This window comes from Alligator mississippiensis, chromosome 5, assembly GCF_030867095.1.
Source record: "Alligator mississippiensis isolate rAllMis1 chromosome 5, rAllMis1, whole genome shotgun sequence".
In the NCBI taxonomy this organism is placed as follows: Eukaryota; Metazoa; Chordata; order Crocodylia; family Alligatoridae; genus Alligator; species Alligator mississippiensis.
Window position 1 is genome coordinate 137,117,756 of NC_081828.1, and position 143,184 is coordinate 137,260,939.

The following is a 143,184-nucleotide window of genomic DNA, read 5'->3' on the forward strand; positions in this document are numbered from 1 at the left end:
TGTAGCAGGCACGGCAGGAGACGCACACAATGCAAAGAGTGGACAGACCCAGATACACACGCATGTGTGATGCACACAGTGCACATACATGGTGCAGGCTGCACGTAGTGTAGTACACACAATGCAGGACAGACACACACACAGTGTAATAGACAAAGTGCAGGGCACACACAGACACGCTGCAAAGAGCAGACACCCCTCCGCACAGGCACACTCACGGGGCGGACGCTCGCGCCCGCCACAGACATCCCGCGGCTCCCCGCTGAGGCGAGGCGAGGCGTGGCGTGGCGCGGCGCTGGCGGGCGGGGCCTGACGCGGCGCGGCCCCGAGCGCGTAGCGGCAGGCCGGGCCGGGCCGGGAGCAGCTACACAGCGGAGCCGCGCGCCGAGCAGCCCCGAGACCGCCGCCGCCATGTCCCGCCAGGCGCCCCGGGGCCCGGCCGTCCGTGGCCTGCCCGCCTGACCCCCCGCCCCGAGCAGACGCTTTTTCCCCCCGGGGCCCTCGCCCAGCGCCTGCCTCTGCGGGCCCCGTGGGCCCGGGGACTAGGGGCTCGGCGGCATGGAGAAGTACGACGACCTGGGCCTGGAGGCCAGCAAATTCATTGAAGACCTCAACATGTACGAGGCCTCCAAGGACGGGCTGTTTCGGGTGGACAAGGGCCTGGGCAACAACCCTGAGTTCGAGGAGACCCGCCGGGTGTTCGCCACCAAAATGGCCAAAATCCACCTACAGCGACAGCAGCAAGAGGAGCTCCTCGCCGCTGCCTCCGGCTCGCTCAACGGTGGCATCGGGTTTGGCGCCCAGCACCAGCCTCCCGGCATCCCTGTCCACCGGGTCGCTCCTGGCAAATCGCACGGGGGAGACCATATGGCCAAGCCGCCCCTGGCCGCTTCACCGGCCGCATCCATGTGTGCGGCCCATCAGCTGGCTTTTCCCAGTCAGCCACAGATGTTTCCCGAGGGACAGCGTACCAGGTTAGGCCACGACGGCAAAAGAGCCAGTGGTGAATATGGCTGTAGCGAGGGGCTGGGCAATTCTGAGCTCTCTGGAGGATACGGGTTTCACCGAGCGACGAATCTTGGTGCTGCCAGACCGTCTTTCCCTTCTCTTTCTCATGGAGAGTATTGCAACGACGAGGGCCAAACAGGTCTGCGGGGTTGGGGAGGAGACCCTGACAAGCTGTCCATGCCGAGGTCTGGTATGGGGAATGTGTGGTCAAATGTTAATCGCAGCGATCAGTTACCCAGGAGCCCCACAAAGCCCCAAGCTGATCCTCACCTTTACCAGCATCAGCAGTCCCTAGGCTCCTGCCGGTCTTCTGAGAGCGGGTACGGGAGCCCAGAAAATGGGAGTGAAGGCAACAGACTCAGTCAAGGCTATGATCAAAAGCCAGCTAGTCAGAGGTCTTCCTCTTTCTCTCACGCTCCAACAGCCTTGTCCTCCTCCACAGGGTTTGAGGACCAGGTCAGAGCAGGACTGCCACAGCAGAGATCTTCCTCTTTTTCAGTCCCATCAAGATTGCCTGCTCAGGGTTTTTCAGCTCATTCTGATCCGTACAACACAAATGCCAGAGCGGAGATGCCAGCCTTGGGCATCTCAGACAAAACGAGTGATAACCAGTTATGGTACCACAACCATCCTAGATCCTTCTCTTCCAGTTCAGCTTCTGCTCCGTTGCCTCCAAGTGTGGACTATCAGCAAGCCAGTGCTTGTCCCAGCTCCACTGGCCATTTCATAGTTCATGGTCAAAATCACAGGCTTACTTCCACTGGCTGTGGCATAAGCCCTGAGCACACTTCCACTGACATAGCTTCACATGGGCCAATGATTTCTGATGCTCCAAAATCTCCATTTAGAGAGGGCATAAACAGTCTGCCATCTGACTCCGGGCATCAGGAAAACTCCAGTTCTACAAAAGTAAAATTACCGTGCCAAACCCTCCTTCCACAGCAGGAGCAAGGGCCATCTGCAGCTGAATTAAAAGTAGAAGCACTTACCCAGCGTCTGGAGCAGGAGATGGATGCTCGTCCCAAGGCTGATTACTTTGGTAAGTATGTAGTCCTGCAGTTGCAATCTGGAAGTTTTTAACGCCTTTGACAGAACATTATGCTGCGGGGTTCGTACCTTTAGGGACTGCTTCCCTTGGTTTGCTTGCTATTTTTTTGGTTTTTGGTGGTCACGTATTTTACCTAAGGGTCATTTATCACAGAACTGAAAGTTATTATGACCCTAAAACATTTTCTTAAGATGTAAAAACAAACCTTACATAGCAGCTTTAGGCGAAAGTGCTGAAGCAGGGTGTAATAGAAGTGTTGTGACTTTTAAAGCATCCTGTGTTTAATTTTATAGTTGGTTGCCGCTTAATGTCTTAAGAAATAGCTTTGTTTCTCTAAAAATAACATTAAACCTGTTTAAATTGAAAAGTAGTTTTATTCTGTCACAAAGTTGGATGAAGTCTTAGAAATGTTAATTGACTGGAACTGTTTGGTCAGAGGGAGCGTGGCACTGGTGATGTCCAAATTAATGAACTGGCAGAGACGATTAGCAGGACAGAGTATAGAGGCGCAGTGACAATTTCCTCATATTATGTCATTCACAAAATATGTGTAATGTACATATAGTAGAAAGGCTCTGGTGGGGGGGCGGGGGTCATGGCATTCAGGGTGCCTGATCTGGAATGCTGAGTGCCCTTAACCTTCACTGATGAAGGAGAAAAGTAGGATTAGTCTTTAATGGTTTGATTTTGTTTCCCCCCCTCTTCCCCCTCCAAAATGCTTGAAGCTTATTTTGATTCCAGGATGGTTTATGAGTTCTGAAAACCAGGCCATAAATATACTATGCTTTAAGTCTCAGGGTGAGGAAGCTGTCCAGACCATTGCTGCAAGGAATGCTTGTACCTTTCAGATAAGAGGGAGAGCACTTACATGTGGGACCAGAATAAAAATGTAAAGTGTTCTGCTGGTTTCAAATGCATTTTTGTATCAAAGGACAGCAAAAACTCTTAACAAGTGAATTGGAGATTCTCTCTCTTCCTCCTCCTCTCAGCAGTCATAGTATAATAAGGTATGGGATAATTAGTCTGGTTACCCAGTTCTTGGAAAAAGTGAGTCTGATCTTGCTTCCAGGGGAAACCATTATGAACATCTTGCCTTTTACCTGAATGGGAGCATGGCTGGGCCCACTCTGACTCCTTTGTTTGTCTGTCCAGTTTTAGATGCATTACGGGGGTTGAATCCACATATCATCAGCAGCATTAGGTTGAATTCTGTGAGAAATCAGTTTGCAACTCTATACAACTTGAGCCATTTTCAGGTTTCACCCTCTGCTGTTTAGTCTTGGTTGTTCATTATGGCCAGGATTGGCAGTAATAGCAGTGGCAGGCTGTACACCGATGACACTTAAGCAATGTATTCTTGCCAGCATTGCCATGAATTTCACAATGAGCTGCTGTACCAGCTAGAAAGGCTTTACAATTAGTATTTGAAGGATACGTCATTATTTCCTCCCATAGTTAACTGGGATTTACATTAAAATTACTTTTCTGTGTATAAAACTGTGGCAGTGCCCCCACAGATTCCACACTTGTAATGATTTAACTCAGTACTTCTTAGCAAATTTAGTTCTGTGAAAGATCAGATCAAATTAACATACTTCTGTAGAATATGACAGTGATCAGAAGAACTCTTTATACTTAAGTCATTTTGCATTGGGAGTGTTTTTCTTTTCCTTCTTGTTCTTACTTTTCCTTGTTCTTTAAGGGTAGTGTTTTAAAATATGAATTTTCTACTCATTTTAGCCTGCTACCCCAAACGTATAATGGAGTAGTGTTTGAATGTGTTGCAAGAGTCTTGTTAGCAGACATGTTGCATGGATTTTGATTTCATGTTGTGAACAGAAGAGCTAGACTATTCGTAGATTAAGGAATATATAGAAACGAGGTGCCAAAGCTGAAGGATGTAGTTAATTTTATTCTCTATACCATCTTTAAATAGACAGTAGTACTAGGAAGTGGGCTTGGCATCTCAGACAGTATGGAAGGTTGTAGCAGTAAATCTAGTAACATGGAAAGTCTGGATTTGCTGAATTATCTTTATCAGGATTCTGGGGAGAAGGGACAGGTGTAGTTTGCTTAGTTCCTGAAGAGATCAGGTGACAAACTCCTAACAGGAAGTTATATGAAGGTACAGGAAAGGCAGCAGATTCAGAATAACCTGTGTGTAAGGAATAAGGGACAGTGAGGAAAAAGGATGCAAAAATGTGAAGGGAAGATGTAGAACTTGTTACAGGTTTAAGGTTCAGGCCTATGGTGGAAGTTTCACATTGGAGAAGTATTTTAATCCCATGCCCTCCTCTCTTTTATTTCCTTTTTTATGCACCTGTTCCTTTAGTTAATTGATTCTAGAAATCTGCATTTACTAGGCCATCCCTTCTAGCTACCAAATCTTAGTATTGAAACTAAATATTTTAAAGTAATTTAAAAATAAGCAATTGTTTGCTTTGTTTGCATTATTGTGAGCTTGCTGTTGCAGCTCTGGTAAAACATCACAACCTGAAAATGAAACTGACTAGAGACTAAAGGACAGGTGATCAGATTGTTCCAGTTATATTGCTTTGAGCTAGAAATGTGAGGTGCTATTTTTGTAACACAGGTGATCTTTTTGTTTCAGAAGCATGATGTTCATTCTAAGAGTGGCCTTTCTTGCATTCTGTCTGCACCAGGAAGAGAAGTTTGCAATGTAGAGGCCTGATCCATAACAAGGGAGATATGCTGCCTTCTATTTGGTGTGAGAACCAGTGTTGGCAAACTGACACTTTTTCTTTAAAAAATTTATGGGCTAACTCTAAAGTTGTAGGTAGCAATCCAGTGAGGAGTAACAGGCTGTCTAGTTATCTGCCAACACTAGCTTGCTGTGCCAGATGCATCTGGCTTCTCAAGCCCTGAATGGTACCAGAAAGAAATGAAGAGTCAGAATTGTTTGGAAAATGAGATGGATATAAGCAGGACCAGATGTGCTTGTGTCTTCAGAGTGTTTTGGCTTCTCTAGGAATTTTTTCCTGAAATGCTGGCTCCCCTCTGGTAGGTTATGTGAGCCTTCATGTGAGATGGGAGGAATAAGAGATGTTATAATACAGTTTTAGGGAGTGTGCGCTTAAGTGTGTATGTCTGTGCATCTGTGTGCATACATGTTTGCATAGAGAGGGGCCTCTTTAAATAAAAACGTCCTTTCAGGAGACTTGTCACCACAGTAAAGAGAGAGCCTTGAAGCCATGTGAGGCAGATCGGAAACAACTTTCATTTTATTAAAGATTTGGGCTGAGATTTTCCAAGGGGTCTAGAAGCTAGATACCCAGATCCCATGATTATCAGTAGAGTTTGGTTGCTTTAATGTCCTGTGAAAAATCCCATCCTGTATTTCCTGTTCAAGTCCAACATTTCAGCTGCTCCTACTAACTCAGGTGGGTGTAGCTACTGTCAAATCGTCACAAAATAGCACAGTAAATGCATGGCAGGTATGTGTCCATGCTGGCTGGATGCAGGAGAACCCAGATGTGAGTGTGCAAATCATGCAGTTATAGACCTGATCAAGTTTTAATGTTAATTTCAACAGAACAGAATTAAGTTCTGTGCATCCAGCAGCCTTTTTTTGTCTGTGCAGTTACCAAACCTGTATGCCCAACTTGAAGTTTTGCATATGCATAGAGAGATGCATTCTCTTTTAACAGTTTACTTTCTAGACACACAGGTGGAAATTTTGGCTCAGTGTTGTGAAGACAGCGGTTACTAGGAGCTTTTCTTTTCCAATAACCCTCTCTCTGGATTTTTTCTTGATATAAGTATTGTTACAGGCTAGCTGGTAATGATTTGGCCCAGGGGTTTTGAAAGGGTAAAAGATGATTGGAGGGCTTGGGATTCCCTTTCCTCACAAATCAGGCCCCAGAGACTCACCTTTCATGTCCCCTGATTAGCCCCTTGGGTCACCTGGATGGGGATAAAAGAGGCAGCGCAGCTGACTTAAAGGAGACCACCGAGGGACTACGAGGAAGGAGTTTCAAAGAGCTGGCAAGAGCTGGGTCAGCGGGGCGGGAGCAGTTGCCCCAGAAGAACCTGAAGGAGTGGGACCTGCAGGCAGCAGTTGGAGCCTCAGCAGCACAGCTTGTGGCTGGCAGGAGAGGCTCCCCGCTGGGCTTCAGGATCCCCCTAGGAGAGACTGCAGCAAGCAGGAGAGGTTCCCCAGCTCTAGCAAGAAGCTGAGCAGTGACCTGAGAGGTTTCCAGCTCCTCCAGCAAGAGGCCAGAAAGCTCAACATGAGGCAGGGGGCTCCCGGAAGGTCAAAACCCTTAACAGCTTAAAGCAGTATTAGCACTGGTGGCTGTGTGGTAGAGTTTCTGCCCACCATGTGGGAGATCAAAGTTCAAGTCCTAGGTGGGGTGAGTGAACTGCCAGGGAGAAATTCTTGTTGCACCTAGGCTCTGTTATTTGATGTTTTGTATTTTGTGCATTTTATATTTTGCCAACCAGTATTGTTTGTTGTGCTGTTTGTGTTTTGTATTTCGTTAAACCTGTCTTTTGTCAACTGGATGAATATGTCTACGAATGTAAATGCCTAACCTTTATTGAATCCCACCCCCTCGGGGCATAGTAGTGTCCCCTATACCCCGTGGTTTATACATGTTATGTTCCCACATGTTATGTTTTTCTCATTAAAAGGTATATGGTTAAGTCCCCATTGGTGATCTGGCTCATAGGGGAAGGAGTGTCCCTACACCTCCCACAGTGCTTGTGCACCTGCTTTGATCCCTTCAATTGGAGAGGGGGTACATCTTGGAGTACCACCCGGGTTACAGTATTAAGCTTTAGACCTCTCCATTCTATTCAGAGTAGAGCTGATGAGCTATAGACAGCCTGTATCATATTCAAGCCCAAAGGATCCTATTTTGCAACTGAGCATGGAGAGATGTTGTGCAGCAGCTAAGCAAAAGAGATCCTGTAGTTGACTTGGCAGTTTTTTCCCTTCACAAAAGCAGAACTGAATGAATCATTTAACCCGAGTGAGTACTCATGCAAAACAGTGGGTATAGTTGGGTGTAAAACCAGTGGCATTTGCTTAAGAGACTGCTAGTAAGTATGGAAGGGTTTTCTGAAATCTGCTTGAAAAAACACCCATATACTTTGAGGGTGGAACATAATGGCAGCCTTCTCATTGGAAATGTGAACACACATTCATCTGTGCCTGTTAGATACCTGCCTGCTGTTGGCAGATCTCTGTAGCTGGAGAGAGTTGCGTGTGCATACTGTCAGGGAGAGGAGGCAGGAAGAAGGGAGTCGTGCTGTAACTCAGAATGTTGGAAGAGTGACAGAGCGTGAATTCATACATTTGTGGAGAACACAAAGCTTATCTCTGTGCAAGGAAGCACGTGAGTAAACATCTGCCTGGGATATGACTCTTTAGGATTAAAGCTGTATATATTTCACCTCCTGGAAGCTGAACTGGACATTGTAAATAAAACCCAGCTATTTTAAAAGGGAAGAGAAAGGAGTTGGGGGGGAGAGAGTCGTGACGAGGATCAACAGATCAGTTAGGCAGGGGGGCATGGTAATGCGACTGAGTAAGATTTGGGGCCTGGTTCTTTCTGCTGTGTACTTGGTATTATTTCTTACATCAGTGCAAAGCAAGTCCAAAATCCACTGGATAAGAACTCTGGCATTTTGCTCTGATATAAATAGTTGTCCAAGATATAGTGTATGTATGAATTGGGACTAGAGATGTTAGCTACCTTGGAGTATATTTTTCACAACTCTGTAAAGCACCTGGCACGCTGATGGCCCTGTTGTCTGATATGAAGTGGATTGTGTCGGCTGTTGCATGACACAGATCATAGTTTAGATCAGGGCCCTCAATTTTAAGATGGCTCTTTGAGAAGCCTCATCTTATTTTGTAGCATCTAAGGGCAGGTGGAGCCTATCTCAGGAAGACAGGATTCCTGCCTCAAAAAGCTTACACTTTAACAAAGACGTTACTTGATTACGGGCAACTACAAAATTGGGTAGGGAAATATGTGCAACTTGCGTTCGAGGTGAGCTTTGTTTTGCTTTAGTATAGCTGGACTAAGCATTTGACTTAGTTCTTGTGGCCCTCTTGATTGAAATGGGTCTTTGAAAGGGAGAAGACGAGTCAAAGCAGTTGTCACTAGTGGGACATCGGTAGAAGGATGGGAACAACATGCGAGATATGCTGGGGCAGAGCTACTCTGGGTGTTCAAGGCAAGCTTCTGGTACTTCTAGCTCTTGTGTGCAAGTGTGTGGGATATAATAGGGAATACATCAGAGACTTGAGTTTTCTTTCCAAACATGACTTTTATTCAACATAACTCTCATTCTGTTACACAAAAGGTCACCAACAACCTTTAGTGAATAGCATTGCATGTAATTATAAAAGGCAACTAATTGTTAAACTACTAGTAAAGAACAAGACTAGCTATCAGAATCCATAGGAGGGTATGAGGGTTTCGGAGAGTAAATGAAAAGTATAAGATGCACACTGTTTCTAAATTCTGTTTTCAAGGGTTTTTTAATCCTCTTTACTATATCACCTTCAAACATGCAGCACCAATGTCTGCCCTCAGCCTTTGCAATCCAGTCATCCTATCATTAGGGGATGGGTGGATGAAACAGCAGAATTTGGCCCATGATCTGAACCGTAATCGTCACCTCTGTACATTTTACCTGGCTGCTGAGAAAGCAGGGTTGGGTACAGATATTTGTGTGGCAGAAAAATCTTTTGATTTGGATTGCATACCCAAAGGGGGATAGAATAACTGTGTGCTGTGCTGTGCCAGGTAACAAACTTGAGAAGGAAGTATAGTACTCCAGCCACTTGCATTCAGTGTTATCATTCAGCTTCCTTGCATTGAATTCTTAGCGAGTTGGGGGTTAGGTGAGTCTCTCTTTCAGCAAGGGTGGAGCAGCAATGCTTGGAAAATGTCTTTCAGACTCTGGAATCTGTGGCAAACAGAAATTCGGTTGTTGAACTTTGTGGGTGGAAATTACATTTGTAAGGATACTGGAGGATCAGGTTCCATTTCTCATAGACCCTTCTGCACTGCTAGCCATGTGAACCTCATCTGTTTCTGGTGACACTGCTGCCTGTGATTTGGAATTAAGAAATCAAGTCTGATAAGAGTTGGGACACACAGCTCACAAGGCATGTTTTCAGTCCCAGCTGTGCTCCAAAGGTCCTATTGTTCAGAAACTTAGATGTAACTGAGGCCAGTTGCTTTCCACATGATGCTAAACGGAACAGAGATGTCTTTGTTGTCCAGGGGCAAGCTGCCTTAAAAGCAGAAACCAAACTGAAATCAGCAGTTCATATCCCCTTCACTTTCCAAACTTACCATTCTGCTAGTTCACTTTAAGTCTGAATGGACTAGAATTGCACATTCAGAACTTTTCAGGCCTATCACTGTGAGTAATGAAAGAGACCTTTAGGTAGATTTTATAGGCGTGTCACTTTATTTTCAGACACCAGTAACTTAGTAGGACACTATCTGCCCTCAAGTTGATACTCAGTGTGACTCTCTTGTATGTGTAAATGTTTCTTATATGTGCCTGAGCATCTAAATACAGAAATCAGACACCCAATTAAGACATTTAAGATGCATTTGAAACTTAAGCACCTCTCTGCAATTTGCTTGGAATTGAGGAGATTTCTTTTCATGTATTAAAGTCTAGTCTGCACTAGGAAAAATACCTGCAGCTGATGATGGCAGCAAGTGTAGCTGAACTGAAGCTGATGATTGCAAGCGTAGGCTGGTAGAAAGTGCAGTGAGCATTGCTTCAGCAAGCAGCAGTTAGAACTTAAACCCTGCTCGGTGTAACTTCAATTCTGAAATGGTGCTCAATGTTATTTGTGTTAGTCTCTGATCAGCCACCTGTTCAGTGTTCGTGTTGCTGCTGCCAGGCTTCAGCAAGAGGGAATTTTCCTAGGTGAGGCCTGAAAGAGCAGACTTATTGTGACAGTTGGGGATGGGTGGAGAGTCAGTACAGAGTGGGAAACATTGGTAAAAATGACTGTTTATTTTTTTAATTCTTTTTTTTTTAACCTACCTCCTTAGGGTAAAATGGAAAGGAACAAATATCCAGGCCTAGAGTATCTCTGTGGATGTCAGTTATCATACACTAAGGTTCATTTAGCTCAGTGTTTTTTCTGATTAACTTCTTGTTAAGTTTTGGGAAATGCAACTAAATTAAAGCTGATGCAACAAACCATTTGCAAACTCATAATGTTAGTAATTTACAACCCAGTCTTAATTATGATGAAAGCATTTATCATTAGATGCAGTGTGAACAATTAATATATAGATCAGTTGGCATTACACCTTATAAATCAGCTGTGTAAAAATTCAATTAGTTTTAAATCTTAATCTGTATTAGGCTTGGAAAAAAATTAGGGGATAAGCAAACGGTGAAATAAGAGAAAATACGGAAAGGAAAAGGAACAAAGAAGAATGTATGGTGGAGGGAGGGGAAGATAGGCGAAGAGGATGGAGGTCAGGGTGCCGTAACTTCAGGTTACGATAGGATATGAGGGTACATACAAGTGTTACATTTAGATCAGCCTAGCCAAGGTTAAGTCCATCTAAATGGCCAGACATGCAGTGTTCACAGGCCTTACATCTCCCTAAAAATGGCGCACCCAATCTAAATTTAATTTATTTTAGAAGTGAAATAACTTTAGGTTGATCTGGGTGAACCTAACCTAAAGTGAGTTAGCCTGGTTTAGTGAATGCCTGCATGCATTCACAGCGAAGCCTTGGGACTGGGAAAGCCCAGCCCTTCTCCCCTACCCCTGGGGTTGTGCTGTTCCTGCTCTCTGACCCTGACCAGGCTATTTTTAGCACCTCGACTACTCCCACCCCTATTCCCTCGAACCAGGCAACCCCTTCAAATGTGGACGTGCCAACCCTCCCCACTGTGGACCTTAAATTAAGCTGCCTAAACTTAACCCAAGTCTTGTGAACACTTGTTTGCACCTCAGGTATGCTAAGTTATTATCATTGATCCCACTTGAGTGTTAGTTGGTTTAATAAAAGATATCACATCTACCCAGAGAACTTTTTCTACCACTTGATGTTTAACATCTCTCTGAAATGACAGGCTTGGTGAAGTTACTTGTCTTGTGCTGCTCTCCTTTTTGACTAGACAGCCTTGCAGAAATTGCAGTTTACATTGTGTCCAATGGACTGAGGACACTTTCACAGGGGTGTACCGCTTATCTATGGCAGAAAGGAAGGTAAACTTTATTATATATGGTTGGTGCATTAGCCATTCAGCAATTAAAGGTTATTTTATGGCAGATATGCCTTCATGTGGGTGGGCCATAACTTGGTTAAAACTATTTTTAACTTTATTCTGGGGACTTAGCCTATGAGACATGTCTTCTGAGTTTTTGTTGTTACTGCTAATAAATATTCAGTGTCCTAAATTTCTGTGGCATTTTCTGGAGCAGAGGAAATCATAACGTTCTGGAGACTTGATGGAGTAACAGTGTATTGGCATGCATAAGGGAAAAATGCAGGCACCATTAAATTCAATCAAGCAGATTCTGTAGAAAGCCCAGCAAATGTCATGGAAAGTCACTTTAGCACTGCAAAAACTGCAGTTTTCCTGCTACCAGGATTTTCCACCATTCGGGCTTTATTTAAGAAGGAATGTTACTAATCAGTCTTGAGCTTGTGTGTCAGATGATAGCACAAAATACTGTAATGGAATTTCTGTGCGCGCTCACACATACACATTTGAAAGGCTGTATTTTACTCTCTTGCAATGCCTGCCAGATTTAGTTTATCTTCCATTCTTCTCTCAATCTTGTTTGTTTTTGCTTTCAGAAAATCCCTATTTCAATGAATATTGGAATAGTCTTTGGTGTGTTTGCGATGATCCAACAAGTTTTACAAAATGATTTTCCCTTTGATATGGTTCTATATGGAATTAGTATATTAGTTCAGACCAGACTTGGATAAGGAGAATAGCTTATGATTCTTTCCTGTTTTCTTTTCAGATTCTTACTTCCTCACACTTTTTGGCTCTGAGCACACTAGAGCACAGAATGACTTTCCTAATGGTTTTCTGTATCTTGGCCTAACACACGGGTGACCAACTTGCTGCACACATACCACAAGTTGAACAGGCAGGCTCTGTGTGTGGCAACAGCAGATCAGGGAGGGAAGAAGGAACACAGTGATAGATAGCTCAAGGAATGGAAAGGAGAACAACAGATCAGGCAAGAAAAGGGGATTGGAGTGGCACTTGAGGAAGGTATGATGCTTAACTTGTGGCACATCTGTTGAAAAAGGCTGGCCCCCTCTGGCCTTCTGCCTGACTGTTTGGGAGCCACCACACCAAAGGAAACCATGTCTGTCCTAGGAAAATGAGCATGTGCCGTATAGACAGGTATTGAGCATTTTTATCACTGTGCTTTGAAAACTGACCACCATTGGGGAAGTTTAAACAGTGTTAACAAGAGGGAGAAAAAGGTAAAGATGTCTCATTTACAAGCCATTCAGGCAGGGCTCCACTGTTCCTCAGCACAGGGTGAAGGTGATGTGGTCACTACTATACTCTGGCGTCTTTACCCCCAGGTAGCTCCTGGTACCCATTGGATAGGTTGTGTGGGCATCAGGGCTGGGGAGGAAGTGGAAACAGTGAATGGAAATCCATTGCCTTCAACTGGGATCAAGCCCAGGTCCTTCCAGTCTGTAGCCAGTTACCCTACCATTTAAGTTATGCCACTCCCCAAGGGGGAGAAAATTTTGTTTAAAAACTATAACCAGTCTGTAAAGTGCATCTTTAACCAGCCTCCTGCCTGACTGAAGACTACCATGACTCTATCTCAGTATGATTTAGCCAGAATTGATGACTGTTTTTGAGTACTGCTGCAGATAGGTTGGTTTCTTCCTCATATGTACCAGACCTTTCAGTGACTTCTGATTAATTTGAAACTGTCAGTTTGAGTCCCCAGCTGAGATTAGGGCCCCATAGTATTAAGATCTGTCTGAATGCATAGTGAAAGACAGTCTCTAGCTCATAGTTGACAGTCTACCTAGATCAGACAGGCAAGAGGATAAAAGGAGAAACAGAGTTCACTGAGAGGTGAAGCAACTTGCCTGTAGTCACACAGCAGATCAGTGTGGAACTGGTAACTCTTCATATGTCCAGCCTCTCTTGGTTAAAATTTAAGATAAAGCTGAAGTAAACAGACTGAAACCTTTTTTCACTTGTGGACTCTTAAAAAATTTTGAATGGAGGTGCAGACCCCTTTCAGTTGTAAATGTGGGTAGTCACATACTTTTGATTGATCATAGTCATCTTTTGTGGACCCCTTAGACAGTCTGAGGGCCCCTGGGGGTCCATGGACCACAGGTCGAACACTAGTGAACTAAGGCATTGCAGGAGTAGACCTGACTGGGCTGAAGATGTCTGTTGCTAATTTTTCAGGTAATTTCAAGCTGATTTGGCCTTGAAATTGGTAAGCAATGATCATGTGCTAATGCCTAAACTAAATAAGCGTCCATACACCACCTTGTTGAGGCAGTAACTTCCCTTTCTTTAGCCATTAGACAATAGCATTCCCTCATACTTTCTTTACAGATGCTCTACAGAATCAGATCAGGGAGAAAGATGCCAGCTCTAAGGCTGCCTGTGAAATTGAAAGCGACTTTCCTCCACCTGTTTCCAAAAAGTATAACTTGCAGTCAGTCATCTTCCAGGTCGTCATTCTGGTGTGTGCAGTTGACTTTTTTTTTAATACCCCAAAGTAATAAAAAAATTGAGGATGCAAATTGCTATTTAGTTGTAGAATTTCTAAACCTGATTTCTAATTCTCCTTCCGCTTTTCAGATGGGGAAGAAGGAGGTCTCACTGGAATCTCTGTTACCTGCTTCATGGAAATGAACTTTAATTGCAGTGTTTTATCCTGTAATCCAAAATAGATTTCTTTGAAAATGAATAAGGGCATGCAATTTGTGCTTTGTGTGAACCAGATGTGGCTGCCCACTTGCTGTAATGGCAGAGAAGGGGGAAAGTTAAATCTCCAGTAGGCTTTTGTGGTTTATGAAGCAATGTCTGTTTATCTTGCCAGGAAGATTCAAAGCCAAATATAGCTGTTGCTCGCCATGCTGCTCCAAACTGAAACAGATTATAGCCTTTTAAGAAGGGCTTAGGGTATCTGGCCACTTGCACAAGGGAGTCAAAAGCAGCTGAATGTGATGCAAGCCATGTCACTCTCTCATGAGCTGTGGAAATACTATGCCTTAACCATGCTAGTGTGATGCTAGGCTGGGGTAGACTTCTGACCAGGACTTAGTTTAACCTTTTGGGGCGGGCACCTATTGTGTTTTTTGCTTGCCTGCACAACACTATGCAGCATTAACCGTAGTAATAATAATAATAATAATACAGCACAGGGGGTTTTTTTCTTTCAACCTTTGGGTAAATGCACAAGCAAATTATTTCCTAAGGCTGCATGGTACTGCTATGCATAGGCCCCCAAAGAGCAGTGTTGACTGAGCTGCCGTGAGAGGCATTGTGCTTCAGAGACAGATTCCTCCCCTACACTTACTTTCTTTTGGGAGGATGTAGGTGGTAGAAATAAATTACTTCAGCCCAGTGAAAGGATATAACTTATTCCTTATCCACCCCCGCTTTGGCCAGTAGGAGGGATACTGTCTCATGCTTGCTTCTTTGCTTGCAATGCATGGGAGTGGTATTTCTCAAGAGATTGAGACTTGGGATCTGTGTTGGTCAGCCTCAGCTGAATAATGGTCTGTGTGGGAGTTACTTCCTCTTCCTCTCCTGCTTGTGATTCTAGTCTTTGCATCCAGTCTGTGCAATTATCTTTTGTTTGCCAAAGGTGTCCCCCACCATCTTCACATTAAAAGCACTGATTTTAATTTTGTTTTCTCTCTAGTGACACACACAGGCTGTTTGGGGGTTGGGGTGGGGGTGTGGCCCTGTTCAACAGCTCTGACTAGCCACAGATCATTGTAGTCATTTTAGAGGCGACAGACTCAGATTTCTAGTCCCAGAAGCTAAGTGAATGCATGCACCTATTGTTGCTTCTTCATTTTACAGGTTGTTCTGAGAATGAAGTTCACATTAGCTAGCTTCGTTGCTTTTACCAACAAACATCTGTTCCACCAGATGGAATTTCATTAAAAGAACCTAGAAAAAAATCTGGCAGGGAATACAATGAGACTTCCCTTCCAGAGGTGCCTGCAAGAGGGAAGAAGTGTGGGCTTGATATGCAGTCCACAGGGATGGAATTCAGTCCAAGGACTGGTGTAGTGGAAAGTTCCAGCTGTTTTACTGTGCTTATCAGAAGTTGTAGAGATAAATAGGTTAAAATTTAAAATGAGCAGTTAAAAAGGGAATTCTAGTTTCCCTAATCAATCAGAGCAGTCAAAACTGCATGGGAAGTATTGTAAATTACATTTGTGGAAGCCATTTGTCAATGAACAACCAAATAGGACTCCCTGTTTCTTACAGATTTTTCTTTTTCAAGTGTTTGTGGTTGTGCGTGGGTGGGGGTCACAAGAAAGAGAGGACATAACTACAGGAAGCAAGCGGAGGAGCATGCTAGCCAAATTTCCAGGTTATTTTCAGTGGTGTCTGGTCTGTCAGTTTGATTGCATCAGCCTTTGTCAACAATAACATTCAGGGTATTTAATGCTGAAGTTTACCTTACCTACCTGCTATGATAACTATCATTACCTTCTGAGTTTTGCGAGTCTGCTTATGCATACTGAGATACAAATGCCTCTGTTGCAGGAGTGCCCTTGCAGTTAAGGCATCTCTTTCCTATGGAAGGATTTGCCATGTTAATAGATTCTACTTTTGACCCCTCTTGTTTTTCTTTATTTCATTTTTAGGAACCTGTGTAAAATGCAACAAAGGCGTGTATGGAGCCAACCAAGCCTGCCAAGCCATGGGGAATCTCTACCATGATGGTTGCTTCACTTGTGGAGCGTGCAGTAAGTGTGTTTTTCTGTTGTGAGGGAGATCCTTAGCTGAATAATGGTCTGTGTGGGAGTTACTTCCTCTTACTTCCTCTGCTGCACATAGTTTTTCAAATATTCTCTGGTGAGGGATAGATGTAGTTGTTTGTTTACCTGGTAGGATGCACACTCCTGAAGTGTTGCAATTTTACTGTTTCATTCAGAGGAAATATTTTGGGTTGTATCTGCCTTCTACTATAGGGCACAATGGGCAGAAATAAGCCATTGGGATATTTGTAAGTGCCTATTATCTCTAGGTGCAGTTGTTTTCTATTACTTATTATGGCTTTTTTTACAATCATAGTAGGTCAGTCAAGTGCCATATATATTAGGCGTGATACAGGAATTACAGTGAATTTCCAGAGCCTGGGGTATGCAGAACAGGCAAGATATGGTCCTTTCTTTTAACTTTAAAAACATTAAATCTTTAAGAAATACTCCCTGGCATAAAGATTTCACAATCCAAGGTCCTGATTTGTGAAGTCAGCATGTAAGGGACTTGTCAGATCTCCTTGAATTAAGTTATTTGTAACCACAGGACATGTAAAATGAAATACACCTTTTGGAGATATGAACTAATTTGCCTTCTGCCTTCACTTTGCTCATCTGGCAAGTTACTGTGTCCCTGGCCTGACTATTATGTTTGTTTCAGTTGTGTTTACAATGTGTCTTGTGATGTGTCAGATGTTAGGATACAGGCTGTACTCATAGAATCATAAAACCATAGAAAAGTAGGGCTGGAAGGGACCTCAGAAGGTCATCTAGTCCAGCCCTCTGCTCAAAGCAAGATCATCCCTATCTTAACCATCCTAGAAAAGTATGAGTCTAACCTGTTCTTAAAAACTTCACAAGCAACTCTCACATACAGCTACCAGGCCAATGTCTGAAATAGCAAATGTCCTCAGTAAAGGTGTAAAGCAACAGGATGAAGGCACTGTCACTGTCCTGCCACAACAAAGACAGGAAATAGTTATTAAGTATACCTGTGAGATCCAGAGAAGAGGACCATATCCCCTGCTACAGAGGCAAAAACCTCCATAACCCTTGCAATCTACTATAGGATAAAATTCCTTCCTGGTACCAAACATTGTCTGGTATCAGGAAGGAATACCAGTCTCAGTCTCATTCTGACCCTGAGTGGAGGAGCCAAGATCCTCTAGCCAGGAACATCTGGGCTTCTTAGTCCCAGCAGCAACACCAGCACACCCCAGTCAAAATCCCCAGCCTTGATTGCCGCTAACACCCAATGGTTCTGAGAAAGGTGGGGAACTCCCCCTCCTCCAATCATCCATAACAACAGGGAGGGGGGAATCCTTCCTAACCTCATATGGCAACTAGCAAAACTCAGAAGAATGGGGGGAAAAGCAAATATTCTCCAATCTGCTCTTCAGCCTGAGCCCCTTATATCTTATGGCAGCCCTTCAGATATTTGAAAACTTCTGTCATGTCCCCGCAAATTAAACATTTTTTTTTTTACAAGGTGAACTTGCTTAATTATCTAGTCTCTGTTCATGTTGCTTACTTTCCAAGCCCTTTGCCATTTTTGTTGCCTGCCCTCTCTAACTTTTCCACATTCCTTTTAAAATGCAAAGCCCAGAAGTGCACACATTACTCTAGATGAGGCCTAACCAGCACTGAGTTGAGAGATGCTGTCATCTCCCATGCCTTCCATCTAGTTCTGTTGATTCAGCCCAAAAATCTCATTTGGCTTTTTTTTGCAGCTGCATCACAATGCAGAGTAAGGCTGAGTCTGGGATCCACCAAAACCCCAAGACCCTTCTCTACAGTGCTGCCACCCAACACCTATTCTGTATTTTTGTTTTTTGCTTCTCAGGTGCCCTCTATAATGTTATCCCTATAGATATTGCACCCTGGAAAATAATGGGTATTGAAGTGACTGTTCATTGCCATTGGTTAGCAGATGACACTAAAAAAAACCTGTGTTTATAAACTTTGTCCTCTATGCTCTACCCACTGTCCTCACCTTGTTTGCCCTTTTGATCTCCCACATCCTTCCTTTTCTAGCTGTTTCCATCATGTGCGCCAAGCATCTTTGCTGTCCTTCCTCAGAACCCTCTTCTCTTCCCTCACTGTCTATTTCAAAGTATAGGAGCGGAAGCCCATATGCATTTGACCTTAGAGTTCACCTTCATTCTCTGCATATGCTGACTCCTGTTGTTTTGTTTTTAATCCTCTCCTACCCTTTGGCTGTCCCCTTGCTTTGTCAAGGTCAGTGATGCTGAACAAGAATGCCATGGCATCTTCAGGTGCCTTGAGATCCTTGGGTGGCACCCCAAAGTATCCTTGAAATTTTAGCGCTGTTAGGTGTGCAAACATGATTCACAAGATTAAACCCAGATAATTCAAATAGGATTCCAGACTGTTAAACACATTCTGACCTGCTTGATTTTTCTGAGTTCTTTATAAGAGAGAAATTGCTATATTATTTTTCTGTAGTCAAAAAAATTGAGTGAAAACTAAAAGCTGGCATTTAACAAGGGGTGCCTTGAGTCTAAAGAGGCTGAGAAGCGTTGGTCAAGCCACATATTACATGTTTGCCTGCTTGAGACTGAGCTCTTTGGATAAGGGTTAAGGATAGGGACTATGATTTTTGTTTGTTCTAATAACCTCTGTAAGATGCCATGCCAAGTAAAGATATAGCATAAACATTTTACTACTGCTAACAGCAATAACAACTTTACGCGTCATTTTCTTTGGAGGCTCTTCAAGCATTCTACAAATGCAGACAAACTAATTTCACTGTAATTTATGTGTGTTCCATTTCACCAATGAAGGAGGCACAGAGAAATTGTGTGCGTGCGTCTGTGTGTGCCCGCATGTGCACATGTGTGTCCTCTGCCCTCTATACTCTATAGCAGACATATGAGTTAACTTTTAACTGGCTAGTTCAGGTCCTGCTAGCAGCATAGCCATGGCAGCATATAGCTCAGTGTGGGCTGCAAAACCTGCCTTAAGCGAGGAGGGGTGGTTATCCTGTGTTCAGCTGCATGTAGCAGCAGTTAGACCACTATGAGTGCCTGAGCTAAGTTAAAGCTACGTCTGGCTTGGCTCTACTATTCTGCAGTAATATTCTCCAAGTCACTTCCTGTGGTCACACAGCTCTGGCTGGGGCTGGACCCCAAGTGTCTTGATTCCAAATATCTTGCTCTGTCCACTGGACTGGTGCTCCTGCCTCAGCTTTCACATCCGTAGGGCTACTAGTGTATATTTAGAAATGTAGCTCCTTAGTGGCAGCAGTAAAAAAAATCTGTTATGTTTGTATTGTTGAACTTTCCTTTTCTAAAGTAAGGATTTTTTTCTCTGTTGTATTTAGAATGGAAAGCAGGGAATGCATCTTCTCTTTAGCTCTAATGCATGAGTACATTTAGAAAGCTGCAGAAATGGCATTTTAGTAATACCATATTTACTCAAATACAAGGCAAGGTTCCCCTCCCCCCATCAGCATGGGGGGAAAAAAGCCCCTTATCTTGCATTCACATACGAGGAAACCTCATTAAATACATTGTCTATCAGTAAACTGCTGCTAAAAGCAGTGTTTGCACAGTAATGGAAACCAATTAGGAAGCTGATTAAATGTAACCAACACTGAACATAATTATAAAACACATGGCCCATATTGGGAAAACATACTGATGGGTGCCGTGTGTGTGTGTGTGTGTGTGTGTGTGTGTGTGTGTGTGCGCGCGCGCGCGCACGTGCACACGTGTGTATTTAGCCCTTAAAAGAAAAGTTAGGGGCAGTGGCAGTTGTTCCCCAAGTAGGGAGCTTGCATCAGAGGTGCTGTAACACCAGGCCAGCACTCAAAACAGATTGGAGCAAGTTCCAAAACCCTTCCCTGGTGCCAGAAATAGTGATGGGAACCTACCAAAAGACTAGGTTAGTGCAGTTCATCAGAATGAGATATGGTAATACCTGTTATGCGCAGTCCCCGTCAGCATCTACTCTTTTTCAAGTCATAGTGAGCAACTATCTTGAATACATTACAGTTTCCTCTTAACTTCCACAGCTGAGCCACACTTTTCCATTTCCAATTATTCCTGTTTCTTCCCTAGCCTCAAATGGCTGATGCACATCACCAGATGGGGCCCCAAACAGTTCACCCAGAATCCCTATGTTAACCCCTCTCTCAGTCTGTTGCATATGACTTCTGCATGAGGTGGAGCCAGACCAGGTTGCTCTGTGCCTCATCTGTATATAATTTTTTTGAGGATCCCAGGACTCATGTTAAGAACACCTGGTCCTAGTTATGAATAAAGGACTAATTAACACATGGATCCTTTGTGGGGAAGAACCTGGAGTTAACCCATACTGAACAGTGCTGAGCTATGGGTGGCTGAAATGCTGTTGACTCTGCTGCAGTCTAGCTCAATGAACAATATGGAAAATCACGAGCCTTTTGGCTTTGGACTAATATCATGCACAGTTTGTGCTTTATATAAGTAGTAGGACTGTGCGAAGCTTCGGTCCTAGATTTGATTTGGTGGAGGTTCGGCCTGATTCAGTGGCCAAATCTCCAAATCCAAATCGAATCATAGGACCCTTTAATATCTCTGAATCGAATTGGAACCCTCCAAATTGATTTGGAGAGATTTGGAAAGACTCAGTGATTCAGACATAGTGTCCCTGATTTGGGCCGAATCCGAATCAAATAGGGCGTGTTTTGCACAACCCTAATAAGCATGTACAAAAATGCTGCTTAAAAGTGTGTTTATGGAATATCTGTGCTAAAACTTGCAGCAGTTTAAAAAAAAGTAAAAATTTATCAATTCTAAATGAACTAAGTCTATGGGTACCCTAGTAATTTGCCTATATTGAAATTATTACAGATATGTTTATTTCAAGATCAGTGTTTCCAGATTTGCCCCAGACTTTCATGTGCTTAGGGAAAGCAGGGTCTAACAGTAAAAAGGGGAGCCTGGAAGAGGGGCTGCAGGGGAAAGAAGCTGGGGGATGTGGAAGACAAAGGGGCTGTCTGACTGCTATTTATTTTCCCTGGTGTAGCAGTGTGAGGAGGAATTCAAGGCAAACCTCCAATAATTAAATTCTATACCTTGAAAATTATAACAGATTTATATTTTTTCCTTATTTAGAATCTAAATATTGGGGAATATTTGGGTAAATCCAGTTTTTTGGAACTTGGCAGCACAGAGTTTGGTGTTGGCTGCAAAACCTAACTTACACTGGAGAAGTGGATAGCTGTCAAAAGTTTCCCACGTCCCTCGCTTATGTTCGCAGTTTGTAAATTGCTCCTGTCTTCTGCTCAAAAATAGGGACCATGAAGGAAGAGACGTGATGTATGGGTGGTGTCCATTGCTGAAACCTTTTGAAATCAGTTTTGTGCCATTTCAGTCCCTATGCTTGGTGTGTCAGAATCCTTTGCAGTCCCTGGCCACCACCTCCTGGCATGTCATTTCTGCTCAAACCCATATCCCCTTTGGACCTACGTAGCCTGCATATTTCTCTTCCATCCTAGGCTCTTTCTGTTTGTTTATTTAGTGTATGCGGTTTCTGCATATTGTTTCAGCCATTTTAAAGTGATGTCATCACCATTGTGAAGAACTTGAAGGCTACCATGTAGCATTGTAAATGGATACGAGTCAGTAAAGTGGGACATGGTTTAAATTTGTCTACAAGGGCTTTTGTTGTCATTGCGAAGGCCCCATTGGTGTAGGTTTGAGGCACAGTGATACTGTCCAGTTCGAAAATGGTTGAGAAGTGCCCAATAATGGCGTGGCCAGTTAAATCCTGTTTGACTGACTATCATAAGGTCAGAGATGATATTTGGTGGTGCTTGTGCTGACTGTTCTTTGTGCCATCAAGTAAGCAAAGAAAAATCAAAGGATTTTGAAAGGGTTACCGTATTGAGTGTCTTGAGGGGAGCCGAACTACTGGTGGGTAGAATATGCCCCAACGCACTGGCAGTGTAGGATTATCACAGAGTCTGGCTAATAAGTTTACTTCAGCATTTGTCTGGCTCCTTCTAAAAATCATTCCATAGAAAGGTCTAACTGGCCTGATTTTTCCAAAATCACCACTCTATAACTGTTGTCTGAGAACTATGGATGCTACGTTAGCATTTTCCTGTCACTCTTACTTTATTTGTTTGGAGACCACCATCTTATGCTTAAACATAGTTACGTTTGTTTATGTGGAATCTTTATTCATGGAAATTTTCCAGAGCAGCTTAGACAGACATTTGACTGGAATAATTAATTTAGTCAGGGATAATTCTACCCTACATAGAAGGCTGGATTTGATCTTATGAGGTCCCTTCCAGCCCTACTATCCTGTGGTCCTGCATTCATATATCTTCAATTCCAGCAGAAACGAATTGGAGTTCGGCCATTTTTTTGAACATGTTGATAGAGCGGGCTTGCTTTTCTTCTGGGTGGGTAGACTGACTATTTCCTTAAGCTACTTACCATAAGTGCAGAGCTTTTTGGTTTCAATGTAAGATAAAATTCTTTGCATTTCATGGTAGACCATATAAGTGAATTCAAATGTGCCAAGGCCAGCACTGAGATCCTCCTTTTTCTTCTTCATTCATTAGTCAAAGACACCTTCAGGATAGGAACAAGAACAAAGCACTTCAGATTAAAAGCCCTTGATGGAAACAGGGAACACTATTTCCATTGCTAGAAAATTTATTTCATTATGAGAAAGTGGGAATACCATTTATCTCTTTTAAGAATAAGTTTGCTGCTGCTCCTGTGTCTGGCCTCAATAGTGCAAGAGAATAATCTGGCTCACTTATTTTTCTTCTAAGCAAACCATGCTGAATTGAGCCTCAATAGTGTCCCGGGACTTGCTTGCTATATGCATGGCTCTGCAGGTGTTTTTTTGAAGAGGTCTTATGCTTCTGGGGATGTATGTAAGTATTTCCTTTTGCTTCCTGTCATCAGCAAGCAAATAACAAGAAAAAGAAAAGGATATGCTTTGTAGATCACAGAAGTGACTCCTCTGACTGATTTGTCAGTAAGAGGAAATGAAACTCACTTAAAACAAGACATGTTGTTGCTAGCCTAGTTCCATTCTCTTTCCTGTCTTAACACGGTAGCTCATTTGTATTAGCTCTGTTGTTTACCTCTTCTGTTTGATGTTTAAAGTTTTGGTGATATCTTTGGATGCTTTATTTTCAGTTGCCTTAGGATCAAGAAGCTGGAGAAAGTTGCAAGGGCTTTTGCCTCTCCAAACAGTGTTTAATCGCATGTTCTTGACCTGTTAAAGTTTACGGCAAAGCTTCTACTGACTTCCAAGGAAACAGGAGCAGATCCACAGGGCCAGAGTCTGCCCCCAGCTATGTTTGCATAGATCTGACTTCATTGGGGGTGTCCTGGATTTATACAAGGGGAAGTAAGAGCATAATTTGCCTTGTTTATACAGAATAACTATTATTCAGTAAGGTGCCTATCCTACAAAACCTTCAGCATGTGCATAGTTTGTTTACTGGTGATTACTTGTGTGACTGTAGGCATGCATATACTTCAGTGGGTGCAGGTTAGGGGCCAGTAATTGTACTAGAATTTAAAGAAACTCATGGAAGCAGGCCTTCTGAATAGGTTTTTCTTGTGTACGTGCACATCTCCAAATATCCAGGTTGCAGAAAACATGAACAGTAAATTGACATTCAAAGGGGAAGTCTGCTATATGGCTCCCACATCCTATGCTTGGAGATCCACCACTTGAATGGCTTTCTTACGGTAGTTACATATTGGAATTAGAAGGTGTTGTGTTTCCCATATTAAATGTTTAACCGAATGCAGTTTCTGGAGCAGGCCGTAGGGTTGTGGTCTTTTAGTACATCTCTGCAACTGGAGTGCTCTGTCTTGTCTTGTCTTGAAGCTATTGGTTAAATATAGCTGCTTTTGTTTTCCTTCCTTTTTGCTGGACTGTAACGATGAAGATTTAAACTATTTCTCTCTGAGGCCTATTGACTGAAATGCCACTTCAAAGGAGTTGGAGGTCTGTTACCCAGACAGAGATAATGTATGCCTTCCTGTATACACTGTGCACCACACACCATCATGCCACTGGTAGATTTTAGGAGACTGTTTCAGTTGCCAGTAAAATAGATATTTGTCTGGACAATTTTGTTTGTCTTACACTGTTCAACACACAGTTTGCAGCTATATGGGGACTCTGGTTTCTTTCTGAAGAGCAAGAAGCTAGGCTGTGTTTGTCAGGTCAATTGAAGGTTATCTTGGACCCACCCATACAAGCTATTATAGAGAAGTCAAGGTTATCCATGGTTTCAGTCCTAAAATACTGCTCGAGTGGAGCACTAAATCTCTGCCCTAACATAAAAAATACACAAAATGACCTATTAAGGTAAAGCACACTGCCTCCCACATTTCCAGATATTTATATCTACTGCCTCACTGTTTTTGTTTTAGCAATGATCTCTAATTCTGTTTGTGGTTGGATTTCTGTCCAAATGCTTTTTTTGGTTTCCCAGGTCAGGAAGGCTTAGCAGGTCTACCAAGAAAAGAAAAGTGCTATGATAGTTATAGAGCTTAATTTTATCAAGCCCCCTGTTTCTGAAACACAGGCAATGTGATCAGTGACAAATGTGGGAAAGCATTTTTTTGGATGGACCCATTTAGGTCATAGAGTTCAGCTGTCAGGAAAAAACAGTGGTTTTATCTGAGGTAGCAAAATGATATGAAAAAAATTGGGTTTATAGGTCAAACAGGTTTGGAATAATTATTGTGACACAAACTCATTTAATTGTTTGGTACTAAATATGCATGTGAACAGAGTAGTTTTTAAACGAGAGGTGGGGGCAGAAACTTTTGAGCAGGCTGGGGTTTTTTTACATCCTTAGTATATATATATCTATCTAACACTAAACCTGTGAAAGTAAGTCAGAAACATATAGCTAGTTCCTGCAAGATATTTGCTTGCTTGTTTTTAATTCATAGAGCAAATGTTTTAAGTCTTCAAACAGTGTGTTACACATTAACCACTGTTGCATAGCAGTTGCTTCTTTTTATTTGAATAATATTTGTGCACATATGGTCTGTGAGAAGAAGTATATTTCCAGGCTTTATGATGTTTATTTTATTCTTTAGATAACTGGGAATAAACTGTATTGGTTTACCACTTTTTAACCCTAGGCTGACACAAGCAGGATTGATTTATGTTTAAAGGAACATAGATATATTGCAGCTTTGATACCACCTTACCATCATGGACATTTTCAAACATACAGTGTTTGTATTTGAGCTGTATGAGCCATGTGGTCCTCAGAGGAAATCGGAAGGCCAAAATAGAGCAAAGGAAGTGGAAATGATGACTATGAAGGAAATTAGTAGGCAGGGAAGGAAGCTAGAACTAAAGAACTGATTGCAAGGAGGGGAGAAAGAGTATTTATATGTTAAACTGAAGGAGAAAAATCCAAAATTTGGGCCAAATGTTGACCTCCTGGGAAAAATGAGTGGGAGTTACATGTCTACCAATGGCAAGATTTTGGCCTTTAATGTTTCTTCCTCTTTTAAAACCTAGAGCAAACATTACATTGATGAAAGGGTGACAGGGCACTAGTGCTTCCCCTGAATTTGAAATAGTATAGATGAGCTGGATGTGAATTACTGCTGTAACTGCTTGTTCACATAGCTCTGCACAGCACCAGCTTTGTGCTATGTCAGCCTACCCAGGCTGTATCTCACTGCTCTCTGGGTATATCCACACAGCCCAGTGCAGTGGTGTGTATTGGTAATTGAGGTGGCTCTAAATGAGCTAATTTGGGTACTTGCATCAGAACAGCTGGGCCTGGGTCAGGTTTCCCTGCATAAGTGTAAGGGAAAGCTGCTGGTGTTTCAGGTACCTGAACAAACTTGTTTACCACTTTCTTGGATATTGCTCCATGGCACTGCCTTATGCAGTGTAGACATGCCCTATATGTATCCTTGTAGTCTCAGTCTTAACTGGGACTGCTAGCTACACATAATTAAGCTGCCTGAGGCTGCAGATCAGTGTTGAAGGGGTCAAGTGCTAGGCTGACAACTTGAAAGTTGCACAGTAACACTGTATCAGGGTTAACAAAGGCTGCCTGACAGATTCAGAGAACGCAGTCTACTGGTTGGAGCATCAGTGTCTCTGGTAGGTACCAGGTACTAGTGGGAAGTATGCCATAGACACTGGTCCATTATAGCGGGTGATACCCTAGTACAATTAAATAATCTTTTTGTAAACCCTCCTTCTGTTGCCAGTGCACCTTTAATTATAAGTCAACACCCCTGGTGATCCAGTCCTGTATCTCTCCTGAGCTGAATTGCCAGCGAGGCCAAATGTCTGGGTATGGAATTCTTAAATGAGAGCAAATATCTCCCAGGCTCCAGAAGCCAAATTTGCCTTTGTGTACATGGCTTATGCGAAGCTGAATTTGACTGTTTCGGGCTGCCAAACTAATTTCCAGCTGTGTCAAATTTACAGATCTTTAAGTGGGAAAGTCTTAAGTGTTAGCTAATATGCACCCTCCTCTGCTCCCCCCACCCCTTGCACTAACTGTGGGAATTCTTTAATAAAAATGACCAAGCCAGAATGATGATGTTTGATGTATGTGAAGCAAAAAAAAAACAACCCCAAAACCTCAGCATATCACCACAGGAACTCAAATGAGCTAAACCTTGGAGACAGTCCAGAAGAAGAATCAATGAATGGGCTTATTACCCTCTCTACTTTCTAGTGAAAAATCTTTGCCACTTGCCATGCAAAATGTCACACACAAGTGGCACAAGTTAGATTTTTACTGAACACTACAGTGATGGATCTTGCTCCTGTCCATTTGGTCTGTGGCAGGTACAGAAGGATTTCAGGACAATATTGCTAGGATATGTGCTATGTAAGGCCTTGGCCATGGCATTTTTCAGGGGTGTGTGTGTTTGTACATGAGCTCTTATACACTGGGTAAGAGGGTAGGAGTAATAATGTGTCAATCAACAATTGAAATGTAAATGTGAGATAGCTATTAGTCTAAGATGAAGGTCTGAGATTGTAACCTTAAACTGAATATAATTCTGGGCTTTCTGATTTATTTTTTAATCACTCTGTTCTTTCCAATGCATTTCTTTTTAAAATGGATATGTACACAAGCTTGTTTGTTAAAAAGTTTATGCATATATTTCTTTGATAATTTGAGTAAATATACATATTTTCTAGCTTTTATTTTTATATTTCATGCCTTTAAAAATCTTAATATTTGATCTTTGAAAACAAACTGTTTCTATTCAACCTTAGTAAAAATACCTAGTTGTATTCCTTGAGAGGGTTTATGTATGAAACCAAACTATGCCTTTTAGTGTAAGGCATTTTGGAGAATCACTACTTTCTTTATTACATTTATTTTTACAGGGTCCTCCCCCCCGCAAGTAGGAAAGAACTTGTATTCCAAGTTCAGTATCTCAAGACCTCAGCCAAGTGACCTCAAACTTTCCCAAAGCAATTCTTCTCTGACTAGATTGCACATATGAAAATATTTCAGGGGAAGGGTGCTGTTTCCAAAGTTAGAGCATGATGTGTGTTAAAGTCAGTTAGGCAACAGAATTGGCGTTGACTTTGGAAGCATGGTAGTGAATGCAACTTTAGTGTCCTTGGCCTCTACACACCACAAAATAGGCCTTTAAAGCGACTTAAATGCCCTTTTGCACCACTTAATGTGGCTGCTGTTTACACTGTTAGCGGCATATTGTGCTTTAAATGACTTTGGGACATAGCAAAATAAAACATGTCCAAGGTGTTTTAGTTTGCTACCTTAATAGCCACGGAGGGAAGCACTGGGCCCAGTGCAGCTCAGGGGCTGGGCAGGCAGCCTGTGCATGCAGGCTCCACTGAAGAAGAAAAAATAAATGGTGAGTCTGATCTTTTTTTTTTTTCTCCCCCCTTCCCCGGAGCTGTGTGGGGGCCCAGTGTTTACCTCCACAGCTGCAGTGCCCACCGGGACTGCCCAGGCTGGGTGCCTGTGGGTGGGTGCTACCTGGGGGACACTTCCACAGAGGGAAGCACTGGCTCCCCCCCCCCACAGCTCAGGGATCGCTTGGCCCACCGGCAGCTTGCCTTCTGTTTTAAAAACCTGCCGCTTCAATTTAGGGAGAATTAAACCAAAGTAAACCCCTGCAGCGTGTACAAGCAGCCCTTCTGTATCGCTCTTTGTTATAGACTAAAGAGGGGATGCCTGCTGTGGTGAAAAAGATGCCCCAGCAGGGATTCTGCAGTTATAACACACTCTCTTCCATGTGTTTGTTTGTCTGGTATCTAAACTTTGAAGCCGCTGGAGTTCTGCTGTGGAGTTTCCTTAAAAGAAAAAGATTTCAAATGGCTTTGTTGAGCTTGTTGTAGAAATCTGCTGTGACCACAGGAAAGATTTTATATTTATCATGTATCTGGCTGTGGTATCATAGCCCTCCTTTTAAACTTTTCTGTTCGCACCTGTGGCTGTAACTAGATGGCACCTGCCTTTTGGTACATATGTGTTGCAGCAGGAGTGCCTTTTGTTGCTTGTGGTCATCATACCCCTTCCTTGGAGCTCACTTTTTGCCGCCTCCAGTGTTTTTCTAACTGACAGAACTTATGCATCTGCCAATTTTGCAGTACGCACTCTGGCTGAATGACTACGTGAAAGAGACTTGGCAATCTATGTTAGCAGTATTGCTACTGTGTACATCTTTTGAAGGTGTTTGAAGCTAGCTTGTATCAGACATTCAAGTACCTTGCACAGGTTAGGGAATGTCCTCTGATTCAGGCTAGGTCCAGGGTTCAAAGTGAACTGTCAGCCCAACCCCAGTGAAGAGATGATTTGCAATAATGACTCTTCTGTGTCAGATTCCCTGCTGCATCTGGCCTCCACTGAGGACAGCTGAGGCTGGGGCAGCCAGAAACCAGTTCTTGTGCTGCAGTTTTAGGTGAGGCCTGGCCTGAGGCACCAATGAGAGCACCAAAAGGCTTGTTCTAGTTTGCAGCCTCTTCAGTGGTCCCCAAAGAATCATGTCTGAGCTGGATCTTTTTGTACTTTGTCACATGAAGACCCACCAAGGGGATGATATGAGATCTGGGGGAATCTTCCCACCTTGTAGCTTGTGCACACCCTTTGTGCTGCTTGCGTGATGTGAAGACTGCTTGTATGGATGCAGCTTCTGAGGGACATGAAAAGTGAAGAGGAACTGGCAGTATGAGTCAGAACTTTCCAGGATCTGTCAGGGCTATCCAGCACTCTTGGTTACTTAATTTTAGGAGGCTGATGTGGGTTTGATTTTTTTTGCAGTCTGCCAGCCAAATGATCCTCTTCCTCCTTGTGTGGTGATACCTCCCAACTCCAAAACCTTTTTATTTAAAAAAATAAATAAATCTGCCCTCTGTAATTACAGAAGAAAATTCATAGCCTAACTCTAATCTACCTGAGCACTGTTTAGACTTAGAATTTTGCACAGAAATGAAAAGGCTGTGACACAGAATAACTTTTTGTCTTTGAACATTGGCTTTCCATCCTGGTCTCCCTCTAGTTCTTAACCATAACCACTGATGCTAATTAATAAGAAATTAGTTTATTAAAAACAAAAGTGTTCGTTCCAGCTCCTGTGGAAGTGAATGGCAAATTTTCCCATTGACCATCATGACAGCAGTAGCTGGTTCAAAGTGAAATTTATAAAGATGTACACTCCAAAGAGAGAAACCTGTCATTTGAGATGATGGCCAAAAGTATTACCATAATTGAATCATAGAAAATTAGGGTTGGAAGTAACCTCAGGACCACATGGGAGGAGGCGGGGAACAGCCTGCCCGATTCCTGATGAATGGGGGGGGAAGGGCAGGGCAGGACAGTCCCACCCCAATCCAGATATGGAGTGGGAGGGATGGGGAGAGAGAGCAGCTCTACCTGATTTGGATGGGTGAGGGTGGGCCTGGTCCTGATCCTGCTGGATGTCAGGATCCAGTTGTGCAGAGATTCCACCACTCCCCCATCACCAAATCTCCCAACTGCCAGGGATCCCCACAGGCCAGATGGCATGGCTCCACAGGCTGGATTTGGCTTGCAGACTGTGGGTTGAACACCCTTGGACTAGGTAAATTATTCTGGACTGATATGTAATAGTATGAGGCTCAAAACTTGTTTTGTAGGGAAGAACATAAAATTCTGGAATGACAGTCTGGGCTGGGATAGGCTTGTATAGGTGCTGCAATATTTTAAGTGTACGAGTCTTTGCTGGCAATACGTCAAGTGAAGTGAAGGCAAAATATTTAAGAGGGCCAGAAGCAAAGCCCAACAGTGCTTAATTCTCAAAGTGACAGCCTAGGTGTTAAACATTCTGATGACTGAGGAGAGAGATCATCTTGGCAGTGATCTTGCAATGGTATAGATTTAATCTTAGTGGAATTTGAATAATGAATTATTAAAAGAACAGTGAGAATGGATCAGAAGAAGGTCAGAGTGCTGGGTGCCATTTTTTAACACAGATGTTAAGGTGTAGCATAACACCCTGATCCTGCCACCAAAATGATTTGTATAGGGCTTATGCTCAACAGACCTGTATACCAAGCTGACAGCCAATTATAAATCCCTTTCATTGGGTTTATCATTCTAGTAAATTAATTTATTTTTTAAAAAAGCTGACAAAATGTTAACTATGACAGCCCCTCTGGGGCTGCTGTAATAAATCTTAACCAGTGGTGTCAAGGGGTTGAAAATACACCTGGTGCGCAATGCCTGTAAAATGCTTTTGTCACTGTTGAAGAATGACTCTGGCAGTAATCCAAGGTGTGTCGCTCTGTTGGAAAGACTATTGCTAGCACACTGATCAGGGACTGCAGTCAAAATCAGGCATAACTTGCCTGTGGGTGTGTTTCTTCACTGTCCCCAACCTGTCTTTTACACACTACATATGGGTGGAAGGTTGCCTTATCAGTTGTACACTTGGCTGGCCTACAGCATGTGCCAGCTTGTAATATTCAGGAGTTTGTTTTTTTTTAAGTTGACTGTTTCACGTCTGTATCATTCATAACATCTGATGAAGAAAGATGTTGCTTGTATAAGTTCGTGCCTCTCTAGTGCCACTCTGGTGCCTGTTTCAAGCCTGATGCTTGTTGAAATCGGTCAGAGATTTGCCTGAGTGAGGATTGCAGGCTTTGCCTCATCGTTAAATTCCTCTGAAATCACCAGATGGCTACTTTGGAAATCATGAGCAGTAGAACCATCCTTTTCATAGCTGCATGGCATTCCTCCCTCACCCCACAGCAATCAAACCTTTTGCTAAATTCAGAAAATTAGGCTGGACTGATCTAAATGCAAGCTGGCACCAATGTAGTTGAATGGCTATTAATTTACATCTCCTGTTATTTTTGTCCAAGGTAACCCAGCGCTTGTGTGGACCCCTTTATTTTGGGATCGGGGTCCTGTTTTGATTTGTGTTTAACCGAGTAAAATATTAAACTAAGCTAGTTAGACATAGGGTATTTTTATTCTAAAGCAAGTGCCCGCATCCTGACTCTCACCAAAATAAAGACAAGGTAGGAACTACAAATCATTTGGGCACTAGACCGTGTGTGTGACCAGTCATCATGTGATTCTTCTCTCCATGTTTTGGGGGTTATAGCTTTATTGTGTTGGTGAAAGATATGAGGCCTGTGCTGTTCTTACCTTATTGTTCCCTGCTTGCTTGTCAAAACGTGTCATTTGCTGGGAATGTTTTAAAAATGGTGGACTCAATAACTGCCCTTGGAGCCAGCAGTGTGCCAGGAAGGAAGCAAGCAAAAACTTTCCATGCAGGGGTGCCTGACAGGTGGTGTTATGCCCACGTGTACAGGATGCTTCTAGGGAGCTGGAGAGCAAACAGAGCAGCTGCTGCACCTTTATAGATGATGTTGCGCTTGCTTCCACAAGCACTGCCCTCCCAGAGCTGGTACAGGGTCAGGGACATGTCTCTGCTTGGACAGGCCCCCTGGGGATTGTGCGGCTCCAGTGTCTATGCTGCCCCTCCTCCCCCCTCATGCTGTAGGACTATGGGCAGGGCTGGATTAATGCATAGGCAAGCTAGGCACATGCCTAGGGCCCTAAGTAAAGAAGGGGCCCAGTAGTGCTTATTTTACGTATTGTAATTATTGGGTAAAAAAAAAATAATATAAGCATTTCTTCTTCAGCTGGGGGCTCATGAGTTTGTTTGCCTAGGGGCCTCTAACGGGTTAATTTGGCCCTGACTGGGCAGTGGCAGCTTGGAGCAGAGGGACTCTTTTGCACTGGCCTGCAGGCAGAGAAGCATTAATAGCAGGGGAAGGTTTGCCGTGTAAGTGGGTTGATCTTCCTCTGAAACAAAGATTTCTTACTAAGGAATCATAGCAGCAATTTGACATACCTGCAGACTGCAGGGCAGTGCAGAGATACTTGAACAAGCTTTGGGTGCCAGAAACAGTCTATTCAGAGTAGCATTGAGCTAATTATGCTGCCAAAATAAGATGTAAATTAGCCCATGTGGAGATGAGTGCTGCTGTGGCTGGGCAGCTGTATGAATTAACTCATTTAAACCTAGCACAGGTACCTCTTCGCTACACTGCAGTCTGCATCATACTTGGTGTTCCAGTGGTCTCAGAGTGTCCTGTGCGAGACATATTGCCACTTGCACTGGCCTTGAAGCCTGCTATAATGCATGTGTCTGGGTTCCATCCTGGTCAATTTAGAGGACATTTCAGAGGCTGCATCATCAGGTTTTGCTGTGCCAACAGTGCAAATCCATATTTGCATTCAAAAATATACTTTGTGACTGCATACAAGTCCTGTGGGCTTCATAGTAGAGTTGAAACTAATTGACCCTCTATTTTGGGGTCAAGGCTAAGATCTCTGCTCAAGTACTGTTCCCTAACACAGGTGGTTGTTTCCCCACCCATGCCTGCCAATAAAAACCTGTTACAATACAGTTTGCCCCTAACTGACACACACCTCTGGGGGAATGTAACTCTTCCTGTACCACAGCTAGTCCTTAAAGGCAGAGAGGTAACAAGAGCAACTTGTAACACTGAGTGTTGCAGAGCTGACTGCAAGAAATGCAGTTGTAATATTCTTTGTCCTTTTTGCGTAAAGTTTAGATTGAGCCATAAATACTAGGGGTGACTTTTGAGCTTAGACTTACCACAGAAGTCAAAGCAAGTTTTGCCAGGAGTTCATCTTTGAACTTGGAATCCAGGTTGTAGCCGTATTGGTCTAGAGGAAAAAGCAATCGGGGCTTGTGGACAGAAGTGGTATCATTTATTAGATTAAGAAGATTTTTGCAAAAAAGTCTTTAATTGCAAGCTTTTGGGCACAAACATCCTTTACCATCTTTTCTCTGATGCCTGATAAAAGTTCTCCTGGGTAGAAATGAAAGTATTTTCATGGCTGGTAGCCACAGATGCTTTCTAGCCTGTCTTATAGCGCCCTCTGGTGTGTGCAGCAACTGACAAAGATCAGACTTTTCAGGATGCATGGCACTCCGCTTCCTTTGTTAGTTTTTTTACTGTAGGCATTATTATTTGCTGAGCACTGAGAACAACATACTTTGTGTCTCACAGTTCCTAGAGGTAAGTACTGTCCAGCCCCAAGCAACTTACACTGTATCACATCACTTTACTAATAATCTGGCAGCATTTCTTTCCTAGACAAGATTTAGCACGTGTAGTGCATGAGATGGGACACTTTGTTCCTATAAATGCTCCAGACACATGCTTGCAATTGCACTCTGGTCAGTATGTTTTAATTGAAAATGCTGACTACTGTTTTCTCTCAGAATTTGCTGAGTTGAGGCAGGCATCTGGTTTTGTAATACTTTCTCCTCATCTGAATTGAGAGGCAGATCTGTCAGATTAGACTACAGCTGCAAAGTTTTTTATGCTTAACAGAGAAAGTGGATTGTAAAGAGACAAAATTAAACAGTTTAAAAGTAAGTAAAATAAGCTGTTTGCTCTGATGAAAGAGAGCGTACTTAGAGGAAGAAGTAACGGAGATGGAGTGGGGGGAGGAGGTGTATTTTGCTGCAGCAGTACTTCAACTATGAGGAACTGCAACAAGCTACCAACCTATACATGTAAAATATGTAACGCATGTAAACTTTACTAGATGCAAAGTCCTTTATTTGGAGCTGTGGGATCTTGTCTGCCTAAGGATTCCTTGGTTTTAAAACAGTTGAAGAAGTGTGGAAGCAATAGCTGAAAGTGCTATTGGAGACTAGATGCTGACCTGTTTTGTCACTGTGGTATCTAACTCACCTGGGGCAGATCCAGATGATATGCTGGGTTGCAGGAAGTAGTTCTATTTAATTTGAAGAAAGGGTGATTAAGGGTGGGGGGATGTGAAAGCAAGGCTGGAGGCTTTCAAAAAGACATTTGGTAGATGTTTATTTAGGATAATTTAGGAATTGCAAATCCTTCTATGCAGTGTTGCACTAGATTAGATGATTTATAGAATCAGAAGGGACTCCAAAATGCCACCTCTGGGAAAGGAGTGCTGCTGGAAAATTTGAAGAAATAAAACTTAGTACAGATTATCCTCTCCAATACCTTCCTCGTTCCTTTCCTGTGTATCCCCAACCACCACCACCAGTGGCTTCCAGTGTGAGTCAGCAAACTACCCTTGCTGCTCTACACAGGATCCTAGAACTTCCTTTCTTGTTTGGTTTCTGAGGCCTGGCTTTAAACTGTATGCTGTGTTTTGTTTGATGGCAAGGATATTGAGACTTGTTAACAAACCGTATAGCTTCATGGGACATGCAGTTCCCTGAATTGAAACCAGTCTCATCACAACCCTGATTAGATTATGAGGAAGGCAGGCAGATGTGCGCTGTATAGATTAATTACGAATTATGCATGTCATGTATCACAAATAGATTATGAAGACCATGGGACTATCACTAGCAGAAAAAATACAGTTAATATTTGGGGATTCGAATGGTCAGTAGCATTCAGCCCAGTCATATTTGTATTTTTGTGCATGTGGCAACCTCATTTCTGGAGCCGCTCCATCATGCATGGCGCTGTGCTAATATAGAACAGTAAGACTGTTTCTGCCCCCAGTGCATCTCTGTTACCAGTTTTTGCTAGTATTTTTTCCATCTACCGATCAGTTTCCTCTCCCTGTGTTTTTCCTTAGGTCGAAAACTGAGAGGAAAAGCCTTTTATTTTGTCAATGGAAAGGTGTTCTGCGAAGAAGACTTCTTGGTGAGTGTGCTGCTGTCATAGGTCTCTCCCTTCCCTCGGTTCTTGTAGGCTGTGTGGACGAACAGCTGCATAAAGGTGATTCATGGCGCTACAGAGCTGGTATTTCAACCAGTGAAGTCTAGCAAGCAGCATTCACTGAAAGGGCATCAGGCCACATGCTGGGGATAGGTGCTCGATAGATAGATGGCTAGATAAAGAGTGGGCGAACCGGGTTTCCTCTTCAGTGGACTGACCTTGATCAGACATTTCTGTGAGACATGAGATACCTCATGTGCTGTGGACAGAGTAGAAGTGCCTAAGATACTTATTAAATACCTATGTGATTTGTATAACAGCACTTAGGAGCAGCAGCATTTAGACTTTTGGCTCTTTTGCTTGATGGGCTCTGTGCTATAGAAGCAGAGCACTTGGGACCCAATCCAGAGTCCATTTAGGTCATTGATTTCAGTGGGCTTTGGATCAAACCCTTTTGTGAAAAGTCTGGGTCCAGACTTTGGGAAAACTTTGATTTTTAAGCAGTACTTGGATCCTTTATCAAGAGGTGACTCCACACAAACACATGTGGGTGGCTCAGAAATGTAGTAATAGACTGTAACAATGATAGAAGTTCCCATGGCCTGTTTGATTTTTCCTTGCTCTTGGGACAAGGCCAGGAGAGCTCACTGAAAAACACAAAGAAAAAAAAAGTATGAAAAACAAAGACATGTCAATAAATATGTCCTGTAGACTTCCAAAAGGTTAATTTTTAAATCTCCTGAAGTGCCCCCTTATTAAGCAAAGTTACTCATCTCTATTGAGGAAAAGGGGAATTAAAATTTCTTTCTCTTACTTAGGAACAATAGGTTTCATTAAGCCAAGCACTGAAAATGGGAAGTCCAATTAAATGCATTTGAAATACTCACTGGACCTGATTCTTCTGTTGCACTAAGGTCCCCTCTACGTATATGTTTTATGCAATTACCTGGTAACTGGCAATTAATTTAAACTGGCTATGTGTGCAAATTAACCATAGCACCTTAAAAAGATCCAATCAGCTATAATGTTTTTGCTGGAAAATGTGTAATGATTTTATAGCTGGTTTCTATCCAGCTTTATTTTGTATGCGTAGCCTGTGCCCCCACAGCTGGGAACCCCTTCAGTTGATCGGAGCTCCCATCTGTAGGGGCCCATGTGCAACCCTGAGCCCACCTGATGCTGCTCCCAGTCACAGCAGCCTGTTCACCCCACAGCTGAGAGTCTCATCAGCAGATAGGACTCCCAGCCACAGGGGCCCCCATGCACCAGTCCAGCTGGGAGATCACAGCTGCTGTGATCTCCCAGCTATGGGGATGCATGGGGCACCTGAGGGGGCTTCCAGCCATAGGAGCTTGCTTTTTGCCAGTGCAGGCTCCCCTTGCAGCATCAGCAAGGCACGATGGGATCTGATTTGCAATACTACAATCATGCTTTCTGCTTTGCATTTGTAATATAGCAGGAGGTGCAATTGTGTGGATTGTGCATTAGATCCCATTGTGCCTTTATCTGCACATGCAGAGGGGCCCAAGGTCCCTTTCTACCTCTATGGCAGTGTAAACTTTCCAACTCGATAGAAATTGTGGTTTGTGCTAGAGTGGTATAAATGTGGCTATGAATAAATGAGAATCCAGCCTATATGTTTAATTCTTGGCAAAAAATCCAAATTCTGTTGAGCTGTACTGAAGTAATGCCAGGATAGTTCCACCAACTTCAGTGAAGTTGTGTCAGGTTTACTGAAGATATACTACAACTATCCTGATGATTTACTATAGGTATAACTGAAGGGAGAATTTGTCCCTTCAAAGTTAAATTTCTGAGCTGAATGAGATATGATCCAGATAAGTCAGTACCCTCTTTATATGCAACTAACATATAAATTCATGGATACCCAATGTGTACACCCATGATCAAATTAGCATCTGTTCTTTACCAGTAAATACATGATTTACTTGTATATATCTGGTATCTTTAGGTGTTGAGTTCAATTAAAAATTTAAAGACTTGAGTGTTTGGGAACTTGGGCACCCCCCAGGCTCAGAGAATTTAAGACAGAATTCAGTTTTGCCTATTGGACAACTAAAATGCAACTTGCAGTGTAATTTTGAGTTAACCAAGCGATGTGTAGGAGAGATTATGTTACCCCCTCTGGGCTCATAAGTGTCCCTGTTACAGGAATTGGATTACCCTCTGAAGACGCACAGACATATTGTTATTGCTACAATTGGGGCACTTATATACCTAGAAGTAGAGTCACTCATATACTTTAGTTGGGTAACTCAGAGTTGGTCTCATGGTACACTTCCATTGTCCGCTAGGTAACCTTTTTTTGTACCAGAACCCATTTTTAAACATTGGTCAGTCCCAACCCAGTGCTCTTCACCAACCCACTGCCCCCGATTCCCAAGTCCTAGCCCCACAGTGTGTGGGGCAGGAGGTGGGAGGGGGGGCCCAAGCTGCCCCTTCCACGCTGGAACTCTGCCAGCCTGCAAGGGAAAACCAGTTTCCCATCTTTTTTCTCCTTTAGAAGATAATCCATTTTTAAAGTTTGTTCATGACCGTTTCATATATTCTTGCAACCCACAGGTTGAGAAACATTGTACTAGATTAAATAGATTTCTGCCCCTAGGGCCTTTGACAGAACCTTATGCAATACTCCCTATCCACATAAAACAAACTAGAAATTTTGCTTGAGGGGAGGAGTGCTGAAGAGAACCAGGTGGATCATTCACCCTAGTATATACTTGTTTCTCCTCTATCCAGCCTTGTAAAATTTTAAGCCAATTATTTTTTTTCTTGCAGTATTCTGGTTTCCAGCAGTCAGCTGACAGGTGTTTCATTTGTGGCCATTTAATAATGGACATGGTAAGTGTTGCCTATATGTGAGGAGGGGAGGGGATTGGCATTCTAGAATAATGGCTCAAGGGCAAATAAAATCCATGCACCATGTTACCTGATTTAGTTTACTCATCTAGCTGGTATGCACAAGACTTGTGACAGATCAAGACCCTGGTGCCTCTGTCACTGGACGGAAGAAAAACTAGCACCTTTTTGCATATATTGTATGCATATATTATCTGTTAAAAACGTACTTTGAAAAGCAGTCTGTGTAAAAACACACTGACTGACTTACCTTGACCTTCTGTGAAAATCTGTTGTGAACTTGCAGAGGATGATCTTGTCCACACTTTTTGCATAGAAGCCCAGCTCTGCGGTAATTGCCTCTTCCCACTATAGGCTGGGGTTGGACCATATCATCTGCTGAGCCTGATTTCCTTATATCCAGTCTAACTGAAGCACTTTGGGTGTTGATAATAAGTGCATTTAATCCAAAATGTGAGTTAAACCTTGGCTTAAGTTTAAAATAGCATAACAGAATTATGTGTAGACCACTTCAGCAGAAAGTTCTCACCAATGTCCAACTAATACGAATGTGAGATCGGAGCATGGGTTCATTTAGCCTCAAGTTCTGTTTTAGGTAGCACCCAATATTAGTGTTTCAGGGGAAGACAAAATCATAATGAAATGAGTCTGTTATATAAAATGGATAATTCCTAACAGTTGCTTTATGTCACTGTCCTGAGATTTAATTGTGAATGTCATCCTAGTTTGCATAGCTACACTAGAAATTATTTAAAGATCATAAATTTACCCAGTCCTTTCTAAAACATGGCTGCCTGTGTTGTTAGGTCCAATACAGGAGTTACTGGGTGAAGCATCCTGGCCTGCATTCTGTAGATCAGGCAACATAATGATCCCTTCTAGCATTAGAATCTAAGCATCTGTGAAAGTCCGGCTGTGTAGGGTTTGTCTCAGCTACTTGCAAGAGAGCAGAGGGAGGTATTTTATTTTATTCCCTCTGTGTTTGCTTCCAGTAATTTTTGCTGCATGCCCCTTTAGCCTTATGTTTTAGAACAGGTTTTAAAGGAAAAATCAGTGACTTATCCCTTTATTTTTTCATTCCAAATAACCAAATTGTTATCCACTAGCTCTGTTTCTTTTTCCACACACATAATCCTAGCCTTGGGAATTTGTGATCTTCTGACTCCAATATGCCCTTGTCTGGACAAAATCTTTCTTTGCTAAATCATTCTTAAAATTAGATGGTTAAAATAAGACAGAGTCCTTCTGGTGACAGTGTACCTCTATCTGTAATGTTATGTGTATGTGCATTTTTTTCCCTTTAATGTCTGTTCATGAGCTCTCTCCTGTTTCTTGGTTTATTGCAGATCCTGCAGGCTTTAGGGAAATCATACCATCCAGGCTGCTTCCGTTGTGTGATCTGTAATGAGTGTCTGGATGGAGTGCCCTTCACTGTAGACACAGAAAACAAAATCTACTGTGTCAGAGACTACCACAAGTAAGAACAAAACACAGAAAAGTTGAGCCTGTCAAAAAACCTCTCATTTGCCTTTCAAAATAGTAAGGAAAGATGGGTTATTGGAGTGAACATGGGACTGCAGAATGGATGTAATATTTATCTACCTTACAGGGGCAGTGTGAGGTTCAATCACTTGGTGTCTATAATGGCTAAGATCTGTAAGTCAGCCCTTCTGAAATCAGTGGGAGATGCACTCAGTTACAGCAGGGTCTGGATTTGGCTTCTTAAGTGATTAAAAAGTTGATGCTGGACATGGCGGAGGGATTCTTAGCCAGCTTTTTGTTCAATAAATTAAACAAGTGATAAATCCACTTGTAAATCATTAATATTAAGGAAACTAAATGGCTGCCATCAGTGATGCTATTAGATCTACATGCACTTTGACCTGTCTGCTTAGAATTACGTGCAACTGTTATTACAAAATGTTGTGAACTTCTTTGTGGATGCTTGTGCATTCCAGAGAAAGCAAAGTGTTAAGAGTAACCCTCAGAAGCAGGTTCTCTGAAGTCTTTAGTCTGAGGTGATAAATTTCACTGTTTTGAGGAGCTCCAGCTATTCAAGCCCATCAGTATATAAAAGACATCAAAGTTATTTTTTAATGGATTGAGTATAGTATGTAAGTACTTCAGTGACTCGCATTCATGAAAAATTTACAGACTAGTCCCTGGGACTTATGTTTTAATGTATAAAGCTTCACCACAGATTGTGCAGCTATCAGGCAGTTGGAAGTGTAGGTGGTGGCATCTGGTTTTGTGTAAACAATGAAGTAGTAGACACTTAGAATGAAAAGCTTCTACATCCGTACCTTTGCATATAAAGGGAGAACCACAAATTGTGGAGACAAACCACAGATAGTAATCTACCTGTTAGAACATACAGATAGGCAACTTGCCTTTTATTTCTCATTACTCTTTTAGAGTTTTGGCTCCCAAGTGTGCAGCATGTGGACATCCCATTTTGCCATCTGAGGTAAGAACCATTTATCCTTTACATTTCTTTATATGTTCTGGGGAGACTGCTCTGTCTCAATGAACATGCTATTTTCCCTTCCACGTTTAGCTCTGCCTCTGTTGGAATGGCCTCCTGGCTCAGGAGAGCTGAGAAATACTTCCTCCAGAGCGCTGCTCTCACAGCAGTGTCAGCCTCTGTTGGTCCAAGACTAAATAATTCCTTTGCTTGATTACGTGGATTATTTCATTGACCAGGCTGAACTTTTCATTTCCTCCAAGATTTTGTTGCTTTTCCATGATTAGGTTGGCAGCTGTGTAGCTCAGTTGGTAGGGTGACAATCACTTGGACTGTAAGGACGTGACTTGGATCCCAAGTGAGGGTGGTGGGTTTCCACTCATTGTTTCCAGTTCTGGTACAGTCCTGAGGTCCACCCAGCCTCTTATCCAGTGACTTATTCATAGAAATAATCTCTCGCTTAAACCAGTTAAAAATTCCAACCCCTTTTCAGAAATGTGGAATATTGAAGGGGTATGAATACTCCTTGCTAATACTATATCAATTTGGGATTGACCTGACTAGAAATCCTATAAATTATAGTGAAGTAGGGCTGGAAGGGACCTCCAGAGGACATCTAGATTCATAGATTCATAAAAGTTAGGGGCTGGAAGGGACCTCATGAGATGATCAGGTCCAGCCCCCCTGCTCTAGGCAGGAAAGTAAAAGACTAGTCCAATCCCCTGCCTGAGGCAAGATCATCCCTATCCAAACCAATCTAAACTCTTCGTAAGACTACCGTAAACCCTGAGACAAACAACGTAAGACCTTAACCTGCCATGGGTAAAGCAGGAGAACCATGGCAGCCAATGTCCTGCTTCTGTAAAAGGTTATTAATATATGCTTGAGAGATCCCAGGTAGGGGGCCACACTCCTTGCTACAGAGGAAGGCAAAAACCACTACAGTCCATACCAATCTGACCATGGAGTAAAATTCCTTCCTAACCTCAGAAACGCTGATCAGTCTGACCCTGAGCGGAGGGGCAAGACCCTCTAGCCAGGAACCTCTGGCTTGAAGTTCCAGCGGGAGCATTGGCATACCCATGTCAAAATCCCCAGTCTTGGCTGCAGCCAACACCCAGTGCCTCTGAAGGAGGCTTAAAAACACCTTGACACATGTAGCAGGCAGGGCAGGGGAGGGGGAGCAGATGGCAAAGCCTAGAAGTATGGGAGTATGTTATGCCTAAAGCAGGGGTGGGCAAAATATGGCCCACAGGGCCATTCTATCTGGCCTGTGGGGCCCCTAAAAAATTTAGAAAATTAATATTTATCTGCCTTTGGATCCTATCAAAAATGACAGGAAATAAGGGCAGTAGGACCCAGGGGAAGCCCTGGCAGGCTCCCACAGCAGGGGCTTCTGGCCTTGGAGCGTATGGCTGCGTGGCTGGAACCTCAGGAGGAGGTAAGGCAGGGGGAAGGGCAGGGGAGGACCCCAGGCAGGGAAGGAGCCCGGAGAGAAGTGGCCTGGGGAAAAGCTGGGGGGGGGAAGCAGCCCCTCCCCCACCCTGTGGCCAACGCCCCGTGCTGCAACTGCTCGCAGCCCACGTGGGGCTGTTCGGAGCAGGCATAGGCAGCCCCACAGCAGCTGCAGTGTGGGGCACCAGCCATGGGGCGGAGGAAGGGCCGCTTCTCCCCTCACTGTGCTCAGGTTTTCCCTGGGCTCCTTCCCAGCACGGGGAAAAGTGGCCCCTCCCCTGCCTCATGGCCAGTGCCCTGCACTGCAGGCGCTCACAGCCCACGTGGGGCTGCCTGTGCCTGCTCCAGACAGCCCCACGCAGGCTGTGAGCAGAGCGGGGCGGGCGAGGGGCCACTTTTCCCCTGCTGTGCTCAATCACCACCTTGTAACCCAGCCCCACTGCCAGCCTGGGCCCCGTACCGGCTCTGGGCTCGCCCATTGGGGCTGCACATGGCGACAGCGGCTGCGGCCCCTGCGGTTGCCACACTGCCTGCAGCAGGGAGCACCAGCTATGAAGCGGGTGAGTGGCTGCTTTTCCCCACACTCAGCCCAGCTTCTTCCCTGCCGGTGAGCAGGGGGTCAGGGCTGTGCGCTGCCTGTACTGTGGGGCTGGGGGGGCACTGGGAGTGAGGAGGTGCGAGAGCCAGCGAGAGCATGGGGCCTGCACCGGTGTCCTGGGGCCAGTGCCGGTGGGGCCCAGAGCAGGGTGGCAGGAACGCAGGGTCCCAGCTGGCAGGGGCTCTATGGAGCCAGGCCAGCTCCCCCCTCTCCCTGCTGGTGCAGCCCAATCCGGCTCCACAAACCCCTGCCAGCCTGTGCCCTGCTTTGGGCCCCATCAGTGCTGGCCCTGGGACATTGGTCCTAAGAAATTGGGACATTGGTCCCAAGATGGTGACCAGGGGGCGGGGCACCTGTCAAGGGGTGGGGCTACCCATGTGGCCCTTGACAGCCTGCCAAAACTGAGTAAGCAGCCCTCTGCCCGAAATAATTGCCCGCCCCTGGCCTGGAGTCTAGACCATCCCTGACCAGTGGCTGTCCAACCTCTTCTTGAACACCTCCAGTGATAGCGAGTCCACAACTTTCCTAGGCAATCTATTCCACTGCCTCATTACTCTTAACAGTGAGAAAATTCTTCCCGATATCCAGCCTAAACTTTGATGCAACTTCAAGCCATTGGTCTGTGTCCTTCTCTGCAGCAAGAGAGAGAAAGTGCTTTCCTTCTTCTCTATGGCAGCCCTTCAGGTATTTGAAGACTGCTATCGAGTACCCTGTTATATGCCTTTTGCACAAACTGAATGTGCCTAGCTCCTTCAGCCCCATATGACTTGCTTTCCAAGATTTTTTTATCCTGTTCCCTGCCTCTGGACCATCTTTAACTTCTCCATGTCCTTCTTAAAACATGGAGCCCAGACTGCACATAATCCTCTGGATGAGACCCAACCCATATCTTGCACTTAATGCTTCTTTTGATACATCCCAAAACTGCATTTGCCATTTGTGTGGCTGTATCACACTGCATACTCATATTAAGTCTGTGATCTACCAAGACTCCCAGAACCTTCTCCATAGTGCTGCCAGCCAGCCAGGTGTCATCCATTTTGTATTTGAGTTTTTGATTATTCCTTCTCAGGGGTAGCATTTGTCCGCATTGAACTTCATCCTGTTAACTTCAGCCCAGCTTTCCAATCTGTCAGGATCTTTATAAAATCCACTGCCATCCTCCAACATGTTCACAGTCCTTCCTAGTTTTGTGTCATCAGCAAACTTGGTTAGGAAGCTTTCTCTACCAGCATCCAAATCATTAATAAATGCATTGAATAGCACTTGGCCCAGGACAGATCCATGTGGGACTCTACTTGAAAACTTCTGTCCTGGCATGGATCCATTAATAATTACTCTTTGCTTGTGGCTACTGAGCCAATTGTCTGTTCACTTTATAGTAGATTTGTCCACTCACGTATTACCAGTTCGTTTATGAGAAAGTCATGTAGGCCTTGTCAAAGGTGTTGCTGAAATCCAGATACACTATACAGGCAGTCCTCGGACTTACGACACAGTTGGTTCCTGAAAATCGCATCTTGAGTTGAAACGTTGTAAGTCGAGTACTGCCTGTATCCACAGTATTGCCTTCATCCACCCAAGTAGTTACATTGTCAGAGAAGGTTGTTTGTTTGACACCTTCGTGAATCCATGCTGGCTGCTTGTAATCAGCCTTTCTTCCTTCAGATACTTGCAAATGGACTTCTTAGGATATGTTCCAGTAAGTTCCCTGGCATGGAGGTGAGGCTAACTGGTCTGTAGTTCCCCAGGTCCTCTTTTTTGCCTTTTTTTTAAGTAGAACTATTCTTATTTTTAGTCTGTCTGATCATGGGTGATTGGTGCCATCTTACTCAGCAGGGGCACATGTCCCCTCAGCAACCAGTCAGTGACTGGGGGGGTTCCCCCACGGCCAATCTTCACTTGCCAGCTTCCAGAAGTGGCTGCAGCACTCCCACTCCCTGGCTGGCGCTCACAGGGGGGCACTGGTGCTCCTGCCAGCCCCCCTGCCCGTCGCCTAAATGGGGAGCACAGCCTGTCAGAGGGTGCACCAGCACTCTCAGGGTGTGCACATGCACCCCCTATGCATCACCACCTTGTCTGATGTTGAGTTTTCAGAGAATGTGCGCAGTAAGTTGATTAAAGTTCGGTAAAGAGGTATCTACCCAAGGTAGGATTTATATGTGGTTTTCTACCATTAGCTGAGTGCATTTATATTGTATCAGGAAGCGATTCACAGAACCTATGTGTGTCACCCTCTCTTTAATCGCCTGTCTTCTTAATTTGTTTTTGTGTTTTACTGTTTACAGGGGTCTGATGAGACCATTCGAGTTGTGTCTATGGACAAGGATTACCACGTGGAGTGTTATCACTGTGAGGTGAGTCACCAGTAGGGGAATGAGTGTATAATTAATAAGTACCATTTTAGAGCAAAAAAATAATCCACGCGTCTGGGAATGCAGCAGATCAGCCACTGAAATATCTGTTGTTTAAATCCCTGCTGCAAATATCAACTGCGGGGAAAGGCCCAACATAAGGGCATTTACAAGGACAATGGTTTCCAAGGATAGGTCTAAACTCTAATGTAGTCTAACCTGTAAAATTCTGGCCAGATTAATTTTTGCTTTTGGTTTAGAAGGTTTTCTTTCCTAATAAAGGAAATGTGGCAGATTCTCAATTTCTGATGAGTTTTTGTGCTGCTTTTTTAAAAGCTTGGAGCTTCAGATCATGTTAGTGTATCTGATTTCCAAGTCAGATTATTTTGAAATACTAAGGTAGGGCCTGATCCTCTAACAAATGCAAGCTACCTTGGCACTTGCTGAAGTCAGTGGGAATTGTGATGGCTCAGCAGGTGATCAGATCCTGAGAGAGATTTGTCTTTTAGCCATCAAGTTTTGTCCCCATACCCATTAGCTCACCATCCCAAGATCTCTTAGTATTCCTACTCCATGGGCATTTTCCCCCCCCTCAAAATCCATGACCTCTTTCAGTAACGCTGATGTAGCTCCTATGGTGGAAGCATAGTTAGATGGAGCTTCAGCAGACTTGGGCATCTTCTTCCTATGTCTACTCCTTTGACTAGGTTTAGTTGATGCCCTGGCTGTCTAAATTACCTGTGTCACAACAGCCACAGAACCACATTGATGGTAGTGTGAGAAATGGCTCTGATTCATCAGTGCAGTGTTGCATAGGCCTAATTCCATTAAATAAAATGGAATAATATATATAGTGGTAAATCTGTCAGACAAGACTTTTAAATCCTTCAAATTTCAAATGTCTTGGGGCATGACTCACCATAGGATCAAAGAAAGTAATTAAAACTACTTAAAGAAACTAGCCTTACTGTGCAGAAGGTTGAGGTTGTCAGATGCTTGTGATAGATGCTTTTCTGCCCTTGAAAAATCTAGGTACTAGGGACTTATTGTGATGAAAGCTATCAAATCTCGAAATGCTCACCAGGGAGTTGACCTCTTAAATAGTGGCATCAGACATTTTGCCATCCTTTTGCTAGAAAAGATGGCCTTGAGCATGAAAGAGCGCATTTCAATAGCCATTGTGATTTTTCTCTCTCTCTGTAGGATTGTGGGATGGAACTAAACGACGAGGATGGGCATCGCTGTTACCCACTAGAGGATCATTTGCTTTGTCACTCCTGTCACCTGAAGCACATAGAGAAGGGCACGACTCCCTCCCCTGTGTACCCGCATCACTACTAGTTGGCACTGCACATTTGTTGGAAGCCTGTCCGACAGTGCATGTTTATCCCTAGTTGATTTCCAGCCCACATTTTCCCCAATCAGCAGTTTTTGCAGTTGGAAGATAAAGAGGCTTTTAGTTACATTTGCAAGGACTGTGTGCATGTGAACTCTTCCCTGTGTCACATGATGTCCATCCGAAACAAGAACATGGAACATTATCCAGCTGGTCATCTTTTTTTTCCCCCAAGAGGCATTTTATTCACTTGGGAAGATTTTTCAGTAAAAGCACAACTCTCCATCAACATCAGTGAGCTTGTAACATGCCATGCACAATTAATGAGCCACAGACCTGCTGGGAACATTTCTTCAGGCTTCTAAGTGGTTTCTGACAAGCACATTTCATTGAATCCCTTGAGGATATCAACTTATTAATACTGACTCTTTGACTTCCCTTTATAAGTTTTCAAAAAAAGTTTAATGCACAAAAGCACATCCAGACCTTTCATTTGCTACCCAGAGCTCTGGTATCAGCTAGGTTGTGAAATAATTGTGACATAGGAAGGTGATTTGCCACTTGGCTACTGAATTTCCACGTCCCAAAGATTATTAAAAACAAGCCCCACACACAAAACAGCAAACCGGAGCAAACTCTATTCAGGCATCTTGGCACGTGTCCCTGTATTACTGCTTGCTTATTAGCAGGATACATATGGATCAGCTTCTATAAAGTCTGACTAGTGGATTACACTTGGAAAGGTCTAGATGCCAAAAGTATCTGAGAGGGAAATCCACCTGCCTTTCTGTCTTGCAGAGGTCACTTTAAAAAAGAGCTTGGTGCCTCCAGCAGCCTGCGTAAGCCTTTCATTTTGTTCCTGGAGCTCAGATATCAGCATTGCTGTGAAATAGGTATGAGTCAGAAAGGCCTGGTATTTAGTTCTAAGAGTGGTTATGCAGCTTGTAGTGACTTCTCTGTGGTACTGATTTTAGAGATCTGGGAACATTTTGCAGGTTTTATGTATAAACAGATTTAGGGCCAAGCTTTGCAACTATTACTCATATGGGTAACCTTATTGGCATAAACAGGGTTGATCAAATGATTAACAGTTGCTTACATGAGCCTTGGATTTTTGCAGGATTAGACTTTCACTTTCTACCCTGCACAAAGAAAAAAGCCAGATACTTTACCTCTTTTTAAACACATCTGCCTTTTTAATTAAAGAACATTTCTCCCACTAGTGCACAGCTGTGAGTTGCACATGCATTAGGTTTCTCTACAGTGTATGTACTCTATAAATACTTTACAGAAACTGATGTATAGGTACAGTTGTTTAATTAAAAAATCCCCAGCTGTTTTAGCTGCCATTTAGTATTGTAACTGCCCTCTCCCACATACCCTAAATATATGAAAACTAACTAAAACTGAATGCTAAGCTTGGTTGATAGTAGAATATTCACTAATTTCTAGGATCTAGCATAAATATAAATTAGTTGACAAGGGTAACTAAATTTCAAGTATGAGCCTCACCAGAGTAGCAATATGGTCCAACCAAATGCCTCTCCCAAACATGGCTTCTTGCTGTGATTTGGAAATACATTGTTATATTCTGCTGCCCTTACTCCCATTGAATAGCACCTTACTCTGGCACGTGGCAGACCTACTGCTGTGCATAGTGGAATAAGCTGGGGGGGGGGGGGGAGCAGGGAAGAATGCAGTCTATGATGACTGACTGATGTATGTTTATTTCCCTCTCCTTCCCACTTTTTCACCCAGCATCACTAGCTTAGAGCAGAGAGAAGCTTCCCAGCAAAGCACTTCCTACAAATAGTTAAGTCCACTCTAACTTTGGTTTGCAGAATTAAACCCCAGTTGATTTTTTTTTTTTTTCACCAGATGTCACAAGACATTTTTGTCCCGCAAATCTGTAGTTCACAGCATCCTAATCAAAGTCCTCATTCATTCCTGTTTTCAGTCACCCCAGTAAAAGTATTCCTCTGTGCAGGGGAATTCCAGATGTACCAGTCACCCTATTAAAAGGACAAATGTTCATGGCTTTGTCAAAACTCTTGATAATGCTATTCTTTGTTTCCTGTGGTGGAAGGTGCAAAGGAACTGATTTCCCCCCATCTTCGCACATGGCCTAGTCACAGCAAGACAAGCTGCTTTCCCTTTTTCCCTACTCCTTTCAGCCACCTTTCATTGGGGCTCTCATGCACACAGTATTTCTTACATCATCTTAGGAACCTTTTCCCTTGTGTCTTTCATCTTACTGTCTAGTAACAAAGACTTTATTACATATCACCATTTACTGTAAGGCAAGTAGAAATAAATGCAGCTCAGCAATCTGGAGTTTTGGGTCAAGATTGCTTGGTCAGCCAGATCTTTAATCAGTAGCACAAGTAAATAGATTGTATGGGTTGATTCATAATGGGGGACAGTTAGTGAAAGATGCCCTTCTGGTTATGTTTGTTTGGTTGCCTCGGATGAAACTTGGATGCTCTGCACTGGTCTAAATTGCTCTGGGCTTTGATTTTTTGCACTGGAGAGCAAACCACTTGCTGACCTACTTCTAACCCATCTATCAGTGTTTCAGTTTGACTGCTTCCTTTTGGGATGGTGGCACTGCGATAGGATTGTTCATATCACAGAAACTAAGAGGTTATTAACTAGGGCTAGTACTTACCTCATTTACTGGGGTGGCTTAGTTCAGGAACCCTTTTATTTCCAAAGACTCCCAGGGAAGGCTAGAGAAATATCATTAAAGGTTTGGTAGTTACTGCAATAATATAGAAAGACATACTCACACTATAGTACGTGCAACTCTTAGGCTTGTATACATATGGGAGTTTTGGCCCTGACCTCAGCAGGAGCAAAATCAGCCACAAAATGTGTAAGGGCTCTGAGTCTCAGTGTGTAGTTACTGGATGGCAGAGAGGTGATAAGAAAATGGAGCAGAGTTGCTATACAAAAGTAGCGTGATATACAAAAGTAGTAACATAAAGGCCAGATCCTACCAGGTGCTGATCGCCCTCCACTCCCTTTGGCTCTACTGGGAATTGAGGGTGCCCAGAACTGCACAGGATTAAGACTTTGTTTGCCTCCTACACTTCCAGTAACAGCGTCGTTCAGAAAAGAGACTGAAATCCAAGATCGCTTCAGGGTACATGAATAGCAAATGATGCCAGTTGGCAGCTAAGAGCATTGCTGAATATTCCTGTTGGCTAAGATGTTCTGCAAGCGACTATATAAATGATTCTTGGAGGAGATGAGATATCAAAGTCAGGCATTGCAGTACTACTCCACCCTCAAGAGACCCGTGTCCTGTGACTAGCAGTTTTGTTCACTATAGAATTACAGAGAGCACTTGCTTTCTGCCCATAGTTTTGAGGAGATCTGAAACTCTGAGAATGACACTCAAGAAGACAGTCTCTTCTTAGCACCTGATGAAATAAGCTGCTGCTTATTAAAGTTTGTGCCTTTATGATTTAGTCAGTCTACAAGGTGGAAATCTACCTTGCCTTCTACTCTGTTAAAAAAGAAAACAGGCTCAGTCACCATGCAGGGTTGCTCTGGAGAAATGCAGCTTGGGGGTAGTGGGTCTATTTGGAGCAGCAGAACTAAAGCAGAAAAAAAGCACTCTTGCAAGAAGTCTGGCCATTACTAATTTAAAAATAGACCCATGGAAAACAATTCAATGACATTCAAGCACAGGACATGTCACTGATCAACAGATAATGGCTTTGAGCTTCTTGTTTTAAACTCATTCTGTTCAGCCCTCCCTGCCCCCAACCTTTTTGTTTCATTTTTTAAAGAATGGAAAACAAAACAAAGTTCTCCTGTGGATGGCTTGTCTGGTTCTGCCAGCCTGCTGTGAATTGGACTGGGAAAGATTTCTCCGAATTGATGGAAAATTTGGCTTCTAGTTCCACCACATGTCTAATTTCTCCTATGTGCAATCCCAGAACCGTTACCATTGGGGAAATGGAAGCCTGGCCTACTTTCATTTTTAAGGTTCTGTAAATGATTAAAGCTGTGTGAACTTTCTTTTTTCCTGCTGGTGTGTTTGCAGAGAGGTCAGCAGTCCAGGGAAGCAACTGGGAATGTTTACATGCTGATGTTGCAAAGCCTGTTGAATTGCATTGCTTGCCTACAGGTTTGAACTTGTGATGTTTTTTATCTCTTGGTTTAAGCTCCTTTTTTTCTCCCCTTGGCTTTTGGAGGCAAATGCCTCCTGGTTAGTTTTAATTTAAAAAATCCAGTGTCTATTTTTGTTACTAAATTACTTACTTTCCATGGCCCAGACTGTTCCCTGAGCTCCAGTGAATGGCAAGAACACTGAGCACAAGGTGGTGTGGGGTGTGTAGGAATGCTGCCTCTGTTTTGTAATCTTCCCTTACCCCTCAGGCCCCTCGAAACTCACTCCACAGAGACGCTGCAGGATTTTGAGGCACGGTGGTAGCAAGAGCTCATCCTTGCAAAGTTCTCCTCTTCCCCAGCTGTGGAAATCTCCAGTCAGGCCATTGCTCTATAGGAAGAGAGAGAGCAGGCCCTCTGTAGAATGAGGGATTTCCTTCCTAGTGATGGTTCTGCCTGTCTGTCCTCCAGCACCTCTCCTCCAAAGTGAAAAATATCCAAATAATTGAACTTGAGCCTGCAAGGTGGCAAGGGACCTAACTTCTGCTGATTTTCACGGGGAAGTGATCGTTTTGGTACTTACATTAAGATTAGGCCTTAATTTATGCAATGGAATGCTGCTTTAAGGATGAGGAAGGGTTAGATGAAGAAAATCAGCCTTACAAAACATGGCAGATCCTTGCCTGGCTTCTAAGTGTTGGTCTTTACTATCAACATTTCACGTTCTGTGATTAAATAAGTTCTTGAAAATAGACCCAGCTGCTCTGAAAGTTAGTCTAGTCCTTACCAGTGAAAACAGCTTTGCCCCTTTATTTTTAGGATAGGGGTTATTTTGAAGTCCCCGTTTTGCATGCCTTTATTCCCTGCAGCCAAACTATTAAGAAAATACTTTCTACTGCTTCATTTAATAGATGTTAACCCAGTGATTTATTAGATTTTTTTTTTTTACCCCACTTCATTCTTGTAAATAGCATGGATTCATAAGTATTTAGAAGACTGATGTTGGTTTAAATAGAGGGTTTTACATAAAATGTGGGGGCAAGCTACAGTTATGAAAAACAAATATTTTTATGTTTGGCTTGAAATTACTCAAAGCTGATGAGTTTAAAAGAATCACAAGAATTAATTTGCTATTCAAACAAACACAGAGAGTACATTTGCAAAGCACTTAAGTGACTTAGGAGTCTAAGTTCCATTGAAATGGGACTTGGGTTTCTAAGCCAGCTAGATGCCTTTGAAATATTTTACCCAGAACCTTTTAAGGTATTAATTAATTGCTGACATTTTATACACATTAAATAACCTCTGGATTTCTGAGCTGTGGGTTGCATCAGGAGCCACTTACTGTGGCAAACTCAAAAGGTAGAGTTAACTGCTAGGTGGTTCATGTTCTTTACAAAGTAGCATTTGCAAACATGGATGCCTTAGAATTAGCACAGTGCAAAACTTCAGTCTGGTCTGTATAAAGGGGCTTATCCTGAGTGCAACTATTCTAAAATACTAAAAAATAAGGGTGTGTTCCTGAAGGCTACTTGAAGTAGTAATATCTGCTATTTGGACCCAGAGTGGCAAAGCAGCTGGATTGCTGAGATTGACAGGTCAAAGGATGCGCACACACAAATCCTTGCCATTTTAATGAATGATAAATTTTGGCTACAAGCAAATATTTAACATTCCTGCATCTTGCCATGCACTGCCTTGGGTCTGATATTACTAGCTGCAGAAGCTTGTACCTGTCACTGGCTTCACTTCTCAGCACTCTGGGAATTGGGTGCCCTTATTTTGTGTGGCTTGTTTGCTTATTTCAGTGAATTTGGGCTTGATCCTGCACTACAGACTCTAGGTGGAGTCTCCTTCATGTATTTCAGTGAGAGCAGAGTTCAGCCCTTGCTAAAGAAAAAGCACGTTTGCTACCCATTTCTCTTGAGCCGCAATTACTCTGAATGCAGAACCACCATTGACTTCTGCTTGTGGATTTTCTCCAAAATTGCTGCAGTTGCTAAGGCAGACTTCAGTCCTGCCAAGCATTGTCTGTCTGTCTGTCTTTGCAGGATCAGGGCCAAAGTGGTTTGCTGTAGAAATGATGCAAGCCAGGGAATAAACCTGCTATAGTTTTAAAATTGGTTTAAAGACATCATTTAGATATACTGATGTCTCTCTCTTTCCTTATTGAACAGTTGAAAAAAAAAAAGACTTTGGATATCCATTAACAAAAAAAAAAAAAAAATCTGCATGTAGCACCATAAACCTAGTTAACAGATATTAGGGGGAAGGTATGAATGTAAGATTGAATACAGTCTGCAGTCTCTAGCCTAAAAGGATTCAGTATTGAGTGCCAAGGAAGTAGCACTTTGTGCATCCCCTTTTATCTATGTAGAGTAACATGATACAGTTTTGTGTAATAGAACTGCCAAATATCTACTGAGACCTCATTGTGGTGATGCCAAGTACCTCTAGTGTGTTCTGAGCAAGTTTTTATGGGGGAATTTTGGTTTAAATTGGCCCTTGCTTTAAAAGGGCTGAATCCTCCTTTGGTATAATGCTTCTGAAGCTGTTTTGCTAGGGGTGTATATGACCACGTACGTATGCTATCCTAGCAGCCTCTTTTGCATTCTGAATCAGGCAATGTAGTCTGAGGGCTTTTACTTCTCCCCTCAGACTTACACATTCATTTCCTTTTTCTGTTTTTCCAGCTTGCTGCTATGGCACTAGCTATGTGGCACTGCTCTGTGCACCTCCGAGAGAAGACACCATAGTCCTGTTCCTCTGGTAGAGTTGGAAATAGATGTTGATGTTCCTAGGGACATACACTAAAGAGCAGCAAAGGCAGGCTTCATTAGGGCTAAAAATCCTAACCCTACTTTCTTGCAGGGCAAACTGAAGGTTATGCAGCAGAGCATGCCAACCATCCGGAAGAAAGCCAAATTATGCCTCTGTGATAATAGTGTACCATCGTGTGCAGACAGATTGGTGGTATATGGACCCTTATGCACTTGTTCTGTTCCATATAACCCAATGCTTGGTGCAAAGGTGAATGAAAATTTGCTGGGATTTCCAGCACTATTTTATATTTTCACTAGTAGTGACCCCTGTTCCCAGTGCAGCAGGTCTGCAGTATACACCCACACATGAACTCAGGCATGCAGGAAATGGACTGCTTTCTACATTCAGAAAGCAAATCCAGAACCCAGGTAGCAATACCGAATGGTACTCATTTTTGTTTTTTTAAAACTCAAATCCAGAAGAGAATACTTTAGTATTTCTGCTGGTGTGACTAACCTCAGCTACATGGGAATATGATTCTTCTCCTTCTGTGCTGTTAAATATTTATATTGAAGGCGTCTAGCCATGGTAAAGCTTCTGGCCAGTTGTGATTTCACTGATTAAAAACAATACAATAAAATTAATTCTGACTGTTACCCGTTTTTTTCCTACAATATTTCTTTCCCTTTTGTCATGTCCTGGAGAGCACCACGGCCCCTTGCGTTATTCATTTATTCTGGATCTTAAAGATTTCCCTCCTTGGAATCAATGAAAATTTGGGTTGGAAGGGACCTCAGGAGGTCATCTAGTCCAACCCCCTGCAGCAGGACCACCCCAAGTAGATCATCCCACCCAAAGCTTTGTGTAGCTGGGTTTTGAAAACCTCTCAGGATGGAGCTTCCACCACCTGTCTGGGTACTACCCTCCTAGTGAGAAAATTCTTCCTAATATGTAATGTAAACCTTCTTTGCTGCAACTTGAGACCACCGCTCCTTGTTCCATCATCTGCCACCGCTGAGAACAGTCTAGCTCCATCCTCTGTGGAACCACCATTCAGGGAGTTGAAGGCTGCTATTAAATCACCTCTCAGCCTTATGTTCTCTAGACTAAATAAGCCCAGTTCCCTTGGTTTTTCTTCATAAATCATGCCCCCCAGCCCCCACACCATTTTCATTGCCCTCAGCTGGACTCCAGTTGTGGGCTCACCAGTACTGAATAAAGAGGAATAATCACTTCCCTTGTGTCACAACCCAAAGTTGTGATTTTTTTTTTGTTTGTGTGCGTGCTTCGGCACCGCTAAATTATTTCCTGCCAAATTTGTCGCTTTCTTTGCACGGTAGAGCTCTCTGCTGCTAGAGAGCTCTGGTGCAACGGGGGATTTCCCGCCAAATTACAGCTTCTTTGCAGTGTGCATCTCTTTTGCATCGTAGTGATGCACGCTGTAAAGAAGTTCCCGCCATTTGTATTAGGGTCTACGCCATGTTATTGGCCGACTCCTAATTTAGGCACACGTGGCGGCTAGCGATTGGCTTGCTAGCCGTACAAAAGGCTTGTGTGCTTTCCACCCAAGCGGGAGGAGGGAGGAAGAGAGAGAGATTCTGTGTGAAGATCTCCAAGCGCTGTGGACCCTCGCGGACCCAATGCACCTCCCCTAAGCAGGCAAGAGAAGCAATAGAACCGAGCCTACGGAGCTTTCGCTTCTCACTTCTCCCCGTCACCGAGCGCAATCCCTGGATGTATCCCTTTCCTATAATTTCGGACCCCGCGGAGCCTAGCAAACTCTGGGGAAAACGTATCGGACCCGCGGAGCCTGAATAACTCTGGGGAAACTTATCGAACCCAACTTAACCGGACCCACGGAGCCTAGCAAACTCCGTGGGAGCAATAATTTTGTCAGAGTCCTCCAACGAGGGTTCAAGTGGGAGCTGTGCCTGGAAACTTATCCAGCCTACACCAATACCATCTTCGGGTGTAAGTAAACAATCTTTTCAATCAACCGTTACGCCTCCGTGACTAATTCTAACTCGCGTGCACAAGACCGTCCCGCGGTTTCTCCCACCCCGTGTGTCCGGGCTGACGGCCACAGCCCGCGTGCACCGGAGACGGGTTCGGTACAACCCCGGTTCGCCCCCAGCTTGCCCATGGCGGCCAGAATGGGATCGGAATCACCGCCGCGCATGGTGACGAGGGAGGGCTTGGGGCCCGGCCCGCACACCTTGAACTGCTGGTAGCACGCCTACCAATGCAGTCCAGTATGCGGTTAGCCATCTTGGCAACAAGTGTGCACTTTTGGCTCATATTTAGCTTATTGTCCACTGTAACCCCCAGGTCCTTTTCTGCAGAGCTGCTGCCCAGCCAGTCAGCCCTCAGCCTGTCAGCGCATGGGATTGTTCCATCCTAAGTGGAGGACTTTGCACTTCTTATTGAACCTCATGAGAGGTCTTCTGGTCTAATCTTCCAATTTGTCACGGTCTCTCTGAATCCTAGTCTTACCCCTGAGTATCTACTCCCCCCAGCTCGGTGTCATCCGTAAACTTACTGAGAGTGCACTCTATGCCATCTTCCAGGTCATTGACGAACATATTAAACAAAGCCAGCCCCAAAACCAACCCCCGGGACACTCCATTTGCTACCAGCTGCCAACTAGACATTGATTACTACCCTCTGAACCCCATGAGCCAGCCAGTTTTCTATCCACCTTACAGTCCATTCATCCATCCCATACTTCCTTAGCTTACCTGCAAGAATGTTGTGGGAGACTGTATCAAAAGCCTTGCTAAAAAATCAAGGTATATAATAACATTCCCCGATCTCCCCACATCCACAGAGCCAGTAATCTCATAGAAGACAGTCGTGTTGATCAGGCATGACTTGCCCTTGGTGAGTCTATGCTGACTTCCTAATCACCTTCTCCTCCAATGCTTAGAAATGGATTCCTTGAGGATCTGCTCCATGGTTTTTCCAGGGACTGAGATGTGGCTGACTGGTCTGTAGTCTCCTGAATCCTCCTTTTTCCCTTTCTTAAACAGGGGCAGCATGCCCTTTTCCAATCATGTGGGACCTCTCCTGCTCACCGTGAGTTTTCAAAGATGATGATCAATGGCTCTGCAATCACATTCTCCTTCCCCACAAGTTTCTCCTCCGGCTGGATTAGGAGTCAATAACAGGAAGTCTTATTACTGTGAGTGTAGACTGAAAATTAGTGAGGATTTCTGGTACTGAGGCAGCAGCTTGGGAACCACTATAGGCCACAATAATACTACCCCTCTCTAATACCCTGGCCTACCCTTAAATCCTTTCAGGACAGGCAAACTTCAGACATTATGTTGAACAACTAGGCAGGTTACTGGTTACATGTCAACGTATTTTTAATGTAACTAAAGTAGGCCTATTGTCTAGTTTAAATTGGCAGATAGTAAAGCAATTGTGGCACAAGTTAGTCCCAGTTCTGCTGTGCATTTCCTTTGTGATGCTGGGCATCCTATCCATACCCTGATTTTTTTTCAAAGGGATTGATACCAGTAAACCAGACCATCAACCAGTCGGTGTCCCAATTTCCCCACCTGCAAAAATGGGGAAAACGTTATCTTCCCTCAAAACAAAAATTGGCCTGAGACTAGACAGCTAGTTCAGACTAGATGAACCTGTTGCCCGAATTGGAATTCATTATTGTAGAGTCTTCCCAACAAACAATTACATGCAGCCTAGGAAGAACTGACAATTAAAATAAAGCAGGTCAAGTTAAAGCCACTCTGAAGGTCAGTATCATCTGTTATTAAATGTTCAAGTTCCATTTCCTCAGCCAATTCAAATATTTTTAAATGCTGCCCCTTAATTTCCTGCTCCCCGCCTCCACCCAAAGTCCTTGTAAAGATGCAAAACTAGCTGAAAATACAAGAGTTGCAATTCCAGTTCAGAAAACAGGTTCATCTAGTCTGGGATCCAGGCTGCTGTAATGGTCAGTGCCTGAAGCCTCAGTCAAGCCTGAAAACATCGCCTAATGCACTTGGTTGTTAGTGCAAAGATGTTCTTGGTCACAGTAGAGAATCCTTCCTCGGAGCAGATAACACCCTGGATCAGGGGCCTTGGTACCCTTGTGTTGTTGTGAAAAGCAGTTACATGCCAGGGTCCCAATTAAGTGCCTGTGTGCCTTTCCACTCTGACAAATGAAGGAAAGTCAGCCAGAAGGATCTGGGCCCCCTGGAGGCTGCCTTCCCTGTTCTATCTCAAAAAACAGGGTTGGGGTGGGAGAAGCCAAATCGATGGGGTTGGGCAGCACAGCGAGATGGGGACATGCCAGGGATCTGCCAGCTGCTCCTCCCTACCCCTTTCCCGACCCGTGAGGCCTACAGGAGCCCGTTGGAGGAGCTGAAGCACACCCCAAAGGAACATGGGCTGGGGATCCACTTTGTCCCACACAAACTAGGGGTGGCATCTCTGCTAAGAGGGAAATGAGAGGGGAAAGAATGGTTCAACAGCCAAACAGGGCAGTGTCACCTCATGACGCCACAATGTCCCATCCAGTGGGGCAGATATAACTGCCCACCAGCGGCGACACATAGGGGGAGGATGGGGGTGCATGTGCACCCCCTGAGAGCACTGGTGCGCTTGGGTGACGGGCAACAGGTGATCATGCTGGTGCCCCCCCCTCGAGAGCACCAGCCAGGGAGTGGGGGTGCCAGGAGAAGCACCCCTGGCACTTCCAGGTCAGCATGATCAGCCACAGGGGGAATCTTCCCTTGGTTGGTGCGATTGGCTGAGGGGGGCCCCCCGATTGCTGACTGGCTGCTGGGGGGCAAGTGCCACCCCAACTCACGAGGCACCAGTCGCTCTTGCTGCCCATAGAGGGAGATCATGGTGTAGGGCAGACACCAGGTCCCACCAGCCACATAGGCCACGATGGGGTCTTAATGACGCAGTTTAGCCATGACGCGCAGAAATTACAGCACCACCAGAGGAGCCGCATTTGCAGCATGGGGCACGGTGCAGGGAGGCCGGTGCCAGGTTGCGCCTGCCTGGGGATTGGGGTTATCATTTTAGGACAGGCAGGAGCAAGAGCAGCGGGGGTGCTACTGTGGTGGGCAAGAGCAGGGGTCACTGGACTGGTGTGGAGGGAGGCAGGGCTGGGGTGGCATGGAGCCTGGCCCAGGTGTGGGGGCATGGTGACGTGGGCAGGATGGGGCCAAGGGGCACAGTGGGCCAGAGCAAGCATGAAGGGCACGTAGGTGTGCTGTGGGCAGTGGGGCACGGCACAAGGAAGCCCTGATGGGATGGATGCATTTCATGGGGAAAATAAAAGAGGGGGGGAAGACCCGTATGCGCATGAAGGGCCGCCTGAGAGCAACAGAGCCCGTTTGGCAGCCGGGGAGAAAAGAGGAGCTCGAGCCAGCCAGGAGTCGAACCTAGAATCTTCTGATCCGTAGTCAGACGCGTTATCCATTGCGCCACTGGCCCGCCCTAAGCACAGCTTTGCCGCGCGCTCTCTTCAACCTACGCCCCGCCCGCCCAGTGCCTGCGGCAAGGGGTGGCTTCGTGGGCGGGAACACGCCGGGAGAGACCGCCAATCGCAACCCGCGCCGCCGAGGTGTCCCCGCCCACTCCCAGCCCCTGCGTAGGCGGAGCCACAAAGCTGGAGCGGGCACCGCCCCCCGCGCGCGAGCCGGTCGTGCGGCCCTCTGCTGATGCGCTCGCGGCCGGGTGGGCGGGCTACAGCCACGGGCCCAGCCAATGGCAGCGGTGCTAGACCTTCAGGGCCCACCCCCCGCCGCCATTGCCCCTATCTCCTTCCGCGGTTGTCCGGCTAGATTTGTCTCGCGCGGGCGCTTGTTGTTGAGGCCGGGACGCGGCAAGCGGGGCCGGCGGTGGCGGGGGGTGCCATGGCAGCGGCGGCGGCCTACGGGAGTCTGAAGCTGTGAGTGCCGGGCCGGGCGGTTCCCTCCCCTCGCGCCCGCTGCGGGTGGGCGATGTCGAGCGGTGGGTGCCCGGGGCGGGGCGGGGCGGCGACAGCCCCGGGGCGAGAGGCCCCGTGTCCGCCCCGCCCCTTCCCCCTCTTTCCTGCGACGTGTGTCGAGGTCCGCGCGCCTCCCCGGAGCCGAGGGGGTGGCTGCGGCCAGGGCCGGGCTCTCCCTGGGCTGCGCTGATCCTCCTGCTGGGACCAAAGCCGGAGGCTCCTGGCTCGAGGGTCTGGCCCCTGCGCTCGGGGCCAGGCCAACTCCCGGATTTGGGGTCAGGGAGGGATTTTTACCTCATGGTCAGACTGGCCCAGGCTGGGGGCTGTTTGCTCTGTAGCGGGTGTGGGGCCTGCACCCGTGGTCTCCTCAGCATGTGCCCGCAGCCTTTCTAGAAGCAGGAGGTGGGCTGCCGGGTTTCCCTGCTTGACTTGTGGCAGGTGAGGGGGCTGGGGTTGTGTCCGAGTCATAGAGGATGAGGGTTGGAAAGGGTCTCAGGAGGTCACATCTAGTCCAGGCCCTGCTCAGAGCAGGATCAACCAGCCGCAACTAGATCCTCCCAGCTAAAGCTTTGTTTAGCTGAGTCTTAAACACCTCCAAGGGTGGAGAGTGCGCCACCTCGCTGGGTAACCTGTTCCATTGCTTCGCCACCATCTTCATGAGACATTCTGCCTAATACCTAATGTAAACGTCTCTTGCTGCAACATGAGACCGTTGCTCCTTGCTCTGTCATCTTTCCCCACTGAGAACAGTCCAGCTCCATCCTCTTTCAACCCCCACTTTAGGTAATTAAAGGCTGCTACCAAATCCCCCCTCAGTCTTGTCTTCTCCAGACTAAAATAAGCCCAGTTCCCTTAGCCTCTCCTCAGAAGTCATGTCCCCCAGCCTCCAAACCTTTTATTGTGTTGGGTTAGGATTGACAGTAGTCTTAGGTAGAGTTTAGATTATGGTTTTATGGGACAGTTTGAATAGGGATGATCCTGCCCCAGGCAGGGGGTTGGACTACATGACCCCTGGAGGTCCCTTCCAGCCCTAGTCCTCTCTGACTCTGAGTTGGGGTACTTTCAAGGCCACCCACAGCCTGTCCAAAATCTCACCTTTAAGATGCTACGCTGGTTAGCACTATGGATGAAAGGGACTTGGGGGTCATGATTGACCACAAGATGAATATGAGCCTTCAATGTGATACTGCGGCTAGTATAGTAAAGCGAGCAAAATGCTGGCTTGCATCCATAGATGCTTCTCAGGCAAATCCCAGGACGTCATTCTCCCGTTGTACTTGGCCTTGGTGAGGCCACAGCTGGAGTACCGCATCCAGTTTTGGGCTCCACAATTCAAAAAGGATGTGGAGAAGCTTGAGAGAGTCCAGAGGAGAGCCCACGCTCATGATCAGAGGTCAGGAAAACAGACCTTATGACAAGAGGCTGAGAGCTATGGGGCTCCTTAGCATAGGCTTAGGGGTGATCTGATGGCCACCTGTAAGTGTATCAGGGTGTTCACCAGGATCTGGGGGAATGATTATTCACCAGAGCGCCCCAAGGGATGACCAGGTCGAACGGTTATAAACTCCTGCAAGACTGTTTCAGGCTGGACATAAGGAAGAATTTCTTCGCTATCAGAGCCCCCAAGGTCTGGAATAGCCTGCCACCGGAGGTGGTTCAAGCACCTGCATTGAACGCCTTCAAGAGAAATTTGGATGCTTATCTTGCTGGGATCCTATGACCCCAGCTGACTTCCTGCCACTGGGGCGGGGGGCTGGACTCGATCTTCCGAGGTCCATTTCAGCTCTAATGTCTATGAAATCTATGAAAGGGTTGCTTTTTCTACTGTCTGAATTGTTTCCATCTGATCAGGCTGGACTTTCCCCTGTATAGGCTGAAAAAAGCTGCCTTTCATTGTAAGGAAGGAGTTTCATTATTGTTCTTCTAAGACAGTAGTTATGTAACTATTTGGCAGACAGCAAATGCCTCACCCTTCAGTGCTGACCTCAGAGACCCATAATGGTCAGTATATTTCTTCCAGCATTGGGATAGCTTAGCTTATTTAGCAACTAAGAAGGCAAGTCTAAGAGGCCAACACAAGGAGGAAAGAAAGTAGCCTAGATATTGTGGCAAAATATTGTACAAATAAATTGTACAGATATTTAGCTGAAAGTTGGTGCAGTAAGATTTATGCAGTTAACCCTTGGAAAGGGAATAATATGAGAGGAGGAATTAAGTTCAGGTAAATCCTTCTGATGTGCAAGCAGACAGGCAGGGCTTTGTAAGGCTTGTTAATGGTACACAGACCACGGGGGACTTTATCAATAGTTATGCTTCCTAAGTAGTTTAAATATTTTTAACAGCATGGCTAATATGATAGTGATTCTCTACATTTTGTACTTCAGATACTCTTTGGAAAATGTCAGCTCACTTTCATTCATTTTTTTTATTTTTTTTTGGCTATGGAAAAATAGCCATTTTTCTGTTGCAAAGAACTGACTGCAACAGGTCAGAATAGTTAAGACTTTGGATTCCTATTGGAAATCTGTGGGTTTATCTTGTAAATTGTTTGCATGCCTAATAGTGCTAACATTATGTTGTGACACCCTTGAAAGGATCTTGGGAAGGTGCTGAGCAACCTTGGTTGAGAATCACTGATTTACTGAATAACTTCCATGGTTGTCGTTCACTGTCTGTAAGTATATTCTCCATGAAATGATTCTTTCTTCACCCCCCCCTACTGTAAAGGGTTGTGAAATGGACCAGAGTCTTGTTAACGGCCTGTAGTAGCTAAAAATTAGCCAGCAGCCGGCTTCAATGTTAGCTGGTTATGATATATAGAGAAGAGGGAGGTGGGGACCTCTTGGATGCCTGTACATGATTGCGGAGGCTGCTCCAATGCAGTGTAATTACAGTGTGTCTGAGCAGTCTCCATTAATCGAGTCTGCTGGAGTGTGGTAATTACCACACCCCAGCAGGCTCCCACCTCTTGTGTATCAGTGTCCCTGTGCTTAAAAATGTTGGCAGGGACACTTGAGCTAAAGTTTGTTGATTTTGAGCTTTTATTTCAAGTGTTCCCATTGCCATTTTTAATCACAGAGACGCTGATATATGAGACAGTGCAGCACTTTAGAGAGGCTCTTGAACCCCCTGTAATTAAAGCATCTCTCCCCACACACGCACCCCTGGAGCATGTGTAAGATTGCCCCTTATGTTCTATGTACATTTTCTTAGATCTAAGTAGCTATCACTGTATTTCAGGACCTGTGACCAAGGAAGATGCAACTTGTGAAAGGAATGCTTTGTTAATCCTACATGTGACTCTTATCTGATTAAAATATCTAATATTTCTTAATATTGAAGTAGCTGTTTTCTTTTATTAACTTCTCCTTTTTTAAGGCTCTAGACATATGGACTATGCTTCACTTGATTTCTCTCCCTTCTTCCCTGACCTTCCTCCCCCCTCACAGTGGACCTTTCTAGCTTTCTGCATGGGTTTTTTTTTTTTTTAATGGAATAGCTAAGTGGGCTTCTATGCCAAAGACTGCTGTTAGTCTCTAAAGTTTCAAATCTGTAGTGTCAAAGGTACAGTATTGGGCATCAGTACTATAACACACCTTCAGAGTTCTGTGTATACACTAGGATTAAGAATGAGAACAGTATGAGCAGAAACCATTTGATGCTATCTTGAATGCAGTGCCTGCATTACCATACAGTACAGGATGTGCTGCTTTGAGTTTATTTTTATTACATTATTTGGAGGCTAGCATTAAGGAGTTTCCTGCATTAGAGTAATGTTGAGCCTTTATGGTGAAATAATCAATTACAGGAGTCAGGGTTTCAGTATGGAAGGCTAAAAGGCTGCTTAAGCAATATTGCATACAGTACTATCTTTAGGTGCCATTATGTCATTGGACAGAATTCTTGTATCTTATGCATTTTTTTTTCCTTCATGACACACCAGTCGCTCCCTGAGTGTGGGGTGTTTTTGTGTTTTTTTTTTTTTTAATTATGATGGCTTTAAAGTTATTTTTTGATTACTAAACAAACACCAACAAAATTTGCATGTGAAGTTATAAAGCAGATATGCCAACTTTTTGAGCATCTCTTATTAATTTCTAAACTGTATATCTGTCTTCTACTTGTAAGCTGTGGTATCAGAATTGTATTTTGTTTTCTCCTTAGGTTTTATTATGTTAGAACTTGCTTTGGGTGCTTGTTAATTATGTAAACCTGAAGTTGGTTTTTGGATTATTATGTCTAAATTCACTGCTGTTTCCTTTTTAAGCTTGTAATAAAGTAATGAAAGCTGCCAAAACTTTAAAAGCAGAAAAATGGTCCTTTTGAGCTCTGCTTTGTGTTAATGGAAAAATGACATTAATGATTATTTAAGAATACTTTTTTATACAAGGAATCCATCCCTCTTTTCTTCAGTAAGTGACTAGTCCATAAATTTTGCAACTTTTTTTCTTTTTCCTTTTTATGTTGCTATCATTTTGAGTGGGAACCACGTATACCAAAAAGACTTTAGGAAAGTTTGTTGAAGGCAGAACTTATTCCATGGCATTTCTCTGCCTCTTTTATGGACATACTATTCTCTTGAGAGCAAATGCACTAAAGGAGCAGTTTTGCACCCAAGATGTGTATTTTAGTCTGGCTTAATTTATACCTGAAATGTATGAATCTTACTTTTTTTGTAGTAGTAGTTCCTAATCTAAATCTAATCGTTATTTCTTAAAGTATTGCATAGAATGTTTTCTGGATAGAGACTGTTCCAGTATCTCACCTGGGCAACTATGTATTGTATAAGATTGAATTCTTGACCCACTATTTTTGAATGTGGGGAATAGTAACTTGAATGGAGTCACTCGTTAAGGTTTTACCTGTTAGTGCAGTACTCGGTATACTCCATATACACATTGGTACCTAGACCGATCTTACAACCATTTCATAATAATGATCGTGTCAGCTGCAGGAACAAACCAAAAGGTTTTATTTGGGTAGGGTTCCACTGCATTTTATCCCCTTTAATCCTGGATTGTTGAAAGCGTTCTGATTCTTGAGTCTGTCCTTTTTCTTCACATGTACTTGGTTTCTGTCTCTCTCTCAAACAGCACTGAAAGGAGTCTTGGTTTGATAATTTTTATCTTTACTTGAGGAAAGTGAATGTTATTTGAAAAATAATTTCATGTAATTTTTCATTGCTTTGTACAGTAAGCAAGGAATATAATAAATGACTCTCAATCTACCTGTTATGAGCTTTCAACACTAGAATTCTAAAAATGCCACTTTAGAAATGTAAGTAGGACTTACAAAATAACTCGCGGCTCGCCTTTGATCAGAAACTTGAATATGTATACCTAGTGTGTCAGGCTTTCTGTAGTTGGAAGTTACCATGAATATCTGCTATCCATTAATCTGTATAAATATTTGTCCATTTTGCATTTCTTCCGTCTTCCCAAGCATCTTTAAGGACTAACTTTTAGATTAGTATTGCTAAGGATTTTTTTTCAACTTAAATATCAGTAAGCAAAATATTTGGACAAACTCAAGGTTGTTGCAGATTTTCCTCTTGACTGAAAACAAGACTGAGTAATTAACTGCATCAAGAGCTTGTCAGCCTAGATGATGGATCATGTCTCTGAAGAAATCTCAGATTCCAAAGGCAAATGTGAAGACTTAAAAGCGGAGTTGGGTAGAAAAAGCTCCTTCAGACTAATCTTATTAAAAGAAATACAGACTTTCAGGAAAGAACTTGCGGATTTTAAATCAAAGACAGTATCAGTATCTGGTGCATGTCTAACAGTACTCCTTCTAGTAGAAGAACAAAATATTTTGATCCCTGACTATTTTAAATCTTTCCACTGGCTGACATTTTCATTCTTTTTAACTTTTTGTAGCGAGTGTGTATACAGTCTCTCTTTTTATTATATTTATCTGCATATGCTTATCTAAAGATTACAGTATAATGTAGCATTTTTTTCACATGAAACAATGCTGCTCTTCCACGCCTCCCCCCTCCGTCCCCCAGCTTTGAATATGCAGCTTGCTTGGTACATTTGTAGTTTTCTTTCTATTTAATTTACAGGTGGGAATTTTACATTTAATTTACAGTAGGTGACTGGGCCTTCGAAGACCCAGTCTTCACTGGCTTTCTAACTGCAAAATTGTTTAACTGTTTGTCTGTTTTTTGTTTTTTTTGTTTGACACCTCCCCCTCCCCCCAACTTAGCATGTATCTCAGGCCAAAATTCTCTCTTCTCTCCACTCTCCCCTTCCTCTCCTCTCCCCTCCCCCCCCCCCCAACTATGGACGCATGCATGCACATGCAAGACAATTCTGAATACTATTCCTTGGAGAGTTTTAGTTCCCATGATCTTGCTCTAGCATGTGACACTTGGCAGGAGGGACACTGAATATGCCTTTTTTTGGCTTCCTTGTGAAAAATGGAAATGACGAGGTTCCCTGTCTTAAGCTCTTTGCTTTTGTCTAGATCAGGGTGCTTAACCCCCAGCTTGTGGGCCATATCTGTCCTTTGGGCACCATCTGGCCTCTTGATTGTCCTAGCACCACTTATCTGGCCCATGGGGCCAAACGTATGAGTCCCACTAGTATAGTTTACACCAGTGGTTCCCAAACTCTGACAGATTGTGCACCAATTTAAAATGATACAACCTGAAGTGCCACCAGTAAATTTTTGTCATATAAAGTAATTATAATAAATCTGTTAATGTGTACAGGCAGTCCTCAGACTTGCAACACAGTTGGTTCCTGAAAACTGTCTCAAGTCGAAATGTTGTAACTCGGAACCAATTTTCTCGTAAGAAACAATGTTATAAATGTGGGATTGGTTCCTGAACCAAGGCCCGATACCCTATTTTCACCAAAAATACCCTAGAATTTTGTACTTTATCAATTATAGATGAGTAATATAGCTACATTAATGTATTTGTGTTGTAAATAGCAATCATATTGATTTGGAAGGACTTCTTTGAGGTGACTTTGGACTTTTTAAAAGGCTCTTGGTTGGACTTTTTGAAGGGTTCTTGGCTGGAGTCTTCTCAGGAGTCTTGGCTGCAGGTTTTTCTGAAGTCTTGTCTGCTTTCTTAAAGAAAGTGTCCAAGGAAGTTTGGACAGATGTTCTCCAGGGAGATGGGCAACGCAGCGAACTTGTTCGCTGGCGTGGTGTCTCATCGGATCAAGCTGTGCGGGCCGGGTCAGACCCCGGGCCCTTTCGTCGCTCTGCACGTGGGCTGTGGCCGGCAGCCCGGAGAGGGCGGGTGCCGAGCTAGAATTAGGCACAGACACGTAACGGTTGATTTTAAGATTGTTTACTTACACCGAGATGGTCGCGGTGCAGGCTGAGAACTTGCTTGAGTTGCGGTTACAACAGAAAACACGAACAATCACGTGGAGTTTGCAAGGCTCCACGCAGACAGAACACGAACAATCACGTGGAGTTTGCTAGGCTCCACGCAGACAGAACTCTGGATGTCCAGGACAAGCGCACATAAAACTCGTCGATACGTCTTATAGAAGGTTCCGTTCGAAGACAGGAAGAGGTGGGCGGTGGATCAGGCCGCCAAACTCCTCTGAGCAACACACAGGGTTTCTATTACTCAGCCGCGCACACCCAGAGTCCCCACGAGATGGATGCGGAGTCCTCTTCAGCTTGGGCGGAAACTGCTCAAGCCTCTTATACGGCTAGCAGGCCAATCGCTAGCCGCCACGTGTGAATAATTTAGCATTAGCCAATTGCAGGGCATGAATTTGCATGCGAAGAGCAGGAACTCCTTTGCACTGTGCATTTCTGTGTTGCAAAGAAAATGCACCCTGCAAAGACCGCTGCAAAGTGGCGGGAACTCTCTCCTTTGCACGCGGGTTCTCTGTGCAGCAGAACTCCTCTGTGCAATGAAGTTGTAAACCCACGGGGATAATTCTTAGTGCCGAAGCACACACAAAAAAATTAGACCTTTGGGTCATGACACAAGCGTTGTAAAGTTGGAACCAGCATCAGAAAGTTGAAATGGTGTTAGTTTATAAATGTTATAAGTCGAGGACTGCCTGTACTACTAACGGGTTTTCTGCATACCACTGCAGGTACCTGTACCACAGATTGGAAACCATTGGTCTACACCATTGCCATACTTGGCAGTGGCACACTTGATATCCATGCTTTACTGCTCTGTGCCTACTAATTACACTCAGTTGGAAGTTCTTTAACTCTGTAGTGATGCAGCTGGGGTGACAGGTGCGAACTAGCCGGTATCCAGCACTAGTGAGTGCCTGCAGTGCAGATGTGGCTTCAGTGTCCCATCTCCTGCTCTTGCTCACCAGGCTCAGATGCCATCGTGTAGAGTTTGAGTTGCACACAATGTTCAGCCTGGGGAGAGCAGGACTACACTATGACAAGGTGCATTGTTCTCCCACTTCCTGCTGCAGCCAGAGAGAGAGAGAGAGAAAGTTGGCAATGAGGGAGAGCCAGTGTCAGCCATAATAAATATAGTCATGACTGGCACGGGGAAGCTCTCTTTTGAAGCCCTGTGTGTGGTACATTTATCCATTTTGAGACTAGTAGGAAAGTAAATCGGAAAAAATCATTCAGGGCCCAGTGAGCATTTTGCTGCTCTTCTAATTTATTCTTTATAAATGTATTTCTAAGTTGTTCTGACTCTTATGGAATTTCATTTAGAACTCTGAGGCACAATGAAAATATAAATTCTGACACTAAGGAAAATAAGATCCTACCATGAGGTAAAAATCTAATGAGACTCATTTGTGTCCTGGAACCTGTTCCTCAGGCCGATGTGGCACCTGCGAACTTTGAGTTACTTAACCTCTGCTGGAAAAAAATCTAAAGTAGAGATTAGGTCTGCAAGTGGAAAATGACACAAAAGAAACCTTCAGACTTTTTTGTCTTTTAATGTAATGGGGGGGAGGTACTTTTCTCTCCAGTAATAGTACACCAGTTGGTGTATTGGTACCAGTGCATGGCTATGATGGATTTTGACTTTAGGCGAGCTGTTTCCATAGCTATGTTCTATTCCAGGTATCTGCTTTCCTTAGGTCACTGATGTAGGTTAGGTTGCTTATTGGCAAATTGTCTGTATTAAAAATTCACCTAAAGGAAAGTAAACATGGAGCCTGAACAGTAACTACAGTATTCTAGATTAGAAGTCGATAACCTGCTTGTGACTGAACATCCTGCCATGGGCTGAAAATTTCTGTTTCCTGAGTGGCTAGGTCATGCCTGCATTTACCCTCGCTGCAGACAAGCTGGGAAACGGTGAAGAGGGTAAGTGCAGGGAGGGGCCACAGTGGAGGGAATAGGTAACATAGTGCGTCTGTATGCTGCCCAATTCCCACTCTGAACTGGATCCAGCCCATGGACCATATGTTGCAAACTCCTGTTCTCGATTGTTTGTATAACACTTGGATGCAGGAACGTTTCATCCCAAACACAGATCTGGCTTGTAGCCTGGAAAATGCTAGTATTGAAGCACACTTGTTCCGATGCATACTTATACAAACTTCCTTGTTTCTACTCTTTTAGTTATTGTTATGGCAACACTGAGTATGTAGTGTTGTGTAGTTATATATATATAGTATTCCTATATATGTAATGTACTTCTAAATTGTTGAACTCTTACTGTTATGCATAACACAAGTGCCACAAGATCCCTTTCTGATCCCTAAAAGGATCTTGTATTTAGCAGACAGACTAATGCTTAGTTTCAAGGAAACTTTTCACCCAAAAAACTTTCCATATTCTTTCCTCTAAATCTCTTCCTCCTAAAGATTTTTTTTCTACTGTGAAGCAAGGCAAGAATTCTGGGATAACCAATTTAAAACTCACAGGCTTGTATGTCGAATCACTGATCTGCCAAATAAGTGACTAGTGTGGTAGCTCTTTCCAGTAAGAACAGTGTTTCAGAACTGACAACTGCTCAACGATTTCTAATATGTTTAGAGAGGACCGTATTCAGTAACATTCTGTTGGTCTGCTACATTTAATTTTACTTGGCTCTTTTCAGGCACATAACACCAGAAAAGTTTTACGTGGAAGCTTGTGATGATGGAGCAAATGATGTTCTTGCTATTGACAGAGTCTCCACAGAGGTCACTCTTACAGGTACTTTATTCACTTTTTAAAAAGCATAATAAAGTAATAGCCTACAGTAAAAGTTACAGTAGTATAAGAGTGGTGTTGTAGCTGTGATGGTCCAGAAACTTTGGGAGGGGCAAGGATTTCTTAGGGTGATATCTTTTTTTATTGGACCAACTGTATACTAGGGCTGTGCAAAGCTTTAGTGGCTGATTCGATTCAGTGGCCAAATCTCCAAATCAGAATTGAATCGGGAGACCTTTTAATCTCTCCGAATCGATTCAGAAAGATTTGATGATTTGGCCATAGACACAGCTTTTAAATGTTTTTTCTACATGCCTCAAAGTACCAGGTGGCTTGTGAATGCTGAGATGGTGGGGCGGATGGAGCATCCCACAGGAGCATGGGGGAGTTCCCAGTGTGCTCGGCATTAGACCTGAAAATGGACCAGAACCAGTTCTGGTCCACTTTGGGTCCTCCAGGGAATGCACACCGGGGGACCCCCCTGTACCCTCCTTGGTCTGGGGAGGCCCCCCCTGGCCAATTGCTGAGCTGGGGAATACCCTCTCCTTCCCCCCCTCCCGCACACTTGGTGGCAGACCCAGAAGTACTTCCAGTCCACTTCTGGGGTTGCTGCTGAGCACGGGAGTGGGGGGCACACTCCTGCGGGACACTCCATCCACCCTGCCATCACAGTGTTCATGAGCTGCGCTTGATACCTCAAGGTATGTAGAAAAAACATTTTAAAGCTGCGTCCATGGCCAAATTGCCAATTCTCTGAATCGGCATCAAATCTTCAGATTTGGATTCAGCTGAATTGAATCAGGACAGTGATCCGAATCAATGAATCAAATCACTGTTGCCGATTTCGGGCTGAATCAGAATCAAATACAGCCTGTTTTGCACACTGCTACTATATACTTGGAAAAGTTAGATAAGCTTTTGAATACATACTTCCTCAGGTTAAGCAAAAAGTAGGACAGGTTGGCTCCTTAGAGATGAACTGGTTAGGAGAGACTTGAACCTTCTTTGGCAGTCTGTTTCATTAGATGTCTGTTCATTTCATCTGACAAGGTAGATTGTTGCCTGTGAAGGCCCATGCCTCTTTGAACCAGTCTGTTACTAAGGAGTTACCCAGCTCTGTCTATCAGACTTCATAATACCATGACTAACAATGTTTTGCTTAAAAAATGAAGTGAGCAACTAGAAAACCACTTCAAAGTTAACATTTGATCTTTGAATAGTTAACTGAATGTCTTAAGTATAACATCAGTGATACAAGTTATAGCTGTATTGGTCTACTTGCAAAAGGAATTGGAACTCGTGGCAGAGGAGATATCTTTTATTAGACCAACTAGATATTTGTAAAACAATTTCTTTATTTGCAAGCTTTTGGGCACATTCACCCTTCCTCAGCATTGGGGAAATGCAAAGACTCTAAAATTTCTCCTAGGTGGCAATTAAAATTAATATTTCACAGGAGAGCTGAAAGTGTTGTACAATCTTCTGGTTGGAATAGTTCATTTTGTGCAAGTTAAGCTCAGATAAAAGTTAGAACAGTCTATTTACCTTTATGTTGTCTGGTGTCAAGCAGGATGTTGAATTGTTTCCTTCTGGTTATGCTATTTCATGTTTCTCAGGAGGGTGGTGCGATGGATGCTTTCCTGGGCAGGAAATTCTCTTGTGTTGAGGCACTCTGAACTCTGTGAACATGCAGATTGAGCTGGCACAGCAGTCAGGAGCCAGGGTGTCAGCATTCAGGTTCCAAGGTGGCTCTGCCATATCTGGCCAGAGTTCTGAGCAGTTGCTGCCTGCCACAGAGCCCAGGCTGCTTCCAGCAGGGTGTGCAGCCTCCTGACTATCTGTTGTGAGCGGCCTAGGCTCCGTGACCAGCAGCAGCTGTCAAGAGCCTGGGCTGGCTGTGGCATGCCAAGCAAAATGGCTTTGCGTGCTATGTTTTGACACGTGTGGGAGTTGCTAATCCCTGCTATAAAGGCTTACTGCACAGTAAAATACTGCTCAGTAAGCCTTTCCTGGGGTCTGCACGTACTCCCTGTTGGGAGAAAATCTGCTCTCAATAGGAGCAGCCCAGTACAGGGCTGCTTCCACCTTCCTATGGCCTCCTGCAGCGGCCGGTGCTAGCCGGGGGGCTGGGAAGCATGGGGGCCAGTCCTGATGCACACAGGGCCAGGAGACAGCTGCCACCGCAGAGCTCTCCCAACTCCATGCACATGGGGACAAGCCCCATGTCCAGCAGGGTTTTCCTGCTCTTGGCCAACCCACGGCTGCTTGGGGACGTCCCTGGCCAGCCCCTGGTCCTGGTGCTGCTTGGCTTCTGGCTCCTGTAGGGAGTCAGGAGCTGAAAAGCGCTAAGACTGAGGGTGGCAGGGGACATGCAGCTACCTTGTCGCAGCGTTGTTTGGCTCCTGGGGGGAGCCGGGAGCTAAGCAGTGCGAGTGGAGTTTCCCATCCACTGTGGCCCCTCTGGTGTTGGGGCTGACTGAGAACAAATTTTGCTCTTGGTCAGTATCTACACATGTGGTACTGCACAGTTAGTTTACTACCTGTATTTTTATAGTAAACTAACTGTGCAATAGACTAATTTACAGCGCAGTAAATGGTGCACACATGTAGATGGCGATGCTTTTACTGTGCAGTAGATTAGTCTACTGCACAGTAAAGCGTCACATGCTGGGCATGTCCGCATCTCAGGTTTTCTTTACTTGGGAAGTCCATTAAAAAGCTAAATTTTGAAGCGTTTGCTAGCTTTTTATTACAGATGCATCTTAGAATGGCAACACAAGTTGGTTGTTAGTCTGAAACACTGGTACTCAGGTGGTGGAAGGGGAGAGGGAATTGAAACTTGGATTAAGATGGTATACTACATTTGTAACTTGAAACCAAGATTTAAAGCTGAAGTAACGAATAAGATGCTGAAAGGGACTGCCTTAACTAGTTGAGCACTGCAACAGTACAGATTCTTAATATGAAGTATAATTATTCCATTTTGTTTAATGATGATGACTTGTTTTTTAAAGATGAATTTATGCTGTAGCTCCTGGTATGTGTAGTGAGGTTTCAATGTATTTCATAAGATTAGAGCTCAGATTATGAAAATGGCATTCTACAGGACTTCTGGCAAGCAGTTCCTTCTGTAAAGACTTCTCTGCCCAGGTTTCTGTAGCTTGCTGTCTCTTGATCACTAGTGTTTACCAGCAAATAACCCTTTAAACCCTCATCTTAAAAATAATATGGAAAAGTTGGAGAGGTCCAGAGTTGGGTGACAAAAATGATTAAAGGGCTCAGCTAGCAAGTCATATGAGGAGAGGTTGAAGGAAGTCGGCATGTTCAGCATGTGGAAATGACACTTAAGAGGGGACATGATAGCAGTCTTTTTAATACAGAATAACCTCATAAATCTGGCATGCTTGGGACTGAGCACCTGCTGGAAATCTTAAAAGTTCTGGATTTTTGAAACTGGCATGCTGGCACGTCGTGGAGCAGTGGCTGCATGCAGCATGGTGGCCACATGCAAGCTTCCCCCTCTGCTGCTCTGGAACCAGCTGCTGCTACTCCCCAATATAGTGTATTTTTGAAGAGTGCTGGATTTTCAAGAATTCCAGATTTTTTTTTTTTTTTATGTCTGGATTTACGAGGTTATACTGTACCTGAAAGACTGCCATAAAGAAGAGAGAAAACACCTCTTGTTTCTTGCTGCAAAGAGCAGGATGTAGATCAATGGCTTAAAGTTGCAGCAAAGTAGGTTTAGATTGAATCTCAGGAAAAACTTCTTTACTGTTAAGACAGTGAAGCAGCAGAAGTTGTGGAATCTCCATTGCTGGAGGTACTCAAGAGGTTGGATAAGCACTGGTCAGGGCTGATCTAGGAGTAGCTATGCCTATGCTATACTACAGGTGCTTCTGATGCTGGTTCCAACATGGAGCTGGGAAGGAATCTTTTTTTCAATCTATACCCCACTCACCCCCCTGTTTTGAAACATGTTGGGGTTTATTGCTTTCCTCAGAGGCATTGGGTGCTGGCTGTAGCCAAGGCTGGGGATTTTGATTGGGGTGTGCCAATGTTCCTACTGGGACTAAAACCTGGAGGTTCCTGGCTAGGGTGTAGTACCCTCTGCTCATGTCAAACTGACTTGCCATATTTTGTGGTCAAGCAAGATAATTTTACCCCATGATCAGATTTGGTATATGTTGTGGGGGAGGGGTTTGCCTTCCACTGTAGTGAGGGGTCTCATGGTCTTCTGTGGTTCTCTTGAGTGTATTTTAACAAGCTTTGCAACAGTAGCATGTTGGCCACTTGTCTTCCTGCTGTACCTGTAGCAGGTTAGGGTGTTGGGTCCTGTGGTTTTCAGGACTGATTTGTGTAGTCTTTGCTAATAGGTTAAACAGGATTTTTATAGGATGGTTTGGTTTGGGATGTGTGCTGTTTAAGTTGAGAGTACTCTTGTTTTCCAAGGGGGTGATAAGCTAATAATTGTGATTGAATGGGTGACCACATTTTCATGTGTGCTGTTGTCTTGGTAGTTTTGCATCAATGCAAAAAAACAACTCTGGCTTGGTCTAGAGCTTTTTTAGGATAGCATTGCTAGAGATACTAGTTACCTTATTCTCTGTTCAAGACTTCTGTAAGACTTGCAAGTCACAGCACAGCTACAGTAGACTTCCAGTGGATTCTGATTTTCCAAACTATGGGCTCAGTCCCCATCTTGCCCCCAAAGCTTACTTGTACCTCCTGCCCCCAAAGCTCATCTCAGAACAAGAAATTCCTTGCTGACGGGGCAGTGTGCTGAGCTTCCCAGCTAGACTCACGTACATAAGTTTTGAATTTCTCCAACTAGAATTACTTCTTGAGTTAAACTAAATGGAAACTTTAATTTCTTAACTTTACTCCAGCAGGTTTTAAATTTTAACCTTCGATGGCAATGGATTCAAATAGGCTGTTCTTAACTTCATGACTCATTAAAACCTACATATTTTATTTAAAACTTCTGGATCAAATCCTAAACTAACATTTCTGTGATGGATGTGTTATGACATCTTAGGTTTTCTTTCTTTCTTTTCTTTTCAGTTAAGAAAGATGTTCCCCCTGCAGCTGTTACAAGGCCTATATATGGTATTTTGGGAACAATCCGTCTGGTAGCAGGTAAGGCAAACATAGTTGTGAAGGCATGGTGGTAAAAATGTGTTGCTAGGAAATCTTTAGAAGTAAGTGAGAAGTGAGCATCTCTTGAGGATATGTGAAATTACTGTTTTAAGGTATGGGTACAATGCCATCATATTATAGGTTGCTATAGTAGAACACCAGTCTGGGGATTTTAAACATTCTTGGTTATGTTGCATAGCTCTTCCTTTCCCTTCATTTTTTAAATGTGTAGTGATGGAGTTAAGTGTCCACATTGCCAATAAGTTTTATTTTTAACTTGCTATTTCTGGAAAATCCTACAAGGAGTTTCACTTTCTTCTACTCGTTTCCCATGCTTATTTTGGCTTACTTGCTGGATTTTCTATAGCACTTGAGTACTGCTCTATGAGGCTTGGTTTCAAGTAGATAATGTTGGTACACAAAGAGAAGTAGCTGGAAATTAGCATGCTGGGTTAGTAGTTGTGGATTTTTTTTTAACAATCATTGTGTTCCAGTTCATTTCCAAATAAAGGAGATTCAACAATTAATAAGAAAAATGAATTGGAACCAGACTTTAAACTTCTGAAGACTATTAAATAGCACAGGGTAAGAACAAATTATTTACATAAAACTTGTGAAAGTGATGGAAGTCATTACTTTAGCATGTAAGTCGCACTTGCAGGTATGAGGACCAGTGTTCTTTGGAAGCATATTACGACTTTTTTTTTTAAGTAAATTTGAGTTTTGTGCAACTTAGAATGTCTGACCTACTGGTATTAAACAAAAAGAAGAACATGGGTGCTTCATAAAATTCATGACAGATCATCTATAACTTAATCCATTCTTCGCTCCTTAATAAGGGAATTACAAACAGCATGGTTCCTTAATAAGATTGAGACTAGCAGTCGATTGCTAATGATTCTGTCTTGGGAGATGCACCAAGGGATTGTTCATTTAAACCTGCATCTAAGGGTTGCAGTTTATGGTTAAAACCAGATTTTTCCAAAGTGGGGGGAGTAAATAGCTTGGTGAATAGCACCTTGTTTTGGGAAGGACTTTTCCAGAGTCATGGCCAAATGCTAATGGCAGGGGCAGAGGCTATTCTTTGGTGTCACTCTCTCCTTTGGCTATGCAGCAAAAAGATAGAGGCTTTTTAACCCCCTCACAGTTGCTGCCAACTTTGCAGCAACTAACTGTTAAAACAAGCTCTGACATTGAGGAGTGGCTTTTTGTCTGCTGTGTTCTGGTCCCAATTATGGAGGGCTAATTTGAGAGGAAAAGTTGCATGTGATAATAGTAAAAGCAGTCTGAGATCCTTTTTTTTTTTTTTTTCTTCCCTTGCCCTTTCCTCCCCTGCCCCCCTTCTCAATTGCCAAATTCTTCCCCAGGCAGTTTAACATGTTCAGTGGCTTGTCCAACTAATCTTGGGCCAGTTGTTAGTGGTTGGCTAGTAAAGGCAATAGTTATTTCAGATACAAAATTAACAAGTAGTTCAGTTACATTTTTCTGGTACTTGTTGAAAGGCAGCATTAGTTTAGACTGCTGTCTATTCATGAAGATAAATATAAAACTACTTCTAGTCCTGTCACTCTTGTACTTCTTGCAAGAACTAATATTGCTTCTTATATGGAAAACAAAAACCTTAGGTTGACTTGGGAAATGACACTAATAAATAACTCCTTTGCTTTTTCAGAATATTACCTGTGTAAAATTGAAGAGAATCTGTGCCATTCAAGTTCCATTGGGCAGTCTACCATGCCTAGTTTCCTTGCACCAGTAGTTTAGTTTGCCCAGCTAGGAAAAGGATGTTTAACACCTGTCTTCAAACTGTTAGTCTGACATAAACAGGCATGCATTTGTTGTGGTGCTGCAAAAGTATAGTAGTGCAAAGGGTGTACATGTGTTCAGAGTTGCTACAGGGTGTGCCCTCCATCCTAGAGGCTGTAGTGATGCACCCCTGCCCCAGGAGGGGAGCATAACAGCTTGTCCCTTCTCCTGGAGAAGGAGGACCACAGGGCCAGCTGCCAGTGACTGAGCTGGGCTACAGCTTGGCTCCCTGGCATGCTGTCATTAAGTTATCTACTCTCCTTTGTCTTGGTGTCAGGGGCAAATGAGGGAGGAGAGAGAGAGAGAGAGCAGAGAACTAAGGGATTTTTGGGGAGCAAGAGATTTGTAACACTACTTGTAACTGTACAAAATAGTGCTACAGAGAAGTTCCTGTTTCATCAAGGAACATTTTTTTTAGTAGGATTTGCAGTATTTTGTAGTGCTGCTGGCAAGGTATGCATCTGAACACCCTCTTCTTGTAGTGCTACAGAAGCATATATGGCACTGTAATTATAGTGTTAGTCCATGGCCTCAGTCTTTGTTTTTTTGTTTTTTGTTTTTTACATAATTTCAGAGATGCATATGGCTATAAATATTTTGCTTTAACAGGCCTTTTCTGTTTTTATTATTGTTTAATGTTTGTAAATCCTAAATTGGAATTCAAGAAATCACACTTTTGATCCTGAAAACTTACGTATCCTTCTCAACCAAGAAAGTGCGCAGAATTTACAAGTGGGAGCTATAGTCCAAAATGTGATGGCTAGCACACGTCTTCTTGAATTGGATGGATTAAATACTACGGAACTGTTTGAATTTTCTGGGTGAAAATTCAGTCACTTCAGCATATGTTGTGAATAGGAGTATGAGTGTACTGTGTGCAGCTTTAAAACCCAATATTGATATTGTTGGCATTCGTTTGCATGTTTCTTGAACATTCGACAGCAGTTGATACAAAAATGAATTGCATTTCATCCTTGTTAAATAGCTTGTTCAAAATTTTGATCAGTGCCAAGTTGCATGTGGCTTTTTCAAACCTCTTGGTTATGTTTGCATCAGAAAGTCAAAATGTGTCCCATGAGCTGTAAATTCATTCTGACAGTAAATGAGTTTCACAGGAATAATCTTCTTCAGTAAAAAGAGAGCACCGAAAGCAGATAACAGCTTTAGGATTAAGTTGAGAGTACTCGTTTTCCAAGGGGATGATACGTTAATAATTGTGATGGCAAGTGATCACGTTTTCATGTGTGCTGTTGTCTTGATAATTTTGCACCAGTACAAAAAACCCTCCTCTGGCTCGTTCTAGAGGCTTTTAGGACAGCATTCCAAGAGATGCAAGTCTTACAGCTCATAAGGTAACTATCAAGTCACAGTACAGCTATAGTAGATTTCCAGTGGATTCTGATTCTTCAAGCTATGGGCTAAGTCCTCATCTTCTGTACCTCCTGCCCACAAAGCACCTGTATGTAGAGAGGCTACACTCGGGAGTGGATGTCGCCTTCTCAATCTCCATAATCTTGGCAGATTAAGACCTACCAGAATGAAATGGGTGCTTTGGAAGGTGCACTTCATCTTCATCACAGCCCAAGAAGAAATCTGTAGGAAAGCTGATACAGATTTTTTTATTTTTTTTGTCTTGTGAAGTAGAGCAAACTGCTCCTCTTGAAGGGTAACCTCAAGGAGGTTACCCTTGAGATTTCTCAACCTCTCCATTTTCATACAAGTTTTCTTTATGGCCTTATTTGCTATGGATAACTACTTTGTGGGGAGGGGTGTTAAATCTACTTCTCTGGCTATTTTTTTACTTCACTATTCTTTTTTTTTTTATTTTACAGGCACATATCTTATTGTAATAACAAAAAAGAAAAAAGTAGGTGAAATTTTCAATCATGCAATCTGGAAAGCAACTGACTTTGATATCCTCTCCTACAAAAAGACCATGCTGCACTTAACTGATATTCAGGTAGGAGTAGAATAGAATTCTCTGGCTTTATCTTCAGTAGAGAAATACTAAAAAAAAAAAAAAAAATCTGTCCCAGGCTAAAAAAGCATTTGCTTTGTCTACTGACAGCAAGGTGGGCAGTACTTTAGTGCACTGTAACTCAATTTCTTTGCATTTTTCAGTATATTATCTGTGTAAAATTAAAGAGAATCTGTGCCATTCAAGATTTATTGTCCAGTCCACAATATCTGAGTTTCTGCTCCCATTTGCTGTCCCTTCTGACTGTCTAAGATATTGCTTACTCTGGACACTGTTCTGACCAAGTTATCCCATGCTAGCTCCCACTTCTACTTAAAGTTTTTGTGGAGCCTTCCTCTACCGCTCTCCTTTTCCATTGAAGAGGACTGTCCCTGGACAGGATTTTTCCTGGACTGTCCCTTCCCTTTTCTGCTTCCCCATTCCTTGCAATCATCTCCTGAGTTGACCTCAGAAACCACCATTCTCTCCTTTCTCAAGATGAACTTGATAAACTCCTATAACCTGTAAGTTATACTTGCATCAACTATCCTGAGATAACTGACAGACTAGCCAGCTGTTACTGTACTTTACCTCCCTGCTACCCAGGAATGGAGAAAGACAAAACCTAAACTTGTGCTGCTTATTCTAGTAGCATTTTAGCCATGACTACTTCTGGGGTAATTCTCCACCAGTGGGCACATCTACACATGCTGTTAATGCAGCTGAGTAAACTCTGTAGCTTATTGCTCCCAGGAGCGGCGTTTACATGTGCACCTGGGATCATAGCACCTTGAGCTGGGGCAGCACAACCCCAGCTGGCAGGGAGCCAAGGGGATCAGCTTCCCAGCCCAGAGCTGCTCTGCCCTTGCTCAGTGTGCTATGGAGGAGCTGGCTGGGGCATCCAGGTGCTACAGTGCAGGGGTAGCCATCGGACAACCCTTGGCCAGCCCTGTTATTGTTTACACATGTGTTTGAGCGCACGCAATTACTCTGACATAGGGTAGTGCTTATGTTGGGCAGTACTATCCTATGGCAGAGTTAATTAGTCTGTTGCAGCCTAATAGCACTGCACATATAGACAGTGACACTACTGTGAAGCTAATTAATCAACTTTGCAATAAAGCATATGTGTAGATGCACCCAGTTTTTCCATGTGTAAGCCTCAAGCCCCTAAAACCAGGGCATGTCTTCTGTCCACTATTTCTTTTTTTTCTGTACCAGTATAATGTTGATGATGCCAGTGTAAATATATAGTCAGTCTGACCGTGACCTAAACTATGTAATTATCTTGGTTAGCTTATTACTGGCTAGCTTTATTGAATAACCTAACCAATAATTAGTTATCTTATTATAATAATTACAATAATTTGTTAGCTTATTATTGAATTTCCCACTTATTTGCATAAGTAGGATCCAGTTTGAGGTTGGGGGATGAGGGTAGAAAAAGGGTGAAATCATTGGAACTGAAACCTGGGGTTGGCTGTGGAACAAAGATAAGGCTACTGCAGGCTGGTGTAGCATAGTAGACATGGCCTAAATTCCCACCTGCATGCTGAGCTTGGGACTGCAACAGGGAAGCAAGCCTGGGTACCTCTTTCCTGCTGCACAAAAAATATGGAAATGAGGTAGCATAGCCATCTTGATATCCCAGGGTAGAGTCTCAGAGTTAAGGCATGCTTGGGATAAATCAGTGTAGATGTGGCCTTGGTGCCTTTTTTAAATGGGCTAATCAAACCTGTAACCAGGATGTCTTAGGTGGACTTGCTTTTTGCCAGCATGCGGTAGGCTGTTCTGATAAATCTTAGCTGCTTCCCTAAGCTCTGTGTTCTCTGAAGCAATAACTCTCTTCCTTTGTGGTTGAGAAGTACCTAGTATCAGTTCAACTTCAACAACTTAGTCAAGTGTCATATAAAGCACTGCTTTTTCTCAAATATTGAATTGGCTGGATTGACTTAGTTTACCTATTGATGCAATCACTTCAGAAATTGTAAACTCATGCTAGTCCATTTTGGGTCACATGTTCTCAATATATTCTGGCAGAACATGAAAGAAATCTTAGAAAATCAGTTGGTTTTTTAATATTAAAATGTTCTTAGTATTTTTTAAATAACACAATATTAGTAAGTAACCAGGACTATCTTGTTCCGTTATAACAGTTGCAGGACAACAAAGTCTTTTTATCAATGCTTAGTCATGTCTTGAATGTGGATGGATTTTACTTCTCAACAACATACGACCTAACACATACTTTGCAGCGGTTAGCCAACACAAGTCCAGAATTCCAAGAAATGAGTCTACTAGAGAGGGTAAGGATTTCATGCCTGGGCAGGGGGAGTTGTGGGGATCTTGTCAGTCCAGCTCTTTGTCAACTAATTTTCTGTATGGCACAGGTTTATCTTAAGCATTACTTCATTAAACTGTTTGAAACTCTAATCCCCAGTAGGACTGAACTTGGTGAATACTAGTTTCATCCTTCCTGACAACGTTTTTGTAACAGTTTTGTTTTGAGCTTGCTTCTTTGTCAGCTAGGTATCTTAAAAAGCAGACACATTTGCTTAGATTTCTTTTTTTTTTTTTAAAGCAGAACCTTTTTAAGAATAACTTGTGTGATCAGATCTAAGACTAAGCACAATCCAGTGTGCCTTGGCTATAGTACAGATAAGTTTTATATAAAACAAATTTTACATGGCAGATCTGCAAAATGTCAGCTGATTTATTTTGTTTTTTCACACATTTTGTTTGCTAATACTAAGTATAGTGCTGACAGATTACAGAATATAGATTATGATTTTTTTTGTAAACAAGCCATACTAAACTCTGATCTTGAATCTGATCACTCAAATAGGCTTGAGCCTAGTTAGCACTCTAGATGCATCAAGTTTTTCTTAAAAATTACAATTGCTGCAACACAAAGATGGTGGCAGTGGGTTTTATTTTTTGGTCCAGAATGTATGGACTCCACTGGACATTGTTGTAAAAAGCATGAGTTCTTGCCTCTTTCTGTAGGTCTAGGAAATAGTAATCATGACCCTGGAATTCTGGCCCCAACATTGCACTTCTCCATTATTTCTTTAGAATAGAGACAGAACCTAATCTCTCAGACTTTGACTTTGATTTTGTTTTCTAGCTAGCTTTAGGACAACCAAAATTCTTCAGCTGTGGAGCCAGCAGCTGCTCAGTTCTTTTGTTGATTGATTTATAATAATAGTGAATTTATATTTCCTCCACCCTCCAAAGATGCTGAGCAGCCACCACTTCCACAAATGCTACTGGAAGTGGAGAGTGCCTGCAATCTTTGAATTGGGCCAAAACCAGTTGAAGTGGGCCAAAACCCCTCAGAAGGGGGTTTGAGTGCTGCACTCTTTCCTTTACCATTAACTTTATCTTTTTTGTTACAGGCAGATCCACGGTTTGTGTGGAACGGGCATCTTCTTAGAGAATTTGCTGCTCAGCCAGAGGTAACCTATACTAGAAGTTAAGCTTTAGGGCTCAGATGTACTTTCCTCCAGACAAATGGAATCTCTGTGATATCTTTTTTTAGCTCTGCGTTAAGTCTTATTTCACACGGCCAGAAGAGTGGCAGATAACTTCTTGGGGTATTTATACACGTTTTCATCCCGTGACTCACTGGAGATCCGCTGCTTTGCACACTTGATTAATTGAGTCTGCTTTGCTCGCAGACTGAGAACCGCGTTACTCTGTGTGGAGGTGTATAAGTAGCAAAATGTGCATCAGCGCATAGAAAATGGCAGTGGTGCACTTTTGAACTAAAGCACCTCTGATGTGTTTCAGTTCAAAAGTGTGCTGCCACCACTTTCTCAGCGCTGACATGCATTTCGCCACTTATACAACTGTACGAACTCTAAATGAGGACATTTCTTCAATGTCTTGCTTTTAGACATTGTCTTTCTTAAATAAGACACAAGGACCTAGTTAGGTGATGGATGGGAGATGATAGCATTGTACACATGAATTTTAGCGGCGGGGGGAGAGAACACCTGTGAAAAGCTAAGAGAAACCAAAATAGAAAAGCAGGAAACTTTGCAAAAAAGGATATAACTGGCATGCACAGGGAAGGAAGTCAAAACATCTGATCTACAGCTAATTCAACATCAACCATCAGAGCATTATAAACAAATGTGGAGAACCTTAAAGCAGCATTAAGAAGACTTTGAATTTAGAAATTGAAGAGAACCAAACGTTTTAGATATTCTGGATTTTTAAAAATTTAGTAGGGGTAAAAATACAAATCAAATAGCCTTATATTTTTCTTTAGCTGAGAGTTCATGACTTGATCCTAATAACCCCTTATTTAATGCAAATTACCATATTGCCCATACATGCTAATCTAACAAACACCGAAAATGGGCTTTCAACAAATTTGTGCACTGTTTGTACACTTACATTGCTGCTCTTAGGGAGACAGAAGTATCACAGCTTGGGCAGAAGCTACCAAAGCCTTGATAGCAACCTTGATGATGAAGTATTTAAGATGATTTTCATGCCAATGAGCCATGATAAAGACAACAATTTGCAGCAACCTGTTCAAAACTGCATTTTAAAAGTGTCAATGAAATAAATGGGATTCTTTTTTGTTAATTTATGGATTTGACTTAAGCCTCAGGCACAGGTACAACTGCTGTGTTTATCAAAGGTAAATACATTTTCTGGGACAACTGCCTCATTTCTTTGACACGGCTATGAGTTTGTTTGGTCATCTTCCCTTAGAATTGCCAGACCTGGTTGAAAGGCCACTTTAACACTGACCTTTTGCTAAATGTAAGCCTTCACTTTTCAGATCAATTCCACAAGTAGTCATAAATTTTTAGAGAAACAAATATGTGATGCAGTAAACTCTAATGCAAGTCAGACTGTACAAATACTTGAATGGTCATGCACAACTCTTTGTTAAGCACTATGAATGATTGCTTTGTTTCCTAGTAGCTTGAAGTACTAAGAACTTAAACGTAAGGTCATGGAGAAAATCTTCACATTTGGTGCCGCCCCCCCCACCCCCCCCCCCTTGACTTCTGCTTCTCAGTCATGCACTACATGGTTATTTATGCATAGGAAAAATTAATACAATGGGAGATGCTGAGTTTCTTCAGTTGTCAAGTCAAAGCTTTCTTTTTCCATTGATATTGAGTAAGACTGCCTTTAAACTGGCAAAAGTAACTGAGATGTACAGGCAGTTGGGACCACTACAGATGTCAAAAGTGCTCTGTCTTATGGCAGCTACACTGCCTGGCATTAAGGCACACTTTTTTATATATCTACTGCACCTGCCTCTTGCACAATACCAGCTGTAATTCCACCTTTACTGCTGCAACTGCATTATGAAAGGAAAGGTGAAGACTGTTTGCCATGCCAGAGAGTATGTGGTGCCAGGCAACTTGAAAGGCTGAACTTCTTTTGGAAGAGGAGTATGAAGTAGGGAAGAGGGCTCTTGATCTTGTTTGGGAGCATGTGGGAATTCAGCAGAGCTACTCTTCTAACATCTTCTGGTGACTTGCAGTCTAATCCACTTCCTTTTTATTTTTGCACAGTAGGAAAATGTGTGGCCTTGTAGTGACAAACCCCATTATAACAAATTAAACTAAATACTAATTGGTGAAAAGGGCAATAGCCTACCTTATTTGTTTTGGACAGTTGCACGCAGTCCACATTCTAGATCTCAATTAATTAAGACTTGTTTTAAATTATTCACATAAGCTATACAGTGTTCCTTAGGTAAGACTTGTGTTGTTGGTTATCCTCTCATCTGATACATACTAGATTATATTCAGTGTAGGACATGAACAAGTAGTTACTAAAAACATATCAATATGAGAGACATAACTTGTTTGTGATAAAAATACTTAAATTTAGTAATGCAAACGCCCATTTATATTCCAAAGCAGTCTGCTATTGTTAATGTCATTCAGCAGTGTATTTGGAGAATATTTTTCATTTAACTGAATGAAGACAGGTTAAATAAGCTTTCATACTAACTTATAGCAAAATCTAAATATTTGCACTTATGCAAAGAAATTGCTTGTTTAGAAAACATCTAATTATTCATTGTTTAAAGGCCCAGTTAACCTCAGAATTTCCCTGTACAATGTTTGCTGCTTGGTGGTAGAGATTCCTATGCTTGTTGTTTATCTTTTTTCTTACTTTTATATATGCAGGTACTGTGATGTTAATAAAATAGGTAAAACATTTCATATGTGCGGTACAGTATCCTTTCTATTTCAGATCCATAGATTTGCTACTCCGGTGATGCATGGATGTATCCTTTTTACGTGTTGTTGTAATTTAAATTACCTTAAGTATACTAAATCTTTGTGAAGATACTCAAAGTTAATTTTAAGTTTGATACTCAGAAGCATAAAATAGTGCTGGAGAGGGAGTTATATGCTAATTACAATTAAGAAGCCTAGATCCATTAAATAATATTGCAGAACATAGTGCACCCTGTACTAATACTGTTTATAGGCCACATTTTGCATTCAGATAATCTGAAAATAAAACATCAAGAATTCTGATTTTAATATTTAACACTGTTCATACTTACAAGAAACTTTTTTTTCATATAAATAAAATGGCTCCCTAGTGGGGGTTGGTCTCTTAGACCAAACATGACTTAATAACTTCTTGCTTCATCAACTTGCTTGTATGCCTATAAAGGTACTTATACCTAACATACTTAAATGGACAGATGAGGATCTGTTGAATGACATCTTATTTAAAAGAATAAATCTTTCCTGTAAAGATGTAGACTTGGCGAGATACTTAATAAGCCTGTTCAAGGATGTTAACTTAAAGCAGTCCTGGCTCATAGGAGTAAGCAGATTTTGCCCTTCTGCTCATCCCAGCAGAAGTACACAGTATTGAAAATTTACAAGAATCCTTCTCCAGCAGTGCTGTAATATTAAAACTGTCCCTTTATAAAAATGATGAATGCAGAAGAACATGCATCTTTCCCATCACTCCAACACGACCTGATATGTTAGGTTGGTTATAAACAATGTTGCCCTCAGGAAGCTTGGATTTCTAATAATCCAACAGTGTGTTGAAAAGTCCAGTAGAGCCGCAACTGGATGGCATTTTGTTGACTTTGGCTAAACAATGACCAAGGCACCAGAAAGTATGTTCTGTTTCTCAGTAGTTCCTTATTGTTTCAGTTTGTCTTTATTGGGGATTTTTTTTTTTTCCTTCAGTCACAATTCTGAAATTGTGCTTGGATACAAAGAGATGGATAGAGCTTGATAACAGAACTTTTTATGTACGTAAGCAGCTCTTATTGAAGACATAAAGATATTTTCCTGGAAAACTGGTTTTCTGTTTTTTAAAGAGAAGTAGCAGAAGCAAGGTATTTAACTGGCTTTAAGATGAAACTTGATACATTTGTGGAAGGGACTATACTATATGATTGACTGCAGTAGCAGTATCCGGGCTCAGTGACTCATTCCTTCATGTCCTGGTTTCTTAAGATATGTTTGAGACTAATCCTATCCTTTGCATCAGGGAAAGAGGACTTTAAATTGCTAGGGTTTTTTTTGTTTTTTTTAATTCACTGCCTTTAACATTTATTATGCGCATACAAATTTTGGAGTTGACCAGCAGAGTTTAATATGAAAAGTTGGTAAATATTTTGATCATGGGGGTGGGGGGAATAATATTGTGTGTACCTATGCATTGTCAAGTGATGTTATACTTATTAGCTTGCTTCCTTTTTTATTAAAAATGCTATGGTAAACAATTGCAAAAGTTTGTTCCTTAACATGTCTCTCATCAGTTATAACTATGCACTCTTGTTCCATTAATGGAAAGTGTTTTGACTGGCTACTTATTTCCAGAAGAAGCTGTTTCAGAGCTGGGGTACGCTACTATGTGCGAGGTATGATAATATCTGATATGATGCAATGACCATTTGACAAATCACTCTAACTTCAAGTAGAATAAATTGGTTTGTTGTTTGTTTGTTTTTTTAACAACTTACGCTACTAGTTGGTTAGTTTCTGTTAGACTGATGAAAATTTGGCCATAACATCATTTTCCATTTCACTCTTAATTTATGTCCAGAAATTTCTGGGACTTTAATGTAGATCATTACATGTAGATATGTTTACTTAACAAATTGCATATCTCCATTTGTTGCTCCCAGAGGTATTATTAAGTTTCTTTTGAGGTAAATAGCATAGTAAAATAATGCATTTGAAAGGCAATCATTTTTAATGTTTCACCTGATGTTAATAACTTCATTTTTAAAAGTTTGTACCAACTATAAATCAAAGTGGTAAAATTTACAAAAACAGAGTTGCTCATGTATAGTGAAATGAAATTAAGCTGTATAATTACAAAGCAATAGTTAACCAGCTCTTGGGGAGGGGTGGGGTATAGGTGTGCTAATGTCCTTGAGGTCTTAACATTGTTTTACTGTATGCCTTCCCCCAACTGGTTTGAGGCTCAGTGGGCAACTGTACTAAACTACTTCCTCCTTAAATACCTTGTATGTTTATGGTTTGAGGTGTATTTGTGAGGAAGCATGCATACATATACTGTTTCTTGTTCATTTGGAAAGACTTCATTGCTTAGGCTCTGTTATCTTCGTGTATTAACATTTTAAAAGTTGTGCTCTTAAGATGTACGCAGACCCTGCTTTGCTCCATGGGCTGACAAAGTATGCCGTGGGGGGGGGGGGTGGTGATAGCCAATCTGTCTTCTATAGAAATAACTTTCCATCTTTTTCTGGCCATTCTGTGGAACTGTTACATTCTGGAAAGACCTCCGTTCTGACTTAAAGTAATGTTGTGACTGGTTGCGAGCTAGAATCTTGTGGTGTTTTTTTCCCCCCTTAATACAGGTATTGATTCAGAAGGACACGCAGCTAACTTTGTTGAAACAGAGCAAATTGTACACTACAAAGGGAGCAAAGCTTCATTTGTCCAGGTAAAATTCAGTGTCTTATCAGCAGGGATCCGGGTTTTCTATTTCCCATGGGAAAAATGGAGAAAACCACGGATTTCCTGGTTTAATCGGAGAAAATACGGATTTTCCCTTTTAGCAGGGAAACCTGCAGATTTCCCCCCCCTTTTTGTTGCAAAGAGCTCTGCAGGCTGGCTGAGTTCTAGCTTGCAGAGCGCACCCCATGGCATGGCGGCAGAGGGGCGCCACTGGCTCCCCACCTCAGCTCACTCTGGCCACTCCCAGGAGCGGGGTGGGGCGAGGACAGCGGTGCCCCTCTGCGGGCCGCACATGCCCGCCCAGCTGCTGGGTGGAGGGGCGGCTCACGCACGACCACTGTCATCAACACTGCACCACCACACCTCGTGCTGCTTGCCCACGACTGGCGGCGGGAAAGCCATGGTACATGGTGCGATGACGGCTGCCACATGTGAACCCCTCCTTCCCCTCCCACCAGCCAGGCGGGCATGTGCGGCCTGCAGAGGGGCACCGCTGCCCTCAGCCCTGCTCTGCGCAAGCAGTGCAGAGCTCGACAGTGGTGCTGGCGGCTGCCGTGTGCGGTTGGGGGGCAGCCACCACCAGCAGTGGCACGATGGTGGCCACTGTGCCCTGTGCTGCTTGCCCAGAGCAGGGCCAGGGAGGCATGGGCAGTGGTGCAGTGGCAACCACTGCGTGCAAGCCCTGCCTCTCCCCAGGCCAGGCAGCTTGTGTGGCCCGCAGAGGGGCACCGCTGCCTTTACATCCCCCTGTCCCCCTCCTGGGAGCTGGCACAGAGGTGCACCCCCCTGCCCCCATTCTCGATTTGCTCCCCAACCCCTTCCTTCCTGCTTCTCCACCCCACACACCTACCTGCTGGGGGGGTGGTGTTCTGTGTGTGCCTGCATGTGTGGGACTAGGGGGCTGTTGTGAGGGGTATAAGGGGCACGAGCAGGGCCGGGGGGGCCTGTGGCAGGTCTTTAATTTTTATCACAGATTTTGGGTTTTTTATCAGAGAACTTGTGATTTTTGTTTTTTATCAGGGAAAACCAGGATCCCTGCTTACCAGACTGGATTGTGTGACTAGTTAAATTCACAAGGGAAACCTTACTTGCCTCCTGACATGTATATTTATTTAGCTTGCTATACCTGTAACAAGGAAATATCAGGAGAAGGTAACAAGTAGGATTTGAAGTTGCATCTTAATTAAGATTCTCTTTCCTTCTTGTCTTGCAGACCCGTGGATCAATTCCTTTCTTCTGGTCACAGAGACCAAACCTCAAGTATAAACCAAAGCCACAGATCAATAAAACAGTAAATCATGTATGTGACTCTTCAACTGTATGAAGCTTTAATGTATCCCAGGGGCTATATAGAAAATGGTGACAAATGTTAAATCACTCATTTCTGCATATGTGCATTATGCTATTTTAGTTAAAATTGGTATCTAAATTGTGATAGCAATTAGTATTGCAGTAAGTCAATGTATTACTCTCAAACTCCAGTTCAGAGCTTGAATGTGCTCAAGAGTACTAGCACAGTAATTTCATCCAGCTTTTCACTTTTTTGCGTACAGTTGGATACATAGTTCAGCGCGCTCTACCACATTTAGCCTGTTCAAGAAAAAGGTCTATATTTTACTATAACTGATACACTTGTGCTTCCATTAAGATTTTAGTGTCACTTTTCTCTTCCAGATGGATGGCTTCCAAAGACATTTTGACTCGCAGATAATAAGCTATGGAAAACAAATGATCGTTAACTTGGTATGCCTTTTTTAATTACACCATTTAAGTAAATTGTTGTTTTTTTCTCTCCTTGAACAAATGTGATTACTATTGCCACTTTAACTTTTCACAGGTTAACCAGAAGGGCTCAGAGAAACCTCTTGAACAAACATTTTCAAAAATGGTAAACAGCATGGGAAATGGAATGGTCAGGTACATGTAAACAGAAATTGTGTATGGATATACATGCATCTTAAAAGCTCTAATAAGATCAGGAAGGACAAGAGTTATAGTAATGGTATCATATGGATCATAAAAGTTCTTCAGAATTCTTGTGTCCCTGTAGAAGAGACCAGAGTCATTAAACAACAGGGAAGAAATATGTTTCTAGTAAAGATTAGAAGCATTGTAAGCTGTCAAAAAGTATGATCTAGTAAATGGAGGACACGCCAAATGACAGACACCAAAAGTAGTTAAACATAGCCTGGGTAGAGTAAATGGGCTAAAGGAGAGTGGATATTAAGAGATGAGACTTGGCAATAAATGCCCATGCTCAAAATTAGTTTTGGGAGTATATACACAACAAAGATATGCTCATGTCCAACTTAAAATGATCTTGGTAATCTTCCCTTGCTTTCTTTTTAACCCTAACTTTGAGTGTAGAGGGCGTGTTGTTATAACAACTGCCATGAATCCATAGCATCTCCCCACAACACCGATCTTGCCTAAGGGATTTTGGCATACCAGTATTGGCAAAGATGTCCATGAGCATAAATGTGGAATTCTTGTTTTAAGTTCTGTAGAAGCTGTTCATGTGTATTTTGGGGAATAAAACTAAGCTAGCAATGTGGCTAGCCTTATTTGTGTAGTATTTATCTGCCTTTTAAAGAGAATTATTAGTTCTTTCTTCATTTAGTTAATTCAGAAGGCTGTAATGGAGTTGCAGGAGATCACTCCCATTCTGCCATGCCTTCTAGCTTCCTCTGTGTCCTAAAGAGAACGCATTGTGTGCTGTAGATATATGAATATCGCAGGGGTGGGTAATTGATTTGGACTAGAGGACCATTTAAGGAGTTTTGGTGAACTCTCTGCAGTGGCCAGCAGGCTGGATAGGAAGCCACGGATATGGCTCGTGGGCTGTATTTTGCCCACTCCTGATGTATCATCATGTTGAAGTAAAAGGGGGTAGACTTTTTTTAAGACCACACTTCAGGGGCAGATTTTTATTCTGTTTTTTGCGGCTAGTATTGGTTTATTTCAAAACTAAGTAGACTGGGATTTTTCTTGTGCACTTTTCTGCTGCAAATTGAAATCCAATCCAATCCTATAGTAATCCAAGTGTAAAATCCCATAGCTTCTATTTTTTTAAGATGAAAACATTGAAAATTCAAATGGCCAAGCATTTTTTTTTTTTCTTTTTTAAGTCTGGGCACTTGAATCACTCTACGTGGCATTTTATCTGCCATCTTAAATCGTTCACAATTCATCTTCCCAACCTACACAAACAGTCATTCCTCTTGCACATTGTCTTGTAAGTCTGGCAAGTATTCTCATTTGGATTGTAAAGCACTTCTGGATGGGGACCATATCTTAGCTGAAAATTTATCAGGCATGTTCACATTGTTGTATGAAGAATACTCTACATGCAGTGACTCTAAATCACTCCTTTCTACCTACAAGCAATAATTTATTGACATAACAATTTAAAATAGTTTGTATCAAGTAGTTGCACTGATCAGATGCGTCTTTTGCTACGCCGAATGTCCGAGGCTCAGTTCCTGTTCTAGGTCTCTAGAGCCTGGTCTAGCAAAGCATGTGGGTGCATTGCCATGGTAATGCACTCGAGATCTGGAGGGAAGAGGTGAGAAATGTTGCACCTCAACACTGCATTGTTTTTGTCAGAGGTGCACTGAATTAAGTTGGCAGAGGGAAAGATTCTTCAAAACTTCAGATGAGCAATTGGATTGCTTTCCAGCACACTTCTGGGAAAATTGGTAACAAAGTAACTTTAAATTTGGTGAACATATAGCTTCCTTGCTGTACTTCCAGACTGGTAATCTAAAAGTGCAGAAGCTTGTATCCTCAAGACATACATAGTGATGTTTCAGAAAAGTATAGAAAGCCAGAAAATGCACCTACTAATACTTTACAGAATTCTGTCTTATTTTTAATTACTGAATATGGATATATAGAAAAAGGAGGTCTCCTTAAGAATTTACTAACATCAGACATTAGCCAGAATTTAAAGCTGTATTGTACCAAATGAGATTTTTATTTTCTGTGGCTTCCTTTTGAATAGATATGTAGCATTTGACTTCCATAAAGAATGCAGTCGAATGAGGTGGGATCGGCTCCAGATTTTGTTGGATCAACTAACAGAACAACAAGACGAGTTCAGGTAAGCCTGTCAGACATCCAGCAATTCTTTAGAATAATTCTGCTGTGTTAACAAAGCTGACTGTTTTTGTTTTGTTTTTTGTATGGGAGGCATACTGGCCTACACCTCAAATGTGTAAAGTAAATATTCTTAAAGACTGATGCCTTCAAATCTGTGTAGTCTCTTGTGCTGGGAAGCAAACTGGAGGCTTATGTGGTTGAAAATGCTTCCTTTGTAGTTTTGAGGTAGCTTTGAGTAATTGTAGCCAGCTGAGCAGTGTGGGGAAAATTTAATTTGTAGTTTTTTGGTGAAGGGATTGACTGCTAGACCTGTGCCTTGGCCTCTAAATTATATGCAACTTAACAAGGGGTATTTCTTTTTTCAGTATAGAATTTTCAGACCCACCATTTATTTATTGTCATATGTGATCAACTAAACAGTAAACTTCTGTTTTGTTTAGCCTTTACAAAAAACTAGACGGCAGCAAATATCTAACTTCATTTGATCATTCCTTCACACAAATAAAGTTCACTTTAGATATGTATTTTCATGTTCTGTATGATTAGCAGTTGCTTAAAGCATTTAGTCTCTAGTTTGCACTACTTCTTCTAAGTTTATGAAGGCAAAATTATTTACTTTGTGGTTCTGCATCTTCAGAGACCTAAAATGCAGACCATGAACTCTTAAGTAATTTGAGAGCTATATACTGTATACAAATACTGGCTCTGCAGTATGAGGGACAGCCCAATGAAATGTTTGTCTGCTTCCTTTATGACTATAAAACCATTTGCTTAATCTAACAAAGTCACAGCAGTGAGGACTGCAGTCAGATTCCCAAGAACGGTCTCTTATCGACTGTGCTGCACGTTCAGTGCCTCTGCAAGATGAAAAGGAAACGGATATTGAGTTTTAAGTTTAACCACAGCAGCGCAGAACTTAGTATGGAAAGAAGATTGTTTTGGATTACTGAAAACACCATATAAAAAATGTGTGGTTGTAAAATGGTGTGAGGAGGACCGGGCATCTACTGTATGCATTTTGATGTGCACATTTTAACATAGTGTACACCTCTAGTTATTTTCTAGTTGATTCTGATGGTAAAGTGGTGACTCAGCAAGAAGGTATATTTCGGAGTAATTGCATGGACTGCCTAGACCGGACAAATGTGATTCAGAGCCTTCTAGCACACCGCTCTCTCCAAGCCCAGCTGCAGGTAAAGATTTTTTTTCCCTACTGTTTCTAATTAAGAGCAAGGTGTGGATGGAGAAGGGCTATTATGTCTTCCATCTGGGATCAAATATGCTTGCTTTTTTTGTAGAAAGTGCATGCGTAACAGTTGTGTTAGTACTTAAAGAACAACTTGAAATTTGAAATGTTTAGGTCTTAGTTGGGAGAGAGAGCTCTTTCATGTGTAAACTTAACAGCTGTTTTTCTCTAATGAAATCCTATGGATGTTTTTGTTCTAGAGATTAGGTGTTTTGCACGTTGGACAGAGAATTGAAGAACAAGCAGAATTTGAAAAAATTTACAAAAATGGTAGGTTAGGACTGAGTTAAATTCCTATTTTGAAGTAAAGTAACATAAAGTAAAAATAGTAGTAATAATGCTTCTCTCTTCACAGCTTGGGCTGATAATGCAAATGCTTGTGCCAAACAATATGCTGGAACTGGTGCCTTAAAGACAGACTACACGAGGCAAGTTAGAAGCAGCATTTTGGTTTCGAGAACAAGACATTTAATAATAACTTTTCATACTGATATTTCGGTTTTCTAGGCATACAGTAGTTGGAAAGCTGTTCTAAAAGTGCCTGGTAGAAAGCCAACTGTTTGTCTCCATTTAAAAAAAAAATGCAATTAATTTAACATAGAATATTTTCTACCATGCAATAAAATAGGACATTCTTATTCAATTTTCTAGTCAAATCGTTTGACCCTCTTTGCTTAATTATATCTGATTTAAAAATCTAATGCCATTAGCTGAAATGTGTTGAGGCAGCACCAAATGGTAGCATCATCCTCTTAGCCATATCAAGTTCGTATTTATACTATAAGAGTAAATGCCTGGATCAGGGAGAATCCTAGGCTTAAACTTCAATATCTTTAATATCTTTCCACTTGGAATATATCTTTAAGGTGCTGACAAACCATTTTTTTTTTTTTCCCACCCCCTTATAGAACTGGCAAGAGAACTCAGTGGGGCCTAATAATGGATGGCTGGAACTCATTAATACGTTACTATAAGAATAACTTTTCTGATGGATTTAGACAAGTAAGTAGGGTTTGTTTGGGTTTTTTTGGGTTTTTTTTCTGCAGAAGGTGGTTAGTAACTATTGTTCTATATCCTTAGCGTATATGTTTCTGTTCCAGGATGCTATAGATCTCTTTCTTGGAAATTATTCAGTGGATGAAATAGAACCTTCCAGCCCTCTACATATCAACAAGGACTGGAAATTTTTAGCTGTGAGTATTTCATGTGTTTGGTTCACATTTTGGAAACCATGGGATGTATGAGATTCACTGGGATTCCAGAGTGTCGGAACAGACTCAATTAATCAAGTGTGGCAATTACAACACTCCAGCAGCCTCCTACATCTTGTGTATCAGCATCCCCACGCTCAAAAAATGGCAGGGGTGCTTGAGCTAAAGCTCAAATAAGCTTTAGTTCAAGTGCCCCACTGCCATTAAGCACAGGGTTGCTGATACACGAGACACAGCAGCACTTTTTAGAGTAGTTCTCAGAGCCATGCAGTTAAAGTGCTGTCCCCTCCCACCACCCCTGGAGCACACATGAAAGTACCCCATGTCCTTTCTTTCACTTGCTTTAGTGAACATTTTTTTTTTTTTCTGCTTGTAGAAGAATTGAGCTTATGTCAGGGCTGTTCAACTTCTAAGTTACTGGAGGGTATAGGCCGCATGAGCCACACTGGTGAGGGCTGCACCAAGGCGTGCCACTGGCCCCAGGGCTGAGCACTGTGTAGACTACCACCATGGCACTGCATGCCTGTGTAGGTACCTCCCCTCCCCTGCTGCTGTACTGCTCAGGCACTTCCCCCTTCACTGCTGCCATATTGCCCTGCCCTGTGAAGCAGGAAAGGGAAGTTGGGGGAGGGAGGAAGAACTTGCAGCCCCCAGCTGCTGTTGCTGCTGGAGCGATAGCGGAGAGTGGTGCTTAGGCAGGAGCCTGGGGGCTGCAACTTAGCCCCTTGCTGGCCTTTGGGCCCCCAGTTGGACAGCTCTGGTGTTGGTCATCAGCTCTGGCAAAGCTGCTGGAGGAGAGAGAGGCCATTTGGCCAGGTGTACCTAGGTCTGTTCTCAGTCCCTTCTACTTCCCAAGGAGATGAGGTCTGAAAGGCTTAAGCATACTTTAAATTGGGGCTGCTCAACTTTCAAGTAGTTGGGGACCCTATGCCTCTTGAGTCTGCTAGCAGAGGCCGCACCAGTGGAGTTCAGAGGAATCTTAGCACTTCCTGCTGCCCCACTACATATTTTCCAAATCTTTCTGTTGCACCGCACTCCCAGGTGCCCTGACTTACCCTTGCCTTCCTGGCAGCAAGCTCCTCTGCTGCAGCATGCCATTTGGGCACACTTGTCTGTGGATTCCCTGCCAAACCATTTTATCGCGGGACAAAGCACAGTTGTTCAGACATGCATATCCCAGGACAAAACCTAAAGAAGTTTAATGGGGTAAGAAGTGCTAACAGTTTGTTCTGGGACATTATAAAGTGTGTCTGAATGTTTGGTTATCCCAGGATTGTATAATTGAATCTGGCAGAAAAGGAGCAGTGTATTCAGCCACCCCCTAAATGCAGATTGGAAGGGTGATGTGTATTAATGCTGATCCTGGGACTCATCTATTCCAGGACAAATGTAGGCAGTTCGTCTTGGGACAAATGCAGTGGCCTTTGAAGCATAATTTAGACTTCCTCTGAAATTCAGACCAACTATAAGGGCCATTTTAAAAATATTTGAAGGATTCTTCAAAAGGAAGGAAACTGGCTAACTTAATGGGTTTTTTCCTTTTCTTCTTTTCTCTTCAGTTGCCTATTATTATGGTGGTTGCTTTCTCAATGTGCATCATCTGTTTGCTGATGGCTGGTAAGTCATGCTCTTTTTTGGTCCTTTGTTTACATAGTTCAGTGCAATTAACTGTTTAAAAAGTTGTTCAGTAGATATACGCTTGTTTCTCAGTTTACACCAAGCGGTTGTTCAAGTCATAGCTTCAGATTTGAAAATATACTTCTAAAATGGTACAAAGTCAGTTCTGCTCCCTTGGGTGGAGAAGGTCCAAGTTTTTTCATGGAGGAAACAGCAGAAGGAAGGCATCTGACTGTGTATTAGGTGGCCACTTAATGATCCCAAACACTGTAGCATTGTGCTATTTAAACAGATCCAGTTGTGCCTCCTTTTGCTTATAGGCTGTCACCATTTTGTTGGCAGGTGAAGTATTTGCTATGTAGATTGTAAATTGGTCTATAAATTTGGGAATTCTCTGCAGAGCTGTATAAATGAGCACTGAGTTACTGTAAGTGAACATTTGCCTTTACTTAACAGCAAAACATTAGCTTTTTACACCAACAAAATTTATTTTAAAATCTGTCAGCTACTTGTAAGGAAATCAACAATAAGTGGTATGGGAAAGGAACCTTCCTTTAGGAAGTGGAAAGCTGATCTGAAACTTTGATTCTGGGTAATCAAAGCTTTCTGCTGAGTGTGTTGGTTCATATTTTGCTGTCTGACTAAATATAATCCCAATTACTGAGTGGAGGAAAAAATCACTCATGTTTGTTTGCTTTAACAGGTGACACATGGACTGAAACCCTGGCCTACGTGCTTTTCTGGGGAAGTGCAAGTTTTGGAACTTTTGCTATCATTCTTTACAATGGCAAGGATTTTGTAGATGCACCAAAACTAGTTCAGAAGGAGAAGATGGACTGAATTTGTGTGTGTGGAAAGCGGCTTGGCATGGAGGACTCCTCAAGCCACACTTGGAGTCTCTACTGACCTGCTTTCCACACCAAGTAGTGGTCTTTTTAACTTTCTTCTTTTCTGGGAGAGAACTAAATTATCACTTTGGTGGTGGTACCTTACAGTTGAGATCTGATTTCAGTTTGTCACAGTGATCTTTTGGAATATTGCATTAGTTGTGAAGGTTGCCCTCATAACAAAGTAAGTTTCATGTGGAAACCACAATGATGCTGGTGTTAGGTGTGTGTTGATGTATTAACAGGCCTACTCAGCTGACAGGTGAGCAGGGTAGTTCCAGCCAAGTTATGTGATTTTGATGGGAGAGGTCTGTGGTGCTGCTCATGTGTCAACATACCCAGATGTTGGAGTGTTATGATAGACTCAAATCATGTTCTGAGCTAATATAACTTCACTCTAAGAACAGGGAAGTGGAGTTTGCTTTCTAGATTTTACAGTTGAATTTCATTTGTCATAATAGTCCATGTGAGCAAGAGTCCTATTTGTATACATATCACTCTGTTTGCTCCAAACTTAAACAAAAATGTGTATTAATGCTTTGTTTAAAATGTGTGTTGTCTTTTGATGCAATATTCAATTAAATCATTGTTAGGGAGGGAAGAATAAGAAAGTGATTAGACATTTCTGAAGCAGCAAATGTCGGCACTGCCTAAATATTGCAGTCTTCAGACAATACTGTATTACAGTTTGACAGCTTAAGCACGATTCAAATTCAAATACAAGTTGTCTCAAGATATAAATGAAACCTAAGAATGTAAAACTCCTTCTACTGTGTTTATTGAACCCTCTTATGCTAAAGGTCCAAAGTACTACCTTATTTTAAGAACAGTCACCATGTAGAAGATGCACTCCACATTGTTTTTTGTTAGTCACTGCTTCTATACATTTTGGGGTAACCTGTGGAAGAAAACAACTCTGGGGAGATGGACTTCTCTTAAATTCCATTTTTTTGCACTTGGGAGCAAAAGCAACTTGCTTTTCATGCATGATGTTGTAACACTTCTTAAAAAAAAAAAAAAAAAAGACTAAGGTACAAAAATAATTTGTGTTAGTTATCAATAAATGTGTGTCTTAAATTTAGTGCTTCCAAGCTGTATTTAAAAAAATAGATAATCCTAATCAAGGACCAATTTTAAAATATTTTGCCATTTTATTTTATATGGTTTCAGGAAAACCAGACATGAAATTTGCTTAAGACGCTGTGCATTGTTTAATATTTCTTGTAAGTACAGCTGTATATTCATATTGCAATTATGAAGTTTAAATATTAGAAGAAAAATGTAGAATACTAGGGTTAGCACAACTGTTAGTCACTATTGAAACTAGTACACAAAACTGATGCTGCAGTGTATCATTGTGTTATGATTGAAAATATGTACAGTTTTTTTGCAATGGTAATTGTTCATTTTAACCTCAAATGTTTCTGAAGGCCTCTCTGGGTTTTGTTTTTAAACATTACCTGTTATCTGTACATTACTTATACTAGTAAGGAAAAAGCAAAATACCTGTCTAGCTTTTTAGATACTATAATGGAAATATCGGTTGATGGTTGAACTGGAAATTTCTCTAACTTAATCTCAGACATAACTGCATAATAGATAAGCGTGCATCATAGCTTAAAATAATGATTGGAAGGTCTCACTAGCGGGGCATTTTGAAACGTGGCTCAAGTAAATCTTCTGTGCATCCTCTGTTTAAGAGTTTGCAACAAAGACCAAACTTGAATGGTTAATGTACCTATGTAGCAAGACCTGATGTATGTTTTGAGAGTTGGAAGGGTGTCTCTCCTTCAGTACTTTGCAAAGTCTGTATTTCTAAATTCACATATGGTGTACTCCATAAATTACAATAAAATTTCAATCTTTTCTAGATTTTTTTTTTTTGGTCTTTTTTTCCCTTAGAGGTAAATATTTTTAATTGTACCTTATAGGCAAGCAGCACTCAACAACACTGGAGGAAGGCCTAATGGGGGGGGGGAATACAAGGTCCTACTATTTTGCACTTAATTTTAATGGATGATTAGTATGTGAAAATTCTCAAATTAGCATAACAATTCTCTCTCCTTTTTGGAAGCAAGCCTAGAAATGAGTTAGTTATAATAATTTCCTCCCCTTAAGCTTGTTCTGTATTGCCTACACAAGTGTGAGGGGTGAAGACTAGTACTATGGTTGGTTTCTGTCACAACCCAAAGTTGTGGTTTTTGTTTGTGTGTGCTTTGGCACCGCTAAATTATTGTTCCCGCCTAAATTGTAGCTTTCTTTGCACGGTAGAGTTCTCTGCTGCGGGAGAGAACTCTGGTGCAACAGGGGATTTCCCACCAATTTGCAGCTTCTTTGCAGGGTGCATTTCTTTTGCATCTCAGAGATGTACGGTGCAAAGGAGTTCTCGCCATTTGTATTCAGATTCGCGCCACTTTATTGGCCGGCTCTGAATGTAGGCACGCGTGGCGGCTAGCTATTGGCTTGCTAGCTGTACAAAAGGCTCGAGTTGTTTCCGCCCAAGTTGGAGGACTCCACGAACACCAGGAGGAGGAGACTTCACCCAGTGTGAAGATCTCTAAGCACTGCGGATCCTCACGGACCCAACGCGTCTCAAGCAGGCAATAAAGGCTTAATAATCAAGCCCCCAGAGCTCTAACTACTCTGGAGGGAAAAAGGAAAAAGAACGAACCGCCTCCAGCCTCTCCCCGTCGCCGAGCGCAATCCCAGACGTATCCCTTTCCTGTAAACCCAATTTTTGAACCCACGGAGCCTTAACAACTCCGGGGGACCAGGGAACCGAACTGAGCCCGTGCAGCTTCAACAACTCCGTGGGAAAGAATTGCCGAACCTGTGGAGCCTAAACAACTCCATGGGAAGGAATTTGTCGTAGTCTTCCAGCGAGGATTTAAGCGGAGCTGCACCTGGAAAGCTGTCCAGCCTATACCACTACCATCTTTGGGTGTAAGTAAATAATCTTTTCAATCAACCACTACGCGTTTGTGACTGATTCTAGCTCACCGCTGGTTTTCTCCGACCCCGTGTGCCCGGGCTGCTGGCCACAGCCCACGTGTGCAAAAGACGGGCCACGGATCGCCCCTCCCGACTCGCACTTGGCGGCGGGATCGGGGCCTGGCCCACACAGTTTCTTCTACGTTTTTGCTTTATATATCCTCTTTTTAACAAAAAACGTGACCAAGGAAGTGACTACTCATACGTCCTGTATCAAAACACTCACTCCTGCAACATTTTAAAATGTATTTCAGTGTTTCTGTAGATGTTTCTGACCATCTGCAGGGGAGGGGTGGGGTCAGAGAACTGGAGCATCTGAGGGGTACGGGGAGAACTAGAGTATCTGACTCATTAAATATAAAAAAATGAGAAAGTAGTGTTTTTTTGAAGGGGCTGGATCCACCCCTTATTGAAAACCAGCAGTTTAGTATCTGACCTGTGACAGCTTGACTAAAGAGAGGAAATTTATTTCCACAATTTTTGTTTCCCCGACAACTCTCATTACTTGCTGTCAGGTTCTTGTCCCTTCCCCAAAAGAAACCCCCCCCCCCCCTTTTTTTTTTCTTGTGGATTGGTTAAGAATGCCAAGGAGAGGTCTGCACAAGGGGGATATTGTGCACTAGCAAGCAGGTGTTCTAGCTGCCTGGCTTCCCAGCACTGGACCCAGGACTTGGGGAGCCCCCCCAGGTAGGGAACCCCTGACATTCCCAGAATCCAGGGTAGCCCCTTGCTGAGAGATGGCCCCCTCGGCCAATCAGCAGCAAGAGGTATGTCTCCATGACCAATTGGCAGCAAGGGCTGGACCTATAGGACCCTTTGGCCAATCAGTGACAAAGGGTGGAGCCATCACAGAAAAAGGCCTTGGCCCCTCTCCCTGGGAGCCCTGCTTTTCCTAGCTGTGCCCTGACCTAGCTCTAGGCACAGCCAATAGAATGGCATGGACAAGTGAATGTCATGTATTTCCACCAATTAAATGAAAACAAGATGGGGGGGGGGGCAACGTTTAAACCAAGGAGGGATGCCCTCCCTGCTCTTAAGTTTTTTCCATTTATTTATTTTTTTTTTTTGTAATAAGACAAAAGTATTTGGCTGCAGCAGGGTTTGGCACTGGGGCTTCCTATTGGAAACCTCCGGGTTTCTCCTACAACTCCCGTTCATGCCACTTCTGCCCCCTCCGCTGGGACCCGTTGTCCTCCTCCTCCTCCCCCCCGCCCCCGCACTGGGCTGAGCAAGTAAAAGAAAGCAGTCAATGCGGCCGGCCCACCTCCTGCCCGGATTCAAGCTGGGGCACGTGACTGAAGCCCGCCACTCGGGGGCCGAACCAATCCGGTGTCCTCTGGCCTCCACTCCCGCCCCGCCCAGGAGTCCACTGCTCACGCGCGGCGCTTGCAGACGCTGCTAGGCCTCCCCCTAGCCAGCAGGTGGCGGCCGCGCGTTCACACGCACTTCCGGTGCCGCTTCCGCCCATTCATTTGTTAGTAGCTTTTGCCGCTTCCTTGGCGCGAGCCTCCGGCGCGGCCTGGTCTGAGGCCTCCGCACCGGGCTCAATTTTTTTCTCTTTTTTTCTCCGGCCGTTTGCTTCCCGCGGTCTCGGCTGCCGCCATGAAGCTCGTGAGGTGAGGAGGGCCCGGATGGAGCCGGATTTAGGAGCGGGCCCCGGCGGCGGGGAGTGGCGCGCGCCGGGCCTGGGCCTTTCCCGCCTCCTGCCTCACACCCCCAACGCCCGCTGCCCCTCACGGAGCCTCGCGCTCCTTGTCTGCTCCTTTCTTCCCCCTCACCTGCCCGGGTCACACTGCGCCGAGACCCCCGCGAGGGGCTTCGGAGCCCCCCCAATACACGCGCGCACACTGCGCATGCACATACGGCCCCGCGCGCCGGCTGCTCCCAAGGTTCGGTCCCATGGACCAAACTTTGGGAGCGGCCGACACGAGGCCGTATGTGCAGGGTGGGGCACACGCACACATGCATGTCCCCTGCCCCAGCAGAGTTGCTGAACTCAGGTGGGGGGAGTTGGGATGTCTGCCCCTGGGGTGCCCATTCCTGCCTTTGTTGCACCTGCCTGAAGGTCCCTGGCAAGGGGCTGCAGGTCCCTGATGGATTCCTACATTATTGGGTGCTGCTTTGAAGCCCCCCAGCATCGTTAATGTGTGCTCATCACGGCCTTGCCGTGTTCCATCGTTAGGATGTGTTTTTAACTGTGTGTTGGGCACAGAAGATGTGTGTGTTTACCTGTGGTTCGTTCCGCAGGTTTCTGATGAAGCTGAGCCACGAGACTGTCACCATCGAACTGAAGAATGGCACGCAGGTGCATGGCACCATCACAGGTAGGAGGCTCCAGTTGTTGATAAAGCACGGCTGGAAAACCCCCTCTGTCTTCCCAAGCAACTCCACCGCCTTCCCTAAATATTGATGTTTCGGGACACCTCTTGTGAAATGTCTGGTGGCCAAGTTCCTGCGATTGCATCCAAGCACTAGGATAAAGAATGTCAATTCATATTTTTTATTTGTGTATCAGTGCTGGGTGTTCAGGTAATAAAGATGTCTCATGTAAAGGTTAGCAGTTGGTCCAGAAGACAATGAATGGATGTTTTGGACCTCTAATAATCTAGATCTCGCCCAAATACAGATTGTTAGGGCTGCCCATAGTCGTGGTCATCTAGACTCCCTCTGGTCTCCTTTACAATAAGCAGCTGTTGCTAAATGCCAAAGGAGCAGAGATTTGCAGTTTTTTGGATGCTATTTAGAATAATAAGTATCTTCTTTATGGGAATCCTTACCAATCAGTTCTGTTATGTTCTGTGTCTCCCTCTGACCTTCTGCTCTCGTGTGTGCCTGGTGGCCGTTAGTGCTGTCAGCTCTGATTATGCTGCCCGTCTACATCATTTGCTTTCCAGCATGTTCATTAACATAACTTACCCCTCTTGCTAGAAATTGATGCTTGCAGTCCGTGTCTCTGTCTGGTTTTACAGGTAGCTGGGCTCTTTTTTATAAGGGAAGGGGCTCTTGCGAGAGCCTGGCTGCCTGTAGAAGCCACTAGGGCCATGGAAGCAGCGCGCTAAGCTAGCACTGACCTGCCAGCGGTTCTCATAGACTGCCATGAAAATGCTTCGAAGACTCTGGTTTACAGATCATAGATAGTCATGGTAATAAATCAAGAAGGAAGAATATTATTTTCTAATATCGTTTAACTTTCTAATGAGTTGTTTTGGGAGATGCTGAGAGCTAGTGGGTTGATCATAAGAACCAGGTCTCAACACACAAGTGGCTGTGGCAATATCCCTCTTGGGTCTTGTTTACACACAAACTTGCACTGGATTAACTAAAGGCACGTTTACAAAATTGATTTAAACTTCTCCACTTAAAGTCTTACCAACATAGTGAGGATGCTAAGGGGAGAAAGTCGTCCCCCAACCCTTCCACTTCATAATTATGTCAGTAGAAGTGTTTGTGTGCATATAGTTATGCCTGCTTGATACATTTTTTCATTTATATTTTATTTTACTTTTCCAAATGAATAAACTGTAGCCACATACAAATTTTGATGCAGGTATGGGCATCTGCAGCATGGGTTTTTGCCTCTCTTACTTTGTAAGCATAGCTAAATGGCAAAACTTTTTAAAGTAGTAAAACCTTAGTTAAACCAGTACAGATTTGCAGGGTGCTCTAAAACCTGATCTGTTTTGCTACACTTGTATCACTATAAAAGTATTTCCAACTTTAGCAGTGCTTCCAGGCTTAAAGGTTAACTTTTGTATGGCCACAAGCATTCACAGCTGTAATAGTTGCATCTTAACAGTAGTAGCACACTCCCCAGGACTAGCTCCCCTTCCACTTTTAGAGGAGCTAAAATTTTTGTTTGTTTATATTCCTCCTGGCCATAATCCTGTTTTTTTCACAATCTTATACTACTTCAAAGAACCTGCAGTTTAAATGGGCAAGGCAGACGCAGACTGTAGGGGGGGGAAGAGGTACTGGGGCAGAAGCCAAGTGAACAATGTGAGGACAGCAAATGATGAGGGGGTGTACAAATGTGGAATGTAACACAGTTTTCTTAAATGATCACTGTATGGAACACACCATCTCTTTGTGGTTGAAGTTCCTGGAGATGTAGCTGGTGTTTCAGTCTGTTGGGCTGTCCTTTAATGGCTGGGCCGCAGAAGAAAGTGACTTTCTGTTGCTGCGAGCTGGGTAATCAGTCTTTTGCATTAAATGTGAAAGACCTGTACTGGAGGTTCAGGATTCTTGCATTTTTAATGATGGGGGAGAGGTGTTGTTTCAAGAACAAATATTAGATTTGCTTTTATGTAAAAATATATAGGAAATGGTATACAATTGTATATATAGGAAATCCCAGAATTAAGAAGGTTGTCCATTAATTTTGTCTCCTTTATCATAGCACTTACATGATTGGGCTATTTTCCCTGCAGAGCTACTGCCTGGATCCAGTGATAGGATGAGCGGTGCTTAAGGAACAAATTAAATTTATGCTGCTAGTGAGATGTGTTGAGTGAGGTAGGGGACTCCAGGAAGAGAGGGGATGATTATGTAGTTAAGGTAGCTGTTTGGATAAATAGGTTTCAATACCTGTTGCCTTCGCAGTAGTGAGTCACAGTACTTGCACATTCTGATATCCTTAAATTTGATCATTCTGCTAGTGAGTCCCAGTGTGACGTTTGGCAAATCTTATTAACTACATTTATCAAGGGACAACCAAAGATGTGTGAGCTCTTTGGCCTAGGTACCATACAAATACAGAGTGTTCTACTTCAAAGAACCTGCAGTTTAAATGGGCAAGGGGGGGAAGAGGTACTGGGGCAGAAGCCAAGTGAACAATGTGAGAACAGCAAATGATGATGAGGAATAGTTTTGTCCAGCATAGATGATGAGTAAGCATCTTCCTAATTTTTTTTACTTAAGTGATAACATAACTATGCTGCTTTAATACAATTAGAATTGCCCAGCATGCTAAAAGTAACTGACTTCTTGGTGCATATAGAATCACAGAAAATGAGGGTTGGAAGCGGCCTCATGAGGTCACATCTACTCCAGCCCCCTGCTCGAAGGAGGACCATCCCCAACTAGATCATCCGAGCCACGGCTTTGGACTAGGATTCTTCTTTCCTAAAAAGTTTTGTTTTTGTTGGTTTGTTTCAGGAGTGGATGTCAGTATGAATACACATCTTAAAGCTGTGAAAATGACACTGAAGAACAGAGAGCCTGTACAGTTGGAGACATTGAGTATTCGAGGAAATAATATTCGATACTTCATTCTGCCAGACAGTTTACCTCTGGACACCTTGCTGGTGGATGTTGAGCCAAAGGTCAAATCCAAAAAAAGAGAAGCAGGTTGGTTGTGGTCATACCCATTTCTTTTCATTACACTTGATCTGAGCCTTCAAGAGGCCGAGAAGTGATTTTTTTTTTTTTTCCCAGAATATTTGAGTTCTTGAGCTGAATTGGCAATAATTTTAGAAAATGTGGCTAGAATATTTTCACTTCTGCATATGGGAGCCTGATGTTGGCTTTTTCTGCAGGATTCTTTGAAAACACACATTTCAGCTACATAATAGTACTCAAAAGTGTAGGTATTTGTAGATGATTCATATTCTGCTAATAAAATTTTTCTCTTAAATTTCATAAGACCTTTTCCCTCTGAAATTTTGTTTATGTGGTCTCCTATTACAGAAGTTTGAAGAAATATTAAACTAGAAAATTCCAAGAGAGGATTTAAAATTAGCTGGTTATTTACTTTTGAAAAGTTTTTCTAGTGCAAAGGAGCCTTTTAAGTGATGTTAATCAGATAACAGAAGAGTCCTTTCATAGAGGATAAAAGCAAATCTTTGGATGCTGTACAGTAGGGGTGTCAAACTCTACTGGCCCCATAGGTTCCCATTCTCCTCAGCAAAGCTGATTTGGCGACTGTTCCGGTCTCTCTGGGAGCTGCACTGTAGGCATGCGGTGCCTGCTCTAGTCAGTCCAGTGGAACAGAGACAGTATGTGGTGTGTGACCCAGAGTAGGCAGCGTAGTCCAGCTGTAATGGCCACTCTGTGCAGCTAACTTCCATTCTGGCTGGACTGTGGCATCTGTTCAGGCTGCTCCAGGATCTGCATTGCATGTAGCACAGGTCCCAGACTGGCTGGTACATCTGGTATGCTGGGAGAGTAGGAGAGGGTCCATGGGCCAGATTTGGCTTGTGGAGCTGCCTCACGCCAGGGGCATGCACCATGCCCCATGTGGGTTTGATTAGCCCAGGGGCAGTACTAGATAGCAGGGCATATGTTTGGCACCCCTGCTTTCCTGTCCCTTAGATTCTGACTTTTGTAAGAAGCCAAGTTGGATTTAGACAAGAGGGGCTTCAAGCTTTAACTCCTATCTACCAACCTCTTGTTTTTGCAGAATGTGGTTTTTGCTTTTTTTTGTTTTAGTATTCTTAAGCAAAAAATTGTAAGACAGCACTAAAGTTGTAAATAGTTAAAATTAATTAAACACTAAATTAAAAGCCAATTAATTAAATTAATTACAAATAAATATTTATAAATAAATTAAAGCTAATTAAACCCCACATTCATAAAAGCTTGTTACGACCAGCAAAACTTGGGAACAGGCAGAGATACGCATAGCCTAATAGTTTGAGACTAAGTTGTAATATCCTGTGCTGTTTCTATTTCCATTTCTCTACAGCTGTAGTAATCTCTCTCCTTCCTAGTAAATAACACCTTAGACTGGTTCAGTGAATGTGACATGTTGGGTAAAGTCCACTGGGTAAAGTTCATAACTCAGTTGTTTGGATATGGGGTCTGCCATTAATATGAGTAAGGTGGTTGTAGGGTTGTTCCAATCTGTCTAGGAAACATAGGTCAGGCTTCTTGCAACATCTTGCCACTCCCTTATCTGCTCTAAGTTAGGGGTGCTCAAACTCCAGCCTGTGGGCCAAATGCCACCTGAAGAGCCATTGCATCTGGCCCGCGGGGCTCCCCACAGGTCAGGAAATTTGGTGGCAGGGGATCAGTGGCCATTAGTGTGGCCACCCCCGCGCCAAATTCCCAAACCCAGTCAAAGCCAGTCCACACCCCCTTCCCAGTCCAGCACCTGGGGCTAGATGAAGCCCTTTTTCCCCCTCTGTGGGTCTGGCCTCAGCCTGGGCTGCACCCTTCCCCCCTCTACTGTGTGGCCAGATGGTGGCAGCCACGCTGACCCCAGGCACTGGATCAGACCCACCATCCAGCCTGCAGTCAGACTAGGTGCTGCCCATCCAGCTCACTGGGGAAAAGGTTTGAACACCATTGCTCTAAGCAATCTAGTGATCCTAGTGGGAGTTAGAAATAGTCTGAGAGACTTCTTAAACCTGTGTGAAATCTGCAATGCAAGAAGTTGGTTACATTTTCTTCCTGTGTATGAAGATGAACTATCTGTTCTGAAAATGATTGAGATTAGTGTAAGGAGGGTGTGATTGATAAATCAAGTCCAGGTACAAATCGTACCATTTCATGAAAATGTAAATCATTGTAGAAGTTGAGTAGAAGTAATTTTACAGTAATTCTATTGTTTCCAACTCTGTTTGCCAATTCTCAATGCTTTTCTTGTCCCACACAATGGGAAACTACACAGAGGAATTGGTGAAGCAAATACAGTTTAGAGGGCTCTCAAAGCACGAAAGTAGATGTTCTTAGAATCAGTCTGTTTTCCTCTTTTTTATACAAACAGGTAGAGAAATTTCAGAGAAGCATGTTTTGAGCTTTCAGTATATTCAAGGTGTTTACCCTTGCAATCCATTTCAAGTTGTTGGGACCTTAGTGTATAGAGTTCCTCACTACTTGTTAGAGCAAAATATTCAAATCTTTTGGGCACATCTGGTCACTACAATAACAATATTTTCATGAATTCATTTCTGCTGCCTCTGAATGGGCATTGAGTTAATCCACCAAAAAGTAGAAGACATGGATCACATATATCTAAGTCATGCTGCATGTTTGTGCCAGGTTCAGTTGCCTGCTGTGCAGTCCTTCATTTCCCTGTTTGCTTTGTCAAAGACTTTTGGTTGAAGAGAGAATGGAAAAGCACTATTGCACGCCAAAATATTTTAGGGTGTGGTGTATGCAGGTTTTTTCAGTTCTCCATATGAGTTCCATAAAAACAAGGAATGTTATGGTCAATAGCCAACTGAGTTAATTAGAAATCCCAGCATGAATGATCCTAAAATGTAACTAGAACAGTTTATCTCAGTTTGCTAATCCTCCATTAATAATGTTCCTTGCTGATGTTTTTACAAAGCTAAACCATTTTTTCAAATCTTCATAGTATTTAGTCTCTCAATCCATAATTAAGCATGTTATATGCCATAATTAGAACATCCCTGTAAAAGGCTCAGGTCAAAGGATTAAATACCTAGTCCCCTTTCAGCAAAACTGGACCCTATCTGTAGCTAGAATGCCGTGGCACAATATAACAGAAGTATTGTGTTGCATATGTGCAAAAAGGTTCTAAATCCTATTACATGAAGAGGCAAGATTTTGTGGGACAGTTCCTTTTGAAAAACTGCATGGACTCCAGCATAGCTTCATCAGTAGCTTGCTTACTCTTGGAGTGCTCTTGGGAGAAGATGACACTTCTTCATAGTAAATAAATGTTATGATTGTGTATTAGGATTTTTCTTACTTTTTGGGTGCTGAGAGCTTCAGAAAACATGGCCACTTTATACAGGTGCCTAAATGGGAGATGACCATTTCTAAGAACTTGGCTTGGCGTTTAAATTGCATTATGTAGCTTTGCCTACTTACTTACTAGTTTGTAATAAGAGATCTTTTTGCCCTAGGTAATATGTTTAATTGTAATGAGCAGCATGAGAAGTCTTTAATGATCCCATATCTTGCACATGTAAATTCCAGTTTCTATGTAATTACATTTTATCCAAAGGGAGAAAGACAGACATGTTGTATAAAGCATTCATGGCATTTAGAAACGGTTGTCGAAGGGATGTAATTCCATAATTATCTGACGTAAAACTGGAGTTGAGAGTGAATTTACACTTCGGACAAAAGTTAAGTTTGAGGTTTGGTAGCATTATATCGAGCTGCAATTTTTGTATGATAGAGCACAATGCTGTTTGCATTTGACCCTTTATTTCAGGATAAGTTTTATACCTAAATAGACTTTAACTTGTTCTTTGTTTGGTTTGGTCAGTTGCAGGAAGAGGCCGTGGCAGAGGTCGGGGTAGAGGCCGAGGCCGTGGCAGAGGAAGAGGTGGTCCCAGGCGATAAATTCCAGAATCGTTTGGAATGTGGTAACAGGGCCTGTTCTAAAGAAAGTTTTTTTGTACAGCTTTTGTTTGCAATGTCAATTTTTAATAAACACAACTGTGGAAAAAGATGTTTCTTTTTTTGTCAGCTAGGCTCCTATGGAGTTTTGTATTCCTAGGAGTCTGATGGTTTAGTTCCCGATGCCCAAGCATGCCATTTTGATGTTCGGTCAAGAAATGGACTTTTTTTGCTAGCATATGCTGTAATTTCACCCTTTGCATATCTACTGGGTAAGTTGCTTGTTGATATGTTGTAATGATGCTCAATCAAAATGAGCCCCTAGTTTTCTTTATAAAACTTCATCATAGTTATGGAGCTTCACTAAAATATGGTAAGAATTAATACTCCTAAGTATTTGTTCAACAATGAACGTCAAAGTTGACTATGAAAAGTGTAGATAGAATTATATTTTCTGCTAATTGAACTTAAATTTTACTTCTTTCATCTTCCTTCAGAGATAGAAATGAATCGGGTCTGTAGAACCCAAGGATTGTGGCATCTTGTGATTAAAATTAAATGTTATCCTTGCATATGAATGTGATTGAAGCTTTTGTGTTGGGTGTCCTGGGAAGCTACCACAAGTACATTTTTACAGCTTGAAGGCACGCAGCTACAAGTGACCTTCTAGAAGACAAGAAATGCATGCAGTACACAGTTACTAAAATTAGGTATTTATTTTTGGAAACGTGAGAATTGACACAGCTAATCCTTAAACCTAAGCCAGGACTTGGCAACTTGTGGCCTGCTGGTCAGATGCAGCTGGCAATGGTTTGATCTGGTTTAGGAAATCTGGCACAGATGCTGCCCATCCCCTCTTGCTGCAGAGCTTGTTGCTCTGCTGTATGTGTGATTACTTTTGCTGCAGAAGGGCTGAGGATTGGCAGCAAGATTAAATGCAGGCAGCGGGCCACTTTTAGGGGTGGGGGGGTGAGACTTGAGGCCTGCAGCAAAGGGCCAGGCTGCAATGGGTGGTCTGCATCAGCGAAAGTTTGCCAACCCTTTACCTAAGCTGTTTTGCTTTTATATTGACTCTTGAAAGATGGCATTATTTATCTGGGAAAAACTTGCTAGCAACCTTTTCCTCAGTAGAAATCCAGTTGATAAAATGTGAATGGTCAAGCTACATATTACTTCAAAATAGTATGCATGGGAGAGAGTGGCTTTCACACTATTCAAATGTTTTCCAGTTTCTTAAGAACTTGTTTTCATAAGGTGAATGTAGCACTACAGAGTGAGACAATTGCCTAACAGTTGCAGTTAACAAGTATGTTGGCAAATGTACACTAATGAGCACGTCATGAGCTGCCCTTTGTGTACATGTCAGAGACGCTCTTAAAGTTGCTGCTTCTAGAGAGAAACTTTTTTAAACCACTGTGGGTGCTGCTAGCAGCGCTTTTTGGTAAATAAAACAGACAAGGTTCAGCTGATCTATAAATAATAGCTAAGAATAATGGTTACTGGGGTCTCCAGAAAGTGCACAGTTTTTGTATCTGATAGTAAACCTTTTACCAAACCAGTTTTAAATGTTCATGCAACAGTTGATCTGTGTTCCCTCTTCAGTCTCCTTTTGATAAAAATTGCAAGTGCACCTAGTGGTATGCACATTGTGGATGAAGCCACCAGCAGTCCGATAACTGCCAGAGCGTAGCTGGGATAATCTTTTGTAACCAGATGACCCTGCAAGGAAGAGACATAATTTTAGCACGAAGCAGTTATGTAGCCCTTCCTCTTTCTAGCTTGTAAAAAATGAGTCTTACGTTACTACCTGAAGTGTTGGATCTTTAATTTTGATGAATGGCAGTTGCTTTAAACTCATGCGTGGTTTTGCTAAGGAAAATTAAGTTGTAGAAAGCTTGCGATACACTGTTGGCATTCTGTGAGGTACTGAAGTTTGTCTGCAAGCTGTTTTCTTTTTTTACTTTGCCCATTGTTACCAATTAGAAGATGGCAACAAGAAACAAAATTCTGTGTGGTTATGAGCAAATACTTGGTATGGCTCTTGTGGCATAATTTTTAATTATTGGGAAACCTTAATGATTATGAAAGCCTTTGACTTGAAGAAGAGGAAGATTCTTTTCACTTTGAAATTATTTCAGCAAGATTACTCCTTTGATATGTCACAGCTGACACTTCTGCTTCCTCCCTCCAAGATGCTTTCATTTTTTTCTTGTTGGAGAAAAGTACTGAGGTTCATTCCAGTGCAACAACAAAAACCAGCCCCTTTCAATGACCAGTGACTTTAAAACACACTATAAAAGTAATTCAAACAATGTAACCTTTCCTGACAGGTTATGAAATTCATATTTAAACATCATAGTTCTCTTCCCCAAACTGAATGTGTAATTAAGCATTTTTGTAAAGTATTTTAGCTGCTAGGGAGAGTGAATCTGATTATGAGCTGTAGTACAGTGTGCATAATTCCCTACTTGGGAGCTTTACCAGAAGTTCTAAAAATGGTTGTAAAGATTTGGTTTCCTAGTCACAGTAGGAATTCACTTCCAAGCTGTCATAGCGCACTGTTATAGTATTAATTTTCTAGATTTTCTGTTCAAAACACCACCTTGATTCTTATGCGTGTTAGAGTGCTGATTCATTTATAGGGGCAACAAATTCATCTGCCTTGCTCTGCCTTACGTTCTAATTAAAAACCTACATTAATTCTGGATTGAAATCTGCTGTGCAGATTTTCAGCAAGGCAGTTTGATCTCCAGCCCTCAGAAGAACAGAGAAGACCCTGTGTTGGAACCAGGAAGGGACACAGGTGAGTAAAAAAGAGAAATAAATACCTGTGTGGCATCCCAGGCTTGGTACTGCAGTGTTCCTGTGAGGATGTAGTCAGTGATGTAAAATATAAACAGGCTTATAATTAGCAATGGGCTGGCAAAAGCCCACATGATTTTCCAGTACCAGCTTAGTTTGTGTCCAATCATCAGATGAAGGTCTTTTTCAAATCTGTTGAAAGAGATTTTGAGCACTCCTGTTAGATTTTTTTCATATATATTTATTTTCTGCACAGGATCAGAAGATGGCAATAACTGAGGAGAGCTAAGGGCCCCTGTTAGGAAAGGGTATATTTTGAAAGAATGGGAATTTAAACAGGCAAACCCTGTTTACAAGTCCAGCCTAAGTAGATAAAAATACTGTTTTATAAACAGTTGCAAAGAATAAAACCCTGCAAGACAGTCTGAGTAAAGAAAAATATATATGTCCAGGCAAGAAATGAGCTGGAACCATGCCTAACTGCAAAGAAATTGGCTCACCAGGATCATATAGTAAGATCAAGAGGTACTTAGTTTGTGCTTGGCAGAAGCTATTCACATCAAGGAACAATACAATAACATCACAGGTGAAAACTCTGCTGACAACTCTTCTTTAAACAAGTGTGGAAAGTTTCATGAATAGGTCAAAAAGTCAGTGTTCAGTTACAGCTCTAAGAGACATGCTTTTGTAGCTGATAGAGGCAGAAAACTATTTTTAAGCATATGAAAAAATATGCTTCCAGTATGGTACAATAGTCCAGGGTTGCTTTTGAGAAGCTGTGGACATACTAAGACATACCACATTTTGTAAAGTGATGAAACATGAACTGCGTGGAGTAAATATTGCATTTCTACTTATTTTCCATGGGTTAATTTGCTTTAAAAATGTGCTTCATTGAGAATGTAAGGAACAGCATATTGACCGCAGGTGCATGTACTTGTGCTTGAAACATGCCTTGTTGGCCCATGTGCTTATTAGAATGAATATGTTTGGTCTATGCAATACAGCACAGCACTTTTCTTTGCAGTTAGGAACTTTTTTTAGTTATGATCCTTCTTGCTTGTGCATGTGCTCACTCGGGCATTGTTTTGATCATTCTGTATTGAATTGAACAGGACTGTATGGGAAATGGTTTTCAGGGTTAGGGAGCCCAGTTGCCTCACCTCTGAAACAAAGTTGTTACTAATCGATTGCACCTGTGTTGAACCATTTGGTGTAGTAGAGGGATTTAGACACAGAAGGCAGAGCAAATAGGGAGTGAGTTAGCTGGGCTGTTCATTTAAACAGGCTTCTAAAAATCTTACTACTGAAGACAGCAGCTTAAGATTGTCCCTTATATGGAGGAAAACCCTGAATAGGGAACAGGAACTTTTAGGAGGCCTCCCTTAAAAGGGTTTCCATGAGTGTCTGTCAGGGTCTTGCTCATGGACTCATCAATTTCAAGTCTCAAAATCCAGTACATCTGAGAGTTGTCAAGGCCGCATGGGAGCTACTGTAGCTCAGTTACACTTCTGTGAAGGAGACTTAACTAAATGGTGTCTTTCCACCTAGACTTGTCTCCTTTCCTAGCCACAAATGCTGCCTCACCCCTATGGCTTATGGGGACAAGGGGAGACTGGCTGAGGAGGTGCCATAGCAGCCAGTTATACCAATGTCATCCTTCCTTGCCTTAACAGGCTGAAAAGGCAGCTTAGCCTTGAAATCTGCCCCCCCCCCCCGGCAGGTACCCTGGTATAGAAGTATGTCCCCACTGTCCCTGCCTGCACAGTAACTGTTAGAAGAAACAGGAGCCTTAGCTCTTACCTTCTTAGCCCATAAACATAGCAAACAGCAATAATTTCCACCAGCACAATAAGCAGCAGAGAGAGGGTAGCTGCATAGTCATTGAATATGTCAAACCAGTAGTTCCCAGCTTCCATGGTGAATGTCAAGCCAACAATACAGTTGATAAAACACACAATACCTATAGGAACAAAACAGACTATTTTAATCACAACCGAAAGGCTAACGTTAGGGCTGGTATCAGAAGATTTATACTAAATAACAGATTCTGGGAGCCAGCCTGGTTTTAATGGTAAGCGATGATTCTGTTAAGGGATCCAGTTGTATCAATGCCAGATACCTTTGACTGAAAATAAAGTAGATTAGGGACGTTCACTCTGGAGAGGTTTGCACTAAATTGTAGCTGTATGTAACTTGCATTGTGAAACATTGAAAACCATCTCACCAACTAGGTATGTCCACGTTTGAAGAAGTATTGCTTTGCTTCACACGTCCACATGCGCGCACGTGTGTGTGTGTGTGTGTGTGTGTGTACACATGCACGTGAAGCAATTTTTCAAATGGATGCATGTATATAAAATGCACTAAAAGTGGATGTCGTGAGTAATGGTCAATATTCAGGGCACTCTTACTATAGCGATAACTGGAGAGGTTGGAGGTAGTTTGGATTAGCTATGTTTCTCATTGCTTGTTTCCTATTTTAATTTCAAACACTGTATCTTAATGTTTCAACAAATATGATGTGACTTTGGACTTCCATAGCTAAAAGCTCAGGGCACTTGACAAATATCACTGGATACAGACTTTGTAGGATCCCTGTGAGGAAGTATGGGAGTATAGGGGGGTTTTAAATCATTATTTAATGGCTATCTGTATTTCCTGTTACAACTATGAAGTTGTGGTATGGCTGCTACTGGATAGGGACAATATTAAGCTTTATATTAAATTATTTCCTATCAAAAGATACTCTCATCCTTCTGCTCACAGTGGTCAATGCTGGGTTGTGAGCGAAGCATACTGACTGTGGGTCATTTTTGTAAATGCATATAAAAGCATCAGTACATTATTTAATCAAGCATGTACCTGCCCCCCTGGCCTTTGTTCTCAGAAATGATGAGAACAAAAAGTCTTTGAATTGCTATGGTAGGTTCTGCTCTGCCTTTGAAATCGCTTAGGAATTCCAAATATTAATGGATTATTTATGGGGAAAAAAATGATCAAAATATGTGCTGAGGTTCAAAAAGCTTAGCTCACTTTTTTGATGGAAGCCTCTCTCGATTTTTTTCCAAGCAGCAGCATAACTTCAATACTAGAAAATTTCTAAGCCAATAATAAGACCAGAGAAATTCAAATAAATAGAGACTTCTGCATGCTTGAGCTAATAACTCTCACTAGGATGTCGTGAGACACCCTTCTTTAGGGTGCTGCACGATATTAGCACTTACGCATGCAAAAGCCTATACATGATTTACAAAACAATCCATAGTATCAAAAATATTCTGACGTGTTGTGGTTTTTCTGGGGTTCTTAGCAACAGGCAAATTCTTTTTTTTTTTTTTTTTTTTGGCTACAGAAAAATACAATAAGTGAAAGCTAAGAATTGGCATTGTCTGAGGGGTACCTTGAATCTAGCCAGGTTGCGAAGCTCTGGCTTAGGCAAATCAGTTTGAAGTTCATTCTACTAATCGTATTGATCAGTCTGCCTCCATATGTCATGAATCTCTGCATGAAACACAATCTCTGCAGGGCTTGAAGATCTACTGTTGACAAGTACTGTTTAAGAGCACTGCTGTTTTCAAAAGCAATACAAGACTTAAGAGAACATATTTTATGACTTCTAACAATTTTTGAGGCACTTCAAGCACCATTCTGGAAAGTGAGCAAGAAAGTAAGCTTCGCATTGCACCAGCATGTGAAACATGCACTTTGGAAGCTCTACCTCATGTAATGGACAGAGGTGTGGGGATGGATTCTTTCAGTGTCTGAGCCTGCAAGGGGCTGAGTACCTTCCATTCCTCTCAGTGTCCATGGAAGTCGTGTTCACTCAGAACTTTGTGTGGTGGGCTTCCGCATCTCTGATTATGCATTCAACTCTTACCCAGCCTAAGCTTCTACCTTGTGTGGGTAGAAACGCTTTTCATTCCATCCAGGAAGAGCACACACCAACTGCAAATGCTTCCTCCACCTGACAGTGTTTTTAAACCCAAAAGTTTGCTAAGGAATTTTTTTCCAATTATTTAAGTTGGTCTAATAAAAGATATCAGATTCACCCAAAGAAACTTATCTGACCCTCTACAGGCATATTTTGGAATGTGGAGGCATCTTACCTGAAATGACTTCTTTGGGTAAGTGGGTGGAAAGGAACTTGCTATCAGTCAAAGGAGTGAGGATAGCTGCAGTGTTTCCCAGCATGCTGCCAATGCCCAGCATCAGAAGCATAAAAAAATACAGCACTGAATACAGCTGAGACACCTCCATGTTCTTGATTGCTTCCGAATAAACTATAAATGCCAGTCCGGTTCCCTGGACAGCCTGCCAATGGTAAGAAAGACACAACATTGGCAAAAGAATGATCAATTATTCAGCCAGTAAGTCCTGTTTATGTTCACTGATTAATGGAAGTTAAAATATATGAGTAGACAAAAGAATATGAACCAGATAGGAAAATAATAGCCTTATTGCCTAGCTCTGGTACTAACACTTTTAAACAAACAATAAATGAAAACCTGGCTGAGTTAAGGCCAGATTTTGCTACTCTTACTTGTGAGCAGTACATTTCTCTTCATGAAGTCCCAAGAGAAGCACTCAGTTAAGTCCTACTCAGGCTTGCTAAGGACCATCAGAATCTAGTCCTTAATAATGACTGATGTTTCTCATATTGAGCTAACTTCGATCTTTGTTGGCCTCTTAATTGTGCAGAATTAGCATAGTCCACTATACCACCAAGAAAAATAATGGAACCAAATTCTGTGATCCTTACTTATGCAAGTAATCTAAAGTAACACATGTAAATCAGAGCTCAACTTGGATTTAGAAACTGAGTAATTCCACTGAAGTCCTACATTACTTCAAGTGTAGAAGAGGTAGCCTAGTAGCTTCAAGGGGCCTTCGAACCTATGTAAGAACTATTTGCGTGATTAATCATTGCAAGATTGATGCTAACAAAACAACTGGTGCTAAAGAACATTGACACTAACAACAATACTTGGCAAGTTTCATGTTGAAATTTTTGGACAGACATTAACATTCTCGAACACAGCCATGAGGTAGTTATTCCCAATTTTACAGATGAATTTAGGCAGAACAGTCAAGACATTACATACAGTGTAGTCAGACATGGGTTCAGAACTATATGTCAAGCTTTTCTGCAGGCAACATGGCAATGCTCTGAATAACCAATAACTAATAGTCAACTAATAGTAATATTAAAAATAATATTTTGATACTAATAATAGTAATAACCAAACTAACCAATAACTGTCCTAGTTAGGCATAAACCAAATGCCCTAGCAGTGTCTCAAAATTCATTGCCATGCCTAATACTGTTCACTACTTATCATAACACTAACAGTGCTAGTTAGTTTAGTGAAAAGCCAGGGGCAGACGAGTGTTTTTGCTCCACAAGATCCTCTTGTTTAGCTAACAGTTTGCTCCCTTGGCCAGTGGAAAGCTGATGTTTCACAGTATAGGGTGATAGTATGGCCAGGTCCTCCAGCATCCCAGGGTAGACTGCTCTCTGGCAAAGCAAGTTCTTAGGGCACTGTTTTTCACATAACTTGCCTTGTGGATGTGAAGCAGGTCACATGGTGTGACCATCTAGCAACATTACTATCTGCCAGAGGTATGAATTAATTAGCTCCCTGGGAGCTAATTAGTGGTAAGGATGGTAAGGGAAGAAGCCCTGTTATAGTATTTCCTCCATCCTGCCCACTCTTTTAGAAAAGTTCGGTGTCTTGGGACCAACTTGGAGATGATCATATATTGGTTTTAGATGTCTTCACCTTTATGGCTGGTTCCCACAATTCATTAATTGTTTAGACCATCTATTAAATTCAAAGAGTATGCCCACATTTAAAATTTACAGGGAGCCTACCATAGCAGATTGGTGTGCCATTTTTTCAATCCATCAGAGAGGTGTTGGTAGACCTTAAAATATGTTAGTACAACCTACATGGGACACGGGTTTCATGTGTGTAGGCGAGGTGTCATAGGCATGGCTGGAAATGAGAAAAGGATATTTTTTTGCCTAAACTGTTCCAGCCAGGAGTGTGGGAAAGTCTGTGCTTTTCATTAATTTGTTTTCCCAAATTAGTCACAGAGTGTGCATTTCCTGGGTGCGTCACAGCCTTTGGTAAGGCATAGTGTGTAAACTGCCCTTTCCTTGGAGTTCTTGTAGGATCTGAGCCAAAATTCCCTATCTGTTCCCTTCTTACCCCAGAATATTGGTTGCTGTCTTATACTGTATCAAGTTACGATGTTATGACAGTCAACCCTAACCTTTTCTGCTAACAGCTATATGTGTATGTATCCCAAAATATAGAAACATTATCCTCTAAAGCCTGCAGTCTGTTGCTTGTTCTAATGCCTTTTCACATTATCTAAACGCACCATGTATCATCATGCTGAAGTCATTACATAAGAGTAATTTCTCATTCTTTCTCCCTCTTCTTTAGACTTTACCATAGTTCTGACTAGGGAAAAGGAAACAGAACAAAGAAAATCCATGTTGTTACATAAAGCAACAAGTTACCGTGTCTAGTTCAGCTTCCAAACTGCAGTTTTTAATCTGCGGTAGTAATTCTACATAGTCATTTGGGTGGGTAGCCATGAGCTGCTCTTTCATATGGTTGAGATTGTCTGCAGTTAAAAATCCTTCTTCCAGATCGAAAGCATTCGTTAACAGTAGCATCGCCCTGTAAAGCCAAGATAATACAGTTTCTTTATACGTGTGCTAAAAGAGATGTCCTAGAAGAATTCAGTAGTGGAATTGCAAGCATAGTGGCTACAGTTTCATTTAAATTAGGAAGACTACTCAATTATAGCACACAAAGACAGAAAGGAAGGCGCTTACAGAGGTATTATTGTGTTTACTCTAAACAGGCCAAATGTACTTTAAAAGTACATTTGTGAATTGGAAGGAGAGAAAACTAATTCTTGGATGTTTTTGAATTGTATGCAGTTTGAATCAACCAGAAGTTTTTGGGCTGATACCAGAATTGCTGGGAGGAATTAAATGGCTTACTGCATGCAGCAGTTCAGACTAGATGATGGTAATGGACCCCTCTAGCCTTAAACAGTTCTGTACACGTATGGTGTGTCTACATGAGACTAATTCTACTACGCATTAGCATGGCAGGCAAAACCCATGCTAATGCACTAATACACAGTAGAATTAGTGCCAATTATGATTAAGTTAGTACCTGTAATTACAGGTACTAAACTTAATATTCTGTATTTATGGCACATTAATTAATGTGTAGATATGCCCATATGCAACAAATTCATTATTCCTATTTTATGCTTAGCTCTGTTCTTTCCATGTTCAACAGTAATTGCTGTGTCTTGGGCTGGACTGGATCCTCAGCAGGGTTTTCTTTTGCTTCAGAGAATCTATCTCTGTCCCTTTTTTATTCATATCTTTTAAGATTAATTTCCTATAGCAACTATTAATGTGCCTTTCTGATAAAGGAGATGCATGGGAAGTTGGTATGTCTTCTGCTGTGATCCATGAGACAGAATAATAAAGCACAGACCCAAACTAAAATATAATAGTGCCCGATCACTGGACACTTGAATGCACTCAACAATTCTTGTTTAGGATCTGGTCCTGCAATATCCAAAGCATCTTTTGTCGGGCGTGGAGCACCCCCAAATATTAAATAGTAGTCAATAGGAGGTAAATCAGCCTATATCCCAGCAGATAGTACTCTGCACTTGAGGAGCATCATAACGCTGGGGAAACGCATACTCAAAAAATTGGAGAAAATCAGTCTTCTTGGTTTAAATGCACACCATTCTCTGTTGGTTAGACTACAGGATATGGCAACAAAGTCACTGTATTATAACCATGGAAATGACACTTACATCAAATCGGCATACAAGGTTCAAATCTTGGGCTCTGGAATTCAGTTCTGAGATCAAGTTTACAGCATTTCTCATGCCCCCCAAGTTGCATCCATCAGCTGTATCTCCTCCAGGAAGTTTGTAACACCAGAACAAAATTCATCTGCTGCTTACCCCAAGAAGTAGGTGAATTTTATTTCACTGTATACCACAGCAAGGAAAAAAAGAACAGAATTTCTGCTTCTGTAGTCTTTTCAGCAAGGGCTAGATTTTCCCCTGTGGGAATGCAGCTCGCCAGGAATGCAGCCTGCCAGGCCATTCTAACCAGCCCCCCCACCCCCGCCAAATTAAGAAAATATTTATCTGCCCCTGGCTGCCTGTCACGCAGCCCTCAATGGCTTGCCAAAACTCAGTAAGCAGCCCTCCACCTGAAATAATTGCCTGCCCCGGGGCTAGATATAGCTGTAGCTGTACTTCCTATCATCAGACTGAAGGTGGCATGCAGTGGCAAGATATTTGATGGTAGGAAAGAATCCAGACCCAATTACTGTAGTTGGTGAAAGCAGGCATTTTTGAAGACAAAGGACTGTAAATCCCCAGAGGACAGAGGGCAAGATGGTAATTTTTTTTCAACCAGGTGGTACACCATGTATATCTGGTAAGCCTGTGTCTAGGACTATGAAGCTGAAAATTCTTGCATTTGTGTCTGTTAAATGAGCTGTGAAGATAGTTCATAGCTGCTGAACTAAGTGCCAGATCTGAGCCTGGCATTGGATAATTACTGGCACAAGTACTCAGATTTGTGCTGACAACTGAAAGGTGGCAACATGTTGGCAGAGTTGTAACATAACATTTTAAGTTGTAAACTGCACCTACAAAATAGAGGCCTGCAAAACTGGACACTCTCTGTTTGCATTTTCTAAACTTCCTGCTTTGCATCTCAAGCCTTCTGTTTTGGAAGATTGTTGCCTTATTCTTTCCTATGTCCTTGTACCACAATAGCACTGGGCACTTTCAGTTCTGTGTAATGTCCAGCTGGGGAATCCCTGGCACCCATACCAGGCAATATGAAATTTCAAGTGGGGATGGAAGCTCTGTGTCCTTGTGTCTAAACAAAGGGTTCCCTCTCATGTGTCTTCTATAACCAGAGCCATGAGACATGTGATTCTATTACATGAAAATGTACATCTAGAAATTATTTTTATTTCTCAAAAATAGGCCTTTTATTAAAAACACCTACTCTCTATTTTGATTCAGGGGGTTGTGATGGAAGAGGGGAATGTGCCTTTCTGAACTATCAGACTTTTGTCCAGTTGTGAATAGATTTTAACAGGAGTGGCAATGATAAAGCTCTGCCTTAGTTTTCTAGAGTGCTGCTTAGCCATTCTGTTCGTGGTACTACACCTATCATTAAACAAAAGCAGTGTTGTGATGCCAAATACAGTCAGCAGGAACGTTCTGCCACATGCATTAGACTTCAGAACTTGGCTCACTGGAGGTAGGAAGACGTTATCCATCTTCACTGCAACATTAACTAAACCAGAGGGTCTCATTACAACACAGTTACATTTGGCAGATTGGACAGACCCTAAGGAGGTCCTTAATGCTGAGCTAAACTCGTGTACTTCTAGATTAAGTACAGACAGTAAAAAGGCCCAAGGCTGAATCGATTCAGTCTTTGCAGGTTAGTCTAAGCTGAAGAGATTAAACTGAGGAACAATTGGGCACACATTTACTTTTGATTCAGGAAACGAAGCCACGTTCCTGCTCAGGCCAGAAGCTGGAGGGAGCTAGAGCATACCTCTCTGACATGTAGCCAGCATAGGCTTTGTGCTCACTTCCTCTTCCTGCTGCCTCTGAGGTCTCTGGAATTTGCAGTCCAGACTCGCAACAGTAAGACTCTGCAGGATTGCTTATCACTTCCTCTTCCTGCTTCCAGGTGCCTCTGGGATTAGTAGTCCACAGTAATAGCCAGCAGTAAATTTGAGCAGAGGAAGGGGTGTTTAATCCCCATCCCTGGCCCCAGACCCTAGCTGGGGTTTGCCTGTTGGGGGGAGAGGAACGGGGGGGCAGTGCCTGCCCCCACATCAATCCTTCCATGTTGGAACAGGCAGCCTAGCCCAGGGCTGGAAAGCATGCTGGGGACCGTGATTTAATTGAAACCAGATAGAGCTTTAACATGGTTATACAGATGTTGGTGGGTGCCACTTACATTGTGATGTTGAACAGTGTTGAAACAAGTTGAGGGAACAATGCCTTGGGACCTGGTCAATGAACTTGCTTATAATTGCATGCAGATGGGCCTCTGAACTCATGTGTCAGCCTGCAAAACTGTCGGACTGAAAAGCTCCAACCTGGGCTTGGATTTCATAGATTTCATAGACATTCGGGCTGGAAGGGACCTCGGCAGATCTTTGAATCCAGCCACCTGCCCCAGGGGCAGGAAGTCATCAGGAGTCATAGAATCCCAGCAGGATAAATATTCCAATGTTTCTTGAAGGCGTTCAAAGTAGGTGCTTGAACCACCTCCGGCAGCAGTCTATTCTAGGCCTTGGGGGCTCGGACAGTAAAGAAGTTCCTCCTTATGTCCAGCCTGAAACGGTCATGGAGGAGTTTGTGACTGTTTGGCCTTGTCATCCCTTGAGGTGCTCTGGTGAACAGACGTTCCCCCAGATCCTGGTGAACACCCCTTATAAACTTATACGCAGCCACCAGATCACCTCTGAGCCTGCGCTTTTCCAGGCTGAAGAGTCCCATGGCTCTCAGGCTCTCATCATAAGGTCTGTTTTCCTAACCTCTGATCATGTGCGTGGCTCTTCTCTGGACTCTCTCAAGCTTCTCCACATCCTTTTTAAATTGTGGAGCCCAAAACTGGATGCAGTACTCCAGCTGCGGCCTCATCAAGGCCGAGTACAATGGGAGGATGACATCCTGGGATTTGCTTGAGAAGCATCTATGGATGCAAGCTCACTTTACTAGCTGCAGCATCACATTGATGGCTCATGTTCATCTTGTGGTCAATCGTGACCCCCAAGTCCCTTTCGTCCATAGTGCTAGCCAGCATAGCACTGCCGAGCCTATAAGGGTGCTGCGGGTTTTTCTTCCCAAACTGGAGAACCTTGCATTTTTTGGTGTTAAACACCATCATGTTCTCATCCGCCCATTTCCTGAGCCTGTCCAGGTCAGCTTGGATCACCCTCCTGTCCTCAGGTGTGGATGCTTTACCCTAAAGTTTGGTGTCATTGGTGAACTTGGCCAGTCCGCTTCTATTAACTTTTTTCGAGTCATAGAAGGACAGAGTGTGCCATTCCTTTTATCTTCAGTGTTATTAGTTTCAGTATCTGCTGCAGTTCAGGCATATTTTTTGGCATGTGAGGACCTGCATTTCAAAGCTGCTATTTGGGCTCATTTTCCCTCTTTTCTCATATGTAAGATCTAAGGGTGAAAAATTAGTGAAAAGGTTTCTTACTTGTTCAGGCAGTTTTCATAATTGAATGTTGCCTTAAAGCCATAGATGGAGAAAGTCACAATACTGGCAAATATTGATGTGGTGCTGTTTATCAAAGAGACAATTATGGCGTGTTTCTCACAATTGTTGTTTGGCTCATTGTAGCTGGCGAAAGCTATCAGGCTTCCAAAACCAAGACCAAGTGAGAAAAAAATCTGAGTAGCTGCATTAATCCAGGCTTTTGGGTTTGCTAGTTGCTCTAACTGCAAAACAAAAGAGTGAGAACTGTCTGATTAACACAGAAGTGGCCTTGTGCTCATTTGTGGTCCATCTAATGCTCTCTCACTGTAATTTCTATGGCAAGGAGTAAATCTAAGCATCAAGTAGGGAAGAATCTGGCTTATGTACCTGATTTTGCTTTCCACCATTTATTCTTGCAGCTTTTCTTAAAATTAATGTAAGTTTAACCTGTTGAAGTATGGAGGAATTTGGTTACGTGTATGGAGGCATCTTGAAAGTTGAATGTTTCAAGGATAAACAAAATGGGTTATTTTTATGTAAGGCCAATTCTTTGTTGAAGCAGATGGGTTAAAATACCTGATTTTAAATGGAAGCATGCCTATCTACACTAGCAGATAGAATTTGGCCTATAAAATGTTCAAGAGTGTTTGAGATCTTGGGGTGAAATATAATCTTTTTTATAAACCAAAGGATTATGTTGAAACATATGCCATATATAAACATATGCCCTATATGGCAGGAGATTAGGCCATATTCATTTGTTACATAACTCTGTTGAATTCAGGAATTAATTTTGTTCAGTGGTACTACCCACTTTATGAATATAACACACCTTAGGTATGATGCTTCTTTCTCTGAAGAAACTAAAAACACAAGAGTGATGTGTACCACCGGTGTATTCTCAGGAGTCTAGGTTAGTGATTCTCAACCAAAGTGATGCAAAATATTAGCACTGTTAGGGGTGTAAATACCTACACAATTCACAAGATAAACCCAGATATTTCAAATAGGAAATCATAGTCAACAACATTTTGAATTGTTGTGGTCTTTTTGATTATTTTTTGCAACAGAAGAATTGTTCTTTTTTTTCCCATAGGAAAAACACAAGTGAAAGTTAAGAGAGAGCATTTTCTGAGAGGTGCCTTGAGTCTAAAAAGGTCAAGAACCACTGGTTTAGATGCATGTAGTGTGAGCCCCAAATTACTATTATGAAGATGTTATGGAAAAGAAAAAAGTTATAGAAGAAACAATGCAGATATAACCACTGAATTTTGTTAAGATTTCGATGTATATTTTTGTACCTTTGGTGTAAACATATAAACCAGCCCATTCACAGCTCCATGTAGTGTTAGCGCTTTAATTAAGTAGATGATGAGGACAAGGTATGGCAAAGAAGCTGTTAGGTAAACAACCTGGAAAAAAAAAAGGTAAATTAATTAGAAAGCTGAGATACATGGCTATCTCTCTGCAAGGACCATTTCTTGTAAAACTGAAAATATTACTAATGTAGCTACAGACAAAGTTAAATTGCATGAGACTATATCAATCCTCATCCTCCAGGGCTTAAAAGGTTTAGGAGCAGGGGTCAGGAAGAAATTTCCATTCTGGAACAGCATTTCAGCACTAGATATTACAGTATCAGACCATAATTTGACCATGGGAATATGGCCTAATCTGGCCATTTTATTATATATGCTTTTTGGGGTTTTGTTCTTTTTTCCTGTATAAAACAGTAGTAAAGGCCTATTTGCTATCTTATATCTAAATGACTGCTTTCAGGTCAAATGTGGCTTCACAAAAAATGAGCTTTTATTTAAGATCCTTGGTATTATTTTCACAATTTTAATTTTTGTAATTATACAGGAGTTTAAAACAATAGTTTAAAACAACAACAGTAGCAAACTTTTTCCTGCAGTATTTGCAACCTAAACTTTTTCTAGACTAACTAAACAGAACTGAAATTAATCAAGTTTCATTGCCTGTTCTGAGAGAAATCTGACAAATATAAAACAAATACTGCTTCAGTAAAAAGCAAATTAAATTTTTCCAAGCTCGTATTGATAGCTTATTTCTAACTGAGGCAAGGAAATCTTTTTTACGGCCAGTCCTCAACTTACAACTTTGTGTTACAACGTTTCACACTTACAGTGTTTATAAACTGACACCCTGTTTCAATTCTTTACAACACCTAATCTGATGCCACACCACTTTACAATGCTAATCTGATGCCACACCACGCCAACGAACAAGTTCGCTGCATTGTCCATCTCCTTAGAGAACATCTGTCCAAACTTCTTTGGACACTTTCTTTAAGAAAGCAGACAACACCCCAGAAAAACCTGCAGCCAAGACTCCTGAGAAGACTCCAGCCAAGAACCCTTCAAAAAGTCCAGCAAAGTAACTTCAAAGAAGTCCTTCCAAATCAATATGATTGCTATTTACAGTATAAATACATTAATGTAGCTATATCAATTACTCATCTATAATTGATTGAGTACAAATTCTGGGTTATTTTTGGTGAAAATAGGGTATCGGCTATCCCCCATTTATAACATTGTTTCCTATGGAAAAATTGGTTCTGAGTTACAACGTTTCGACTTAAGATGTGGTATCAGGAACCATGTGTGTCTGAGGACTGCCTGTATATCCTTTCTGTTACCTTTTAATAGGCCATGAGTCAAGCTGTGTCTTTTAACCTAATGCTAACATACTTTAAATGCAAGCAAACCAAAAAAGATGATCTAATTGATTTGTCTTTGTATTTATTCACATGGTTATTCCAAAATCGATATATAAACCCTACTGTAGAAAAAATAAGATAGCTCAGTCTAACTTAGTTCACCTGAGTAAGTGCTCTACAAAGATCAGGCTTACCAATGAGCTATCTAACCAAACATGCGTACACTTTTGGAGTGCAGCCCTGGGGCCAGGAAAGTCCAGCTGCTCGCCCCAGCCCTGGGACTGTGCTTTTCCTACCCTTCCTCCCCCCCCTCCCACTCTGTCCAGGCCATTTTCAGCCCTCTGGCCTACCCAGCCCTACACAGACAACCGCTTCTGTGGTCCCAACAAACCCATGTATGACACACTAGCTCCCTTCCCCACCCCAATTTACATCACATTCCTGGCACAGCTCCTGGCACCAATGAGCATGTGCACAAGTGGGACCTGATCTATAATCACATGACTTAAAGTAAGTCACATGACTGTAGATTGGGTCCTGGGAATGTCTGTACGTGTCCTAAAGATCTGAGCAAGGTTCCTTGGGTGAATTTGATATCTTTTAAGATCTGAGGAATTTTACAGAGTGAAAGCTCCTGGAAGTGACACATTACACTCTGGAGCATGGACTGTCCCTTTGTGTTTGTACTGAGCCTACCACAATGAAGCCCCAATTTGCTTGAAGCCTATAGCTGTCTCTATAATGTCAGTCATACTTAATAGTCCAGGCTGGGAGTGAACCTTTCTTTGCCCATACCTGTAGGGTCTGGGGTACCGATTCATTGGAAATCTGGATAGCTGCAAGGAAAGTTAATTCATGCCTTAGAGCCAGATTGTACAGCCCTTCTTTATCCTGGTAAGTACCCACTCTCATGAGTTGCACTATTGAGATCAAATGGGACCGTCCCAGTTCACATTCATAAGCACAAAGAACGATTCTACATTTTGTCTATTAGCTTTGTTTCTCAAACTCAGTATAGCTCCAAACCAGGAATTGAGCTTACAGACAGAGTTATTACAGAGTACCTTCCACTGCAGTTGACATGAACAGGAATTGTGCAACCTTACACACCTCTTGGGAGTCAGACCCTGTGTGTCTTCACTCCTGTTCCCATTTAAAATCAGTGGCAAAACTCCCAATAGTTCATATTTATTCGTTGACTCTCCATATTGTAGCATTTGATAAAAGCCTCAATTTCAAAGATACCTGAAACCTTTAGAAGCTTTTTTTATTTCTGATAAGTGGCTGTGGACTTCTCAATGCTATGCTGGGATGTAGCTGGCCTTCCATTAACTGAGCATGTCAGTTAACCAGGAGTCAGGCATTTAGGTCTGTCCTGCTTTTTGTCAGTGTGCCTTGGTCTCTCCCCTTCACTAGTAGCTTTTCCAGTAGAAATTTATTGTACTATAAAATAATTACATTTGGTTAGATATTAGGAAAAACATCTACTATCACTAGGTGGGTAGTAAAACACTGGAAAAAGCTACCCAGAGAAGTTGTGGAATCTCCATCCTTGGAGGTTTTTAAGATCCAGTGAAACAAAGCCTTGGCTGGGATTATATAGTTGGGGATGGTCCTGCTTTGAGCAGGGGGTTGGACTAGACTTCCTGAAGTCCCTTCCAACTCTAATTTTCTATGATTAGCTTTAAATTAGTTATCTGGTAGTCCTTAGCCCACTATATAATTTCACTATTATTCCTTTAATTAAGACATACACTCAGCTTCTTTTAAATTCAGATAATATATCATTTTCACAATCACAAAAAATTGACAGAGCAGGCTGTGTACTTAATGTCTTCCACAATGTGCCAACTTCAACAAGCTTAATAGGCTAGCTGTATTTTAGTCTGCTGGGTGCCTATGTGCTTTTCAAATGTGGTTTGCCAAACATAAACCTAGTCTTTCTTCTTCAAACAGGTTCAGAACTTTTGATGTCTCATTTTAAATGAGGAGGAAAGGTCCTGGGATACCTTTTTCTAAATTCACAGATTAACACCTTCACCAAAAGATAGCACTTCTACCAAGAGTTCTGATTGCTTTTGCCTGTAGACTAACACGGCTACAGCCTGTATCCCTGAAACATGGGAGATAACAAAATTAGCCATTTTGAAATTAAACTTCACAATTTAGAAAAAGGCAAAATTCGACACCTTGAAACCTGAAAGCTGACACCCCTGCTCCAGCCTTTTGTTTCAAGCCAAATTTGCTTGCTCACAGAGCAGCTTTAACACAAGAGAAATTCCTTGCCCAGGGGAGCCTTCCATCACCAATCCTGCGAAATATGAAACGTCATAACAAGAGAGAAGCATAATTCAACGTTCTGCTTGCCATCAGACACCTTCGAGGTATACAGATGGCTCCAACTTTTACCTGAGCTTAATTTGCATAAAATGAACTTTTCTAGCAAGGAGATCTTATACTACCTTTCAGCTTTCCTGAGAAATATGAATTTTCGTGGGAGAAATTTTACAATCTTTGCACTCTCCTGTGCCTAAAGAAGGGCATGTGTGCCTGAAAGCTTGTAAATAAAGATTTTTTTTTTGCAACTGTCTAGTTGGTTTAATACAAGATATCACCTCTACCAAGAGTTTGGACTGCAGATTAACATCAGACATGTTTCTTTCCCATGTGCTGTGCAGCCCCGTGGCTGTAAGTTGACGCACCTCCAAGTTCTCCTTTGGAAATCCATCATCACAGTGTCATTCCAAAGGGCCCTGGATTATTCTCCCATGTGCAGCATCAGAACTGCCACATTGCATTAGATGGTGCCAGGACCAGTTACTTCAGAGGAAGGTGCCATAAGAAGTCATAATCAACATAACCCCCAAGGAAAGCTTTTTCCTTACCTCTCCTCTATTAGTTAGAGCAGTGATTCTCAACCAGGGAAGCATGGCACCCTAGGGTGCCGTGAGATCCCTTTAGGGGTGCCAGGGAGTGTCACATAATATTAGCACTGTTAGGTGTGCAAACACTTACCTACACAGTACACACAATTCACAACATAAACCAAGAGATTTCAAATAGGAATCCATAGTGTCACAAACATCTTGACTTATTGTGGTGTTTCTGAGTTCTTTATAACAGCAGAATTGCTTCATTATTTTTCCATAGTCAAAAAATGAATGAAACCTAAGAGCTGATGTTTTCTGAGGGGTGCCTTAAATCTAATGAGGTGGAAAACCACCGAGTTGGTCCAGCTTATGGCCTGAAATATGTCAAGCCCCTTTGAAAGCATTTTATTTTAATTCTTACTATTATAGCTCCTCTGAATGTTCATGATCTTGTAGATGTCCAGTCTCTCTTACAATCCTGCTAAGGTTTGTCAATGTTATCGTGTAGCAATTAATTCTACAGAATAACTGTATCTAGGTTGAAAAAGTACTTCCTGTTTGTAGTTTTAAACTTGCTGCCAGTTTCTGTGAGCATGGCATTCAAGAGTTTAATGGAAAAGCCAGCTGCAAAGTGAAAGTGCTGTTTTCTCTTGCTCATAAAGTCTGCATGTTCCTACCACATACAGAACAAACTGCTTTCTCTTTGAGTCATAGAACAAGAGCCTTCTCTGAACTAGTCAAAGACAGCTTCTGTGTAGCAGTACCACAAACGTTTGATAGTCAACATCAGCGCCACGTGGGTATTTATTTTTAATAGCAAACAACTGATCTGATTTCTGTGGCATTGCTCTGTCATTTACCCTGTCTCTTTCTGATCTGATCATATCTGATTCCATAACCAAACAGAGTCATTGACTATCCTACACCCTGGAACACAGAGTTGAAAACAGAAACAAAGCGTGTTGTCTAAGAGGAAAATGAGTAAAGTGGCCAATACACTGGAGAGATGTTCACCTTTTATGCCACTTCCTGTATAACTGACTGTGTGCTGATGCTACTGTAGCTAAAATGAATTTCCTTTTTGTGCAAGTGGTAGTGCTCTGTGTTATGCAGTCTAATAGTCCCATGTCATATATATGCAATATATTTGTTCACTGTACTTTGGGAACAATGCATAGATACGTAGATCACTCTTAGAACCATAAGGTGACCACAGAGATGCCACAAGCAGCATTCTCTTTATCTTCAAGCCATTTGATGCTTTACAGCTATGACCAATGCCTTTATATGCCAGTGAACACACAGTATGATCCTGTAGCCACAGTTCTTCATATTAGATGACCCTGTATCCACACACAGTGGTCACACTGTGTTCCCTTGGTTAAGAGGAAATAAAACTAGCCAAGTGTAAAAAGCCTGTTGGAGGTTGTTTCTGGCAGGGGAGGGGGGGGACGGGGACGGGGACGGGACAGTTCCAGTTAACTTCAGTTAAACCAGTGGGGGTCAGCCTTTCAAGCAGGGGTAAATTAGCCCCACACACTCTGAGTGCCACTCCTATCCCCTTCCTCTGCCGTACTAGCTACTCTTTCTACTCCCTGCCCTGTGCTCCCTAGCCAATCTGCTGCTCCGCTTTCTGCTTCTTGCCACATATGCTGCCTTGCCCCTCTCTGATCTAGTGTGTGCCACATACAAAGGCTGCCTGTACTGCTTGTGGTACTCATGTCACAAGTTGGCCACCCCGAGTTAAACCATCATTAGGACTTGAAGAAATCAAATGTAACTCTGAAACAACAATTATCATCCTCTTACCTTGCCTGTAGACTCTGTTCCTCTTAGAATACATAGATAGACTGTCAGCCAAGCCAGGATCAGGCACACGGCTTGCTCCCACTGGATACTCCCATTCTCCTCAATGGATGGTGAAATGTTTAGGGTTTTCCTATACCAGAAATACTGAGTAGATGATGCCTTCTCACATTCTTCAATGTAACCAGTGTGATTGCTGTTCAGTGGACAAGCAGCCCATGGCAAGGGATTCTTTGGGAGTAAAACAAATGCAAACATTCAATGCAGGGCATAGTATAAGGCTCCAATGAGGGCTTAGGGAACAGAAAAAACATCAGGGAAAATGACAGTATGACAGTGACAGGGGCTTGTTGGGCTGCTGGTGTAAGGGGTCTTGGGACAGATTCTGCAGCTCCTTCTCCCCCATGGGGATTGCCACTGACCTCTTAACATCTAAGGGGTAGGCAACCCCCGGCACGGGTGCCAGAGTGTGGCACGCAAAGGCGTTTTGCTTGACACAGGTACCTTGGGGTGGGCGGCAGGGAAGAGGCCAGGGCTGCACTGCCACAACAAGGATTGGGTCCCTCGCAGCTCCCCTGTTATCTGCTCCTAGCACACCAACATCTTACAAGCTGAGCTTGCAGGTGTTTTTGGCACTCTGCCTAAAACATTGCTGACCCCTGAATAGGAAGAAGCTAACTGCATGCTGTGATTGTGCTCTTTCTTTTCTGTTCTTTCAATCAAGTCATACCAGCAATGGACTAAGTCATGGGAGCAAGGACTAAAGGACTGGGCCCATTCTGTGGAAATCCCCATTGATGTTAATGTCTGTCAGTCTAGCTAAAACAAACCTTTTTTCTGAGCTAGTTTCTGCCCCTATACAATAATGATCTTATATTTTTCTTGTGGCACTATGAGGCATTTCAGAAACAAAGTGGGCTTTGACATGAATGATCTCTCAGTGCCAATGGCCTGTGGAAAAAAATAGCTGGCAAGCTGATGTCTAAGTTTAGAGTCATCAGGTTATAAGGATTTATTAAGAAACTCTGGCAATGAAACAACTTCTTAAAATTAATGCTGAGAGAAGCTATATAACTCATGATGGAAATTTTTTATTTGCCTGTTGTTGACAACGATGTTAAAGAAAGGTTTCACAAAACAATATCCTCCTTTGAAAATATGGTTAGTTTAAAGGGTTTGGCTTCTAACAATCATTAACCAGTCAAGGGTTCTGAAGATAACAGAGGATGGCTGCCTGACTAGATACAGAGGTCGCTATGTCTGTGGGTGACTCAAACAAATATCCTTTAAATGGGATCATTCAATAATGCTGATTCTTGGTTCACTGCATTGGTATTTCTTTGGTGGGCCCATTTATGTCGTCAGTATTTAAACTCCTGTTTGCCCACTGCAAATTCTCCCCTGATGCCCAGCAAGCTAACGTGGTCTCTCAATTTCAAGCACATTGGGTTTGCCCACTTTGGAAGGAAAATGTGCTTTGTTATACATTGACCTATCATCAGAGTACTCTACCCACCTGGAATGAATGGAACAGGTACCAGAAGGCCCAGGCATTTATAACATTATAGTACATGGAGAGGAAAAATGATACCACCACACTGGCAACACCTGAGAATGAGAAATGGCAAAGTCATTGAAATGGCAAACTGTCCAAACACCGGCCTGCAGAACTTAAGAAAGACTCACTTCTTTGGTCATCTCAGCTCTCTCCCAGAGGACCATTGTCTTCAGAAGTTAAGCATAATATAAAGTGTCAGTAAAAGGGAAATGGCAGACTTTTGGCAGACTGAAAGCCCAGTAGCCCATCTAGACAGAATCTAATTCAAAGCTAGAGAAAGTGGCAATGCCTCAGGGAAAAGAGACCATATTAAGCCATGGTTAGATGTTTGCACTGCAAAAAAAAGTAGTGTTTTAATTACAAGAGGACAAAAATGTGCCAGCCTAGACACCTAGCTGAAATGGAGCAAAGGGTTAATAATGTCTGTGCTCATTCGATTCCTCTTTTTTCACTTGGAACACTATTTATTCCATGAAACAGTTACCAGTGTTATGGGAGTGGAAGGAATGCCATTCAAGCCAATCCTGAAAAGTCCTATACTCTCTGTAAAGTAGGAAATTTTCTCAAAATCTTTCAATCTTTGCTAATGTCAAAGTTATACTTGTTTTAAGTTGTACTTGTTTTAGCAATGTTTGGAGCTCTAAGCCAGGAGAGCTTCTGGCTGCCATTTTCTATGATTAGTTTGAAAGTAATTATCTGACAGTCCTTAGCCCACTATATAACTTCACTATTATTTCTCTAATTAAGACATACACTCAGCTTCTTTTAAAATCAGATCATACATCATTTTCACTATTAGTAATATACATTGGTAATATGCATTGGTAATACACTGTTGTGAAACCTTATTCATGGAAGGTTTAATGGTCATGATTTTACAAATACCAAAAGCAACTATCAGCCTACCTACATGAGGGCTCCTAGTATTGCTAACACAGTTTTAGAAAGGGAGGGAAACTTGGCTTACTCTAGAATGGGCTTCACTACTGGTAGCAGTTTGGGGGCTCCAACTCAGAGGAAATGCAACTGAGACTTCAGTGGGAATCTGGTAGTACAGGTACAGGACCTGGGATATTTCCTACCCCAGAATACATGTCATAGCTACACTATTTGTAAGACTGGTAGTTGTTGAGACCCTGGGTTACCATCTGTTGTACAGTTCTGTACTGCACAGACTTCTAAGAGGTATCAAGCAGAAGGAAAAGCTCTTCCTCCTACATCCAAATCCACTACAAGAAGTCGGCTGATACGGCAGTGCCAAGTGACTTTATGTGATCTCTGGGAAGACAGCCATCTCTTTCCTCCTCACATGCATTTGCTTATTCATTGTTTTACTGCACATGAAGCATTCCTGTCATTTAAGTTGCTTCTTTCAAGGAAATAAAAGTGCTGGTTTTCAACTTGTGCCTCATGATGAAAAATCAAAGCGTTTTTTTAGAAATTGGCAAGTCCCACTAAAGAGAGTCCAGTACTTTAAATTAATTGGAGATAATTGGACCTATAAGGTAATTTAAGCTATTTTTATGTAGTTCCATTTTATTGCCAGTTATTGGGTAATGACAGTAGTAAACTACTGCCTTGTTTTATTGATATGTAAAATTTTAGGTTGAACTAGACCGGTTGCTGACAGTGGGGTTAAAGTGCATGTTCAGAAATCTGGATTATATTCTTGCCTTGGCCAGAAGCATTCTGGACTAGATCTTATTCCACCTGATGGGTTTCTAAGTGGCATTTCTTTAGGCACCTTAATGTTATCTTGCTCCATTCTCAAGTCCCTGAGATAGTAGATCAGCTTCTGCAATACATTGTCATCTTAGGCTTCAGTGCAAGTCACAAAAGACAGGGAAGAAGAGGAGAAGGATCCACCCATCTTTTGCAATAGCAGTTTTTCAGGAACTCTAGCTGGCTGGGATAAGGCATAGCATCTGACCCTCTGAGCTTCCCTCTGTAAAATGGAGACAATGCCTCTCTGGCATTAAATCATTAATGACTGTAATGTACTTCTGACCCTCAGACAGAAGGTGGTATAGAGGCTGGGAGAAGTCATTTTCAGCTTTGCTATGCATCACCATCTTACAACCTGCGACAGTGACACGGAAGGAGGTGGTTGTAAAGTTGTATTCTGACAGGAACAAAATGCAACAGGAAACAAGATACTCTTTCAGATTTGATGGCCACTGTCAGTTCCTTGTAGGTTGCTCTGTGACTGCTCTTTCTGGAAGACCATGCCCTTGGTTCTAGTCCTGCCATGACCCGCTATGAAACACCAGACAAGTAATATGCATTAAGGTACCATTTAGAAACCCTGGTTAGCAATATCTGTCTACTTTGCAGGAGAGTTTTGAAACTTAATTATTTAATATTTGCAAATTATTCTTAGGTTTTCAATACCTCTAGGTGTTATTTGTGGGCCAAAAATTCTAATGGTCATGACCTATACTCTAAACAATACTAAAGTTTGTTGCAGGTACTTTAACAACCCAGTTCCCTGGTGGAAAAAAAAACAAATATCCATCTCTTTGAGTCAAAAATCTCATCTCCTTTTCCTGGTCAATGCATACTACACATGCCCTCTAATACTCTCATAAATACCAACTTTTCTGCTCCAAAAATTTATCAGAATCACCAGTGTTCACCTGGGAGTTAAAAATAACCCTGTGTCTTGGCATGAAAAAAAACCTACCGACTCCACTGAGGTAGGGACTTATTGTTTTCCATGCGCCAATGCTCCCTTGACGCATGTGCTGTCCTACTGCCAGCTCCAGGAATAACAAAGGCATCCCTTCCACAATTAACATGATGAGATAAGGAATTAAAAAGCCACCTGCAGGAGAAACAAAAGGTGTTTAACAAGCTGGAAGGATAAGCAGTAAAATACTGTTAAGAGTCAAGACACAGTTTTAAAATTTCCAGTCTTCCTACTAACGATATGCCTAGACATGTATTCACACCCAAATGCACCTTTATATGCACATCCTATTACCACAGCATGCACTTCCATGGACTTGTGCATACCCAGGTACAAACTTATTCCAGTAGTCAAAGTGAAAGGAACTGCTGGTGTTCATCCAGCATGAGTTTTGATACATCTTCTGTCCCCAGGCATTAACCCACAAATCCTACTTGGCAACTCTCAGGGCAGCTATATTCCAGTTGAGATTACACAATTTAAAATGGCTGGATTAAGTCCTATCAACTGCAGCAGTGGCATGAAGATTGCATCCATGATTGGCTTGACCAAATCCTAAAAGGATGATTGTCTCATAATGAAGTTATCATAGCTTTACTTTATCCCCAGTTCATCACAATGGTGATGCCAGTCAGCAGAAAGAGAAGAGGGTCCTAAAAGTGTAATGTATATGCCAACCATGAAAGAACAGCTGAGCTCCAGCTGTAGCTCTCTCTGTGCCCTGCTGCCACCTGGAAATGTAATGCACACAGTTGTTGAGGTCAAGCAAGATGGTTACAACACAGCACTGCCGAGCCTTTTCCTATGGAATTTTTTACTGACATTTGGCAATGCTGTGATTTCTTTTGTAAAAATTTCCTACCCTAGACCTGGCCAAAGGAGAGTTTCCAAGGAGTTTGTTCTGAGCAATGTGCAAGACTAGAACTGTTAAAGGGTAACTAATTGTTGTCCAAGCTGTTAAAGCATAATGGAAGGGGGAAGACAGAAGGGGAGAGGTTTAATTCACATTCATTTTCCTTAACAATGTTCAGTACGGAAGGGAGTAAAGAAGAAACCTCAAAGGTCCTACCCAGGTTATAAGTACTAGGGCTGTGAGAAATGGCACCGTTCCATTTCAACTTGCATTTCATTTCAACGGAACAGCATTTTGTTTTGAATTTCATTTAGATTCAAAACTGATGTTTTATTTCGTTTCGTCGAAACAGTTTCGTTGTTTCGCTGCTGTTTTGACATTTCACCCATAGGCTATAATGGGGAAGCTTGTAACAGCCTATAACTTTGTCATTTCTGGCCTGATTTGGCTGAAACTTGCAAGAATAGTAGCCCCTTCTGAGGTCATGAAGCTTGCTAAGTGTCAAGGAGATAGGTGCAGGGGTTTTGGGGAAACTGCACCTCAAGCTGCGGACAAGCAAAACTTGTGACATGGGTGACAGTGTGTGTGTTAAGGCACAGCAGGGTGAAAGCCACAGGCTTGCTAGTCCCTGCTGAGGCCACGAAGCCTGCCAGCTGTCAAGGAGCTAGGTGCGGGGGGAGTCTGGGTTCTGGGGCCCGGCACCTCTAGCTTCTGACTGTCACAACCCAAAGTTGTGGTTTTTTGTTTGTGTGCGCTTCGGCACTGCTAAATTATTTTCCCGCCGACTGTAGCTTTCTTTGCACGATAGAGTTCTCTGCTGTGGGAGAGAACTCTGGTGCAACGGGGGATTTCCCGCCAAATTACAGCTTCTTTGCAGGGTGCATTTCTTTTGCATACTAGTGATGCACATTGCAAAGGAGTTCCCGCCATTTGTATTTGGATTTGCGCCACATAATTGGCCAGTTCCAAATGTAGGCACACGTGGCGGCTAGCTATTGGCTTGCTAGCTGTATAAAAGGCTTGGGTAGTTTCCGCCCAAGTCGGAGAGGGAGAGCGAGAGAGAGAGAGAAAACTGGAAAAAGAGATAGAACTCGCCAGGAGGAGGAGACTTCGTACTGTGTGAAGATCTCCAAGCGCTGCGGACCCCTGCGGACCCAACGCGCCTCTCTCAAGCTTAATAACTGAACCCGCGGAGTTTTCGCTTCTAGCCTCTCCCCATCGCCGATCGCAATCCAAGACGTATCCCTTTCCTGTAAACCCAATTTTCGAACCCACGGGGCCTAAACAACTCCGGGGGACCAGGGAACCGAACTGAACCCGCGGAGCCTAAACAGCTCCGTGGGAGCAACCGAATTTGTCGTAGTCCTCTAGCGAGGACTTAAGTGGAGCTGTGCCTGGAAACCTGTCCAGCCTACACCACTACCATCTTTGGGTGTAAGTAAACAATCTTTTCAATCAACCACTACACGTTTGTGACTAATTCTAGCTCGCCACCGGTTTTCTCCTACCCCGCGTGCCCGGGCTGCTGGCCACAGCCCACGTGCGCAAAGACGGGCCGTGGATCGCCCCCCCCCCCCCGACTCGCACTTGGCGGCAGGATCGGGGCCCAGCCCGCACATGGCGGCGAGGATGGGATCAGGAGAGAACATGCTAGAGCTAGAGTTGGTTCAGAATTGCCCTTGGCGCGATAACCAACACCAAGTGAAAAGTTTTGAGGAACTGGAGGTGCATATTGCTTACCACCAGGCGGGCGGAACGGGTGAAAGATTTGTGAGTGGATGTCTGTTGCTAAAGGGAGAAGAGGGAATCTCCGAAGACAGAGCCCCGAGAGAGAGGGAAGTGTACTTGCTCCCCGCGGTGTTCGGGTGTATAATGAGAGATGAGCGGGTCCTGTTTAGGCCCCTCGATACTGTGTCCCTCGCCGGACCCAACCCGGCAGGCGAAACGAACCCAACTTTCACCAGGGAGTGTGCCCGAAGCCTACGATATGCTCGGGAGAGTGAAGAACCGGAGCCAATCGGCCAGTTCTCCCCGTGTATGGTAATGGCTAGATTACAGGGTCGCGAGCTTCCATCCGAGCTCCGCGAAGATTTGGAGACGGAGGAACGCGCCGCGGATGAAAGAGTGGCCTTGCGGTACGACAAGGGGGAGAATGTGGTACAACTTTTTGTACTGTGATGGATTTAATGCAAAAAAACCTAAGTTTGAAAACCCAGCTGCAGATGGCGATCCGAGCGGTCAAAGAAGCGGCTGAGAAAAAGGAGCTTGAAACGCTGGTCCAAGATGGCGCAGAGCAAAAGGGAGACCACGTGGAAGAACCGGAAAAGAAGGGTGGAGCTTCTGAAGAACTCGCGAGAGTTCGGTCAGTGACTCCGCCCATCGATGCAGCGTCGTCGCCGGCAACTCCGCCTAGCGACGCAGCGACGTCTCTACCGACCACGCCTTCCTGCCGACGAAGGAGAGAGTCAAGTGGAGGAGCGCATCTGCCCCTCCTGCCTGAAGCAATAACAGCAGTAGTAACCCCCGCGGCAGCAGTTCAGCCTTTGACAACATCAACTCCCAAAAAAGCAGCTTGCCCTACAGCCACGGTCAATCAAGCAACTGATGAGCGAGATGTTGTCACCAGTCGCATTCGTGCTTGGACAGAATTACAGCAGCTATATAAGGAATCTGAGATGGAATCTGATGAAGCTATAATTTCATGGCTAGATCTTATGGCCATGGAATTTAAACGTGATTAGTGAGACAAGCTTCATGGACTAGAGGACATGTCACCGACATGATAACATGCAATACTCACTGGCCTATTCCACTGCCAGCACTTGTTGCAGGACTGATTAGTCAAAAGGCCCACGTGTGGCATGCAGGACGGCCAGAATGTACCGGCGCAGAGTGTCTTATGCTGGCAATTATTGGTGTCTCGTATTGTGCTTGGAACCCGAGAGCATGTGCGCTGGGACTGACATCACTCCAGCGAATAAGACCATGGCCTCACCATCACTTGCGAGATCCTGGAACTGTTCCACTAACTTCTCACAGTCTAGACAGTTGCCTCGAGATTTATGGGCAAAAGAATATCGTCGTCCTTCGGATTCTGCTCAGTCCAATGGTAAATCAACCCATGAGTAATCTTTGTCAGTTGCCACGACTGCGTATCCTGATGGAGCCAAGATTGTCTTTTGATCGGGACTGTCAACACCCGACCAGACCTCAAGACACCAGACGACGTAGATCCGATCTCCCACCACTGCCACCGAGAACCCTAGAGGAGCGATACAAGTTTGGATTTCTCCTACAGCGTTCCGGACTTAACAAGCGGCAGTTTTGGATTTTAGGAGATGCAGGCCAATGGCAGTTAGCTTATGAGTTAGGTTTCTGTTATTTAGAAGAACCAGATGATGAATCTTTGACGATTTCGTCTAATTGAGCCATGAAAATTGTTTAAGTTTGTTGAATAAGATTATTAATCTGTTTTTGAGAGTTTTCTGTTTACAGATCCGGAATTCAGAACGCGTGGTAAAGAGGAACCCTGAGAGGGATGACATCACCGAGAAAAGTGAGGGCTTGACGTATGACTTCGCCATGATGCCCACTGAAGCCCTGATCGTGCAATTTTGTTATGAAACAGATTATATGTTTGTGTTGATTATTATTTCTTGATTGTTATGTAACTTAATCCCAGGGCAGCGAATTTTATGTTTGTTTATCTGTTTGTTTGCTTATCTACTTGCTTGACAACTCATGACAAAATTCTAGATTGCTAAAAGAGTATGACATAATTTAGCTATGCTCTCAGCAAGGGGGGATGTCACAACCCAAAGTTGTGGTTTTTTGTTTGTGTGTGCTTTGGCACTGCTAAATTATTTTCCCGCCGACTGTAGCTTTCTTTGCACGGTAGAGCTCTCTGCTGCGGGAGAAAACTCTGGTGCAACGGGGGATTTCCCGCCAAATTACAGCTTCTTTGCAAGGTGCATTTCTTTTGCATACTAGTGATGCACGTTGCAAAGGAGTTCCCGCCATTTGTATTTGGATTCGCGCCACATAATTGGCCAGTTCCAAGTGTAGGCACACGTGGCGGCTAGCTATTGGCTTGCTAGCCGTATAAAAGGCTTGGGTAGTTTCTGCCCAAGTCAGAGAGGGAGAGGGAGAGGGAGAGGGAGAGAGAGAGAGAGAAAACTGGAAAGAGAGATAGAACTCGCCAGGAGGAGGAGACTTCATACTGTGTGAAGATCTCCAAGCGCTGCAGACCCTTGCGGACCCAACGCGCCTCTCTCAAGCTTAATAACCGAACCCGCGGAGTTTTCGCTTCTAGCCTCTCCCCGTCGCCGATCGCAATCCAAGACGTATCCCTTTCCTGTAAACCCAATTTTCAAACCCACGGAGCCTAAACAACTCCGGGGGACCAGGGAACTGAACCAAACCCGCGGAGCCTAAACAACTCCGTGGGAGCAACCGAATTTGTCGTAGTCCTCTAGCGAGGACTTAAGTGGAGCTGCGCCTGGAAACCTGTCCAGCCTACACTACTACCATCTTTGGGTGTAAGTAAACAATCTTTTCAATCAACCACTACGCGTTTGTGACTAATTCTAGCTCGCCACCGGTTTTCTCCGACCCCACGTGCCCGGGCTGCTGGCCACAGCCCACATGCACAAAAGACAGGCCGTGGATTGCCCCCCCCAACTCGCACTTGGCGGCGGGATTGGGGCTCAGCCCGCACACTGACAAGTAAAACTCGTGACATGGGTGGGTGATGCTGCGTGTGTGTTAAGGTGCACCCTCACTCAACTGACACCAAGGCAGAAAGCAGGGCAGTTCAAACAATGCTGCCTTTTATGCAGTTTTTCCATCCTTTCCCCAGAGCACTGGGAATGGAAGAGACCTCAGGGACGGATGACAGTCACTGGCCAGCTACACAGTCAATAATGAGAGCAGTCCTTCCCCCCACCCCCTTTCCCTCCTCTTCCCCCTCCCTCTCCTTACTTTAGTTTCTGTTTCCCTGCGGGCAAGCCCAGCTTGAGCTTCGAAACTCAAAACATTTCAAAAATTTCAAAATGTTTTGACTTGCCTTGTTTCATTTCGAGGCTGTTTCGAAGCTCTCCATTTCATTTTGATTTTGCTGTTTCGAGCTCAAAACAAGTCAAAACAGCATCGAAATGAAACTGCTGGCGAAATTTTGCACAGCCCTAAGAAGTACAAAGGGGTTTCCTAGCTAGGTTGACTCCTTAATCTGACCTGGTTAACCCCCTCCCTCCTCCCACCCAAGGTAGTTCCTTAGCTGGTGTGAATTGGCATAACTCCTTCAAAGTGCATAAATCAGCTGAGGATTTGTCCCCCAGCTGAGCTGCATACACATTACAGCTCTTTTCCCCCTCATAATCCATCAGTGGCCTAAACTGCCAAATCCACACTTATCACAGCACCTTTTAGTGGTGCTGCCTTCTGAGGGTATCAAGGTGGCTATCCTATAATGTCTTAATAGAGGACAGACAGCCCAGAGAATGTGCATAAAGAGCAACACCCAACAGCACATGGGAAAAATAAAGGGCAGGAGAACTGACTGAGCCACTGTGCATGTGTGTGTGGGGAGTGGGAGGTCCTGAGTAAAAAACAAAATAAAGTGGCCTTTACTCCTGAAGTCAGCACACCATGTCTCTGCAAATGGGTATATTTTGTCAGATGGCAATAGATGAAGTAATTTCATAATACGAGTCATGAACAGCATTGAAAATTGAAGGAAGGCTCTTGGCATCACAGGTGGGGGCAGAAGAGATACAGCTCTGACAAGCATTTATCAGATTCTGATGTAGATTTTTTTCCTTGCCATTTCAGGGTGTGTGTTAAATGAAAGCCATAGGAAGAGCTCTGTGGTGGATAGTATGCTGAATTTGGGAGTGGTGGAAGAAGTGAATTCTGGCAACAGGACTATTTTATGCTTTCTGGAGTAGTTTCCATGGAGGCCAGAAGGTATGGCTTTGATAGGCCATGGTGTGGGAAAATATATAGGCATAGTTTGTAGTCATTAGGCTTCATGATTTTGGCACAGTACTTGTGTGGAGGAACAGGTATCTTCACCTATTATCTTTAATGATCTATTTGATCTGGCCATTTGGATCATTTGGATCCATGAGTTTGCTTTGGGTCCATTTCCAACTCAAAGAGAGGAAGGGATTCTTGGGCTTTTTGCATCTCAGAGGCAATTTACTTCTCCTCTAGGTCACCTAGGCTTTCAGATACCATAGTAGTGTCATGTTATTCAGTGGGATGAATATGTCCCTGTGGGGTTTGAGGTTATGATATTCAATGGGATGAATGTCAGTGTGGGAAATGACAGCATACATGTGAGTGAAGACCAGTCTGTGGCTGAATTCCTAATGCAAGTTACACATTTACCAGTGCTAAAAACCTCTCTGCAGTTACTGTGATGTGTATCTATCTCTTAGGGCATGTACACAAGTGCAGGCAGCCTGTTGAGGAGGCGCTCTAACTCATGGCACTTTACACAAAGCCTCGTAAGTTAGAGCATCATTGAACACAACAGGTATTCCCCTGTTGGGGTTGGGGCAGGGGGTGGCTTGGAGCCTTCCTGCCTGCACTGGCCTTGGCCAGCAGCCCCGCACCCCACCCCCTGCCAGCTGGCAACTGTCAGCAGTGGTTGAGAGGGCAGAGGGGAGGGATTCAACACCCCTGCTATGCGTGCCCCCATCTACTCCAGGAGGGGTAGCCAGGCCAGACCGATGCAGCAGGGGGACTCGGTTTCCCTTGCTCCTGCCCCCCAGCTCCAAGTGTAGCAGCCACAACTGCTACTGTCAAAAGCCTCAGGTGGGGGAAAGAACAGAGCCCCCCACTCTGTGGGTCTGGCCTGGCTACACCTGCTGGAGTCTTGGGGGGCATCAGGCCAGGCCTGCAAAGCAGGGGGCTCTGTTTCCCCCACAACCCCAGCTCCAGATGTGGCTGCCTCTGCTGCTGTCAAAATCCTTGCATGGGGCATGGGATAAGGGAGAATCCCTGCTGCACAGGCCCAGCTCGGCTCCCCACAAGACCCCAGAAGGAGTATCTGTTGCGGGGGGGGGGGGGGAGGCACATGCAGCATGTGGGGGGCCTCCCCTTCCCTGGTGTGTAGGGAGGAGACTTGGTTTCCTGTCTGTGACAGCCCCACAAAATCACATGTGGGTGGACTCACCCAAAATTAATCCTTGCAGGGAACCTATACACAAGTTCCCTAAGGCACTTCACCTTAGAGCCCCTCTGTCTGATATTTCATCAAATGAGGGTTAAATTTTCATGCAACCGGCTAGTTTAAAAGCACTCTGCAGCTGTGAATGTTTGTTATGTTACAGCTGTAGAGCACTTCCAGGGACCTCGTTGCACAAAAAATGTAACTTCTGTAAGTGTCCCTAGTGACTACCATGCCTCCCCAGCGTATGCTGACAATTCAACAGCTCCTAAGTCAAGAAGATGAAAGACTGAACAGAAAATGAAAAGAGGTCTTCCACTCCCCTGAATTGATAGCCACCATAAGCAAGCCACAGCAGAGGAGAATAACTTCCTGGGTAGACAGGGTTGGAGGAAAAGTCTATGGTCTTCCTCTAGATATGCTTTTTGTCTCTGGGATTTTCCTTTTTTTTTTTTTGTCATTTATGCTTAGTGAAAAGGAAGACATCTTATCTTCGTGAAAACTATGTTATTGGACTAATGATGCCATCCATCGAGGGCATTCTGAGCAAAGACAAACCATTTACCGGAATTGGTTTAACAGAGTAAGACTCATTTGCTGAATGCCTTTTTACCAGCAGTCATGCATTGTGGGAATCAAATTCTCAGAGCTGCTGAGCACCCACAGCAGCCATTAAAGTTGATAAGAGATGCAAAAGCTCAGCCCCTTGCCTTTTACCTCCTCAGCTGGAGATGAGCCACCAGGATGATGCCCATAGCTGTATGAGCTGCTCACCAGCAAAGTTCCAGCAACACATCTGTGAACCTAATCTGAGGAAAGAGAGGCACACACTACTGCCATGCTGAGATATGCCATGCTCACCCACCGGGGATCAGCATGGATCTGCCTTGTACCATACAGACAGAATAGGTCTCTCCCTCCCACAGATCAAGAGAAAGACAGCCAGACCTTGTTCCTTTCATAGAGTGAAAGAGGGGAAGGAACAGTAAGTTTCTCTG

The 143,184-nt window shown here is 43.0% G+C and overlaps 4 protein-coding genes and 1 non-coding gene across 7 annotated transcripts in view; 3 read left to right on the forward strand and 2 right to left on the reverse strand.

Annotated features, from left to right (window-relative positions):
* The first annotated feature begins 346 nt into the window (after positions 1–346).
* LIMD1 (LIM domain containing 1) lies at positions 347–53,884 on the forward strand. Of its 2 annotated transcripts, XM_006261949.4 has the most exons (8): positions 347–2,047; positions 15,928–16,029; positions 35,177–35,244; positions 38,059–38,121; positions 39,486–39,616; positions 40,555–40,606; positions 44,945–45,013; positions 46,214–53,884. In XM_006261949.4, the coding sequence occupies exons 1-8, from the start codon at positions 559–561 to the stop codon at positions 46,349–46,351; spliced, it is 2,112 nt and encodes a 703-aa protein (XP_006262011.1). In that variant the 5' UTR covers positions 347–558; the 3' UTR covers positions 46,352–53,884. The 2 variants fall into 2 exon arrangements, with proteins under 2 accessions (XP_006262011.1, XP_019339065.1); XM_019483520.2 differs by lacking the exon at positions 15,928–16,029.
* A 4,725-nt stretch (positions 53,885–58,609) lies between these two features.
* Positions 58,610–58,682, reverse strand: TRNAR-ACG (transfer RNA arginine (anticodon ACG)). Its single transcript has one exon. It is a non-coding gene; the product is annotated as a tRNA-Arg (tRNA).
* Positions 58,683–59,003: 321 nt separating this feature from the next.
* SACM1L (SAC1 like phosphatidylinositide phosphatase) lies at positions 59,004–98,066 on the forward strand. 2 transcript variants are annotated; one of them, XM_006261954.4, is made up of 20 exons: positions 59,004–59,139; positions 69,191–69,288; positions 74,347–74,421; positions 78,060–78,187; positions 80,341–80,490; positions 81,583–81,642; positions 84,422–84,455; positions 85,965–86,066; positions 87,033–87,118; positions 88,346–88,432; positions 88,807–88,875; positions 88,970–89,049; positions 91,136–91,234; positions 92,288–92,426; positions 92,680–92,749; positions 92,835–92,907; positions 93,388–93,481; positions 93,580–93,672; positions 95,250–95,307; positions 96,011–98,066. In XM_006261954.4, the coding sequence occupies exons 1-20, from the start codon at positions 59,105–59,107 to the stop codon at positions 96,145–96,147; spliced, it is 1,767 nt and encodes a 588-aa protein (XP_006262016.1). In that variant the 5' UTR covers positions 59,004–59,104; the 3' UTR covers positions 96,148–98,066. The 2 variants fall into 2 exon arrangements, with proteins under 2 accessions (XP_006262016.1, XP_059584751.1); XM_059728768.1 differs by lacking the exons at positions 59,004–59,139; positions 69,191–69,288 and adding an exon at positions 74,916–75,006 and having other exon boundaries at positions 74,341–74,421.
* A 2,583-nt stretch (positions 98,067–100,649) lies between these two features.
* On the forward strand, positions 100,650–109,012 carry SNRPD1 (small nuclear ribonucleoprotein D1 polypeptide). Its single transcript, XM_006261948.4, has 4 exons — positions 100,650–100,801; positions 101,433–101,509; positions 104,340–104,531; positions 108,367–109,012. Exons 1-4 carry the CDS (start codon positions 100,788–100,790, stop codon positions 108,441–108,443), a joined length of 360 nt encoding a protein of 119 aa, XP_006262010.1. The 5' UTR covers positions 100,650–100,787; the 3' UTR covers positions 108,444–109,012.
* Positions 109,013–109,141: 129 nt separating this feature from the next.
* SLC6A20 (solute carrier family 6 member 20) overlaps positions 109,142–143,184 on the reverse strand; it is a 37,315-nt gene continuing 3,272 nt past the window's right edge. Inside the window, exons 2-11 of the mRNA XM_006261953.4 lie at positions 134,154–134,294; positions 131,429–131,520; positions 129,916–130,143; positions 123,858–123,968; positions 122,557–122,798; positions 117,775–117,937; positions 115,352–115,556; positions 113,046–113,205; positions 111,269–111,434; positions 109,142–110,159 (exon numbers count right to left, since the gene is read on the reverse strand). Coding sequence (XP_006262015.1) covers positions 110,010–110,159; positions 111,269–111,434; positions 113,046–113,205; positions 115,352–115,556; positions 117,775–117,937; positions 122,557–122,798; positions 123,858–123,968; positions 129,916–130,143; positions 131,429–131,520; positions 134,154–134,294 — 1,658 coding nt within the window. The 3' untranslated portion in view covers positions 109,142–110,009. The remainder of the gene's footprint in view (positions 110,160–111,268; positions 111,435–113,045; positions 113,206–115,351; positions 115,557–117,774; positions 117,938–122,556; positions 122,799–123,857; positions 123,969–129,915; positions 130,144–131,428; positions 131,521–134,153; positions 134,295–143,184) is intronic.

What these genes read in the sequence shown, in the direction of transcription:
- LIMD1 (XM_006261949.4), top strand. Translation starts at nt 559, where the DNA reads ATGGAGAAGTACGACGACCTGGGCCTGGAGGCCAGCAAATTCATTGAA. An exon ending in GCCATTTAATAATGGACATG is followed by an intron (nt 38,122 to 39,485) that starts GTAAGTGTTGCC and finishes GGTTTATTGCAG; the next exon opens with ATCCTGCAGGCTTTAGGGAA. An exon ending in TGGAGTGTTATCACTGTGAG is followed by an intron (nt 45,014 to 46,213) that starts GTGAGTCACCAG and finishes CTCTCTCTGTAG; the next exon opens with GATTGTGGGATGGAACTAAA.
- SACM1L (XM_006261954.4), top strand. Translation starts at nt 59,105, where the DNA reads ATGGCAGCGGCGGCGGCCTACGGGAGTCTGAAGCT. An exon ending in TGCACTTAACTGATATTCAG is followed by an intron (nt 78,188 to 80,340) that starts GTAGGAGTAGAA and finishes CCGTTATAACAG; the next exon opens with TTGCAGGACAACAAAGTCTT. An exon ending in TTTCTGATGGATTTAGACAA is followed by an intron (nt 93,482 to 93,579) that starts GTAAGTAGGGTT and finishes TTTCTGTTCCAG; the next exon opens with GATGCTATAGATCTCTTTCT.
- SNRPD1 (XM_006261948.4), top strand. An exon ending in GGTGCATGGCACCATCACAG is followed by an intron (nt 101,510 to 104,339) that starts GTAGGAGGCTCC and finishes GGTTTGTTTCAG; the next exon opens with GAGTGGATGTCAGTATGAAT. An exon ending in ATCCAAAAAAAGAGAAGCAG is followed by an intron (nt 104,532 to 108,366) that starts GTTGGTTGTGGT and finishes TGGTTTGGTCAG; the next exon opens with TTGCAGGAAGAGGCCGTGGC.